General features: G+C 32.4%; 1 protein-coding gene across 1 annotated transcript; it reads left to right on the top strand.

Annotated features, from left to right (window-relative positions):
* Positions 1-65,360: 65,360 nt before the first annotated feature.
* On the top strand, positions 65,361-119,023 carry LOC127737589 (mu-type opioid receptor-like). The gene is made up of 2 exons (XM_052248420.1): positions 65,361-65,492; positions 117,539-119,023. The coding sequence occupies exon 2, from the start codon at positions 117,560-117,562 to the stop codon at positions 118,655-118,657; it is 1,098 nt and encodes a 365-aa protein (XP_052104380.1). The 5' UTR covers positions 65,361-65,492; positions 117,539-117,559; the 3' UTR covers positions 118,658-119,023.
* Positions 119,024-144,179: the final 25,156 nt, after the last annotated feature.

Below are 144,179 nucleotides of genomic sequence, written 5' to 3'. Positions count from 1 at the left end.
GTCCCAACAGTCTTCTTACTCTTTACTAAACCATAAGCGAGCAAGATGGTTCATAGAGTCTTCTCACTCTTTACCTAACCATAACCGATCAAGGTGATCCCTAGAGTCTTCTCACTATTTACTTAGCCATAACAAATCACGGTGGCCTCTAGAACTTTCTCACTCTTTCCGAAACCATAAGCGATCAAGGTGGTAGCTACAGTCTTCTAACTCTTTACTAATCCATAACCGCGCAAGATGGTTCATAGACTCTTCTCATTTTTTACTAAACCATAATCGATCTAGGTGGTCCATAGTGTCTTCTCACTCTTTACTTAACCATAACCGATCTAGGTGGTCCCTAGAGTCTTCTCAGTCTTCACTAAACCATTACCGATCTAGGTGGCCCCTAAAATCTTTTAACTCTTTACTAAACCATAACATATCAATGTGGTCTCTAGAGTCTTCTCACTCTTTACTGAACCATAACCGATCAAGGTGGTCCCTAGAGTCGTCTCACTCTTTTCTTAGCCATAACATATCCATGTGGTCTCTGGTGTCCTTTTAGTCGTTACTAAACCACAACATATCAAGGTGGTCCCAAGAGTCTTTAATAAGCCATAACCGAACAAGATGGTTCATAGAGTCTTTAATAAGCCATAACCGAACAAGATGGTTCATAGAGTGTTCTCACTCTTAACGAAACAATAACCGATCAAGGTGGTCCATAGAGTTTTCTCACTCTTTATTAAACCATAATCGATCTAGGTGGTCCCAAGAATCTTCTCACTCTTTTCTAAACCATAACCGATCAAGGTGGTTCATAGTCTTCTCACTCTTTACTAAACCATTACATATCAATGTTGCCTCTTGAGTCTTCTCACTCTTTACTAATTATATATTTAGACTGTAGATGTTAAAATGTGATAAAACAAAAATAGCATACACCGTGTGAGTTTCGAAATATCGGGTATAAATTTTACTGTGAAATATGCCCAGCAGCTTTTAATAACTATTAAACAGTTAGAAAAACAATATCTGGGAACATTACAATCATAGGCGACAAAACGGGAAGGTTTAACTATCCCATTTCCTCCAACTATGATTAATGTTGTCAAGCAAAATTTAATAAACATTATATTAGAAACTTCATATTGACGTTTAGAATACGCATATATTGGCCCATGTACTTTAAGTTAATAATTAAATTTATAAAAGTTAAATAGGTGTTGAAAACGTGTACATTTAAGGTGATAAGATGTCTTAATCTTCATTGAAGATATGATAAATACGTGAATATACATGTAGTTGTATACATCATTGTTTTTATTTTCTGGTTGATAGCAAAAAATAAAATATCAAACATACCGAACTCCAAAGAAAATTCAATACGGAAAGTCCCTTACCAAATGGCACAATCAAACGCTCAAACACATCAAACAAATGGAAAACAACTGTCATATTCTTGACTTTGTACAGACATTTCCTCATGTAGAAAATGGTGGATTGAACCTGGTTTTATATCTAGCCAAACCTCTCACTTGTATGACAGTCGCGTATAATTCCATCATATTGGCAACAATGTGTGAGCAAAACAAACAGACATAATAGGTACAAAAAAATTGGGATACAGCAGTCAACATTATGTAGTAATCTTAATCGCTATAAAAACAAACCACTATGTCAACAAAGAAAAACAAAATAACACAAAGACACTCTACAGACATAAGTAATCATAGCAGATCTCACGATTATATATTTATGTATGTAATTTCTATCTATAACATATTTTCAAAATTGTTCATTGTTTTCAATAACATATTTTTCTTTAAGTTTAATTTTATTTTGTTCCTAAAGCACAAAGTTAATTTAATAAGGGCCTGCAATTTAAAGAATACAATTTTATATATGAAATTCCAATTAAATTTATAAAAATATAAAGACTGTTTTTCTTCGTAAATGACAAGTCTAGCACATCACAAATGATTTTTCTACAGAATTATCTTTAAAGCTTCCGCTAATTATCATTAAAACCGTCTGTATTAGTTCTGGTCAGTATTATCTATTTGATAAAAAGGTGGGTGTAGAAGGATGTGTAAAAACAAAACCTCCCACGCTTCACATGTTTCCCAGCAGGAATATTCAATCCTTCGTTTTACAGAGTTAAATCTTTATTTTCAGTTTTTAGGAATATAATTAAAGCCGTCAGTAGTTTTGTTCAAATCTCTCAAAAATCGATTAAAAAGAGACAAAAACTATGGGGAAATCGCAATAAGAAGCGATCCAGGGTGCGTCGACAGGGTAAGCGTCCCATTTGATCTTTGAGAATATTTTTTTCGTCGTTGTTTATATGAGTGATCTGAACCAGGAATATTGGACGCTATATCCAATAAGTGCTAAGAGAAAAATAGACTATACAGTTCTCAAACAGTGAGGAAACGATATGCAGCCCGATACAGTTATCCAGGGGTAAGTGCAAATTACAGGGTCGGCAGGTGGACATGAGGAGAGAACATTACACATGTCTTAGTCGGACTATAAAGATTTCAAAGATGGACTGACTATATTCATTGATTCGAACGGGAAAATCGATACCAGGGATAAAAATAAAGAATAGTTGATGAAATTGAGGGAAATTAAGTAGAAAGAGATGAAGATGAAGAAGAGAAAGATTGCATTACGTCAGAAAACGAAAATGAAAGAGTTAACGGAATTAGAGAAATTTGAGCTGAAAGGAGTTTGTAAGCAGGAGATGGATAAAACTTTCAAAATGAAAGAGCAGTCAAAGATATACAACAAAAGACAAGGGCAAAGGTATAAAAGAAAAGTTAGAGTAAAAGGTACGGATAAAAGCATCGATACAGGTAAAGGCACAGATACAGACAAGAGAAAAGATGTTCTTACAGACAATAAAGGTCTTTAATATAATCCCAATAATCATTTCAAAGAAATTAATGAATAAGTTTTTTTTTAATCGGTGCATTCTATTAAAAAAAAAGAATTTTCTGTATTGAAATTAAACATTTAAGAAAAGATGCAAAAACTAAGAACCATGTATAAACACCAATAAAACATATGCTAGCCACAGCTTTCACTTCTGAATCTGATTCGTCTACAAGTAATAGTTCGAGCTCTTAAAGCAGTGTGTCAGTGTCAGAATCTGGGTCCAGTTCTGATTCAGATAGTGACACAAAGCATAGAAATAAGCGCAAGCATAAGAAAAATAAAGCAAAAATCAGGCATAAAGGACAAGTCATATGACAAAGTTTATATGAAAATAAACTTTTCTCTAACTGAGCTGAAATACGAGTCTACAAATAGAAAAAAATAATACAACAGCTTACAATGAGTCATCTTTGTGTTAGAGGATTAGAAATCATAAGGCATTGTAAAATCATTAAAAAGAAAAAGAGAATAGATGATCATTAATAAGTAAACAAAGTATGTTATTATGCTAGTTAGTTCGGATGATTTTGATTTTAAACAAATTTTATTCAATAACATATGAATAAGATTGAGCAACAGGCACAGCCTATAAAAGCTCTCTCCATACTACATGTACAAGGTTTAAATCAAATATTAACACTGTATTTAAAATAATATAATACAGTGAAAAATGCATGCTACTTATGAGCACACACAAACAAATACATATTTACAGTGTTAATTACTAATTGTATAGTATATTTAAGTATGAATACAATAAATCATCATTTATTCAAGTACCTTGAAACATGTAAATATCCTTTATAAGTCATTAGAAATATATATATATATAAGGTTTGGAAGAGACACTAAGCTTACTTAGTGGAATAAATGAAATAATGTTGAAAGAAAAAAAAAGAAAAAAGAAAAGGAAAGAAATGAAAAAAAATATACATTAAATAAAACAAAAATTTCAATCAAAACGGTGAGTGTCACTAATATATTTCTGAGCATATTTAAAAAGTGGCAATATTTATATCATAAGAAAATAATCTGTTTCCAAAAAATCATAAGTCAATGTTTATGTCAACATTATCATCAACAATTGAGTAAATGATTAAAGTTTGAACAAATATTGTTCGCTGATAAAAAAATTGATTAAACAAAATGAGATTTTAGGTTGCTAGCATTATTTCTAAGTTAACAATGACTAATATAATGTTTCCTTATCCCATAATTAAAAGGTTTAAATATTTCAGCAGTCCTATCAAATTTGTCTAGTCAACCTCTTAATATACACAAACTTGGGGATTTTTGTACACTTAGAGGAAGACTATTCCAAAGTCTTATAGTGGAAGGAATGAAACTATTAAAGTAGGAGCTAGTTCTAGCAAGTGTTGTTGAAATGTATAATTTTCATTCCTCAAAGTATAAGGGGTTTGTCTGGGAAAATATGGCTGGACTAACTCATATAAGTGAGTTTGAATGGTCTGTACTGTTAAATTTGCATGCAGTCTGGAAAAGTTGATTGAAAAAGATTGTCCACATTTACATGACAAGATTTAGAAAGAGCTGTTAGATACTATTTATCCTGAACAGCTAAAGGTAAAATCAAAGCAGAATACAATTAAGATTGATGAAAGTGATTTAGAAATTTTTCAATCAAAGGATGGTTCAAAATTGATACTTGTCAAGATATTAATGAAAGTAATGAAATTGCTATTGCTTGAAAAAAGGTATTAAATGGATCATGTTCAGTTCAATCAGCATTGACCTTAAAAATTAATGAGTTTTGTCATTAACGCAAGAAGTGTATAGTGTGTGATTTGAATGTAAAATTCTTTAGATGTGCAGCATTTTGTGGATATTAAGAGAGATTTGCTTTATCAGGTTTGCCAAATTACCAGGGATGTAGAATACCTGTGTTTTCAAATTAAAAAATAGATTTAATTTAGATCAATTTTAATAGATTATAAGGATAACATATTATATGACTTATTGGAATTTGGTTTTGGCCTTGGGTATACAGCATGAGATATTTTACATATTAAAAAACACAGTAATAATAATGGATCAAGATATTTTTCAGATTGTATTATGAAGTATGTGATAAAACAGTTAGAACTTATAGCGGTTATTGGTCCATTAAAAGTGAACTCTTTTATTCATACCTCATCGTTTAATCCCGTTGAATTTAGTTTTAATATTCTTCGGGTGATAGAAGGGTAATGGTTTAGTTTTCCTTCTGAAAATTGTGTTATTGCAGGAATTGATCAAGATTTTTATTTAGTTGAACCAGATAATTTGACTTATTCATATGTAGATGATTTAAAAAAGCTTCTTAAGGTAGACATTCAAGTATTTTAAAAAGAGTCATGAAGCAGGCGTGTCGCCAAATTTCTGAGGATATAAATTTTGTTTGATTTCATGGGAAAAATGACATTTTTATAGACAGAATGTAGAGTATTGGCTAAGTTCATCACTGCATATTTCCCAAAGAGTGACTTCCTATGTACATAATAAAAAGATACAGTCTGGATAAATTTTTATTGAGTTATTTAGAGGATTTTACTGGAGCAGAAAAGTAAGAAGATGCATTTTGTTTGCTTTATATAATAGGTAGACTGTTAAATAGTTGCTGTCTTCAAGATCGGTAGAAAAAGCTAGTTCACCTAGTACTCTTTCGTGTTGCTCAGTCTTTAGTTTTCTATGTTGTGTTTTGTGTACTATTGTTTGTCTGTTGGTCTTTTTCTTTTTTAGCCATGGCGTTGTCAGTTTATTTTCGACTTATGAGTTTGAATGTCCTTCTGGTATCTTTCGCCTCTCTTTTATGACATTTTAGGGATAGAATTTAACACTTCTGTGCTTACAATATCAGTTACTACTGAAAGAGTGGAAAAGATTTTATTGTTAGTGAAGTCTTGGTTACATAATCAAGTTGCTACATTTGAACATAGTTGGGGTTTGTGTTGCTCAGTCTTTAGTTTCATATGTTGTGTTATGTGTACTGTTGTTAGTTTCTTGGTCTTTTTCTTTTTTAGCCATGGCGATGTCAGTTTATTTTCGACTTATGAGTTTGAATGTCCCTTTGGTATCTTTCGCCTCTCTTTTACAGTCATTGTTAGGTAAATTACATTTTGTATAAAACTGTGTTCGACCATGAAGGCTTTTTATTTCAAGATTGTCTTCGTACTTTACCAGATGAGAAAAGTTAGCCTGTCATTCCTTTATATGTAAGAAATGATTTATCGAGGTAGTAATTCTTTTCAAAGTTTTACATCGGGGTCTCTATGATAATTTTAGATGATTGATCTCAGCCAGATGTATTATGTGAGACTACCGATGTAGGTGTGGAGGTTGGTTTCTATAAAAAAAAACCAGAATGTATTTCATGTTCAATTTCCTTCTTTTTAATCGATTCCAATTTAAATATCAATCAATTTAAAGTTTAAAGTGTACATTTTGTAAGATAATATTGGTTAAATGTGATTACTAGTCAACAGATATAGTTTTGAATTTAGGTTGTATTTAAGATGCTTATATGCAATGTTGTTTCAAAGAATTTCTAAATTATGCTTCCAAGTATAATTATGAAATTAAGGTTGTTCAATTTCTAGGGAATGAAAAAAGTACAGAAGATATTTTATCAAGATGGGATTATGATTCCAGATTTGAAGAATTATTTTATGAGTTACCTGATATCAGAATAGATAAATGTTTTGAGAAATTTGTGTTTCTAGAGATTTTATTTTACTTTTTACCAGCTTCTTTGAATACTGCACGGTTGTATGCTCAATCTTTAAGCGGGTCTTTTGAATCAGTGCATTCCATCATCAATTTCATAAAAAGGAGTAAGATCAATGCATTTACTTATTGGTTCGGAGTTTCCATATGTTCAATGTTTTTCAATCAAACTAACTTTGCAAGGATAAGCGAGATTAAATCCTTACTGAAAAATAAGCTCTTCCTATAACTTCTTTGATTTTAAAACAGATTTATGAATTTATGGATTTATCAAGGAACACTCTAGATACAACTTTTGGATTTTTTATTTGTATTTTGTTAGTGTTTTTATGATGAGTAGAAAAAGAAACTGATGAGAATAAACGATTATGTCATGTATGTAGATGTGAAATTTTCTCGTAATGATACTTTAATTGTAATCTTGAAATTGAATAAGACCATTCATGTTGGGCAAAGAAAATTAGGAAATCTTATTTCTAGTATTTCGTGGAGTATTTTATTTCCAGTCACTACCTAAATGAATGTGATAAAAATCTATTCCACCGCACATTAGGTTTTCTGCATCTTGTAAAGTTAGAAAGGGAGGAATTTTACCCGTTACCTATAAAGAGTATCAAATTAAGCTTCGATAGGGAGGCACTACATTGTTATTTGATGCTGAGGTGCCAACAGAGTTAATTCAACTTCATGGTGATTGGCATAGTGATGCTATGAAAAGTATTTAGGATTTCCATTAAAACAGAAGTTACAAGTTTCTCAGATCATGTCTTAAGTTTTTGTTTGTACTTATTTGTTTCTATGCAGAGCAAAGACAATTTGTAATAGTTTCAATATATGGAGTGTGTCACATGTGGAGCAGGATCTGCTTACCTTTTCCGGAGCACCTGAGACCAACTCTAGTATTTGGTGAGGTTCTTGGTGCCCAGTGTTTCATTTTCTATTTTGTGTTTTGTGTACTGTTGTTTGTCATTTGCTCGTTTTCCGTTTTTTTTTTGCCATGGCATTGTCAGTTTGTTTTCAGCTGATGAGTTTGAAATTCCATATAACTTATCAACTCAACAAGGACAAAGGGAGTATTTATAAATGTTGCAATTATTTACTCGTTCATGTTGGTACAAATGATAATTGCTATTTATGTGTTATTAATTGATCAATTGAAGTCAGATGATGCCTACTTGTATTTGATTTCTACTGCTTTCAGAAGAAGGGTTGTTTATTTGATATAAATATAGTGTGAATTGTCATTTGAGATACCTGTTTGGCCTATATTATATATATTTATTTCTGATGGCTTATCTTTTAATTTGCCTATGACGTAAATACTCCACTGCAGTTCTTAAGAATGAAATATCCTGTTATATGCAATGTCTTCTAACTATTATTTGTGTCGTAATAAAACTGAGTAACTTTCGTGTTCATTTGTGAGAAGACTGGTAATTGTGATAAAAATTAACAATTACCACGTGGATTACTTTTATATTTCGTAGGAAGAAACTATTCCGAGTATTCTTTATTTTGATTGGCAAGCTTGTTACCTGGATACAGTACTCTTACATATTTCTTAGTTTCGGATTTCACGGCACATTAGAAATTGTTTGTTGAGATACATTATTTACCCACCAACGCGCCACTTCCAACTGTTTTACCACTGGACGTTAAGCAAACAACAATCAATCATCATCCAACTGTTTTACTTAAATTTGTGTATATATTTTTACGTATTAATGACTTAAAGTATTGCTTTAGTGCGGCTAGCTCAAATGTATAATATGACCTTTTAGGCTCATATGAAATATATTTATTTCTGATGGCTTGTCGCATAATTTGCTTACTAATATTGGCATGACTAGTAATTTTCATATCAGTCCTATTCTGTACATGTGAAATATATTTGTTATTGTGTCTTGTTACTTTTCATTGTGTCGTAACAAAAGTGTGTAACATTTTTCTTCTTTTGTGAGAAGACTTGTAATTAAATAAGCATAGCTTAAATGTGAAAAGAATCTGTATTGGATTATTCCAAACTTTATGTTATAAGGGCACAGTTTGTATGTCTTCCACCAAGATATATATAACCGTAACTGCTCACCAGTGTATTCAAATACAGTATATATATATATATATATATATATATGCCATTACAGTACAAACAATCTTGATACTATATATAAGTACCGATAAGTGACATCAGAAGTTTTTTTGTGTTTACAAAATATCTATACATTACGAGTACGAAGGTCAAACTTTATATTTTGGTACATATAGCTATTTATTACTTTGATATTTTAATCAATATTTGAATATTATATATGAACTAGTACATATCTAAACTGCATGTCCTAATCAATTTAAATTTATATTTTAGGAAAAACTTATTTAAATTTAGAGAAAAATCTTTGGCGTTTACATAACTTACTTAATACGTTATGTTCGTGTATGTTCACACTATACGGACTTCGCTGATAAGAGTGTGCTCTTAACACAGAAACAGCTTCAACAGAGTTAAGAGGAAGAACGACTGAAATCGACACTACATATGCTTTAAGGTCACCATTACGAATTGATTGACCGAAACGATGTGCCGGTGTCTCAACTTACTAGCGATATGTTTTCGCAGTCTTAGTCTTAAGATTATAAGATAATCTTCTGATCTGTAATTTATCCACTTGTGTCCTATAAACTCATGATACATTTTGTAAATACAAAAAATTAAATTTCGTACGCCACACATGCGTTTTGATTACAAAAGACTCATTAGTGGCGCTCGAATCAAAAATATAAAAGGACCAAATATTCCGATTGTGACATTCTGACTGACTATGAATTCCCATAGTGGTTGATACATGCGCAGCAGCAGACGTTTACCATGTCGGTGCACCCGGTCTTGCATCTTTTGGAGTTTATGAGATAATATCAGTTTTTGTTTGTACCTTGATTTGTACTTTTTAATCGATTTACGAATTTGAACATCGGTAAACTACTATCGCCTTTATTTATTTTCAACAACTGAAATTAAAGATTTCTTTGTGTGAATAAAAGGACTGAATATTGACACTGAGATATGTAAAGTGTTGGAGGTTTTAATTTCACAGAACCTCCCAAATCAAGCTTTTTTTTATCAAATAAATAATAGTGATCAGAACTGATACAGACGAATCTAATGATGAGTAGCGGAAACATTACAGATAATTCCGTAAAAGCATCTTTTGTGATATGCTAGACTTGTCAATTACGAAGACAAGTAGTCTTTATATTATTATAAATTTACAATTTCAGTAATTACAAGTGATAGATTATTATCTATAATCCGAAGGCTTAGCTTTCTTAGATAATAGCTTCTTCTCACATATTTCGGATTGTTAAAGATCACGCAATTCAGAGAAAATTATATCTTTACTTCGGAATAAATTTCCTGTTGGAGAAAGTCGAAATGCGTTTTGACACATGAAAAAAAAACCAATGTATCTTATAAACAAACGAACACAAAGCTGATGTAGATACCGCCAAGGTATTTGAATTTTACAAACATTTCCTAGATGAAATGATGGCTGCCACGATTTTGTCTGTATTGATTCCCCTAGTTTTGACTGTTTTGATTTGTATCTTCTATCTCGATTTGTGAGAATTGAAAATCTGGTAACAACTGTTGCCTTAATTTATATGTTACTTATTTCCTATATTTTCTTTATGATATATTTATCCAGTGTAACAAAATACTGAGGAAAATCAAGCAGAAAACTTGTAAGCTCGTTATTTTTTCAAGATAACTGTAGGCCATACAACACAAGCCGTTTCTGGTTCAAATTATTTCAACCATTACTGGGATGTCAGCATATGCATTACCTGCAAAATTCTTTTTCTTGAACCAACGCCTTTTAAATCGGCTGCTGAAATAGTATCATCAGGTATATTCAATTGTTCGCTTTGTTTCAATAATTGTTGCATGGGCTTACATGTATTGACTGATTTATCATGACAGGGATTCGTGCTCCATCCTTTATGTCAATTTTGTGTGACTGTTCATCGATGAAACCACTCGGCTTCATTCGAATAATATTAAAATACTTACATGTAAATATATCAATATGAATCGGTACAATATATACATACATGTATGGCTTGTGCTTTTAAATTCGCTTGTACAGTGTAAGGACTATTTGAAGAGTTAACGATGAGAGTAACACATGTAGACATAGTTCGAATCTCTATTTCGGATTTTTCTTTTTTTCTTATTTCATTAATATTATAGCAATAAGAGTAAATAATGTATCTTTTTTTTTATAAATGTTATTCATGAGAAAATTAGAACATTGCTTTATTTGTTTGTATGTAATTTCATCTGTTTCAATGCATACTTTGAGACATCCGTAAAATATAATAAGTTCTAGGTAACGAATAAACAAAAGCTCCAGTATTATAACAGCATGTGCTACATACAGTTGTCGGGTACAAAATCAAATGTATATTATGCATTAATATTTTCAGTGCAAAGCATTGCGTCAACTAACGAATGGAAATCGCATAATTTTCACTAGATATGTGTGCGGCACTTTTTCAACAGATGCAAAAGATGCACAATGTTTCTTCCTTTCTTTGAAAATACTTTCTACTAATTGCACGTGGCAGTAATATGGATACCTTATGTGGTAGTTTAAATCTGTATTTTTGATAGAAAAATAGATGATGATGATGATGATGATGATGATGATGGATGGCTGCTTAACGTCCAGTGGCATATTAATATGCATATTTAGGACGAGAACATGTTAATGTAATATGAATATTAATCCTGCTTTGTACTAGACCGACACGCTGAGCCGGACTTTTAACGTGCTACTTGACAAGGTAACAGTCCGCAGGAAGACATGTCACCTTACCCGGACACATTATTCTGATTCCGAGCCGACCAGTCTCTGCTCTTACTCTTTAATACCGCGTGCTTAGCGGAGAAGCATCGAATACCAATTTTAAAGTCTTTGGTTTGACGCGGCAGGGTTTGAACCTACGAACTCTCGCACTCGAGGCGAAAACGCTACCATGAAACCACCGAGGCGGTAGAAAAACTAGATATAAATATATAGATGCATACGTCTAATGTAAATTGGTTTACAAAATGACAAACAGAAAAGGGAAAACAAAAGACACATGTCAATCGTTATTCCAACTGAATCTTCAAGTCGGCAAAAAACAGAACGCAAACTTAGTTATGAAACACGTACACGTATATCTTAGGGATAACATTTATTGATTTAAGTAGTTTAATCTAGAACATAATTGACGAAAATTCTTAACTAGTTTGCTTTGTAAACTGGAAAACCATCTTGGCATATTAAACATCGCTGGCGAAAGCAACTTCCAAAGTACATTTATGTTACACAGATTATGATTGATTAAGATTATACATAATTATACTATACAGATAACCTTAATCATTAAATACTATTGTGTTTTAGGCAAGACCGGCATTATTTTTTTTACTATATAAAAATAAGGTGAAATGGCATGACTGCCAATGAGACAATTATTCACCAGATTTTAAAAGTCGTGGATGTTTGCTAAAGTGTTAAAAGGGCATTAGCTACGAGATATACAAAAAAACTTTTTTTTGTTCAATCATTAATGAAAGTGATATAGTGAAATACTAATTAGCTTTTAGCAGCCAATTTAGTTCAATTTTGTCAAAATAAGATAAATAACATTGCTGATGAATTATTCATTTGCATGTGAATAATTCGATCTTTTTGAATCCGTATTCATGTGACATTTAATTTAACCCCTTAGCTGGATATAGGTTACGCATGTATTCAGCTGTTAAAAGGAAAAGAATGTCAATATTGAAAGTGAAACAAGGATGAATTATCTGGCTGACTGATTTGATCAACACAAAAAATCATTCTAACACAGGTAAAACAATGATTAACATACTTTTTAACCTACAATATGAAATCAAACAGACCTAGAACAATCCAATTGCACGTTGTCGCTATCAGTTTATGTTTATATATATGTTTATATCTAGGTATATGACCGTCGGCGATCTTCGGAGGTCATCTCGATGGTTAATTAGATGACTTCTAGACAAAAATACATATTATCGAGTCCATGCATTGTTAATTGTTTATTTTAGAGTTTTTGTAATTCTTCAATTCGTTTTAGTATGTTATAAATCAAATATGAGAATTTGAGTCAAATCGGTGAAGATGAATTTGACAGCTAATGCCCCTTTAATTTAACAACAACGTATACATATTAAATTCAATAAGCAAAATTAACTTCAAAATACGTTACAGTAAACATGTTTGAATAACATGTTTTGACATATTTTTGATATCTTCATGTATATCATTGCTATGAAAATAGCGTTTATTGAAATATTTAAACAACATCGAACTTCTTTCTGTTACTTCCTCTTGTGGTTAGGAGTACATCAATTGTTTGATTTTCTGCAGTGGGCTTATATTACACGGACGAAAATAGCTAAAATCATTTTGGTGTTTATACAGTATGAAACGCACTTGCTTATTAAAAACGATGGGTTTATATTACATGGAATATTTAAAAGTTATTCACTTAGTTATTTCGTTAGACGTTGAAGCTTCTAATAGTCTAAAATTTAAAATGTTACTGATTCACTATGTAGCGATAGTTACATCGTGGTCTGACACACCATTTAATATCTGTATGACTCTCTCTATTAAAAAAATCAACTACCACTATGTATATATCAAATCTCTGTATAGCTATTCATCTTCCCTATACCAAAATATCACGAACACGAATTAACATAACAAACGGAATTGTAACGAATATATCTGATACACATTTTAGTTTGCATCAACAATTTCAGACAGTTAATGGAAAAATGTTTGTTGTGAACAAATATCAATGAAAGAAATCATACTAAGTCTTCACAAGCTGAATCTCAACAGAATGGAGGTTATCTAAGACTTCTACAGTATATTTAAGTACTCCAGAAATAGTTATTACCGCTTTGGACATACTGGTTATTAATATTGTTAAACAAGTTACTTAATGGATATAATATATAAGATCACGAGTACGCAGAACGAAAATAGCTGTTGTTCAACTTTAACTGTAAGTAAATAAAAGTCGAAACTTATAAGGTTTCGTGTACAATTCAAGAAACCAATACATAGTGGGAGTTTTAAGATATTCAGTAGCTTTATCAAAATAATAAAGATAAATGGTATTTGATGAAGAAAGCTTTCATTGATTTTCCAGCTTTCTTTCTTATTTTTTACCAATTGTTAAATTAAAGAATAAAATGTTATATTGGCCTTAGTGAGGAATTGACCACTAAAAGTCTGATCGAAAATTATAGCATTCACTTTTATTCTATAGGCTAAATCGCTTATCCTAATATAAAGGCAAAATAATGGTCGTTTCAAAAAGGGTAGGCAACATGCTTCGTTTTTGGAATAATATTTCTTTACGAAAATTTTTCAAATCAAATGTGTAAAAAAGACAAGGCATTTTGTCCAAGGTTATGATTGTCTTTCTGATATTTTTAAACATATAACCCCCTTGTTTTATTAATTTTGTATTTACATTGTGTCATATTTATGCTCACTTGTTTTTGTTAATATGTCTTTTGATTGAGTTAAGCCATTTCAATTGATATTTTATAGTGTGTCTTTCTATGTTGTGATATTACACTATTGTTTCAGGTAGGGTGAAGGTTGGTGCCTATTAAAACGTTTAAACCCAATGCATTTGTTTGCACCTGTCCGAAGTCAGGAACCTGATGGTCAGTGGTTGTCATTTGTTGATGTGGTTCATAAGTGTTTCTCGTTTTTTATATAGATAAGACCGTTGGTTTACCTGTTTAAATGGTTTTACACTGGTCATTTTTGGGGCCCTTTATAGCTTGCTGTTCGGTGTGAGCCAAGGCTCCGTGTTGAAGGCCGTACTTTGACCTATAATTGTTTACTTTCCACATTGTGACTTGGATGGAGAGTTGTCCCATTTGCACTCATACCGCATCTTCTTATATCTATATTAGATATCAAGGAGGCATTTAAAAATAACATTAGTCGAAAAAATAAAACTCCCTTAAAAAAAAAGAAAAAAAAACACACGTCAAAAAGACAAGCAAACAATACAAAAAAAATCACAATAAACTAAATTGATTAACTTCGTTGCCTGCTTAACGTTCAGTGGCAAATATTTCATGCATGTTCAGAACGAGAACAATAAATACAATAGGTAAGTCATGGACATGTAACAGGGGGTTGCCCGGGATGAAAAATGGAAAATTTGGAATGTCACTGGACAATAAGGGTATATTGGATAGCATGGAAATTTAGCCTTTCAACAGGCCACCGCTTGACCCCTCAAAGAGTTGTTACATGAGTGCAGACACTCTCTCTACACGAAGGATCGGATTCGACGTCTCCATTCTGACCGGACGTGGTTGCGTCCCGCACAGCCAAAAGGCCGCCAACTCGTTGCAACTATCGTGTTGATCATGACAAAAGCAAACTCGGCGAAAAATCGTATGCTTTGAGTTTCATACTCACTATACGTGTCTCTGATAGGATCTTTATCAGGTACGCCCAAAACCAAAATTCTAGAAGACCAAATATATATAAAGTTTGTAGAGATCTTTAACAAAAATGGGCCTATACAGATACAGAATTTATAAAACGCCATGATTAATAACACGTTGTTTTATTTATAAATTTAAAAGAAAAATGTTGTGTTCTTTTTATTTGAAGATTTTTCTTTTAAATATTTAGGTGTTACTTTTTAAACCTTTCTCAGGGTTTCTATACTGGAATTTCACTACTACTAATGTTTTTATATCAAACATTTGTCAAAAAAAGGTTTCCAGTGTTATTAATTGAACGAACATCTGTTAAAATTCCTTCTCAGTAGTACACCTTTCAGAAATACACTCCTTGGGCACACAAATAAAAACTAAACCCACTGATAAATCGAAATATGATTTTCCTCAGCAGAATATGCAGATTGTTTAGCGAAGAAAATTGTTTACATGAATAATGTTCTTCATGAAATGAAAATGAAACAGAATCTTTTTTGCATCTACGATCTTCAAATGGCTTACAATGAAACATTACAAAGATTTGTCGTATCTTGACTAGTAAACTGAATAATTACATATAAGAAGATGTGGTATGAGTGCCAATGAGACAACTCTCCATCCAAGGCTGTTATTTTGTAGACTTTTGTACCTTTGTGATCTCAACCAGCGCATATATGTTTTTTTTCTGTACGAACGGTAAATTGAACGAATTCATGGAGAAAGTCGATAATAACAAAGGTGTCCATTATTTAAAAATAATAACAATGAAGATGATGATAGCAGTAATAACGATTACAAAAAATTTGGTCTTGCCTTATGCGAACATTGAGATTGCAAAAGAATGGGATAGTTTTTCATAGCTTCCAAAAAAAGATACTTGTTTATAATTTTTGTGGTTTTCCCTACTTCTTTTCAAAGTTATTGAAGAAAGTTTTGAACTTTAAAATAGACAGTTTTCATGTAAATGAAACAGACAATCATACGACCATCAGGGATCGATAATAAATCGGCAATGTTGAAATGACCGATTCTAATAACGTGATACGTAAACATTTGATACATTAATACAGCTTAGGCGATTGCCTGAAGGCCATCTATTATTATAGTTAACCTTACCAACATAGGGGAATAAAGAACAAGTCTAACAAATAATGCAAAATCATCGATCTTCATATCTTCCTTTCCTTTAATTAAAAAACACAGCTTGCAATTAATTAATATTTTATGTAAGTGTCATTAAAAAACCTTTATAAAAAATAGTTGATATCTGCTTTATTGAAGTTATCAGTAAAAAAACTCACCATAGATACCAGGCTTTAATTTTGTACGCCAGACTCGCGTTTCGTCTACATAGACTCATCAGTGACGTTCGACACAAAACAGTTTCATGGTCAAATAAAGTACGAAGTTGAAAAGCATTAAAAGCCAGAAATTTCGAAAGGCGTAGCCAAAATACAGCTATTTTTATATTTTTTCATAATATTTTTTTCGTCCACTATTTGGAAATCCTTTACATATGTTTTTTTTTATCGCAAGATATCGAAAAGGTATTGTATACGCGGTATATTACAGGAAATACACTTTTCAAATTGACCCCCTCGAACAAACTTAATACCTTTTCAGAGATATCTCCCCTGTCACTATCTTGGAGAAAATTTTAGAGAAAATTCTACTGCATAAACAAATTGTCTATGTAATTTCGAGCACTAATTGTGGTTTTTAAATATGTAAACGAGTAAGGCGTGGCTATATATGATTTGTATTATTAATGGTCAAATGCTGACCAATGAAACTTAACTGTGCTTTTTATGAATTAAATATGTCAATCAAAACGTCTCTTATTTTCAGAAAATGAACACATATAGAACCTTTTCCGTAGAATTTGTATTTCAGATAGATGTACATGTAAATTATTTATTGTCTTGGGATTTACATTGAGATTTACAGATCGGAGAGCAGTTATTGTGTTGTTGAAAAGTTTCCTCACCGAAGATCAAAGGAAACATTACCATTCATGTAAAAAATTAAGTAAGTTTTACAAGGCCCGAGATATCAATATGAAAAACAATTTTAAAAAAGAATTTTAACAGCCTAATTTATAAGACAACATTGATTAAAAGACTTAATTTGGCAGTCAGCAATCGCCGTCATCAACAGGTGTTTAGCTTGTGAGAGGCACATGAAGAAACGGGTTGGCTTATGATAATTTGTCATGGAGTATAGTAAACGTATAACAGTAACTATGTCTTTAGTTATTAATGATCGTAGATTCTGTTTCTTTTTATACGAAATCCATTGGAACTTGTCAAATGTTATAAGGAAAGAGAAAAAATCACAACAATAAAAAAACTAAGCCAGGAGGTGCTCACGAATGGTTAGCAGTTACTACCCCTGGAACTGCTGTGTTTTATTAGTATTGGCGACAAGAAGGTATGTGGGATTTTGCAGTTTTTGTTTCAGAGAAAAAAGCAATATTTTGAAATGAAATATTTGAAAAGGTGGTTTGCCTCTAATACTTACTAAATAGAACTCTCGTATTCATAAAAGAGAAATGCATGTTTTGACAAATCAGGGGACTTTATACTTATTGTTCGGTTGCAATTTGGTTGGGTTTGTTTGTTTGTTTTTTGTTTTATCTAAATTTGATAAAGCATATAAAGAAGTTTCATTATTGTAATTTTTATCCTGTGTTATACATATAAACAAAAACAAAACCGTAAAGAGACACTAACCAGGATTAACGTAATTCTATGTATACAATTATGTTTTAATTACCACTTTTTGTAAATTCTAGAAGAGAGAAATCTTACTTTCTGCCATTCAATATTTATTAGAGAGATTTTTTTTTTTGTATAAAAAATGGGAAAGTCCCAATTGGATAATATATTTACTTGATGTTTAAGTGTCTTAGATCCATTCAAACAAATTGGATTAAGTAGCAGTTTCTTGTGTCCGTGATATCTCTGAAAATCGAAGATGTCCGCTATACTAGTTGACATATTCGAAGTATTCCATCTGAATGAACACCTTAGCTATGATATATTAGAATTCAAGTCAGACTTAATTGGTTTTGTATAAATGGGAATGATAAGACTCCGTCCTTTTTATTTATGATTTTTATTATCTGTCAGAATATGTCAACTCTGAAGAACTGTTGTAATAAATAGGATATGAAATATCTGTAAAAATCCCCAAAGAACAGTAAAATATTACATTTGTAACTAGCAATGAATAAGCTTAGCGTGAAATAATCATTCTTCGAATGAGCTGATTTTTTCGTTTCCCAGGAGATTTGTAGGTTATTTTACTGTAATGTATTCTATACATATCGACAACAACGGTCATTTTCAACATGAAACCTTATATACCATTCCTTGTCCAATCAAGTGGTAATGTTATTTCTTACTGAGAAACCACTATTATTTACTTTATGAAGGACCGGTTGTATGTTTTGGTTAATTTTCAGTTTTAAGTTGACATTTCACAGTCCAGACTTCGTATATATGTCAATTTCAACATGTAATTTCTAAGATGGACTTATAATGTCCCAGTTCCGTGTTTAACAAATTGGATTTTTTTCCCGAACTTGTCGTTTTCATTGCAAGTTAACATTTCTCACTTCCAAGTTGACCAATTCTTAGTTCTTATTGGATATGCGAGATCAACGGGATAGTCCATATGCATTACGATTTACTCAATTCTGTTAATTCCAACACATTGCAAGGAAAAGGAGGGATATGGTGTATACATTTATTTTGATATTTTTTTCTACTATTAAACATAATTGAACATTGCTTGTTTTTCACAAGTACACCAACTTAAATATAAAATACCACAAGGTTGGAGTTGCATATTTCTCTAACAATTAATTAACCCTCCCTTTTCACGAATATGACTTACCGAATTAGACTATTTACCGGATTTGTAATAACATAAGCAACACGATGGGTGCCACATGTGGAGCAGGATCTGCTTACTCTTCCGGAGCACCTGAGATCACCCCCAGTTTTTGGTGGGGTTCGTGTTGCTTAGTCTTTGGTTTTCTGTGTAGTGTCATCTGTACTATTATTTGTCTGTTTGTCTTTTTATTTTTGGCCGTGGCGTTGTCAGTTTGTTTTCGATCTATGAGTTTGACTGTCCCTCTGGTATCTTTCGTCCCTCTTTTGCAATTGAAACCTGAGTGAATTTCAAGCAATTGATGAAATGAATGTTATTTGAAAACTAACATTTGAGTTGAATCATCAAGAATATACTAACTATCTTTTTTCTGTAAAACAGAACACACGAAGGCCAAGAATTGTTACATATATTATTCATTTAAAATCATTCAGAACAAGAGGTACAAATTATGCAAAACATATGTTATGCATTAAAGATCATTTAGAAGAGACAATTAGGACTCTGACCACATGTACATTTTGTAATGCATTTGGCATGTTCTTGACAATTCTGAACAATAGATACAAAGGAATAGGATCAGAGAAAATGGATCCAAGATGATGCTTAGGAATCGGACTGTAGATGATGACTTCAGGATCATTCAGAACAAAAAAGATACCACAAACGAATAGGATCAGAGGAAATGGATCCAAGATGATACTTAGGAATCGGACTGTAGATGGTGACTTCAGGATCATTCAGAACAAGAGATACTACAAAGGAATAGAATCAGTGGAAATGAATCCCAGATGATACTTAGGAATCGGACTGTAGATGATGAATTCGGGATCATTCAGAACAAGAGATACGTAGGATTCGGATGGCAGGTAATACACATAGGATCAGAACAAGAGATACTTAGGATGTACATATTATAATTATATGGAGGATAATTCAAAACAAGAGATACTGTTGAATTGGGTAATTGATAATACATTCATTTGATGCATTCAAGATCAGTCAGAACAAGGGACCGTTTTTTTTTGTGAGTAATATCTTTTATTTTAAAACACCTGGAATACATAAACCCTAAGCAGTCCAGGGACCGTTAGTCATGTGCATGAACAGTAACTACGTTTGGTTCTCACAGTATGTAATATCATGTACGATTATTATACCCGAAACAATAAAATAGATAGTGATGTTGAATAAATCACATTTATTGGGTTTGCTCAACCATTTATTGTCATTAAAAAAAGCAAAAAAAAAAAAAAAAAGTCAATTTACAAGTATACAAAAACAACTTAATTCGTAACTTCTCGATATTGTCCCGAATTTGTATGCTAGGGGCAGTGTATTTAAACTTAGAGTTATTTGTGAATGTTTAGAGCTTCACTTCAGCAAATCAAAAAGTCGACAAATGTTTACCTTGGGATTTGTTGCGATGACGTAACATTTAAGAACTATCAGCTATTTGGAAATAACCGTTTTGAAACAAATAAATGCTGATGTAGTTCAGATGTATGTTGACACTAGTCTTGTTGATGACCTTGACCATAAAGGGTGATTGGCAACCAATAAAGACAGTTATTTACTGTATCTAAAAATGGCGATGTCTGTAAATTGCGCTGATAAGTATTTCTGAATAAATATTACTGATTTAGCTTATATTTCAGCATTGTTGTATTTCGATATTTGTTAATTTTTAATAGCATCCTTTTTTAAGACAAAAAAATATTTACTTTTACTGAATACTTCTGTTTTGCGGATGTGTTCACATCGTTAGAGCATATGTTTTACGAATTCTTTGATCGATATGATGTGTCGGTGTCGCAACTCAATAGCGACATGTTGTCGTGGTCTAAGATATTCAACCGATTTAGACATTTTGACTGCGTGTAACTTCGCATGTTAGGCGATGTATGCATAACAAGAAACGCTTACCCTATCGATGTACTTGATCTCGCTCCTTTTTGGTGTTCTTTCGATTCCCTCATTATTTTTTGTTACCGTGATTTGTCTCTTCTTTGATCGATTTACGATATTTGAACATCGGTCAATTACTGTCGGTTTAATTGATTGCATTCATACCTTTTAATATGATATATAGGAAACAACGGAAAAGTGTAGGCAGGCTTATAACATCTAACACATGTAATCAGAAAGGATAGTCGGGTAACAACCAAACAATACAACAAAAACTAGGACGCTACTAAAAACATGATTTTAATGATAATGTGCTAAAATAGACTCATTATCGATACCAGGTACCTCTTCGAATGTTTTACTGATACCATCTTTTTATGCCTATAAAACTGATGACCGTGAATATGCTATTTTTGTTCTAGCCATTTTGTTCATCACATAATATAATTTATCAACAACAAGACATATTCCAACATTTTAAAAATAGTTGTCTACTCTTCCAAAGTATATTGGTACGTTTCGGTGTTTAGTGGGGTTCTAGTTATTCAATCTTTAATTTCCTAAGAAATGTATTTGTTGGTTTTGCTATGCCATATTGTATGTCATTCGTCGTATATTTCAATTCCATCTCTTACGATATCTTCTCTATGTTCAACCATTTTGAATACGTCTTGCGTCAATAGATTTGACACATGTATTTGTGTACATGTATTTTACATATAATGATTTGATAAACTTTTGGACTCAGATGGGACCAAAGTGAACATCTTCTGATAATGAAATAATGCGTTTATATAACTCTAAAGTATGCTCTGGATTAGCAATGAAATTGTGACACACTTAAGCAGTCAATTGTACGTTGGCTATGATAGAAGGAGAGTATTTGCTTATAATTATAAAGAGGAGTGAACGAAACTATTTAAAATATTAAAGATACAACCCAAATGTGTTCAAATTGAAATTTACAAGATAGAACGGAAACGGAAAATGTGTCAAAGAAACAATAACCCGACTAAAGAGCAGAAAAACAGGCTAAGACAACCAATGGGTCTTCAACACAGCAAGAAATTCCGCAAGCAAGCTATCATGAAACAAATACTTTCCCTTTTGATCATATAGCTTTTCACATGCTTAGGTTCTTTGGCTTTCTCATAGTTGGTTATAAATAAACACATCATAGATACCAGGATTCAAATTTTGTACGCCAGACGCGCGTTTTGTCTACAAAAGACTTATCAGTGACGCTCGAATAAAAAAGGTTAAAAAGGCCAAAGAAAGTACGAAGTTGAGGAAGTTTGAGGACCAATACAATACAGCTAAAGTAATCTATTCCTAAGGTAGAAAAGCCTTAGTATTTCGAAAATTCAAAGTTTACATAAGCATTCCTGATGCAGATAAATTAAAAAAAAAGGCGCTTTGGACGCATACAATTTGTTAAGTGTTATTATTTGTTTTTCAAGCAGTTCATGAACTGACAACGACAATCTACTTATCTTATTCCCAATACGCCTGTTTAATATCAAAACGCATTTTACTTTGTTAAAATTGATGTTTCACAGAAAACATAAAAAAGTAATCAGATAGCAATAAACCCACTCGAAAGACCCTAATTTGTAGGAAATCTAAAGTAATTATAAGTCATAAGATTTTCCGACCTCAAGAAATCTTTATGGTTCTTTGTTGTTGGAGTTGAGTTTCTTTAGATTAAAAATATGTTTACTTACCCAAAGCAAGCCAAGAATAACCAAGTATATAATTTGGATGGTTTAACAATAATACAACAATAAGAAAGATCTTTCGACTTTCTTTGTCGATAAATAGCTCTAGGGATCAATTTCAGTTCCTCGGAAGACGTGTATAATTAACATTTAATTTGTATAGATCAAGAAAAAAATATTTTGCTTCAATAAATAGAAAATATAAGATGTTAAAGTCATATGAATAGAGTGACCATACTGGTGTTTAGGAAATAATTTAACCAATATATGAGTACAATACAAAACTAAGTCATCTGTGCGCGCTCGAAAATTTATTACGAATCTAAAACATACAATCGACAAGACTATTTCAGTCTGTTATTTGTTGATCAAACTGTGGCTGTTTATTAACATTCGTGTATTAGTGCCGATCCAGACCTTCATAAGCAACCAACACAGAATCATATAGAACGTGTATAATAAGTGAAATGATAGAGCAATGGTTTTGTTTATATTCAGTACGTTCCAATTTGTTAAATACAGATTGTCGTAATAGTTGTTAGATTGTTTCCTTTTAATACTACAGTCCTTCCACGTTTGATTACTTATCACAGTTTTTCCCTTCGCACGCGTGCTGTGCGATTTCCGAATTTCTAACGAGGTGCCATGGTGAAGGTCACTGCAAACGGAAAAACTGTCAGAGAATTTAAGTACTGGAAAACAATAATGCAATAGCAGTACATTTCTGAAGATTAGGATAAAATAAAAGATTTCCGTTTTAAAAGGATGTCTATTCACACTAGTTTTATAGTAAAACTTCACCATTCAAGTCTTTAAAACATATTCATCATTTTCTGTTAAATTTGAGGGATCATATTATGTTATTCATAAAATGAACTTTTTAGTATTTTGGATTTAGAGCGTAGAAATGAAATTTCAGACCCAAAAATAAGATGTTGAAATATGCTATAACCTATCAAAATGGAGATAAATATTTAAAAGCTTGGAGTTTAAAACAAAGGAAATGACCGATATATTAATTGATATGTTATGTTGTTTTTAGACGACATATATTATATATGTATCACGACAAAAGTTTAACGATGTCTAACACATTAAGTTTGTAGACTGTTACTTTGTGACTGAGTCATCAATGGTTACATAATTCCATTTGTAGACAGAACTGTTATAATATGTAAGACATAACTCATGTAATATCGAAAAGTGAAGTCTTTATTACGATAAACAAATTTTTGTCTTATACACTTTGTTTATTATAGAAACTGGACATCTCAGACCTGATGTTTCAGTACTAAATATTGGGAAATATGTCATGCAATCAACTCCTATTGTGTTATATCTTAAGTGGCATTTTTGTTGTTGTTATTGGTTTTGGTAGGCGGCTTACTTATGTAGTAATTGCGCCTTAAATTCATATAACATAAATAATATGCACGTACGCTCATTCCTTAATTTATATTTAGTATTACATTTTGGCGACTGTGATGAACAGGGTTGAATGTGTTACAATAAAATATACATATGTAAAAAAAAAAAAAGGTAGAGGGAAAATGAAAAAAAAAAAAAGCAAAAAAAAAAAAAAAAAAAGATAGTTCCTAATGAGATGTAAATTTTTAACTGATAGGTATCATAAAATTGTTTAGAGATTTCTACTGGTTGTTCATCTTTGTGTCGTCTGTCATATACTTATAAAAATAAACATAAAACAAGACATGTGCTAATTAAATGCTACAATGCAAGGACGTCTCCCACGATTGATATAGCAGATAATAAATCCTTTAGCAAGGATTGATATTTTGTAGTTGTTCCTTTTCCATAACGGTCGCGTATATTGTTCCGAATAAAATTCCAAAGACATACTAGTATTTAGTGATTCCTCCTTCCCTGACGAGAAAAAAAAAAGACTTCTGTCATTGAATGAGAAATCACCCCTACCTACACCCTTAGTCGCCTATTTAGATATATATACATGTAATATATATTAGAAGTAAAAATAGAAAAATATGAAAAAAATTTAATACCAGTATTAAATTAAAAGAATGCAATTAAGTTGCATTTTATAATACATTATTACATATTTGAGAATTGAATCTGGTGTAGTGGTTATAATGCCTAACAAGATTTTGTGAGGTAGAAGAAATTAACCTCAAAACAATCGTATTGAATTTTGATGTCCAAAAATAGGCAGATCGGACATATTTTGACTTTATTTACTGACTACTATTGTTTGGGTTTAATTGTAATTATAACATTATGAGACTGAAAAATATTTATTTTTTGTTAAGATAAATAATAATTTTACCTGGCGTAGCCGTGGGTTATATGTATTCCGGTATCTTTGAAAAATGACTTGTTTCATGGAATAAAACGTATGATTTGTAAATCATCTCTTTTTTTCTCGGGAATAGGCAATTAAAAATAACTTATCTACTCTATATGTTAAAAATTTTGTGAAAATGTAAGAAGTGGCAATTCTTACCTTGCATACCTTTAGTTTCATTGATAAAAAATAGTTGGACTTGTCCAGAGTCCAGTTTAAGGGTCATTTACATGTAAGTTACTGTACACGTTTGTGTACATATAAAAAGAAAAGCAATTATTATAATTCAGTTTTCAGAAGAAAAAAATAAAAAATTCAAAAACATTTTGTTGTTCATTTTCAGCTTAATGAATTTAAAAAAGAATTGAATAAATAGGGTACCGACTGTTCATTTTTATTGTTACATTCATGCACGTTCTGTATGAAAAAATTCAACAGTTTATATGTAAACTAATAATAACTTTATCCAATAAAATGCGTAAGATTCAATCACAATGACCGGTCCACGTCATAATTAGTAATAGGGGTAAACTGGGTAGGGAGAAAATGACAGATATTTTAAGTTTTGGTATAATTTCAAAAACATGTCGTTCTGTATTGGTATAGTTTTCGGATATTTCATTTGCATATGTAAGGCAATAGAAAGTTTGGGCTTCAAAAGTCTACATAATTATTGACTTTATACAGAAAATTCGCCCTTTTAAAACATTTATTGTTTTACAAATAATACATGGATACAAAGTAAAATCATTTCTAAAAACACTGCAAACAATTTCATTCTGTATTGTCATAAAGTGCGTTGGAAACAACTGTGGTATAGCAAATTTCGAATTCCCTCAAAAATGTTATCACACACTATAGCACCTATGTCTTTACATGCTAGGCTCATGATCTTCAAAGGATGAAATAGTGGCTGTAAGTTCGTCTCTCAAGAGATGATTTAAAATCAAACCAGTGTGTTATATGGTAATATCTGCAGGAACTAACACTCACCCAGCAAAGGTATCAACCTTTTGGTACTACAGTACATGGACAGTGTGCAGGTAAAGACAGTATCTTCGGTTAGCTTGCTTGCTAGCTGAAGGTTCATTAAAAGGAATTGAAAACTATGGCCGTGTTTACACCACAAAATTTACTATGAGTTCAGACAAACGGATGCATCTAGGAAAATTTTAAGGAAGATATATAAAAGTTATATGTAGTTTATGTTTTAGAAATTTAAAAACTTACCTGGATTTTGATGTGCATCTTTTCCCAGTCAGCAGAAGATAGCAAAATAAACTAACACATGAGTTTCGTTTGATACGGTTTAAATCACCTATTGTTTGCAGATGTCTATTGTCCATTTAAATCAATCCTTCTCACACCACATTTATTACATGATGGGAGCTTCTCAAACCTCTTTCCCATCTAAGTTTATTTTGGCACCTTCTGCATTAAGGAAAAAATGAATAGCAAAATCCAGTTAAGTTTTTAATGTTCGTAAACTTAAAATGCATTTAAATTTTACAATTCTAGGTCAGCCATGCTCCAAAACTTTTTCAGTTTCACAGGTTTGTCTGTACTCAGAGTAAAAAAGAGGGGTGAAAGATACCAAAGGGACATTCAAACTCATAAGTCGAAAATAAACTGACAACGCCATGGCTAACAAAGAAAAAGACAAACAGACAAAAATAAATATTACACAAAACACAACATAGAAAACTAAAGACTGAGCAACATGAACCCCACCAAAAACTGGGGGTGATCTCAGGTGTTCCAGGAAGGTAAGCAGATCATGCTCCACATGTAGCATCCGTAGTATTGCTCATGTTGGTATAAAGCCGGTAATAAGTCTAATTCGGGAACAGGGGACGGGATTGTAGTTACGACATTAGGAACATATCCGCTATCATTTGTGAAACGGATATTCCGTAACGGCCAACCAACTCGTGATGGCGTCCGTAAAATTTACGAAGGAATGGTTTCAACTTCACCACTTGGAACTCTTGGTTTAATAGCTTCCTAGTGAGCAGCAACCCTCTATCAAGGAAATCATGATAGGAAATACAAGCCCTGGAGTACTAGTTACGTATCAACTGGGAGATACATAATCCGTATGCAGCCGCTGCTGGAATGTTGCTACATAAAAATGGAAAGTTCACAATTGGGAAGTTGAAATCATCTCTTTTGTCATAAAGTTTTGTTTTCAACCGACCCTCATTGTCAGTTTCTAAATGTAAGTCAAGATATGAGGCAGACTTAACTATATCTGTTGTATCCTTTATGGTGCAAATACGGCCATATTTGCTATAAGGTCATGATGAACCTGAACCATAAAATAATTATTACCTATGTACAACCTTCCTTTCGGCGAAGTCAATAGTTAAGCAGAGAACCAATCAAAAATAGGGACAGAATATAAATATTGTGAACCCAGTTTTACAAATGCATTTTTCAATCTAAATTTAAAATCTAGTGTCAATTATAAGAAAATTAATAGCTTGCTGTTCAGTGTGAGCCAAGGCTCCGCGTTGAAAGCCGTACTTTTAACCTATAATTGTTAACTTTTTATACATAGTGACTTGGATGGAAAGTTGTCTCATTGGCACTCATACCACATCTTCTTATTTATAATTCACAAGCATGTTGTACGTGTGTTTGATTCGTCAGTTTCATTTCATTTAAGTACACCTGTTCATCTATAACTATATTATTTACATATACTATAAGCAAACATTTACAATAGTTTAATCGATTTGGAATTGAAAAAACTTATCATATCCTTGTTATATATGTTTAATATATATTATATAATATATATATAAGTCTAGAGATTTGCACAACGATACTAATATAAGATGGTATTATACGAAGATGTTGTTAATAAATCGTGTTGACAAATATTTCGGCTTAACAAATAGTTTTATTTTTCACTCATTTTGGGATGGAAATATACACAGTCACGTATATTTGAGTATTGAGTTTTGTTTTATATTATGATGTTCAGGATTTTGGATTAAATCAATAGACCAAAACTTACCTGTATTATTGAGCTTTTTTTTATACATATAATCAGTATTGTTAAAATAATTGACACTGAAGAAGGCTATTTGTTAAGCCGAAATATTTTTCAACATCTTCGTATAATACCATCTTATATTAGTATCGTTGTGCAAATCTCTAGACTTATATATTTTTTTTCTTATCTGCACAGTATCGTCTATTCTAGACGATCCGGTACATAGTAAATTTGCTGGTTGGTCCTTTTTATAGACTTATATATATATATATATATATATATATATATACAAATCTAAATTGAAAACAACGTTCAAACCTATGATTGCGTTGGATAAAAACCGCAATTGTTATACGTGTGCATGCAAAACAAATTCTTAGTAGAGGGGTCTAAATACAGCACAAACAACATTTTCCATAAGACCAAAAAAGTGAAAAAGTATATTTTAACAAAACGCATTTGACTAGCAGGTCGAACAACTGATGTTCTTAAACCCTGCTGACTGCCATTGGCGATTGCCAAATAAACGGATCACCAGATGTAACAAAATGGATCTTATTATTGATTTATTACCAAACAGAAAACAATAAATTTGCGGAAAAGATGGAATACCGCAAACATAAGGTGCAAAAATTTGTACACCATATCCGGATTTCGACAATTAATGTCTCTTCAGTGATGTTAGGAATCGAAACGGTATTTGGAAGGCCATATAATTTACCTCAATTTAGGATAGACTCTTGAATTTTGAAAGAGTCGAAATAGGATGAACGGATCATATAAACCCGAAGGCAAATATAATACAAGCCCAAACGAAAAAATATAAACAAATCTAAATTGAAAACAACGTTCAAACCTATGATTGCGTTGGATAAAAACCGCAATTTTTATACGTGTGCATGCAAAACAAATTCTTAGTAGAGGGGTATATATATATTGATATCTGAATATTAGCCAATTATAAATCTTACGAGGCGATGGATCATATAACACTACAAAATATAATATATAATATTCAAGTCTAAAAGTGTACAACATCAACAAAAAACAGTAAAATCATGAACAAATATTAAATATTTCGGGTAACTAATATCCTTCATCAGTAAGATGTCAAATGATTCTTATCTTGACATGTGGTAGTCGAACTGAAATAATAATCTTGAATGTTATACAAATTATCACGAATCAATACGCTGGTAAATTTTTTCAATATTGATGTTAGGGAGGAGGAATAAATTCCTTACAACTGAGAGTCCTGTACTGAAGACATGGTTACAGGAAACAAGTGATGGTAGGGACTCATTCGATCTTTTTTCATTAATGCCCTCTGGGGAAACTGTCCTTAACTTTCTCATCCACCAATTTTCTCGAGCAAGTCTGTCGGCCCTTGACCAACCCTCGTTGTGGTCTATGATAGTGATGGTAAGATTTTTGAGATATTCTTACCTTTGACTTTGATGTCTATTTGTTGGGGGAGTGCTATGAAAGGTTTTAAAAATAAACTGAGTAGAATAAAATCTTTGAGATTCTCTCACAATGCTCATGAATCAATATAGTATTGTATTGTTTAATTGATATGAACAATACCGGGACAATATATAACGAACGAAAAAGGTGATTTAAGGATTATGTACTGTTTTGTTGTTTTAAGGTCCGTCATAACCTTTGGCAAATATGGCCGTATTTACACCACAAATTTCACTCTGAGTACAGACAAACCACCTGTGCACTCAGAAAAGTTTTGGAGCATGGCTGGGCCTAGATACACATTTAAAATTTAAATGCATTTTAAGTTTCATTTTGCTATTCATTTATTTTTTCATTCCTGCAGAAGGTGCCAAAATAAAATAAGTTGGAAAAGATGTTTGAGAAGCTCTCCTCATATAATAAATTTTATGAGTAGTATTGATTTTTTAAAATTGGACAATAGATGGACAATAGACATCTGCAAGTAATAGGTGATTTAAACTGTGTTATTGAGTGGACCGTATCAAATGAAAGTCATGTGTTAGTTTATTTTGCTATCTTCTGCAGACTGGAAAAAAAATGCACATCAAAATTTCAGGTAAGTTTTTAATTTTCTGAAACATAAACTACATATAACTTTTATATATCTAGGTCCAGCCATGCCTTAAAAACTTTCCCAGATGCATCAGCTTGTCTGTACACATAGTAGATTTTGTGGTGTAAACACGGTCATATTTTTAATTCCTTTTGATGAACCTTAATGCTAAATATATGGAAATTTTATAGAAAATCCAGTCTTTTCCCGTGTACTCTTATATTGACAATGATGTACTAAATAGAAAGGGAATTACTACATTTATTGCTTGCATTGATTTTCCTTACACGAGTTTGGAAATAAAGATATTAGCTAAAACAAATACAAATATGGACCAATTCAAGTACACCTTCCAGGGTGCGCTCGACCTTAACGACTCAGCACGAGGTTTTTTGGATTGTAAACATTACTTGGGACTTTTTGTAAACAATAAATGCTAGAATACCATGGATAAACTGATGTAAACAAGTGAGTAATCTAGGTTTTTAGTGTTATAACGAAAGTCTCTATTATAAAGTCTATTGGATTTTCTGTAAAACGTTTGGCTTGAGGTTGACACAAAATGCACATTTTCTACTAAATGCAATTAGGACAATAAATTGATTGATTGATTGTTGGTTGATTAGTGTCCGGTGGCAAATACTTCATGCATGTTCAGGACGAGAACAAATTAACAATAAATACAATACATGTATGTAGGTCCTGTTATAGAGACCGTCCGGAATGAAGGTCGGGAAAATTTAGACTGCCACTGAAAAATGAGAGTATATTAGATATGGACAGAAATTTGGCCTTGCAACAGGCCACCTATGGACCCCTTAAAGAGTTGTTACAAGGGTTCTTAACGTGCAGAAAGTGTGGCACTCTCTCTACACAAAGCATCGGATTTAACGTCCCCATTCTGACCGGACGTGGCTGGATTCTTGTACATCCCGCACAGCCAAATAGACGCCCCACTTTGGCAAGGGTTTTACTACCGGTAGGAAGAAGACCTGTAGTAACCATATTTCTATTCCTCAGTCACCCTTGTGGTAAGACAATAAATATAGTTTCTGTGAACAATGTTTCCCTTTTATTTGGTATATGCAAACAACAGGATATTACGATATGGGGTATCCATCCATGACACGAAATCAATACATGCACAGCTAAAAACACACAAAAAGCAAAGGAACAGCGCTGTTATTGCTGTTATTCATCTCAAAGTCACAGTGAGGCCTGCAACATGGAGCAAAAAAAAATCTTTTATTCAGTTCTTTGGGTGTTTTTATATTATTACACTTCGAAAATTTCGTAACACAAGGTATAGTAGGGTCATAAACCTGAAACAGTGAATCTTAAAGTGGACGGTATCAAATAAAATTCGGATTTTTATTTTACCATCGTCTGTAGTGATAAAGAGGAAATGCACATCAATATCCGGGAATGCATGTAACTTTCATATATCCGATTAGATTAAAAACATATTTTTTTTCAAATGACAAGTAAAACTGGTTTCACAATGTTTATATACTGTCCCTATTTTTCATTGGTTCTCGGCTTAACTATTGACTCCGCCCAAAAGAAGGTTGGACCTTGGCTAAAATGATTTCATGGTTCAGCTAGCAAGCTGTCATATTTGTTTTTCGTAAATTGTTTTGTTATAAAATATGATGTTAGTTTTCTCAAATAAAGGCCGCACGGTTGTCTATAATTGCTTACATCCACTTTATTTGAACTTTGGTGGATATTTGTCTTATTGGCAATCATACCACATCTTATTTTCATAACTAAAGATACTACCTTTTCCAACACTTTAAGTCCATATGTTGTAATGCAATAAAAGGTACCAATTTCTAATAACATAAGCAACACGACGGGTGCCACATGTGGAGCAGGATCTGCTTACCCTTCCGGAGCACCTGAGATCAAAATGTCAACCCCTCTCCCAACCAATTCGACGTCGCTGAATGCCAAAACATACTAGTAGATGGTTTTGGACATTTAAGCGAGTATTTTCAGTAACTACTGATTATGACCACTTTTGAAGACGCCCAAACGTGTCCAATTCTATGAGAGACTATTCCGTTACCATGTCCATGATTTGAAAACATATCCAGATGAGTATATTTAATGGGACCTTATACATTGGTTTATTCACCGCTTAAATTGCAGTTTTCCACAAATTCTCGGTTTAAAACAAGGATTGTATTTGTCAATAATATAAGTTATTGATAATTTGCGGAGGCACTCTACATTTGAAATTTTGTTTTGTGAAAGCTCACGGTCGTTGCTTTATCTAAAAAGCAGGGGTAATGGGATCATATGGATCTTCTACGAAGTTTACATCAATGGCCACCTACAACAGAGGTTTTGTAATGATCAGCAAATGAAAGATTGTTTTTTCCTTATATGGTACTGTACATATCTATTTACATAAGAATATCGCTATTTCATTCTTCACCTTGGACAGTGCATGGTCTACGTCTTAAGTCCTTGTCTAACCGCATCGTCAATCATTTCATACAGACGCCACTGCTGAACACGGAATTTATCTTATTCATGAAAGGATTTATGCCTATATCACCCTAATTAGGATTGTTTGTGTTTTAATTCATAAATTTTTCACCAAATCGTTTAACTAGATACATTGAGGTATGTTTGACGTATTCCGTAATTCCATGTTTGAATAATCCATCATCAGACTGGTTTCCTTGAATTTCCAAGTAATGACAAGTACAAGGATAGAAATTCAAAATTGAATGCTATCCGATAGTAAACTCTACAGTATAGAAGATACAATAGTGTATGTTGCCGTATAAACAAAACCTATATCAGACGAGAGACAACGTTACTGATGTCACAGAGGCAAAGCGTTTCGCTAAAAGTTGTAGTGTTATTCAAATAATAATAATAAGGACATGGGGGCATACAATTGGACATGTTTGGGCAATTTGTGATTTGAAGGACATGATTGAGCGAAATGGACATGTTTCGACGAGGTGGGCACGTTTTGGGGATGACCACGTTTGAGAGTGTTACACAATTAGAAAGGACCAAAGAACATCACATAAAAACGCCAAGAAAATTAGCAATTATAGTTAACGAAAAATCGTATGTAAAATACAGTGTCTCTTGTGAAACTGAAATATTAATGAACATATAACGCATATTAAATAATGGGCGTCGAGTGCGCTTTTCTTGATAAACTTGCTTTATGTACTCTAAAATCCAAATTTTGAAAGCCATGGAAGAATACATGAATACGGAAGGAGCAATATTTTATATAATCAAAAGGAACTAAAAAGAATAGCAGAATCCATATGGGGTCAACTTTGGGAGAGGGGTTGGAATTTATCAACGGCGAAAATAAGAAATGTAGGATATAAAACATGACAGTACCAAATCACTTATAACTGAGCTGATGATATCATTGAAGACTAGCAGGTCACCAGCAGCGGTATCGACCCATTTCCAGAAAAAACCCAAACCCTACCCGACCAAAAATGTTATTATTTAGATCAAAAGGATTAAACGATTGGAGTTTTTGGATACATAATGGTTTACATTTTCCTCTGGATTGCCCATCAAACGTTTTATTTTAACCATCAGGCCTAATTTTTCGTTCGTTTTTAGCATTCACTATTCATAAATAAAGCGTTAATACTTACTAGCAACTTTACAAGATTGAAGTTTTGATTTTACTGCTGTTGTATTTCAAAGCGTAAACATTGAAGAGGAACTGGTAAAATCTCACTAATAAAAGATACGCCAATAATAAAAATCAATGTGTTGACAAAAAGGCGAAAGATACCAATGAGACATTCAAATTCATAAGTAAAAAATAAACTGATAACGTCATGGACAAAAAAAGAAAAAGACCAAAAGACAAACAACAGTATACAAAATACAACATAGAAAAAACTAAAGACTGATCAACACGAACCCCACCAAAAAACCGGGGGTGATCTCAGGACTGATTAATCAAGAATTAAAATTTAAAAAGAATTCCGTTTACTAAATCGTTTATTGATTGGAGATTTGTTGAATCTGTGTGTTTTTTATTTATTATTTTTTTTTAAACACCTTATTCTAGATTGCATATCATAAGAAATATAGATAATACATAAACAGGATAATAATAATTACCGAAATATAAGCCGACACAATATAATACATCAACAACCTACACCCGAGTTTTATAAAAATTAGACGACACAATAGAATACACCAACACCCAACTCTTTTAAATATTGGACGTACAAACAACAACGAACAACACGTGGTAAATATATCCTGAGTACAGCCACAAATCACAAACCATTCTTTGTATTAAACTTTTAATCACATTTTTTTACATTTCGTAACTTTACTAATTGAGTTTTAAAAGGTTGAGAGGGCTTAAGTAGTAACTATTTTACCTACGGCACATGTTATCGTGTCTATCCCATTCCAATGTATGCGTTGGTCCAACACCGCAAACTTTTCTGGCTTTTAAGAGCCTGCCATAATGGATAAACACCTTTCTATTATTGAAGACCATATAAGTACCTTTCGATGTGTTTTGAGCCTATTTGTTTGGTTGGTTTCTATTTGGTGTATACAAAATTATGTATGATACTTCTTGATTTTCCAGTTAACAAGTATATGTTTAAAAAAAATAGTTAATTTAAGAGGGCGTCATCTAAATCACTGTACAACGATTCATTCGAATTTTGACTATTGAAGTGTTTATATATATTTTGAGAATGTTGTGGATATTTTAACTTTATCTTAAGATTTGTTTCTTTGATATGTTGTCCTTTTCAAAGTTACATAATTTGATTGAATTCAAGTTTATTATGTAAGTAATCAAATAATAAGAGTTTGTCCCAGTAGTCATGTTATTTCTACATATCATGAATACCATATGTCTAGTCTTAGTCTCGTCTGAAGCAATCAATCTCACAAATGGAATGACCTTTTTCATCAATTCCTTCGGGTAACCCATTTTTGTTCTGAATAAAATTAATTTTCTCTAAAAGCACAAACCTATCAATTACATGTACACAGACGAATTACAAAGTGCAAAAAATTACCTTTTCCGGAGTAATAACCTATAGAACATGTTTTTTCTTTCGGTCTATACAATTAATGTTGAATGAAAACTATTTCTTGATTTAATTATTTCCTTACTGAGCTAATTTTTGATGAAATAATTTGCATGCTCTAATAGGTAGAAATAAACAAACATTTAAATCATTCATTTTTACCTCCAAGAAAAAAATTAATAACAAACAACAATCTTTCGGCAAAGTTTTAAATTTTATATTATTGTTATGAAAATCTGTTTATAATTGTTTCAAACTGTCAAAGAGTTTATTGCAACCTTATAAAATATGGAGATGTGGTATGATGGGCAATGAGACAGCTAACCACCTGAAACCAATTGACGTAGATTTAAGCAAAAATAGGTCATCGTACGACCGTCAACAATGAGCAAAACCAATACCGCATAGCAAGTTATAAAAGGCCCCTACTTAACAAATTGTACAACAATCAAAGTAAGAAAACAGAAGGCCTAATTAATTCTAAAATAAACAACAAACGAGAAACAAATATGATGTACAGCAAATAACGACAACCAATAAATGATAGGCTTCTGACTTGGGACAGGCAGATACAGAATTTGGCGAAGTTAAATATGTTACAGCACAACAAAAGAGCAAACTATAAAAAATTAATTGAAAAGGGATAGCCTCATCAAATCGACCCAAAGCAAAAACAATTTAGAAAACACTTAAGACGAAAAGTATCAATCTGAGCGTGATATCAATTACGTGACCTTGTGCAATACCAAAATATAAGTATCGACTGCCGTAAGCCTTAATAACTGTACAGCAATACAAAATTAGTTATCTTTTTTATTTATTAAGGATGTAGTCATGTCAAGTCTAGGAATTTATTGTCAGATGTTCGGACTCCTTGGGGGTTTTCCTACGATACAGGGTAAAATATTTTGCCCCATATCACCCACTTTTATTTTCATAGAAGACTTCAGTAGCAAATAAAATGGTCATTACCAAAATTTAAGCAGATTCTAGATTACTTTTCTTACGATTTGAGACCCAAATAATGCCAATGCTAAATTTAAGGCAAAAGTCCGAGTCAGCCTTATTCCGCCATTTTTTAAAAATCAAATATCTCAATAAGGAGTTCCATAACCTATCAATATTTTTAGCTTATTTTGTTCCTTAACTAATGCTCTTCCGACTTATAGTATCAATTTTAAATTTTGTATTTCTTTAATTTCACCTAACTACATCCTTAATAAGAAAATCAATGTACCAATGGAAGCAATATTCAACTGAGATCTTATTACAATGTTAGATTGATAACATTTGAGAAAAAATGTATTCAAAGGGTCGATAAGCTTACATGGATCGTATCGAAATTTACGGGATCTAAAATAACTTCACCGTGAAATTAGGTGGTGATTTCCCGTTATTAATAAGTTTTCTACAGGTGCAACCAAACTTCAAAGCCAAATATGTGTATATCTAAAAAAAATTAAGAACTAAAGGTTTTATCAAATTCTGGTAGCGAAATCATTGGCTTAATAATTTAGAGTGATATACATTATTACGTTCATCGAAATTTATAGACACAGGCATAGCGAACGAGTTGAGATATATTAACACTGTAAGATGGTGCCAAAAGACCGTAACAAAAAAACGGAAAGTTAACAATAAGGAACGAATAATCGTTCCTATTGTCGTAAATTTTACTATAGAGTTTCCCGTGTGAAGCTGAAATATTTAAATCTAAGAAAGGACAGTTATTGCTGTTTATTGCAAGTAATATCAACATTTTCTTGTCCCATTTTAAAAGACTTTAAAATATGGCAATCTGGATCTGTTACAGATGGCGTTTTTATGAATCCCGTGTGCTAATATTTTCCAAATCCATTTTTTTTGTATCTTTAAACTCTCTTATTAAGATATAAAAGTGGAATGTTGAGATCTAAGTGCGCCAATTAATCACGTTCATGTTGAAAACCAAGAAACTGGTCAGTGTTATCTTATATAATTTGTTTTGTTATTTGGAGAATGTGTTGTCAGTGGATGACATAGTTTCTGCTTCATTTGTTAACAAAGTATTAGACTCTAGACTTTTTAAAGTTTGATGAGCTGTCTATACACCAGTATATAAGTAAAACTGTATGTTGTCTTTTATATGTAATTTGGTTATTTGTGTCGTTGGGTTGCTGTCATTAACGTTTACCCAATAACTCCATTTATTCATATCTTACATTTGTATTGCACACGTTACAAAATTAAGTAAATTAAAATTATTTAAGATCATAAGAAAACTACATGACAAACCTTATTGTATCGATGATGTTCGGACTTCAATTGACGAATTGATAGTCGATTGAAGCCCCTCCTCCCCTACTTTTTTTTATAGAAATTTAGCAGACATATTTTTTTTTGTATGATATTTAATGTAAATTTGTTTCTTTGATTGTTCATCATTTGTAACTGTGGTTTTTCCCACGTTATATTTAATCATACATGACTTTATTTTCCATGAGTAAATGGCACCAATATTCTCGAAGGGCATCCCACTTTATACAAAAGCAAGGTTATAGACAAAGCCATTTCAAATATAAATCTTTAGTAGAAAATTTGTCCCCTAAGTTGACATTTAATCAGTGTTTTTCCGGTTATTTTTTGCAATCGTGAATAACAAGCTAAATACCAAGGAAATTAATAAAATGAAAATTAGTATACTATCAGGTATCAACAACGTATATAATTTCATAACCTTCAGTGAATCTAATTAATACAACAACGAGAAAAATATCTAAGCATCCATAAAGCACGATAGACAAACTCTTTCAATTCAATGGAAATATCTTTGTTAAACAAAATCCTTTAGCTTAACACATTTGAAAAATATCAAATTAAAGGAATAGTGCTTTCATTACAATCCCTAGTGTCAGAATAAATAAATTAAAGTCAAATGTTCTTGCTCTCTAAATCTTCTTAACATGAAACGTTAAGAAATTCAGTATTATCGTTATACTCAAAATCAGAAATTAACCAATCAAAATACTGGATTTGGTGTTTCGAGCACACATTTTATACTCCGAGTACTGAGTAAAGGTTTTAGATCGAGGGCCCTGAATTATAGAGCTACTTGACATTCTAAAATAAACTGAGCGAAATTGTAATGATCACATTTTGTATTTGCTTGTCCCAAGTCAGAGTAACTAAGTGGTTGTCGGTTGTTGCTGTATACATATCGTATATATATACTAGTATAAATATATCATATTTGTTTTCCGTTTATTGTTTTGTACATAAATCAGGCTGTCGGTTTTCTTTGTTGAATTGTTTTACATTTTGTCATGTTGGGGCTTTTTATAGCTTGCTATGTGGTAAAGGGTTAATGTGTTCGTTGTTGACGGACGTACGGTATCATATAGTTGGTTTGCCGTTAGGGAATATTTGTTTCACAGTGTACGACGGATATGTTCCCATTGTCGTAACCACAATCCCGTCCCCTTTTCCCCGAATATGACCTACCGAATTAGACTTATCACCGGGTTTGTACTTACACGAGCAATACGACGGGTGCCACATGTGAAACAGGATCTGCTTACCCTTCCGGAGCACCTGAGATCATCCCCAGTTTTTTGATGGGGTTCGTGTTGCTCTGTCTTTAGTTTTCTAGGCTGTGTTTTGTGTACTGGTGTTTGTCTGTTTATCTTTTTTAGCCATGGAGTTGTCAGTTTTCGACTTGAGTTTGAATGTCCCTTTAGTATTGTTCGCCTCTCTTTTGCTAATATCTACGTCATTTGGTCTCTGGTGATAGTTGTCTTTTTTTCAATCATACCACATCTTCTGATTTTTATACAAAGTATCTGGGAACTGGTTGAATTTAATAATGGATATTGTACTATTCCGTTTAATTGCAGTCAAAACGTATATGTTCATCTTTGTAATGTTTAGCAGCTGTTACGTACCGGTACCAAACATTCAAAAATACTGACTTCTCTGAAAAAAAGTCTATGTTCAGATAATGGTAAGATGGTTGTTTCAGATTTATATTCATGTAACATTGTAATATCTAAACATGTATGAAAAGAGAGATTGATTATATATCAAGGGACATGCGTGTACACTATTAGAATAAAAAAAAAGACTTTATGCGTTGTTTTAGATTTGACAGATATTTTGGAAAACATATGACATAAATACAAATTTCATCAATAACTAAACAATTAAGTAATAACATAAAGTAGGAGTAAAACAGGGAGACAATCTGATTCCTAATTTGTTTAAAATTTTCATAAATGACCTTCCTGATTGTTTTAAAAGTTCGCCTGACCCAGTCGTCGTTAATTCACGACCAGTCCATTGTTGACTTTATGCTGATGATAATTATTGTCATTTTTTCGACTTCAGCAAACGGACTTCAGAGTAAACTTGGTCGATTAAGTACTTATTGTAAAGATTGGTGTTTGAATATTAATCCCAATAAAACTAAGGTGCTTGTATTTAACAAGGCAGGCAGACATATCAAACATAATTTTTATTTTAATGGCATACTTATTGATTGTGCTCAACATTGTAAATATTTAGGAATAACTTTTGGTGCATCTGGATCTTTTTCCTTCGCTCAGAGAGAATTGTATAATAAGGCGTTGAAAGCCTACCATAAGCTTCGCAATGACTTTCTGTCACTGAATCCAAGTTTAAAAAACAGGCTTCTTGTATTTGATCATACTTTTAAACCTAATCTTTTATATAGTTCAAAAATTCAAAACCCTTTCAAAAAAAAAATAATTAAAATCTATGACTACAAATGTATATCAGGCTTATCCTAAGCTTCTTTCAGAAATACTACACATTAAATTTTGTAATCATTTACTTTGCGTTGCCAAAAGGGCAACAAATTTTGCCACACTTTCTGAACTAGGTAGATTTCCTCTGCATTTTGATATTGCAAAGTCTATGATCAAATACTGGCACAGGCTTGAAAATTTGGGTTCATCTTTTCCATTACTAAAAGAGGCATATTTAAAATTCCATCATGGCATGGATCCTTAAACTTCTGTCTAAAGAATATTAAAGGGGTTGGCAGTTTAGCCATTGCAAGCAATCACAGCTTTAAATTTTTATACAAAAAACTTCTGTACCAGTACTATGAGGATCAGTGGAGACTCCAAACGCACAACTATTCTGATGGAAAGCTCTGTAACTATAGCACTTTCAAGACAAATTTTGGTCTTGAAAGATATCTTTTTTTATAGCGATCACCTGAGCAGAGGAGACATTTTACTCGATTGCGTATTTCCTCACAGACTTAGAATTGAACAAGGTAGATATCATGGTGTTTCTCGACAAAACAGAGTATGTCTCAGGTGCACCTCAAATGAAATTGATGATGAAAAAGTTTTTTTTATTTTCATGCACATCATCTTTAACTAGGAGAAACTGTATGTACTCTATGATTAACTCACTCTGTCCTAACTTTAAGCAATTGATTCCTAGCCAAAAACTAATCTGGCTACTTAATGACGAGAATGTTTATATATTAATATCTGTTTGTGATCTGATTGATGAAGGCAGAATATAGATCTAGCTTCTCTGCATCAGGCATGAGGATGGCATGGTGGTTACCTACACTCACCAATAATAATAATGTACTTTCTTGTATTTATTTTATCATTGACAGCAGAATTATTCCCATATATATTATATTTAAGTATTTTTCTATATGGTAAACTTGGGCATGTCATTTAGCATCATCCCTTGGTGCTTCTTGCAGTCTGGTCATCTTACAATATGTATCAACCCCTCTGCATCAGGCACGAGGATGACATACCAGGTTTGTACATCTGCTCATAATATCATAACCAAATTTTCTATTTACATTCATGTATACCATGTGTCTCTATCTCCTACCTTGCCATGCAGCACCGTCCCTTGGTAAGTTAAATATCCAATACATGGCCAAGTTATTTATGGAACTCTTTCATGTTGGGGTGTACCTGAGAAGGTGGTAAAACACTGTTAAACGTATATATATATATATTTATATATGTGTGTAGTTCATTTATGTTCAAACTGCTTTTTCTTTGTTTTTCTTTGTATGTATACTAGACTATAAAATAAAACATCTTCTTCTTCTTCTTCTTCTTCTTCATAAGACAGCTACAGATAAGGTCTTTTGACTAGGGACAGACATATGAACACGTGACGAGGGGCAACATCATTCTTCTTCTTCTTCTTCTTCTTCTTCTTCTTCTTCTTCTTCTTCTTCTTCTTCATAAGACAGCTACAGATAAGGTCTTTTGACTAGGGACAGACATATGAACACGTGACGAGGGGCAACATCATTTTAAGATCTCAATCCACCCCTTTTAATTTCTACAAGTAACAATGGACTTGAAAAAAAAATTGTATTGATTAGAATACCAATTGCAACTAGAACGGTGACCCAATTATTTCCCTCATTATTTTAATGCAATTGTAACATAAATGTATTTCCCTATTTTTGACTGCCAAATTTCGGTTACTTTCTTATAAATGTAATCCCTTTCTGGTTTCTGTGAGAATTCTTGAAGGGTCATTACCGGTATTTAAGAGAGCGATTCTGTTTTGTGTATTATGTATTAATAATACCTTTATATTCACTTCCTGGTTTAAGTCTCAAAATGGACTACAATATCCCATTTAAAAGATGGTAGTTTTATTTAAGGACATCATTCATGGGTACTGGAATGGTATCCTATAACTGGAATACTATTCCAACCGGTACAGATGAAAGTAAACATCTTTGTTCAAATTCCATACGCTTGGCAGAGTAACAAAAATACTTATTGTATTAAAATGGTATAATAGAAAGCAAAAATTCAACTCAAATAAAACTATTCTATCAAACCTTCAAACAAAACTGTCCCATCAAAACCTCACACAAAACTATCCTATCAAACCCTCAAACAAAACTATCGTATCAAAAACAATTTAAAACTATCATATCAAACCCTCAAACAAAACTATCGTATCAAAAACAATTTAAAACTATCATATCAAACCCTCAAACAAAACTATCATATCAATCCCTCAAACAAAACTATCATATCAAAAACTCAAACTAAACTATCATATCAAAAACTCAAACAAAACTATCATAACAAACAGTTACATCAAGGAAAGCTGGTCGATACAGAAATTTGTTTAAAGAACTTAGCTTAAGACTGATAATTTGAAAGCATAGGTACTGCGACATGCTGGTCATTACAACCATTCCAACAGCATATTTCAATCTAATATAAACGATATAGTTAACTGTATTAGGTTTAATGAGAATAATAATTTAATTGCATCTTTCCATGATTGGTGCATAGTTTCATCCTGATAGTGGTAATGAGATAGGTATTCTTTATACGTCAAACAATTTTGGAATTTGAAACATTCTTAAATATAGAAAACCAAGAATTTGACAATAAAACCACTACAAACATATGTTTATCTTCGAACGGTAAATTTAGAAGTTAATTTCCTAGATGGTTAAAGACGATCAAAATAATAATTTTTATTTTTAATTTTATTTTTACGTTTATTGTTCAGTTTCAAGTGTTAATTTATTGCCACTTCACATGTTTTTTTTCTCGAGATTACAGGCTGTCTATTTTATTTTTAAAACCAGCTTTATATGCTAATTTTTAAAGGACAAGGTAATGCTTTTGTTAAAACATCTACATTTTATTATTTAAAAACTGTTTGATGTAAATTTCATTTATATTTTATGTCGCCTTTTATCAAAAGACGCATTACATCTCCTACTGTTTACTCTTTTGTATTAATACTTCTGCATTTTAATCCTCCCCTTAAAATATTTTAATTCAATTTTTGTAATTTTTATCAGATATGGGTTCTGTTTGTGTAAATCTACTTCAAACGGCTTTGCATGTCCTATATAATTAAAGTCGATATCACATAGTTTCAGGATTTTAGAAAATAATCGACCAGCAAAGATAATAGGTTTATAATTGTATATAAATGACGAGGATACACTAACATCTCACAGAAGTACTTTAATCTCGGTAGATGTACTTTAGAGAAGAATTCACACAACGTCATCAATGGGATAGGAAGACACGATCTTAAGACTTCAAAAATAAATGTTGTGGGAATTTGAATGCAGAAATGATACACAACATTACTATTTTATCCTGTTTCAAGCTAAACATCGTCTTTCTTTTGATTTAAAAAAAAATCCAATGATGCATAAATTCTCGACATTTTTCAGTTCTAACGACATGTTTTAGTTTCGGTTCATTCCAAGTTGAAATTTTTCTGTTCCAATTTGACATTTCGTTCTTCCAACTTACTCATATCCAAGTTGTCCTTTCTCAGTTACAACTTGACACTTCGCAGTTATTCATCTGATATCAACGAACCAATCGGAATTATTGATATAACTTGACAATAGAAGTGGACTTTGGAAGTTACACAAATACATGTATATGTTTACATTTAAGTGTAGCAATTGTTTGTTTTTTTCATTTATCTATATATGTATATAATGCGTTTAAGGTTGATATAATAAGAAGGATGTTTTCTACAAATGGCATCATCCACAAATTATCTCAGTTAGCTTAACCAATTAAGTAGGAACATCGTTAGAAACACAAATACTAAATAAAAGTCAAACCATGTTGAAAATAAAACACATGATTAAATAAGAATTGGTCGTAAAATGATAATAGTAAAAAATACGCTTGTAGTATTGTCTATCATTACGGGAATCGTGTTTTGAAAACTCACTTATATTGAACTTAGTACGGATACTAAATTTAATGCAACAGGGCTGAGTGACGTTTCAGAAAGTCGAGATATGTTTTAAATCAGCTAACGTTATTAACTTAAACTGTCAGCTTTCTTATTTCTTACTTAAAATAGGGGCTTTGTTTACATATTTATAATCATATCGGGTTATATGACAGTTGGCAGTCTTTAATGGATAATAAGTTGGTGTCTCGTCTTAAATACAGACGATATGTTGATGCATTATAACGAATCCCTGTACTGTTAATTACTTCCTTTTGACTTTTTGTAAATTTGATATACGCTTTAGTAAGTTATAAACCAAATATGAGAATTTGGGTCAAATCTGTGCACATGAATTTGACTGCTAATGCCCCTTTAAAGTTTCAACGAATGTGGTACATTTTTGTATTTTACCATTAGAATGTAGTTTTGGTTCAGTTTGGAGTATTGATTTTTATATTTTCCTTTTGAATTTAAACTTTTTAGCAAACATGTCTTGTTATAGATGACGGCATAAAATGAGAATTTCGAAAAAAGAACTATGTTAGAGCATAACATAAAATGTGATTGAAGAAACCAGTTCTCTACACGAGCTTGCATCGTCTTGCCAACAATTGAACAGGATCAAAATTTTAAGGAAATTATTCGATTAAAAAAATACTCCATCCAAAAACAACCCACACAAACACATTGTCACTACTTAATGCAAACCTATGTTTTACTGCACATATGTGTTCACTAAAATTCAAAATATCACACCAATCAAATGCTTAGACGAATTTGTATGTAACTAATTACAAAATTAAGGGGGGGGGGGGGGGGGGGGACAATAAGGTATTTTGAACATCACATCTGAACCTTGTCAGTCCTATATGAATACGACAATGAGATGTTCACAGTGTAAAAGATTCAACTTACTGCACTGCATATTTAATCAGGCAAATAAATTCACAGAAGTAACATTTCTCTTAAAATAAAAAAAATCAAAAAAAATCGGGGAAATAAGTATTCGATTAATTTAGGTAGTGTGGCTGATGAAGTAAGTTAAAGTAAACAAGAGCCATCAGAAGTAAGCTTATCGGTGGACAAAGTGACTTCATTTTGATTATAACAACGGAGTGAAACCATATGTATTTACACGGTAATCATGCAATACAATACTAAACACGACTTCAAAACTTGGTCAAATTAGTAAGTGTCTCACATTTCCATATTTCCTTATCATAGTTCACAAATCTGTATTCTGTTAATGGTCTTATCACCAGAAATTCATTTTTTAAAAGTTAATGTATAACACTAAAACCCTCCTTTTCCGTCTATATAACACACGAAGACATCACTGAAATAATTTAGTATGCATGCATTACGTTGAGTACATGTTATACCGGAGTTTGTGATGCACCTAGTTTGTATGAAAACGTTCAATCTGTTATAACAACACTTAACTTGGATAGATATGTAATAAGTAAAAAGAAAGGTAGATTATCCGAAAAAGTCTTATAACACCTTTCATATTCCCTCCTTTGTGTTGATACGGCTTCTACAATATTCTTTTGTGAGTTGTGTTTTCTAACTTCTGTACTTTCAAAATTCGCAATCTACCGTTATGGTCTCATTTGGTGTTGTATGTGGTTTGTTTTATATCCGGATTCAAGGACGACAAAAGACCCATAAATTAGTTGATAAGACATTCCTATCCTTCAATGTCAATACAAATTGACTGAGATTAAGCCCAGTCATAGATACATATACAGTCATAAAAAAGTCGCAAACTTTTAAACTTTATACCTTTTTGATTAGATCAGTTGCTACAGATTTGTCGGATCCTAACAGTAGGTCACCGAGGGCAAATGTTTGTAACTATAGCAATATAAACCTGTGTCATTTCATTACAAAAACATCTGTTGTCAAAAATGCATTTCATCAGATATGACTTTAAAACATATATTTGTATAATGATGTAAATTTGATTCCCTCCTTAAATTATCAATGATCTTTCATTAATACATATTTATTAGAAGCAACTAGTTGACTTGAACCTCGTTAGCTTTTGTCTTTAGGCATATCTTAATCGTGTAGTCTAGACATAGATCAGTGTGGATAGTAGTTTATTGATTAGTTTTAGTATGTTTGAAAGCGCATTTTTGCAGAGCGTTTATGTATGGTGCTGCCCTAGCAGAGGTTTTCTGGGCCTTTCTATGTCTTTCTCGAAGGGTTCCATTCTATTATGTGTTCCTCGGTGAAGAGTCATTTGGTTTAAGATAAGTAGCAAAAACTCAAAACAATCATAGTGTCATTAATTCAATATTTGGTTAAAATGTTCACGACTGTTTTGGTAAAGAAGCTATTTGTATGGATTTCAAACACGACTCTGTGTTCTATATGCCAAAGTGGTGACCATCATTGTTTTTGAATAGCCATCAAAACCCCTCAAATTAATAGAGGAACACCACAGGTGCACGGTTTTTTTTAAATGTGAGCCATGGTTTGAGAAAAGCTGTATGTTTCTTTTTCTCGTATGGTTTTATTTTGTTCAACTATGGTGGCTATTTATTATTTCCGCTTAGCAACAAAAACGAAAATAAGTACAGGACTACCCCATTATCCTAGGTGCAATATTTTATTTAAATCTGTGAGATGGTATTTGAGAAGAATGTATGTTTGTCTAATTTATAGTTGTATGGTAAACGTTGTTTAATTGTGGTGGCCAGCTGAAATTTTGATTGGCAAGAAAAACTCAAAATTGGGTTTAGACTATCTATCATGGATCATTCCTATTATATTATAAATCTTATGCCAAGAGATTCTTAAAAAGATCTTTTGAATTTCAGGTTATCAGAATATATAGGTTTTAATGAAGATTCCTGACAAGTTTGATTAAGTAATGATGATACTGAGAAAAAACGATTTCAAGAACTTTGCGGTCACCTATCAATTTGGGGCTGATGAAAAAACGACATTGATAACGGTTTCGTCCGTGCTAGCAACATCAATCGAGTCAAATTTTTATATCATATCAGGAGAAAGCAGTAAAAAAAGAGACCCGTTTGGGCTGACTTACTATCATAAATTTGAATAATTATCAACCTTATCCGCAAAAATTGGAAAGAAATAAAAAAATATTATATACTACACAGGATTTTCCCCGAGGGACCCGTACTGTCTTTCCGATCGCCAAAAAACTTAAAGACCTGCTGGTGAGAGCTGATATGGCCTCTAGACCAGTCTTCGTCAGCTGGCTCAAACAAACGATGTCTGACTTGCAAGTAAATACTGTATACCCAGATATTTGTACGAATAACACCATAGTTTGCAATGTCACTTGCAAGACTATAAATACTGTGTATCTTTTACAGTGTATATGTGGTAAACAGAATGTTGGTGAACAGCCATATTTTCACAAACGTATGAAAGACCATCGTGGTGACTATGAATGTAAGCCAGACCTTTTTCTTAGACAGTCGACATTTGAGATCTCCTGGCTACACTTAGGCAGATCTCAATCGATTGACTATTACAAGTATCAAAATTGACCACAACACTGTTTGGTCTATGAAGGAGAGAATCACTTGAGAAAGATTTTAGATAAGAAAATTAAAAACGTTGGCACCACATGCGATCAATGAAAAGGTGTATTTCACATTGCGCAGTGCTATTCATTTTGGATGCATATCGATGCAGTCTCTGTCGAAAATATTTAACATACGTCAAATTTGAAATTTTAGAATTATACCAGTTCAAATCGCGCAGTGCTACTCATTTTGAATGCATATCAATACAGTCTTTAATGTAAATGCCTAACCTTCGTCAAAATTTATATACATTATACAAATCCATATCCACGCAGTGCCTTCTGTAATTACTTAACCTGTGTCAACATGGAAACTTTAGAAATAAACAAGTGTAGTTCGGATTCAAGATTGTTATAGGAAAACCAGCATAGTTTGATATGATTAATTTCCAGCAGACTGAGAATGAATATTGCTTATCCGAAATATTCAATGATACTTGTATTTACTGTTTTCTTTTTTGAATTTGTGTTGTTTAGCAGAAACTGCTCCAACAAAGTTATGAGGAGGAAAGATTAAAAATGACACTCCGTAAATTTTATGGACACCATCACCACGAATTGGTTGATCTATACGATTGTCTGTGTCTAAACTAACTAACGACATTTTTACCACGTCTTAGATTGTGGTTTACCATCTACGTCGTCTGGTCTGCTAAGTACCGAACGTGACCTATTCCCGAATATGACTGTTTTGTCGAGTATGAATTCGCATTGCTATACGACGTGACTTTGTTTCAACATTCATGTATTTAGTTATGATGTTTCTTTTGTAAGTCCAGTTATATATAGTATTATGTCTTATCGTTTGTGGTTTGAATTCTGTATTTTCGGTACATTTCACATATGTCTTATTTGTCAGTATAGTCGAGTTACTCGTTCATGGTTCGTCTACAGTGTTTTTGTTTTATGTTGTTTGTTTTCAAGTGTTTTTTCACGGTTGATCTTGCATGATCTTGCCTTATATTACTGTTATTTTATTTTTATTTTCTATATGTATGTAGAAGTTAAGATAATACATCAGCTATTTCATTTATATGATTTTAAGTTTAAAGCTACTTTATGCACAGATTTTTTGTGTATACACAGTTTTGATTTAGAAGAAAAGCCGACATGGTTAGAAAATACAAATAATAACACCATTACAAACACAATTCCATTTTAATATTCGTGTCATGGTTAGAAAATACATAGAATAACACCATTAAAAACTCAATCCCAATTTAATATTCTTGTACGTGTCTGTAATAAAACATATCTATTCTATTTTTAGAAATTTACCTGTGATAATATAAACTTCACAAAAAATACCTCACTTTTTGTGGCGTTGATACATTCGTATGACGCGCAGTTTATACTTCGTTTGTGGTGTCCTGGTGTACTCTCGTAAATTCATGGGAGGTGTCCGTTGTTATTTTGTGGTTTACATGTTGTAATTTACTATCATATTATTTATCTATGTATTTCTCTGTCCTGAGTGTTCTTGCGTTTATTTGTGCTGTATTCCTGTCACGTAATATTATCATTTTTGCGGTAATTTTAACATTGCCATATAAGCTGGAAGTTTGGCTAGCCATAAAACCAGGTTCAACCAACCACTTTTTCTTAAAATGTCATGTACCAAGTCAGGAATATGGCAATTGTTATCAAATAGTCCGTTTCTATGTATGTTGGCGTTTGTTTTTGTTGCAGTTCAGTGTTTTTGCTGTTCCGTTGTTTTCCTCTTATAGTTGATGTGTTACCCTCGGTTCTAGTTTGTAACCCGGATTTGTTTTCGCTTAATCGAATTATGACTATTGAACAGCGGTATACAACTGTTGCCTTTATTTAGTACATATTTTATGCGTTTAACAGTTAAATAAAGTTGTGTACATATAATAAATATTTTCAAAATAAAATAGTAAGCAAATGCAATTAAATATTTATCAATAAAAATACTGTAAAATTTCGCTTACGTTTTCATACCTTGTTGCAATCGTCAGACAAATGTCCTTGACAAGGTCGTAATTGACAACGTCTCATGACGTGCTGATATGAAAAAGGGGAGTAATTACGTATTGTTCAATTAGACTTGAACTTCCGAATGAAATGCGCTTCTCTAGCAAGTCTTTTGTACTCGTTTGACTCATTCATTTTGTATAATGGAAAAACTTTATATTAACCGCAACCACAAACATCTAAGTGTTCACTTAAATCTATTTATCGTACTGTTGGGTCCTTAATTTATTGCATGTAAAGTATGAATCTTTTTCTTAATGGGTTTCCTGTTTGCCCTGTGTATGCTTCATTACATGTGTTGTAAACCACACAAAAAAATAGCTTTTCTGAGTTTCAGTTTAAACCTCGGTTGGGCGTTATATTGTTCCCATATGACAAAGTTAGTTTTAATCCAATTTCAATATATTTACAAACACCGCATCGTTAATTGGTACATCCGGTTATTCTGTAGAAAGAAGGTTGATCGTTATTAGATTTAGTCCTGATAAGTATATTTGTAGCTTCTTAGGGTGACTTTTGCTGTTCATCCACAACTGTTCTTGGTATATCATTTTCAGAGTTTTGCACATTGTGGGTACTTACAAAAGGGATCATTTCCCCGTTTCGTTCCATTTTTATTGTTGTTATAAGTTTAGTTATTGGTATGGCTTTGCTTTTTGTATTCCGGTATTTATTACGATAACTAAGATAAAATTGTTTCTACAAATAAATCCGTAATTCCATCTAAAATAAATTTGTAATCTTAAGTAGCAACACAAAATTACCGTTTTTTTTTTACATTTTGATGATAAATGGATCAGAAAATCGCATCAGACATTAACTGCATAAGCACGGATTCGCATGAGTATCTAGTCTGCAGTCCCATGCTAAGCGGAACATCTCATTCTGTCTCTCTCGACGTAAATGTACAATTTGGAGCGACGAGGAGATTATAAAGTTACGTTTAGATGAATTGTGGATTAATTTGAGGAAACAAACGGTCCTTGGTATCTAATAAATACCCCAATCGAAAAGGCAAAAGCCGTACCAATAACTGAACTCAGAACAACAATAAATCGGGAACGAAATGGAGATATATCCCTTTTGTAAGTACCCAGAATCCACACTACACTAATATGCTCAGTATAATTAAAGCAAAACTTTCGATACTACATGTGACAAAATAGTCGAAATAATTAATATACAGAGCAAAAAAAGCAAAAGACAACCAAAGAATCCGACAAATCAACTGATCAGAACTCGATTTGATGTCGATCAACCTTACTCCTAAAAAGTAACCAATAGTAATTTAAACTTTGGCTCCGAAAATCTAATTTATTGTGATTTGCAACACCTATAACGAAGCATACACAGGGTCAACAGGAAATTCATTAAGAGATTCAGAGTTCACAGCAACAAATCAAAGACTCAACGTTATAGTACGACAAATGGTTTAAGGGAACACTTATATATTTGTGGTCGCAGTTATTATGAAGTTCTCCCATTTGTATGAGCCAAACAAGTGCAAAAGATTTGCCTGAGAAACGCATTTTTAAGTCTAAATTTACTCCTCTATCTTTTATCAGGACGTCACGAGACACGATACACTGTCAATAACGACCTCTTCAAGGACATTCGCCTGGGGATTGCCACAAGGCATGAAAACGTTAGCGAGCAGTTTAAAATCCTAGAAAGTATCACTGATATACAGTTATTGTACAGAGAAAAAGAAGTCGTCATTAAAAGAATCTGCCAATTGATTGATTTGTTCTATGCCTTTAAATGACAACTTTAACCTATCATTTGAGTTTTTGTTCTAAAAATCTTCAAATCTGAAACTTATGAACCAACATAAATCAAACTTGACAAGAATGATTATGTCTAAATTATAAATTGTGAGTTATTTTACGACACATTAACCAATTTTGCGTCTTCGTAAATATATAATAGTGACCACATGTTAATATCGGTCTTAGAAATTGAAGACTACGCTATATAAAGAATGTTACCGGAGCAGTTATACCGAGGTAGTAATTTAAAGATCAATTGTAAATTTCAATTACAATTAAAAGACGTATCCGAATGTTGGAGTACAATCCGATTACCATTGGAGGATGAATTTAACAGAATTGTCTTGAAACAAAATAATAGACAGAGAGACAGCTGTAACCAGCAAAATTTATAAAAAAAACCAACCAAATGTAGTTTTTCAAACTGAAAACTGAATCTAACTTTATGGACCATTTTATACCCTAGCGTATTTAAATAAGTAACAAACAGACGAAAATTTATGTATCGTAAAAGTGAACACAATGATTGAACTATCGGATTTATACAATGATGCATCTTGCATCATGGAAACATTATCTTTTCAATTGTATCTTTATAATTCGAACTGCAATCAAAGACCTTAAAGCTAATAGATTTATCAGCATGGACGAAAATAGACAGGATCTGAAATATGAGATGTATTCGTAATCTTTCCACGAGATAAAGCTTTTGACAGGTTAACATCTATTGACACGAGTCGTTAATTGTATCTGTTGTCAATTGATATCTGCTTGCAGCTTTGAAAAAAGAAGATTATGAGGTACTTATTTCCATTTAAGATGTTCTTACATCAAGAATTGAATCTGTTTGTAAAATGTGATGATGGATCAAGTATGGATCGCGTAATTGAAGTTCTTCCAATAGATCGTCTCAGAATTACAGTTCTAAGAGTTCATGTTGAAAAATTATTCAAAGTTACGTTTTATGCAACGATACTGTCCTGAATATGTATCCTTTTTTTTTTCTCAGAAGGTAATAAAGAATCTTTTAATATTTGAATAAAGAATAAAGAGCTAATAAGCAATAATAAATATCAGAGCAATATACCTTAAATTTATTGTCTGAAAAAATCGTTTACCACCGGTACATGTGTATCACATAATGCATATACTTTCTTCACCGATTTAAACATTATTATGACAATAAAGTAAAATAACAAAAGTACCAAATTCCAAGGAAAATTAAAAACGGAAAGTCCCTTATGAAATGGCAAAATCAAAAGCTCAAACACATCAAACGAGTGGAAACAACTGTCATATTCCTGATTTGTTACAGGCATTTCCTTATATAGAAAATTGTGGATTGAACATAGTTTTATAGCTAGCTAAACCTCTCACATGTTTGAAAGTTGCATACAATTCCATTATATTGACAACAATTGTGTCATAATCTTAATCACTATAAAAACAAACAACTATGTAAAAAAAGAAAAACAAAATGGTATATAGACAAAGCACATAGGAGGCACTCTACTAATTATTTGTCCCATTGCTCTCTATGTTATTATTTTCAATTTCAAGCTGGCTGTCATATTTCTTTTGTCTAAAGTTCATTTAGAGTGGCAGTCATTTCATGTCAATTTATTATGACATTTCTTATTTCAAACTTGATATTTCTCAGATTCAGCTGGCATTGTTTTACTTCCAACTTGACATTTCATGTTTCTCAGTTCCAACTTGAAATGTGTTAGTTCCAAATTTACATTCATCAGATTCCAAACTTACAGAATTTATGAAACTAATATCTTTTAGGTGTATTTGGTCACTCATTTATTCTAGATACTGACGTTGTTTATCATCTTAATTACGTGTTATAGTGTTCTTTTATTTGTCTTTGTAAATTATTAATCTTTACTGTTTAGTCCATTTTTTGTAATATCCTTTTGGCGTGGCTCAGTACTTATGCATCCCGCATAAAGGAAAATTAACAATAGGGAAAGAAAAATTAAGTAGAGTTTCTGGTGTAAAACTGAAATATCTAAATCTAGGATAGGACACTTATTGCTATTTATATTTGATTTATTTAAAGTAAGTTGCTGTGGGTAAATATATCTGCAGTATATTTAGAGAATTTTTGATTATTTAACGAAAACATATCATCAATATAACGGTAAGTGTTGTTGAATTTATCATTTAAATGGAATTTAGACGGGTCTTTACTGAGTATGGCCATAAACTGTGATTCATAACAGTACAGGAATAAGTCTGCTATTAATTAGGCACAATTGGTGCCCATGGGAATACCTACAATATGTCGATAAACTTTATTGCCGAAAGGTACATAAATGTTGACAAGGGGAAAATGTATGGCCGTAATTATCTCATCACACGTCCAGTAAGTATATCTAGCATATTTACCTTTCTCGTTTGAGAAAAAGGCTTAATATGAGTTGCAGCAAATAAATTTGCAATTAGATTTTTCGAACGACCATTTAATCAAATAGTAAAACTTTTGTTTGATAAGATAGTGTGGAAGTGTAGTGTAAAGAGTGGAAAAGTCAAAACTGTCAACCGAATCAAAAGGACCATCAAAAACACGTTATTTATCTAAAACATCCAAAGAAATTTTTACACTCCAAAAATGGTTAATTGCTTATTATGTATTATTTATGCAATCCCCTTATATCAAATCCTTATTATAACAACCACAATTACTACGTCCATCTCTTCACATAGAAAGCCCCTAAATGCCCAAAGCGTGCAAGAGTAGAAGTCATACAAGGCACACGAGTACTATAGAACAATGTTGAGCAACTAGATAGTAAAGTGGTTAGTCTGGAGCCAATAAAAAAAAAAAAAAAAAACGACAGCAAACTAGGGTTTGGAAAAATCGGAATTAACTTAATCGGAAACTAGCAAAAAAAACAATAGAAAGAAAGAGAATATCTTTCAACAATCTCGAAAAAAAACCCACCACAAATAACAACTAGTAAGATTTGGAATCGAAGAAATGGGCGCTTGCAAAATTTGGAGAAGAGATAACAAAAACGAAGTTAAAAAATCATACCTTGATATAAAACCCTAATTTCCATACAGAGCATATGCGCAAGCACGAGCTTATTAATAATTAATAACATTAGCGATATTAGTATACCATTGTCGCACCAATAATTATAGTTCAGATATGGAAAGCCTTATTTTATTGATTGATCGTTGTTTGCTTAACGTCCAGTGGCAAATATTAAATGCATGTTCAGGACAAGAACAATTTTACAATAAAAATAATAGGTAGATCCTGTAATAGGGTCGATCAGGATGATAGGTAAATAGGCAACAGGCTACATACAGACCACCTCGAAATGTTTTTGCAACGGTTCATAACGTGAAAAGAACGTGTTACTCTACCTACATACGGCAGCGGATTTAACGTCCCCATTATAACCGGACAAGGCTTCGAATTTATACATCCCGTACAGTCAAATAGACGCCTCACTTTGGTGACGATTTACTGCCCAAGACCAAGGGATGACCCAATGTCTATACCCAGTCAACCCTTAGGGGTCCTTATCTGAAGGAAATCACACACCAAGATAAATGGAACGGTACAAAAAAATACGATTATATTTTTTTTGTACTATCATGTATTCACTCAATATGTTTTAAGGTAAAGGACGAAAAAAACTGTATATCATTAGAAAGCACAAAGTATCCTGGAATTTAAAACTTTTGATTCCATAAACGAAAGCATTTTGCGATTTTAATAGGAAGCACCCGCATTTTGGAATCTTAACCGATCCATTCGTTTATGAAAATTCAAAAAAAAAAATCCCCCACGCTTCCCCGTCTAGATCTTCTTGTCTTCAAAGTAATAACCACAGGATAAACAATTGGTGTGTCAACTTTGAAACAAGATTGTCGTAATAGTGTCAACATGCAAGTTTGAAGATGATTTCGTTTGGTCTTTTTCAACGTTTACTCTAATTTTTGTAGGCAGATTTTCCTGACAAATTCATGAAAACAGCCTAAAAATCTGTATGGATTATTCATAAAAACGTTGATACTTGTTTTGTTGTGATATTTCCTTAAATGAGAAAATGATATATAACTTTACCAATGTTTCATTTCATCTAATAAAATCTATATAGCTAGACATTTAATTGTTGCCTTATTCCAGTAGTAATAGGTTGGTTATCGTTTACTGCAATGTAAATTGGTAGCCTCAGTCCTTGTTAGGGAGCAAATATTTACAGGGTTATACGGTACGAGAGTATATTAATTGTTTGTTCTTTCTCAACTTTAAGCGAACCACTCTTTTTCAACGTTCATGCGTCATCATTATATTTCCCTTCATGTAAAACATGTTTATATATTCTTGTTAAATTATAATTAGCTAGGTAGAATAATCGCGTAGAATGCGATCAGAAAGATAATTAAGTACAAATAGTAAATTTTATACAATGCTTTCCATAATCATTAATCTGAACAAAAATGTTTATTTCGTATGAATAAAACTGAAAATGTTTTGCTGATTACAAGACTCAATCTATAACCACTTAGTCTGTAAATACAATCCTAAGTTTTTTTTACTTTACAATGCATTACGCTCAACGATTTACAGTGGTGCCAATTATTTCCTTCCTCTAAAATGTGGATCACTACTTAGTCTTTGGGTTTTGAATCTTAAATACAGCTCAAATCAAGATAAGAATTTGGAATGTTTTCATTGCAGATATTTTGATAAAGAATTCAATTGTCAAACCAACACAGTGAAAATCGGCTAAGCGTACCTAAAGTTACAAGCATCGCAAGATGCATAACGCAGAAATAGACAAAAATAATTGTTTTGACTTGTGACTTAGTTGTTGAAAAATGCACAGTAATTTAAAGATGAAGAACGCTAACCAATAATATTGGTTTACATAATCAGTCTGGAGAGATATATATGAAAACGTGACATGTTAAATTATGGTTCATTTGGAATGGTTCGCTCTTCGCTCTAGAACTCTTGCAAAAACTCTTTTACTGAATTGTCCGTACGTGACCATCTGAAAGGTAGATCATTTTTCTTTTTCTGGTCCGAATAAATAATATAAGAATTGCATCTTCGAGTCTAAATCTTTTTTCTTTTGAAACTAGACGTAATATGCATCAATGTTTATGATTTTTTTCTCTCTCTCGAATCGGAGCAAAATTCAATGAACACCGTTCTCATCCAGTATATATAGCGATTATTTAATCTTGTTCACTATCCGTGTATGTATCTCGGATATTCGGAGTATTATACATCTTAACGTTGTATAATGTGTTATAGCATTGTTACTGTTTATTCTCTCGCATGTCGCCCGATAATTTGCAACGTTACGAGTAACGTTGTTGAATAAAACGTCTACTTGGACATTGTGTGTGGCTAATCATAGCGTTGGTTACTTTTAAAACACTTATATTAATGTTTTCAAAACTGCTTACAACATGTTTTGTCTATTTCTCCAGGTTATACTTGTTAAATCATTGTCTTTAAAGAGCGAACGCTATTATCATTTACCAGACTGCGCATTTCTTTTTAAATTAAACATTTTGTTCAAAACTGTATTGTGTATTTATCTTTATGTTTTCACCTCTTTACCATATCTAGATGGTTTGTATAATTATATCCTGTTTGTTTTATCTCTTTTCAAACCCGATAGCCAGTTTCAACTTACGAGGTCAGGCCAGTAAAGAAGCGATTTCCAGTGTAGACAATTTTGAGAAGCTGTTAAATTAAGCAACTGCTTTGGCCCCTTGTACACACATAATGATTATACATTTGTATATATATACAAATTTATATGGCCTTCCAAATACCGTTTCGATTCCTAACATCACTGAAGAGACATTAATTGTCCAAATCCGGATATGGTGTACTAATTTTTGCACCTTTTGTTTGCGGTATACCATCTTTTCCGCAAGTTTATTGTTTTCTGTTTGATATTAAATTAATAATTAAGATCCATTTTGTTACATCTGGTGATCTTTTTATTTGGCAATCGGCAATGACAGTCAGCAGGGTTTAAGAACATCCGTTGTTCGACCTGTTAGTCAAATGCGTTTTGTTAAAATATACTTTGTCACTTTTTTGGTCTTTTGAAAAATGTTGTTTGTGCTGTATTTAGACCCCTTTACCAAGAAATTTGTTTTGTATGCACACGTATAAAAATTACGGTTTTTATCCAACGCAATCATAGGTTTGAACGTTGTTTTCAATTAAGACTTGTATATATATTTGAACGTTGTTTTCAATTTAGACTTGTATATATATATTTGAACGTTGTTTTCAATTTAGCTAAATTGAAAACAACGTTCAAACCTATGATTGCGTTGGATGATAACCGCAATTTTTATACGTTTTTTTACGTTTATAAAAATACTAAACAGAAAACAATAAACTTGCGGAAAAGATGATATACCGCAAACAAAAGGTGCAAAGGTTTTTGTACACCATATCCGGATTTCGACAATTAATGTCTCTTCAGTGATGCTAGGAATCGAAACGGTATTTGGAAAGCCATACAATTTATCTCAATTTAGGATAGACGCTTGAATTTTGAGGAGTCAAAATAGGATGAACGGATCATATAAACTCGAAGGCAAATCTCAAAAAAACATGTTTAACCCCGCCGCTTTTTTGCGCCTGTCCCAAGTCAGGAGCCTCTGGCCTTTGTTAGTCTTGTATCATTTTTAATTTTAGTTTCTTGTGTATAATTTGGGGTTAAGTATGACGTCCATTATCACTGAACTAGTATACATATTTGTTTAGGGGCCATCTGAAGGACGCCTCCGGGTGCTGGAGTTTCTCGCTGCATTGAAGACCCATTGGTGGCCTTCGGCTGTTGTCTGCTCTATGGTCGGGTTGTTGTCTCTTTGACACATTCCCCATTTCCATTCTCAATTTTAAATATAATACAAGCCCAAAAGAAAAAATATAAACAAGTCTAAATTGAAAACAACGTTCAAACCTATGATTGCGTTGGATAAAAACCGCAATTTTTATACGTGTGCATGCAAAACAAATTTCTTGTTAGAGGGGTTTAAATACAGCACAAACAACATTTTCCAAAAGACCAAATCTTAATTATAAATTTGATACTAAACAGAAAACAATAAACTTGCGGAAAAGATGATATACCGCAAACGGCGATTGCCAAATAAACGGATCACCGATGTAACAAATGGATCTTAATTATAAATTTAATACTAAACAGAAAACAATAAACTTGCGAAAAAGATGATATACCGCAAACAAAATATAAAGTCTCTGATTGAATGTATAATAAAAACTATAACACAATATCAGATGGATAAAATCTGTCGTAGAGTTGTCACTAGTTCAGACGTACTTATATATATATATATATATATATATATATATATGTATATATAAAAGACAGATTATATATATACATATATAATCTGTCTTTTGGCACAGGTGTTCAACTAAGTTTTCTCCATTACCTCGGGTAATTTCACTGATGAGAAAAATAGTTTTATAATGATGAAATAGAAAATAAAATAATATTACTTCAAATCAGTAAAACACACCACAGACATAAAAGACTATGAAATCACTTCGAATTGTCGTTTAATTGCAACAGCCAACGTATCGTTTACTTTTATGGGCATTAAATATTAAAAGACAAGTTTTTGTAGTAACTATTAACACTTTCCCTTTAGATATAAATATTATTCATATTAAATGTATTGAATACGATCTATTTTTAATTTGTTTCAGTTTTTAATATTTGTCAATTAATGTTAAACATTAAGAGTATGGTGAATGAAACGATTTTGAACAATAATATTGAAAAAAATGATATGCTTTGATATGAAGATACGCAATATAAATAATGCACAATAAATAAATGTCTTATTGTCCATGCCAGTAATCGCTTGTTAAACAAAAGAACATTGCACGCGTTGTCGTATTGAGTATACCTTCACTCGTAATGCATCGGAAAACAGGAAGTATGTGTTTGCTAGATTCAAAACGCGCTGACATATTCAAAGAGGCTGACTTAATATGAAATTCTGTTCAGATGTACTTGGGGAAAGTGTGACTACACTTTTAAAGATAGTTCAACTTAGTGATAAAAGTATCGCCAAACAAAAAGTATATGACAGACAAATCCGAAAAGTGGACAAACGTTTTCAGCTGCTGACCAAATATGAAGTAATTTTGTGCAGTAAACTTGTTAAAAGTGTGACGACATTCTTGAAAATAAATTGAAAAACAGTATCGGCAGACAGGAAGTAGATAACTGACAGATCCGAAAGGTGGTCACATGTTGCAACCCATCACTGTCTAGCCGGACTAAGTATGCTGTTTCTATGCTATTATGTTCAGTAGTACCTAAGAAAAATGTAATACAATTATTTGTTAAACGACGAACAGACAAACAGACGGACAGACAAGATGTGTGGGTATAATTTTATAGGTCTTCTCCAGTTTACAGTACATGGAAAACGTAGCTTCATTTTGTCAACGTCCAGTAGTAATATTCTTGATTATATGAGTTCATTTGATGTAGATACAATGTCTTTTTGACACAATAAATGCAATAGTCATATTGTATGGTTTAAGAAAAAAGTAAGATAACAAAAATACGGAACTCCAAAGGAAAATTCAAAACGGAAAGTCCCTTATAAAAATAGCAAAATCAAAAGCTCAAACACATCAATCGAATGGAAAACAACTGTCATATTCCTGACTAGGTACAGGCATTTCCTTATGTAAAAAATGGTTTATTAAACCTTACATTGAATAAAAATGAAAAAAAATAGACGAAAAAACATAAGCTTAATTCTGTTTTATTAAATATTGAAAGCGATGATACGTACATACTTATATGAGCTAGACCAGCTAAATGTACAAGAAACATCCTATATTTTGATAAATATAAATGATACGTTTCACCCCCACTAGAACAAGCTCCTTTTTATCATTTAGCTTCTTTCCTTTCACACCGTTTTAAATACAAAAAACGCACCAGTGACGCTTGAATCCAATAAAGTTAAAAAGGCCAAATCTGGCTGTACCTGTAGAAAACTTATTAAAAATGGTATTTCACATCCTAAATTTTATGGTAATGTTGTACTTAAAGCGCGGAAATCATTATGTGATCCGTGTAAACTCATCGAACCTTTAAACAAACTTATTAGTAAGGGTTATCGTACCAATGTTGTAATTAGATCTCTGAATATAGTTTACATTGGCACTAATATCGATTTTGTCATTACCAAAATAAAACATAACTAAATTTGTATTTTCTTTTCAAACGGGATGTATAGAGACACACACACGTTCATTTTTATCTATAAAGAAGTCACTCCTAACTATCCTACTACCTGTCGTTACATTTTTTTTGGCATTGCACAAGTCATGTCTTCTTTGACTGTTCATGACGTTAAAATACTAAATCCCTGGGATGTATTTTAGTTGATTTTAGTCTCTGATGCATGATTTTTTTATTATGAATTGTTTTGGCTTTTAACTAGCTGTCAGTAACTGCGAGTACTCTCAAATCGTACTTTCTTTTTAATTTGACCTGTTGATACTATTTGTAATGCTTTTTTTGTTATTTAATGTAAACATGGATCTTGTCTATATACCAGCTTTGATTATTTGGTATTACTACAAATTTTCACTTCTTCGTACTATGAACATCAAAATTATTTCATTTTTCCTTAAATTCTTGCACCTATACAGGAAGTTTTATCTAGCACTTATTGTATAGTTTTATTGTTAACATTCACCCCATATGTACCAAGTGTTAAATTAGTTTTATTGATATTAAAGAAATTTCTTGGTATTCCTAAACGGAAGATTTTATACACACAGAAGAAGAAGTATACTTAACAACAAAATTATTTTCATTTACCTGTGTATAACATGACGCAGGTTTTTTCAAAAGTGATGATTTTCTAAATATTGTTTAACATTTCACAGTGGTATAATACTTTAACTTTGTTTAAACCTGTTTATTTACTTTTGACTTTAATTCTTTATCCCTTGTAATTTTTTATTAACTGTGTATTTGCATTCAGGTGTCACAGGTCAAATTTATTCGTTCATTGTGTGTTAATTTACGTTTTTTGATTGAGTTAAGCCTTCCAATTGATATTTTATAGTGTGTTTTTCTATGTTGTGATGTTATACTATTGTTTCAGAAAAGGGAGAAGGTTTGGTACCATTAAAACGTTTAATCCCGCTGCAAATGTTTGCACCTGTCTTAAGTCAGGAATCTGATTACAGTAGTTGTCGTCTGTTTATGTAGTTCATACGTGTTTCTAGTTTCTCGTTTTTATATAGATTAGACCGTTGGTTTTTCCGTTTGAATGGTTTTACACTAGTAATTTTTCGGGGCCCTTTATAGCTTGCTGTTCGGTGTGAGCCAATGCTCCGTGTTGAAGGCCGTATCTTGACCTATAATGGTTTACTTTTATAAATTGTAACTTGGATGGAGAGTTGTCTCATTGGCACTCATACCACATCTTCCTATATCTACCAAATAAAGTACGAAGTTGAAGAGCATTGAGGACCCAAAATTCCAAAAGTTTTTTCCAAATAAAGCTAAGGTAATCTATTCCTGGGGTAGAAAATCCTTAGTATTTAAAAATTTCAAAGTTTTATAGTAGATTTATAATTATGACCATATCAACGATCATAGTTCATGTCAACACACAAATGCTGACTACTGGGCTGGTGATGCCCTCGGGGAGGAAACCTCCACCAGTAATGGCATCGACCTAGAAGTTTTCAACCTTTCAATTATAGGATAAGAATAGATCAATTGTGAAATCAATGGTGTAAATAGTTACATGTACAAAATGAATATACCTGAGTTACAAATGAGTAATTACCTACATACACGCAAGAATATTAGATATGACACTTGTGTTTATATATTCATTACAATATAAAAATTAGGATATGTGATATGATTGCCAATAAGACAACTATCCACCTTAGACCAAACAAAATAGGATGTTAACAACTATAGGGCACTGTACGGCCTTTTAGCAATAAGCAAAACCAATTTCATAAAAAGTTCAAATCAGCGATCATCCGACGGATCGATTATTAAGACGTCCTTAACAATATGAGAAAGGCATGGCTTTGTACGATGCAGAAATATTAAATTCGTCCAGGTGTAAATCAAAAAGTGTTTATAACGGTATCGCCTGACTTATAATTTACGAATTATATACAGATTACGTTCATTGAAATCTAAAACGACATTGCTGAATCGAGAATAACGAACGATAATTTTACTCTCATAAATATTTCACTTATAATGTGGAGAGCAATCATATGGCTGAATCTGTTGCTCAAATCTTTTCATATCCGTGTGAATAAAATATGTTCAAAATCAAAATAGTCTCTTTTACAATGACAGCCCACACTTTCTTCATCATTATGTATTAATTATGGACTGTAATTGCTCTGACGTATAAAAGACGTAAATGGATGGGTTTACACATCAACACGCATTTTATTTATGTACATCCTTGGAATCTCTGTCTACACAAACATAATTCATAACGTGTATCCTGAGAGCAATGAGAAGACTCTTGGTATTATTATAATGAAATAGGTTATTTTGCAGACGTGTATTTCTTTATAAACGTAGTAGACTCGCAGTTCAACACATTGCAAGAGACGGTATGTTACGTTAATTTATTGGTGAAAAGGCTGAGCTACATTTAACACATCAATTTACTCCGGTTAATAACCTTTATTATATATAATTCAAATAAAAATGCTCTAAAAATTATTTTCAGATAAATAATTTCATCAACACCTACAGAACTGTATTGTCTGTAACTTACATAAAAATTAGAGTTATTGATTTATTTTATATATTATGTGAATTAACACATTATTATTATTATCCATGGAAAATAGATGAAAGGAACTCTTGTTGATATACTTTTTGTCTTCCGTATTGATGAATCAAAAATGTATCTTCTGTATAATAACAACCCCTTATTACGAACTTTAATGAAGCAATCTGTTGTGTAAAGTAGGTGATGAAACTATATACGTGTGTTTGCCAGTTTAAGCCATCAATGATCCTTTAACAGTGCACATTATTACAACGATATTGTGATGTCTACAAAGAATTAACGATATCGTGTTAAATTTACTGTATGAACTGTCTTGTTTTGTTTACATCGTCGATAATATGATCGTTTATTTTTTGTAGATAAATGCTGTCGTCGTAATGTAAACCCCTACACAGAAACGAGTTTAATAACGTTATCACGGGACCGTGCAAATTTTTAAGTGTTTGCTTCGTACAGCTGTGTAAATGTTACCATAACGACGACAACATTTTTCTATATGGTTGATAAAAGGGGATTTTATCAACACTTGTTCTCAAAACCGTGAACATTGGCCTGTATTTGCGATGTTGACGATATATACGTAAGGTGTAGACTTGGTATACAATTTAAAGACGAAATTGACACGATATTGTCAACAGTGCCCAGTCAACAATACTAACACAAGGGTGTGAACTAGGTATACTATATGAACACGATATCGATAGCGTTTCCGACGTGAACCACGTAAAGACTCGGTATACAATATAAACATGATGTTGGCATGATATTGTCAATAATGTTTTGGTTAAAAGTATTGTGCAATAAACGGAGATCGTTGTGTATACGATACTGTTGAAATCATGAGGTTGACAACATCGTTAAAACATTTTCCATTGGACAAAGGTAAAAGTAAGATTCGTTTTCTGATGGTTTAATTGTAAATTGATATCGTCATTGTTTAAACCTGGCACAGTAATATATTCATGGTTAGCTAGTGTCTAATCAAATTTAGTTGTTATTGATTTTGACTTTGATTTATTTTGTAGATCTGATTTTACTGATATTTGTCAAACTTTGTCATTTTTTGCGAGGGTTAGTTGTTTCTGTTCATATATAATCAAGTATGCAATTGCTTTCTTAACTTCTTCATCAATTTTGTGCGTTGAAATAATTTCATTTTAACTAGACCATGTCCAAAAATTGTTAAAATTATGACTTTCAATTTTGACCCTATACCTCATAGTCTGCGAATTGTGTAACTGTTTAACTCAAATTTGACTAACATAACTGTAGTGCTTTTGAATATACACATGATTGAAGATTAACACAATGGAGATTTTGTTTTAATTTAGTTTCCGTCAGAATTTCTGTTGCTAAACATTTTATTATAGTATATAATAATCTAGTTTTAACTAATATGGGAAGGCATATTTGTTAAAGAATCTTTTATATTAATACCATGTGTACTGTAGTGTAAATATTCTGGTTTGAATGAATTGTCAGCATGTAAGAACCTTGGGTTTGCTTTTAGCTACAAGCATATATTCAACAGTACTTTGAACATAAAGATATCGAAGTCTTTTGTGTATTGTGTTTGTTGTGCTCATTGAATGTTGTGAATGTTATCAATTAACTCACCTCTTACTTTCATAGATGGGAGCGTTGATTTCTGAAAATAATAATGTCAGATGTGAGCGTTGATTTCTGAGAATAGTTATGTCAGATGGGAGCGTTGAGAATAATAATGTAACTCAACTCGTGCTCGTGTACAGTGTTAGAAGCTAAAAGCAGCAGTTGCTTGCAAATTTATATACTAGTGTTAACATTGAACGTAGTCTTAACTCATTGCAACATACTCATCACTTGATACCAAACAATGACCTTAACATGTATATTTCTGATGCATATCGTTTTATTTTTTAAGTACTACATATATACTTGTGGTTCAAAACCTAAATAGGATTTTCTGTTGTCCACAAATTTATTTTATATCATCTATCAGTTCATACGTATCTAATATACTAATGAATCTGACCCTACTGTGTTTTACATAAATTTTGTAGCTTATTTTATTTGCCACAAAATTGAATAATGACAGCAGGTCAGACAGTCAGTTCAATCAAATTAATTGAAAATAATTTCACCATCAACCTATACCGTTCATGATAATAACTACAATCGTAATATTATATTGATTATTTGAACAAGCCAATCACAATAGAATTAAAGCCAAGTAAATGTGGGATATACAATGCGTACAACCATTATTTTACAGGATTTCTCTATATTCATAAAGATTTAAACAAACACGTTTTCTCAATGTTAGCTTCAACATCTTAAAATACGGATGAGTATAATATTAGAATTACATACGAGGATATTTTACACTCAGAGGTAAGGTAAAATCTAATATTACTTTGCAATTGGTTTTTTTTTTTATTAATTTTTTGTGAGTGTTAAAGTTGGAACCAGTTTTAATTTTTCACATAATACATTTAACTTAAGTGTATTAGCACAAACGGTATAACTTGTCGAAGACATCGTATACTAGATCCTCAACAGAGAAACATTGGGTTCATGAAAAATACTCTCTTAAAGAGACTGTAATAATGTTTTCGGGTTTACTGAGATTTAATGAACTTTAAGACAACACTTTATAAGTTTCATGCTTCCAAAGCGCTTTTCTGGATTCATCTTCATCAAGAACGCTCAAAGCCGAATATTTGAGTATATTACCATTTTAGAGACTATGGTTACATTGCAAATTAACTAATTTTATTTCTATTCGCAGTCTATAATGATTGTTTTAATTATATAGCACAGTAATATTCTAGTATATTTAAATAACTGAAAACTTTCCTTTATAATCATTATACATGTAGAAAAGAGGACGCAACAAATAGAACAAGGTAAAATGTGGTATAAAGAAAGAAATTGAACCAGTGCTTGTTTTCCTCAACGACCGCCATCCTTGACACATTTACGTTGATTTTTTAGGACCACTGAATTACATTTGTTAAACTTTTAAAATCAAACATTTGTAAGGAAAAATTAGTTAATAACAAACATTTGAAGGTCTATGTTGTAAGGTTATTTGTATTGCGTTTTGCTTGATTTTGATTTTACCTCATACGACGAAAATAGGCCGTTTGAATTATTACCACCTTTTAATTCGTTCGTTTTTTGACAATCTTCTGTGGAACTACGTAGACCAACAAAATTAACCGAAACACATTTCAAAAGTATGTAAATGTTATTGATAATCAAGGTTCCCTAAAAAATCTACAATTTTTCTTACTAATGACTTTCAATGAAAATCTAGTGTTATTACAAACTTTTTTTTATGTTTCACAGTGTGGTATCTGCTGCAACATAGTTAAATCATTTCAATAAAAGTTGTACATAATTGTAATTTATCAAACGTTGCGCAAATATATTGTTTCCACAGCTGTTGCGAAGAGCAATTAAATAATATGTTTTATATTTTTCCGTTGTGTTTTAAAAAAATCGATCGAAGCATTGATCGAAAGCAATGATCGAGGTGCAAAGCATTGAAACGGTCAAATTAAAGTAATTAACTATCTCTTCTTATAAGCAGAATTATAAAGGACAACAGTTTTACATGAAATGTATTCGAATCAAATAAAGATGACACGTCAAACTGTACATATAGCAACTGCTTAAAATATATATTTTTGTTGTATGGTAAAAATAAAATGTAAAATTGGCACAACGACTTTTCACCTTTGTTGTCAACCTACAGGACATTTTTATTCGTTTTGGAACTGAGTCTTGTAGCGCTAGCTATGTAATGCATGCTTGTTTTAATAATATGATTGATTGAACTGTTTGAAATAATGACGGGCGGGAAATTTGGACTGCCACTTAACACTGAGGGTATGATGGATAGAAACAAAACTTTGCAGTATTGCAATAGTCAATCTACAGATCCCTAGGGATGCAATGCTTCTCCAATGTGCAAAAAGCGGCAAACTCTCCCAAAACGGGTCATTGGCTTTTGGTTTCTATTTAAAGTAGACTTGTTATTGTGTGTTTACTCTGCACAGTCACACGAACGCCCCTCTCTTCCGGGTGTGGAAAGTCCAAATGATCACATTTCTATGATAGCCCGTGTTAATGTTAAGATGAATCAACCCCTCCATTGTAATGACGTGATTCTTGTATAAATGTAATATTTATTACGGATTATACAATTACTGTCTTTTGATGAGGTAAATATGCGGTTTTATTGACTTTGAAAAACTGATATTCACTGAGGCCGACGGCCGAAGTGAATATCAGTTTTTCAAAAGTCAATTAAACCACATATTTACCGAAACAAAAGACAGTAATTGTTTTATTCCATATTCCGAGAGAAAACAATGTATTTAATGACAAATATTTACCCAAACCAATTGTACATCAAACAGTTTACCATAACGTTACATGTAAAAGCGCGTGACGTTTAGCGCGGTGAATAACACTTTTCTCCAGGTGAATATGCTTTTTTATTTAAAATCCAATTCATGTAGAGAAACCTACTAAAATAATACTAATAAGGAATAATAAATTACATTCATATTTTAATTCATATTTGTTGGGTTTATTAGTTTGTCAAATAGTTCTGGTTCGGGTAAACACTTTCTATCATTTTTTTATTTCTCTCAAATTCACTTGGCAATAATATAAAAAAGAGGATTTTACATTGCGTAGATATTGAATTAATATAAAGTCATGGATTAGAGAAAAAAATAGCTGTTAGACAGTCAATATTTTTGTTCGAAAACAATATCAACCTTTCATTTTTACTCTTCACTTAATACGTTCCATACAAAAAGACTTGTCTTTACGTTCGAACATTGAAAGTTGAAATCAATAATTAATGTTTTAATTAAAAGTGATAAAAGTCGATATCAGTTGTCAATAAATGCAAATTTACCGAGAACAGAATGGTCAATTTTGTTAACTAAGAATCTGACGTAACTATATTTATTATATACTTAGTAGTAAATACAGATAAATTGTATGTGTAATACAATCATTGGCAAGCGTGCTGTATCAGCCACCCGTGATGATATCGATATCAGCACGGTTGCAAAGGCTTTATCACACCTTTAATCTATATGACGTCACGTCATCGATTGCAGTCACTGTTGCAAAAACTTAAATTTAAAAGCGTTATACGAGAAAAAAAACATTTAAACCGTGTGTTGAGCCCAGTAAGTTACTGTTGTATGGTACCCATATTTACTACCTTGATTACCGATAACTACTGATGTCTTCATTGACCAAAACAATAATAAACTTATAATAAAAAATAGAATTTAGACGAAGAAAATAAACTGTGTTAAAAATAGAAAATCCAAAAGACTCTTTTGTTTTAGAAACAAACTGTTCAAATTTAATGTTGGGTGTTATTATGTGATGGTGAAAGATAAGAATAAAAGACACGGTGGCGACCGTTTTGTAAATGTTTCACAGTTTATTATGAGATTTTAATGTTTGTTTGATTGTAATGTTTAATAAGTCAATTACCAACGATGGTTATAAATTTAACTGTAAAAAGGTTTATTTCAGTTTTATTCTCTATAAAAAGGACTTTTTCATGTTGGTTTTGTTGACAATTACGATTGGATTTACAATGAAATTAAACAGCAAAGTGTAGTGACCTGATTGAATGTATCATTTGTATTTAAAACAACGAGAGTTAATTAACTTTATATGTTTCATTACCAATAACTGAAGCTAGCTACAATGTACTGCAAGCTGAATGTATCTTACAAATGTATTTAATGAATATTTGCTTCGTTTGTTTGAAATTAGATTACAAAGTAGAGAAAGTTATTCTTCCATCTTTTTCTACGTTGTTAGTAATATAAATAAGAAGTTGGCAAAAATTCTAAAGACCTTCTTCAAACAATGATATGCTGAACTTAAATTTTATTCAGTTTTTTTTATTTGTCAATGATCAATTTTGTATATAAAAGGTGGATTATTAGAAAAAAAAGGGTTTAAGAACTAGTCAAGTACAGATGCCAAAAAGCCAAAAGATCAACTGGTACGGAACTATAACGTGCCCTTCATCGTTGACACAAGAGCATGTCTCAGCATAGAAGATTAACAATATAAATATATACTTCGTCTTTCAGCCCGATAAGTTAGATCTGCAAATTATATGGATTGTATAGCCCGTAACCCGATCAGATTATTTATATGATACACTATGATTTGTTCAATTAACGCCATTGACCAAAGTAATTTTCACCAAGTTTTGTCAATAATAATGAACATTAGCCAACATTGTTTTGATAAATCATATGGTGATGTAACCTACAGGGGGACATACATTAAAGGTAGTAAAGTAATTAAATGGAAGTAAATTGATGCTAATGGAATTTTATTGCTATCATAGACTCTGTATTTTAGATACTGAGGTTATGGCTGTCAATGGATATAAAAATAGATAGGATTTTCTCTGTCTGGTATTCTTCCTAACTGCTTCGTTGTCTCCATTCTTTAATTTGATTTCTACATCAAATTTCTTTTAAAACATCTCATCTACTGTTCAATGTTTTCCTGGTCATAGTCAGTTTGAAAGAACCAAAATGGAGCGCCCAATTTAAAAATTAAAAAGTCTTTAAATAAACTGGGGAAAAAAAGACAGAAATACAGGAGGAATGCAAAATGAAACTACACGTTGCACTGTTTAAAATTGAGAATGGAAACAGGAAATGTGTCAAAGAGACAAAAACCCGACCAAACAGCAGAAAACAGCTCAAAGCCACCAATGGGTCTTCTACACAGCGAGAAAATCCCGCACCCGAAGGCGGGCTTCAGCTGGCCCTTTAGCAATAACGTATACTAGTTCAGCAAAAATGGACGTCACACTAAACTCCAAAACATATAAATGAACCAAAATTAGAAAACATACAAGACTAACAAAGGCCAAATATACAAATTTCAAGTACAAAATGAAGTAAAAGATATCATTTCCATGGTGATTTTTTTTTTGTAACATAAAAAAAAAATTTGATCCCACTGTAAATATGATACTATGACTACAGTTGAACCGGACTAACATTTGGGATTACAACCGTGAGCAAAGTTTTACGACAACGAAGATAATTTTACCTTTCTTAACATTGACAGTTTTATATTTGAAAGCTTTGAAAAGTTTATTAAATGTTGTTTTCCTTTGTTAAAAAAAAGAAAGATTACTATTGTCCATTTTCACGACCTATCTGATATTCTTCTTTTATTAGTTGGTGTCAAAAATATGGTTCGTCAGTCTCGAAATGCTCATTGTGGAAAGGTACCATTTTTCCCATAAATCATGCGGACGTAAACTGAATGGACTATCAGTTCTCGATGATACCATCCGCTCGGTACTGCGTTAATATGTAAATTTTCATTTAATGAATCATGTTACTGTTTTATACTTGAAATTGTATCCCCTTCAAATAAAGTGACCATAAATAGTTTCGCTGTTGTTAGTACCGTTTTTGTTTATTATGCTCAAAACTAATACATGCACATGTTCATATTGATGTATATGTATTTTCTTCCAAAACTGTCACCCTTTTTCTCAAAAGCGTTGTTTTAAGTTAGATCAAATAAGTGATGCTGCGACGAAACAATGTTGTTTTGTCTGAAAAATAATCCATTAACATCAATTAATTTTATAATGAACAAAACGAATAGGTATGGTACTGAAGGGAGATGTGTTTGGGATAACCACCTAAAAATTAACAACGATACGCCATGACTTAAGAATGTGAATAAAATATAGAATTTTATTATATGACTATAAAAATTCTGTTTTCTCATCGGCTAAAAACGTAGGGAATCTTCTTTGATAAAACGTAATATTTACCGCGAGGAAAATCACGAGAGGCTAATATAGATTTGAAGCAGTCAACGTGTACCTATAAATAGTTTTTACCTAGGCAACGTCAATAACGTAGGCTTATTACGTCAACGTCATGCACATTCTCATTTTTTGAATTTTTTTTCAATGTTATTGTTTTTTTAATAAATCTTATTGAATATTTCAACAAGTTGAGCAACTGCCAAAGCAGATAATATATTTAATAGTATAAGAAGTAGGTAAATTTCTTGAACAAATACTAGAAATTGGAGATGGATAAAAAAGTGATATAATAAAACAATTGTTGACTTTTGATATCAGTTAATACAATTATTTATAAACTTAATAGATAAGACATTCACCCTCGGCCGTTGACCTCGGTGAATATCATATCTCTGGGGTTGATAAATCATTATAATGACATTTTTGTTATTTTTACTAACTTTATCAGGAAGAATATCAAGCGATCCGGATAGTGCGAGCTAATATTCGTGTTGATGAAATCAGTATAACAAAAATACCAGTTTTTTTTGTATCGCCAATTTGTCTTATTATAAATTGTAATAATTAAGTTTCTTGGGGTAGAATATGAAATAACACGAAGAAGATAAAACAACTCTTTCTCGCGTACGTTGCGATAGTTGCAATGAATGGCGTCACGTTAATTTCACTGATATATATTAACGCGGATGAACATGAAAAACGTGACGTTACAGCATTATACCAGACGACATTGCTTTTGTGTTCGAGTATCACATGCTGTCCGCGATAAAAAAAAAAAGAAAAAAAAAAAGAATATAAGGCAGTATGAATAAAGGAACATGTACAAAATTGCCGATAAAATGAGTTGCGAGGTATACTTCAAAGATACTTCAAACCAATGACCCAAATAACCAAACTCCACACTTGAGGTAAAAAGAAACTGCAGACAGGAAGTAAACATTAGGTCCTCACCACAATTTTGAGTGTTTGCGTGTGACACAATCATCAAATAAATATGTCAATACTTCCTGACGGATGATAAGGTGAAATACGGACAAACAGTCATTTCAGCGTAAATTTGCTTTTACAATATTTGTCAATTACCAGAAATTGTGATTGAATAGAATTCGTCTACATGAAAGCTTTTAGGTATTGAAATTAATTGAGACATCAATTATTGGTATCAGATTAAAAATGTACTATTAGATAGTCAAACGGAAATACTTAACAGAGTTTAGTGGGTAGTATTTCACAAGAAAATTTTGTTCCACAGCAGCAATTCATAATTGATTTGTTTTCATCGGTTAACAAGGAAATGGAATATATAATATATGTCTTAGATTTACACTGAAAAACAACCTAACAATGTTTAGTTGACTTTTTACTTCTCAACAACTCAATTACAATGTGAATGTATTTATCAAAGTTAACATTGATTCTAAGCATAAACAGTTGCCAAAAAGTGCTACATTGTACATAAAATTGGTTAATCAAATCGCTTATTTAAATTTATACAATTATTGGATCCACATCAATGCATTCAATTTACAATATATAGAATTAAGAAGTTTAATAAAAAAAAACGATGTAAAATATTACTTTTCAGCAATGATCAAAACCCATACCATGAATTGTGATATAAAAGCCTCGATATGACAAAATGTAAAATCATTTAAAAGGGAAATGTAACGACCCACTTAGAGCTCATAGCATTAAAAGAAATACAGAAGTCAAACAAAAACCACTTGACTCGAGTCTCCTTTGCTTGGGATATGCATACAAGAAATGTTGTGGGTTTAAACACTTTAATATGATTGTGAGCGCTAAGCCCCTCCACTATTCTATTACAACCGTGTAACAGCACAACAAAGAATGCAATATAAAAACAGTTGAAAAGGGCTTTGCTCATTAGATTATTAGTAAACACAAAAATAAAATGACAAAAGAAGCATAGCACCCATCAGAATACTCGCAGTTACTGAAAGCTAAATGAAATTCCGATTTCAACTAATTAATCAACTTTTTCCAAAGACGAAAATATCAATCGGTAAACCTCCAATAGATCAAGTGCAAGCAAAATGATAACGACTAGGTATGTTTAGTCATTTTATTCAATGCCTGTTAAGGGTAGGCATTTTGTAAATTGCCTGAAATTACAGTCATTTTACAAAATGACTAAATTTAGAAAATGCATGTGGCATATTTATCAACACAATTTATAAGTAAATATATATTAACAATAATATTTGGAAGAGTCACTTAGCATACTTAGTGGAACAAATGAAGTAATGTTTGAGAAGAAACGAAAGGAAAAAACCCAGAAAAACCCGAACAAACACTGTAAATAGATATTTAAAATAAAGATATATTTCTGAGCAGATTTAGTAATAGCAATATCTATATCAAGCGAAAAGAATCTGTTTCCAAAAGGTAATAAATCAATATTGATATAAAAATAAGATGATTGCCAATGAGACAACTATCCTACAAAGTAAATGAAGTGGATGTAAGCAATTATAGGCAACCGTACGGTCTTCAACAATGAGAAAACCCCATACCGTATAGTCAACAATAAAAGGCCCCGACATGAAAAATATGAAACAATTCAATTAAGAAAAATAACTGCCTAATTTATAACAAAACAATTTATGAAAAAACAAATATGACAGACATGAACCAACGACAACCCCTGAACTACAGGCTCCTGACTTGGGACAGGCACGTACAGCGGGGTTAAGCATGTTTGTGAGTGATGTCAGCATAATTGTCAACCATTCAGAGAAACGAATAGTGTAAGATCTGTCTGACATCATTAGAGCACATAAAAAGAAATGCTGGTTATCCTCAACAGGGTGATCACAGTTTCCTACAGTTCTCTATAAAAATTGATTAAACAGATGAGATTGTAGGTTGCTAGCATTATTTCTAAGTGATATTATATTTCCTTATCCCATTATTGAAAGGTTTAAATATTTTATCGGTACTATAAAATTGTCTAGTCTATTTTTAAATATACATAAAATTGGAGATTATTCCAAGCCTAGTCGTGAAAGGAATGAAACTATTAAAGTAAGAGCCAGTTCTAGCAAGTAGGGTGAAAAGTTGATTTGTTCTGTCTAGGAAAAGATGGCTCGACTAACGCATATAAGTATTCAGGTGTCATCCCATTTAATATTTTATAAAACAGTATAAGCTCATGTTTATTTTGTCTATTCGCAAGAATTTCTAATCTTTATTCAATGTGAAGTTTATGTCTTGAGGCATTGTTCCGTAGTCAAGTAATAATTCTATCAGCTTCTATTTGAATCTTTGCAAGAAGCTCTGACTCATGTTGAGAGCAGTTGCCACAAACAACACCACCATACTCTAATATTGGTATAAAAAGCAAAGAGAATACCTGTTTAATAAATGTTTCATTTGTAGATTTACTAGTTCATTCGTCTTTATTTGTAAAACTGTGAGGGTATCTACACATATTCTATGGGAATATTAAAGTACTTCTGATTGGTTAGCCAAACATACAACAGATAACCACTACAGTTTTTAGTGCTGGTGTTGGTTGGCTAACTAATCAAAATCATAATCTCTCGATAATCATTTATATATTTTACAGGCATTTTCTTATTTTAGGCATTTTGTAAATTGACTGAATTTTAGAGCAATTTTATAAAATGACTGAAAAAATTTTGTAAAATGACCGGAATGTTTAAACACAATTAAAAAAATAAACTATATGTTGTTGATACCTTGATTTCCGTTTTAATGATATAAAATAATCGTGTGGTCACCGACTCCGTTTCTGGTGTATTAAACTATCTGTTAATTCTTTCTGTATCTAGATGGTAGTGAAAACCGTAAAAAAAAATCGACGTTTTACGGCTCACAACGCGATGACGTTACGATTATTTCGACGTTTTGTGGCATTTTTTTTTACCTGATTGCATATTCAGTTTCAGGTAATTTGTAGAAAAGGAGTATACACAATATGACACATTTCTGCAATGGATTGATCGGATAAAGAATTTTGACTGCTGCTTGAAAAGAAAGTATGTTGGATAGGGACAGATGTTGCAGCAAAACGAATTCCCCTCTAAAGCATTGGTTTCACCATACAAGGCTTGTTTGGTTGTTAAGTAAAGATATGAGTATCTTCGTCGTCACTGCCTCAAGGACATTCTTAGGTCTTTACAATCTGACGAATTCAGGCGACAGTAGTGTACTGATGCTGGAATAAAACAATGAACCAAAAAGAGACAAATCAATGTTTGTCCAAAGGCTATAAGCGTCTCCTGCTATATATGTATCACCAACTATGCGACGAATCTGATTCGGTCTGGTGAATGCTCATATAACACATGAAAAGAAGATATTCATGTTTGAAACCCCATGTTTTTCAAACGTTTAGATATTGACAGAGCTGAAAAAGACATGGTCCGGGTTTCACCAAATGCAGTTGTAGTGCTTAGACCAGATATATCGCCAAACGATATATTTGCAAAAATATCGGGACAAATGTGCAACTGCCATCCAAATAGTTTATGAAATAACAAATAATTGTCGAGTTCAGCACTTGTGGGAATTTAAATAATTCAATTGAATTTATTTTTGATATTTAAATTTCTTTAAATGCAAGCGTTAACATTCAGTTATTATCATAGATAAAACTGTTGTGTTGTTCTATACTTTCAATGGCTCAGTTTTAGAGAATATTTCATTTTATAAAATAATTCAGGCATTTTGTTAAATGCCTTTAAATTTTTCTAGGCATTATGTAAAATGCCTGAAAAAATTAGTCAATATATAAATTGCCTAAATCTTACAGGCATTTTAGAAAATGCCTTAAATAAGAAAATGCCTGTAACATATTTATTATCACAGTTTACAAAAAGGGGAAGGGAGTTTATAAAAATTACAACAACATAAATGATTGTATTTTTATATGTATTTATGGAATCTAACCACTAATTCATAGCCCCATTGCTTTCTATGTTAAATTCTGCAATTTCAAGCATTAATGGCTACTCTGTCTTAAGTTCAAATAAAGTGGCAGTCATTTCATGTCAAAACTATAACTTATCCTGAATTGTGCTGAAAAAGTCAACATGCCTTTAATTGCATATTAGAGCGCACTGGTTCCCGGAAGTTTTTTAGTACAAACACAGGGACTTTTGATCTGAACAACAGGGCAAATGTGCCCTCCTACTAGTATCATCATTTCATAAATAAAACTTTCCACAAGGGTTCTACGGTGATCCCAAGTCCTTAAGCTTTTTTTTTATACCAAAATTACCCAAATATTTTACTTATTGACAAACTTACAGCTATGCGTAGGAACTATGTGTTTGAAATATGTACTACTTTCTTGTACGGTCTTTCTGATCGGGCCCGAGTTACTGGTTCTATACCTTTTTTACAGGCCATACTGCATCTGAAATACATACGTTTGATGTACGCAAATTAATATTTCACACGTACACTGTCAATATTCACCTTGAATTTGAAATTAAAACCCATATAATCAATCACTATTACATGTAAATGCATTGTTATTTTCAACTTTGTTTGTTCATCCATCACAATTAACAATTTCTGACTCAAGAATGATATTCTGTTGACGTGTGTTTATATTCCCTTAAATTTTCTACAGTAACTGATATCTGACTGGTCCTATTTTCTTAAATAACTTACTCTAGGACATCAGCTTGGTACAGCTGTCTTGCACTTGCCTAATTGTTTCCTAAAATGGTCTTGTTTAATCGCTTCAGAACAAATAGTTTGCATTATTCAAGATGACGACGTATTAACTTCAGTTGGATGTGTATTAAATATTCAAGGATTCAATAAAATTCCTAAATAAACTATGATCTTGGATATCATGTTTAATACTCTTCGTCCTCAAATGTCTCTGATGGAGTCCCCCTGAAAAAGTAAAATTAAGACTATTCAAATTGCATAAAAACTGAATGAATCCTAAGTATGATATCGTCTTCGAAACTTTGTAAATCTAATAATCAGTATTTTCTGTATAAAATACTAACGTGGGTATGGTATAAATTCCGTGCATACATGTGTATTGTATCGTTATGCCAAGGATTTTTTATAGTACTACACAAATTAACATCCTTGGTTATATTTAAATGAACGCGGACCTCGACGAACACACTTACAATGTAGATCTGACGAAAATGAGTGCTTACTAAAGATGTACTTACAGTACAAACATACATTATGAAATTTCAATTTTTACGACTTTTTAAGCGAAAAAATGATACTTTAGTCTTAAATACATGATTTTTTTATTAGTTGTTATTACCTTTGAACTAGCTGTCAGTAACTGCGAGTACTTTCAGATCTGTACTTATTGTCTTTTTTGTTGTAGGGATGTATTAAAAATGTGTATACCCTGCCACATCCGGTCCGTGTTTTTGTTACTTGTTTTTTCTGCTTTGTATCGATCTGATGAGTTAAGCCCTTTTCAACTGATTTTTATAGTTTGTTCATATGTTGTACTGTTACACCACTGTCCAAGGTTAGGAAAGGGTTGGGCGCCGGCTAACATGTTGAACCCAGCCACATTCTGTATGTGCCTGTCCAAAGTCAGGAGACAGTAATTCAGTGCTTGTCGTTTGTTGCTGTCTTTCATATTTGTATTTCGTTCATTGTTTTTTACATAAATCGTTTGAATTGTTTTATATTTGTCATTTCGGGGCCTTTTATAGCTGACTGTGCGGTGTGGGTTTTGCTTATTGTTGAAGACCGTACGGTGACCTATAGTTGTTAATTTCTATGTAAGTTGGTCTCTGGTGAAGATTTGTCTCATTGGAAATTAAAACACACCTTCTTATTTTTATATTCAAAATAGATAAGGCTGAGAACAAAGCAATAATAAAATTTACCTTTATAGCCTTTGCTACAGTTAGCATTTCATGAATAAGAGGTTACACGGTTTGTTATTTTCCAATTTTTAAATAGTCGTTACTAGTTTCCCAGTGCGGATGCATAATCAACGCCCCTTTAATACATGTATACAGTGTCTGGTCCAATCAATGCAAGCGACTGCTGCAGGCAATATCCTACCGCAAACTAAATATTACTGTAGACAAAGCAACTAGTAAATCACACGTGATAATTGTAGTGACACATGTTATTTACCAAATGGCAAACGATTGGTTATGTGTGATATACAATTGTGCAGTTTAGTTCTTCATATCGTGTATCTTCACATAACCAACTGTTTGACATTTGGTAACTAGAACATAAACAGATAAACGAGAACATGCCTTTTTATAAATATCATCAATATGTTTGTTCCATAAAGCCGATATCTAAAATGATATCCCAAGAGTACAGTGCTTATCCCAAGATTACAGTGCTTATTGATTTCCTCAACCTCTTCACTATTAGATAAAAAAAAATGCAGGTGGGTGCTTCTTTTCCCTTCTAGTAAAAACAATAGTTTTAGTTTTCTTGGAGTTAAATTGAACAGCCCATGATTTAGCCCAGTTTGAGATAACATCTAAGTTGTCGGTCAAAGAAGCAACTGCAACCTCATGACCATCGTCTATTATAACACATAAAGAAGTGAGTTTAGTGTCATCTGCAAAAAGTCTTCAATGGCATTTACTATATCTTTTTTTATATAAGAAACAGAAAGGGTCCCAATACTGATCACTGGGGAACACTTGCATGTATACTTTTAAGCGTTGATGGAAAATCTTCTGAAACCACTCTTTGTTGACAATCTGAAAGATAACTTTCTATCCAAGATAATAGCTGATAATTTAAGCCAGACGGTGTATGTTTGAATAAAAGTCATGTGTTTTGGTGGTTGATTTTAGTCTCTGATGCATGTTTTTTTATTATTAATTGTTTTTGGCTTTTAACTAGCTGTCAGTAACTGCGAGTACTCTCAAATCGTACTTTCTTGTTTATTTGACCTGTTGATACTTATTGTAATGCTTTTTTGTTATTCAATGTTATTCGGGGTTACATCTGGTCTATATTCCAGCTTTGATAAGTGTTTGGTATTACTATAAATTTTCACTTCTTCGTACTATGAACATCAAAATTATTTTTTGTAAAAATATTTCCTTTCTCCATTTGAACTGTACACGTATACCTAACAACAAAATTATTTTCATTTACCTGTGTTTAAAGTAATTGCAAAAGGCTGATATTTTTATTCAAGCATATTGTTTTTCTTAAATTGTTTAACATTTCACAGCGGTATAACATGTTACTTTAATTATTTTTCCCTTAGTTTATTTATTTTGTATTTGCATTGTATCATGGATCAAATTTATTTGTTCAGTGTATGTTCACTGGTGTTGATATGTCTTTTGATTGAGTTAAGCCATTTTAATTGATACTTTATAGTGTGTCTTTCTATGTTGTGATGTTACACTATTGTTTCAGATAAGGGTGAAGGTTTGGTACCATTAAAACGTTTAAACCCTCTGCAATTGTTTGCACCTGTCCTAAATCAGGAATCTGATGTTCAGTAGTTGTCGTTTGTTGATGTGGTTCATAAGTGTTTCTCGTTTCTCGTTTTTTATAAAGATTAGACCGTTGGTTTTTCCCGTTTGAATGGTTTTACACTAGTAATTTTTGGAGCCCTTTATAGCTTGCTGTTCGGTGTGAGCCAAGGCTCCGTGTTGAAGACCGTACTTTGACCTATAATGGTTTACTTTTATAAATTTTGACTTGGATGGAGAGTTGTCTCATTGGCACTCTTACCACATCTTCTTATATCTATTTGTGTCAAACTTTATCAAAAGCTTTAAATACAAAGCAAAAACTTTATCAAAAGCTTTAAATACATAACCAAAACTTTATCAAAAGCTTTAGATACATAACAAAATACAAACTTTACATCCCTTCCATTATACATATTACCGATATGTTATGTTATATATCTATATATATCAACTGATTAACAGTAGAGTCACATGGCTGGAATCTAGATTGAAACTTTGACAAAAGGCATTACTCTTCAAATAAAATCCAAGTGTTTAAAAAGAATCTTTCAATAATCTTACAAACTGAACTAGCAACCTTTGAAAATAGCTAGGATTAACATGTTCAATTTACTATAACAACGGAACCTGTTTAACTAAAAAAATTAAATAGTTTGGTAAATGATTTGGTAAATGGTTTAGAAATAGAACTAGCAACCTCTTGTAAAGTTCTAGAACTGACACCATAAAGTCTAGCTGGTTTTATTTATGTTCGAATTTTTGAATGGCCTAAAACGTCTTTCTCATTAATGACAAATTTGTTTAAATGACACGGAGGAGGCTCGTTATAATTAGCAGTGTCTGGTTCCGTATCGATATTAGCTATATTGGGAAAATTATTGTTCAAAATCTCTGAATTGTCCAAAGAATGAATAAACACTTGCCCATCATGTTCTAAAAAAGTGAATGAATCTCTGTTTTTAGTAAAATTTGACACTTTTTTTACGGGATTTAAGGGGGACATGGGGCTTATGCCCCCCTTATGGAGCTACATATATGGTTCATGCATTATGGACTTTTTACATGTTCCACTCCTAACATTGCCTAGTTTTGGGACCCCTTTTTCAAAATCCTGGATCCGTATCTGCACTGACTTTGTAATGCGCCATCATTTACCAGGAGGAATATTTTTATCAATAAGTTATGATGTCAGTTTGCCCCTATAACAATTATTTGCCTTTCTCGCTAAATTGATAACTTCATTTAGAATATCTCTACATTTTTCCAGCGATCTGGATTATTTGAAGTGTTCACTTTGTAGTGAATTCTATTATGATGTCTTATTTGGTTTCTTCTGTAGGAAGCCACTGTAGCTGCTGTTACATATATTAAGGCAAAAGAAAAACCTCGTAAAGTAAAACAATTTTGTAAAGAACAAATTATGAATTCATTTTAAATATTGTAAAATATTTAAAACATTCATTTTAATTCCTCGAAACAACTTAAAGCCTCGATACCTATTAAACGCAAAACACAGAAGTGTAATCCCTCATTATGAATATCAATTTAATTTTTTTTTTTATGAAAATAGCACTTTATAATATGGTACTTCCAGGGCGACTTTCTGGATTAACCTGCACTTCTCTGGATTAGCCTGCATCAGATATTTAAAAAAAAAAACAATTTGAAAGCAATGATGCATTCGTAAACATTTAAAAATTTCAGGAACTATTTGACCAGAAAAAATATAAGCAAAATCCACCTTAAGGTAAATCGGGTGTCTTAAACTTCCGTCAACTTGGACTGTAAAATAGCTGAACGCAATCGGTTTACATCTGTAATAAAATATAAACATTTTGAGGGAGGGATGTAATTCATTTCTGAGACTTTTCATAACAATAAAGAAGATTACGTGCTTATCTTATTATACGACTGTTTTTAAAAATACTGAACGTGTTTTGTATGATTACAACTTTGCCATATCAGGGAAAATAACTCAGATAACCTAACTTTTATAAAGAAATGTTTTGATTCGTAGCTGGAAATCGAGTCCCGTGACCCCAAGTTTCCTTTTTTTTGTTTTCTGAAAGCACATTATCTACATATATCTCCTTATATTTTATCTTAAAATTCTGTCGTTTAGTTGTCTATCTATCACATACAATTATTGTTTTCAAGTATTATCTATACAAAATCTGACAATTTTGCAAAACCTGTAGCTTATTAAAAGCTCCGTGGCTCATTTTTATTTTATTTTTGAAAAAAAGCATGATTTGAATTATATTTTGGCAAAATATTAAAAAATAAGTTCGATTATGATAATTTAGACCCTGTATCTACCTTAAGTAAATGTTTGCCTGAGGAAATCAGACACTTAGTTTCTTATATATATTTTTAATTTAAATAGGTACTTATGGCAATTTTAAAATATGTATGTTACAAATCAGGTCAGTACCAAAGCACTGACTACTGAGATAGCAATACCTTCGAAGACTAGCAGTATTTCAGCAGCGGTATCGACCCAGCACTAGAAAATGGAAATATATAATTTATTTATAAATTTGTTCAATCAGGCGTGCTTTTCTGGATTAACCACACGAGTTCATATAAAACAAAATCATTCTTTAATCTAAAATCAGTTTAGAAAGGATGTAATATATATATGACCAATCTTCCCATCCTAGGATCTTAGAAATGAAAACGATATAGAGACCCTGAATAAATTGTGAATTGAGATACCATTTCTGAGAAGTGACTTTGACGGTATTCTGGTTTGTATTGAGAAACCATTTCTGAGAAGTGACTTTGACGGTATTCTGGTTTGTATTGAGAAACCATTTCTGAGAAGGACTTTGACGGTATTCTGGTTTGTATTGAGAAACCATTTCTGAGAAGTGACTTTGACGGTATTCTGGTTTGTATTGAGAAACCATTTCTGAGAAGGACTTTGACGGTATTCTGGTTTGTATTGAGATACCATTTCTGAGAAGTGACTTTGACGGTATTCTGGTTTGTATTGAGAAACTATTTCTGAGAAGGACTTTGACGGTATTCTGGTTTGTATTGAGAAACCATTTCTGAGAAGGACTTTGACGGTATTCTGGTTTGTATTGAGAAACCATTTCTGAGAAGTGACTTTGACGGTATTCTGGTTTGTATTGAGATACCATTTCTGAGAAGTGACTTTGACGGTATTCTGGTTTGTATTGAGAAACCATTTCTGAGAAGTGACTTTGACGGTATTCTGGTTTGTATTGAGATACCATTTCTGAGAAGTGACTTTGACGGTATTCTGGTTTGTATTGAGATACCATTTCCGAGAAGTTACTTTGACGGTATTCTGGTTTGTATTGAGAAACCATTTCTGAGAAGGACTTTGACGGTATTCTGGTTTGTATTGAGAAACCATTTCTGAGAAGTGACTTTGACGGTATTCTGGTTTGTATTGAGATACCATTTCTGAGAAGTGACTTTGACGGTATTCTGGTTTGTATTGAGAAACCATTTCTGAGAAGTGACTTTGACGGTATTCTGGTTTGTATTGAGATACCATTTCTGAGAAGTGACTTTGACGGTATTCTGGTTTGTATTGAGATACCATTTCTGAGAAGTGACTTTGACGGTATTCTGGTTTGTATTGAGAAACCATTTCTGAGAAGGACTTTGACGGTATTCTGGTTTGTATTGAGAAACCATTTCTGAGGACTTTGACGGTATTCTGGTTTGTATTGAGAAACCATTTCTGAGAAGGACTTTGACGGTATTCTGGTTTGTATTGAGAAACCATTTCTGAGAAGGACTTTGACGGTATTCTGGTTTGTATTGAGAAACCATTTCTGAGAAGGACTTTGACGGTATTCTGGTTTGAATTGAGAAACCATTTCTAAGAAGGACTTTGACGGTATTCTGGTTTGTATTGAGATACCATTTCTGAGAAGTGACTTTGACGGTATTTTGGTTTGTATTGAGAAACCATTTCTGAGAAGGACTTTGACGGTATTCTGGTTTTAATTGTGAAACATGATGGTAAATATGTTTTTGCACCACAAATGACAGATATAATGATTTGTATTTTTTTCGGTATATTACTAAATCGACCAAAGAAGGCAAAGTCATCCCACTTCATTAGGAAATGCTCCATTAGAGATTAGTGAGGGTAGGGTTGAGCGCTCACAAACAAGATTAACCCCGCCACATTCTTTATGTGCCTGTCCCAAGCTAGGAGCCTGTAGTTCAGTGGTTGTTATTGGTTTATGTCTGTCATATTTGTTTTTCGTAAATTGTTTTATTATAAGTTAGGCCGTTAGTTTCTCAATTTAATTGTTTCATATTTTGCATGTCGGGGCCTTTTATATAATTATTGTTTTCAAGTATTATCTATACTTTTATAGCCGATTGTACAGTATGGGTTTTTCATAGCCGATTGTACAGTATGGGGTTATTTTATAGTCGATTGTACAGTATGGGTTTTTCTCATTGTTGAAGACCGTAAAGTTATTGCTTACATCCACTTCTTTTGAAATTTGGTGGATAGTTGTCTCATTGGCAATCATACCACATCTCCTTATTTTAATAGCAAGAGTTTTACTAATATTTTGCAAATTATATGAAAAGGTATTATAAACTTAACGGTCATATTTGTTTTCGACAAAATTTTTAATCCTTATTTCTGTACGTTATATGTATGTTAGACAACACTAGTTAGACTTTTCGTGGAATGAAAAAAGTCTTTCTGGTCAGTTTTGTACATCCTTTAGGCATGTTAATCCTTGTTTTCCTATCTTAAGTAATATTAATAAACTCTGATCTCACATTGTGTCATCGCTGATAAGCTGTACATCAACAACGTGACGTCCGTGTAAGTTCTGATCTAATGTCACAATCCGTGATACAAGAATAACGAAGTGACGGAGCTGGGTGCCCCATGAAATCCAAAATAAAAATATCAATTATAAATATTTCACAAACAAATCCTGTACATATCCATGAGGCATAAGTTTGTCAGAAATTTGAATTAAGAGCATGCAAATGCCCCGGTTGTGAAAGGTTTGTTTCTGAATAAATAAATATCCTAATATTCTATGGTTGAAATATTCTATGGTTGAGATCTCACAAAACATGTTTAACCCCGCCGCATTTTTGCGCCTGTCCCAAGTCTGGAGCCTCTGACCTTTTTTAGTGTTTTATTTTTTTTTAATTTTAGTTCATTTGTATGTTTTAGAGTTTAGTGTGACGTCAATTTTCACTGAACTAGTACACATTTTTGTTTAAGGGGTCAGCTGAAGCCCGCCTCCGGGTGCGGGCTTTTCTCGCAATGTTGAAGACCCAATGGTGGCCTTGGGCTGTTTTCTGCTCTGTAGTCGGGTTATTGTCTCTTTGATACATTCCCCATTTCCATTCTCAATTTTATAATACCAATAAACTAATACGCCGAAAATTATTCCGGAAACTGATCTATTGGTAAATAAAAAAAGTTAAAAAAAAACAAGTAAAATATCTTTTATCTGTAAACACAGGGCTATATCTTATAACACATGCCTTGAATAACTTATAAATCAATAACATAAAGAAAACATAATAGCTCCCAAGAAGTGGTTATAGTAAACATCCGTTTTATATTTTCGATAATAAAAGAAACGTCTGTGTTTATATTTTGTAAAAGAATTTCTTTTTCTTTTTATATAAAATAAGAAGCGTGGTAGTTTGTCGATGAGACAACTCTCTTTATCTTTTTATCTTTTTTTATTTTTTCTACATAATTATGTAGCTCTCGCCATGGTTATTTTGACGAAAAATGTTGTTTAGGCGTTACCAGAAGAAAAACAAAAAGCGGGTTGACGGATCTACAGTTGTACTTGCTTCGAAATAGGAATACTGGTTTGTGTCAAAAATAATTAAAAAAAATAACTGGGTTGAAATTTTCAGAATGTTCTTCTTACTGCGTTTGTGGTTAATTAGAAAACGTTTAGAGGGAGATTAAATAGGAGGATATCCATCTCAATAACTGATGTATTACTCTGCTGTATTTATCAATATCTTTTCAAAGTGTCTTTTATACACGCGCTTGTTGTGAGTTAGAGTCTATAAAGAGGGAGAAGATACCAAGGGGACATTCAAAATTTATAGGGCGAAGAAAAACTGACAACGCCATGGCAAAAACTGACAACGGCATGCCAAAAACTGACAACGCCATGACAAAAACTGACAACGCCATGGCAAAAACTGACAACGCCATGACAAAAACTGACAACGCCATGACAAAAACTGACAACGCCATGGCAAAAACTGTCAACGTCATGACAAAAACTGACAACGCCATGGCAAAAACTGACAACGTCATGCCAAAAACTGACAACGCCATGGCAAAAACTGACAACGCCATGACAAAAACTGACAACGCCATGGCAAAAACTGTCAACGTCATGACAAAAACTGACAATGCCATGGCAAAAACTGACAACGTTATGCCAAAAATTGACAACGCGGGATGACTTTATAACTTTACCATTTGGAAACCGTGGTTCAATTAGCTTCCTTGTTATCAGCAACACTCTCAGAAGTATCATGTTATAAAACGCAACCTTTGAAGTATCGTATTAACTGGGAGATAAAAACTCAATATGCAGGGTCTGCTGGAATGTTGATTAATAGAACTTTCAGTGTCTAAATGTAAGTTATATATAATAGTATATATAAATGTAAGATATGAAGCAAACGTTCCTCCACATATGTTATCCTTTATTCAAGTTCGGTAGAAGAGATGCGTTCAACATACTCACCAAACTTTATTCAGTGAGATGAAAATTTCATCTATACAGCGGAAGAGGAATGTAAAGGATAATTCTAGCTTCTTTTAATTCTTCATGATTAACTCCTGAATGAAGTCTGTCTCATATAAATAAAGAAATTAGTTGACAATTAGAGGAGCACAGATGACTCCCATAGGAATACAAATTTTGAGTTTAAAATCACGGCCTCCAAACATAATAAATAAGTTGTCAATGAAAGATCAAACATCATGATAATGACAGTTTCAGAGAATTGAGCGGGTTCATTTTACAAATAGAATAGAGAATGGAAACGGGGAATGTTTTAAACAGACAACAAGTATGATTTACCCTTGTATTTGTATATATACCATTCTTTTTAATACAAAACAAGTTGGACTAATTATTTCAATAGGTTTAGAATAGGAAATACTAGTGTCAGAAGAAAGATACTAGTTGGATTGTACATCGTATGTACTCTAACCGATCTTTGGATTTTTTAATATCCACATTTGATTAACACAGGACCTAGAGTAGATAGTTCCACACTTACTCTGAAACTTGGCTTTGATTGTTGATAACATTGATTTCAATAGTTTGAAGAAGTTAAGTATGCATGGAACGCTTGGCAGACCCCTCTATATAGCGTTGTTTGTAAGTACACTATAGTGATTTTGATATCCAGTACAGTTCTTCATTTTTGGTTGAAATTCCATTGGAACATAGAACAGACTGGTGATTGTTCAGGATTTCCTCTTATGTAAATGTCCGGGTAGTACATGTTGAGTTTCCAAGTCATTTGTTTTTCTTTTTTGCCATTGCGTTGTCACTTTGTCATCGATTTCTGAGTTTGAAAATCCCTATGATAACTTCCACCTCTCTTTTAGATAAAACATGGGTAATATAAAAGGCTGTTTACGTTTTAAAATATAAATAATTTGTGACATCAAATCTGAGAATATAAAAAAAAAGACATGCATTTCTTTTAAATGTAAAAGAGAAAAAAAGTGTTCCTATTATTATAAAGTCTCTTTCATACTTACCTTTAATCTTTCATTAAACGGCAGGAGCCTCCATGGCCGAGTGGTGTAAGTAGTTTATCATTAAACGGCAGGAGCCTTGATGGCCGAGTGGTGTAAGTAGTTTATCATTAAACGGCAGGAGCCTCGATGGCCGAGTGGTGTAAGTAGTTTATCATTAAACGGCAGGAGCCTCCATGGCCGAGTGGTGTAAGTAGTTTATCATTAAACGGCAGGAGCCTCCATGGCCGAGTGGTGTAAGTAGTTTATCATTAAACGACAGGATCCTCGATGGTCGAGTGGTGTAAGTAGTTTATCATTAAACGGCAGGAGCCTCCATGGCCGAGTGGTGTAAGTATTTTATCATTAAACGGCAGGAGCTTCCATGGCCGAGTGGTGTAAGTAGTTTATCATTAAACGACAGGAGCATCGATGGCCGAGTGGTGTAAGTAGTTTATCAATAAACGGCAGGAGCCTCCATGGCCGAGTGGTGTAAGTAGTTTATCATTAAACGGCAGGAGCCTCGATGGCCGAGTGGTGTAAGTAGTTTATCATTAAACGGCAGGAGCCTCCATGGCCGAGTGGTGTAAGTAGTTTATCATTAAACGGCAGGAGCCTCGATGGTCGAGTGGTGTAAGCAGTTTATTATTAAACGGCAGGAGCCTCGATGGTCGAGTGGTGTAAGTAGTTTATCATTAAACGGCGAGAGCCTCGAGTGGTGTAAGTAGTTTATCTACTTTATCACTAGCCTGTCAACACCAAGGCTGAGAGTTCGAACCTCCACGTGCAGGTTCGTTCGAATCTAATCTTAATTCACCAGGATTGCCAGTTTTGCTGCCGGAAGGTTGATGGTTCCTTTCGGTCACTTCGGCTTCCTCCACCAATAAATAACTGGCCGCTACGATATAGTCAATAGTGCTGAAAGTGACGTTTAACACCAACAATCAATCAATCAATCAATCAATAAACGGCCACTTAAATAAATGAAGTTCAAAATAGAAGAAAAAACGTTCCGCTCTATTTTATGCCAAACATTAAACTTACTTCAAAACATTATTTATCTTTGTACTTAAATAAAGCAACCTCCTGTTTATTTCTAGAATTGTAGTATACTAAGGAATTTGAAGTCATCATGACAATCATTAATGATCTTTTGTGTTTAGTTTAGTTTATAATTTAGTGGATTTAGAAAATAACACAGAACACGCCAATAAATACTTAAAAGGACATTTGCTTAAATGTCAATTCTGCTTTTCTTCTAAATCTCATCAACAAACGAAAGAACCTATATATATGACAAAATATATAGCATTCAGCTATGTTCAATAATCATGAAACAATATTTAAAACATCAGAAAAGAATCTGCCATCAATAGGATTGATATGAGTGCGTATGACATGACATGTTATTGGGATTATATGTATATAATCAAAGTACTGAAGTACTGAACATCGGATGACCGCAGGTTCTTGTGGATGGTCAAAAGCACATGTCACAGAAACAGATCACATCTCTATACCTGAAACTGAGATTAATTTACAGAGATTTTTTTTCTTATACAAGTTCGTGCTTGGATGATGAATAAATGACAGGAAATTCAACCTCACCGTAATAACTATTATATTGTAGTGATACAAATCAGTATACCTTAGACTATTATACTAATATAATAATAGTTCCAGAGAATACACTGGTTTGTTGTTATATATTATATTAATATTACGGTTGCATGTATATATAATTTTCATCTATTTGTATATCATACTATTCTACTATTATTATAGTGTAATGCAAGTGCATGGTGGACACTCTTCTGTAAAAAAAAATCAAAGTCTTAAAAGCTGTAAAAGCAATTGCTGCCATGTTAATGTTTTGTGGACTTTTATTTTTCATCCATATATATAAGAATTAAACCTGACAGGACAGGAGTGTTGACTAGTGAGAAGCAAGACGGTTTTAACTTTATATCAATATAAGACTTTAGCAGGAAATCATTTTAAATATGTTTTATATTTTACAAGGAGACAACAAGTTTACCAGGCTAAAGTTGGGGTTAATTATACATGTGCTGAAACATATAACTGAAAAAAAAAATCATTATGGATTATCCCCTGGTAGTGTTTGTAACTGGGCAATAATTTCCTTTATTGATTTAATTTTAACCATTTTCATAATTAATTTAAATTAACCATTCAGTTAAAACATTTCAACTTTCCAGACGCTAATGTTGAAAAACGGGACAGAAATAAAATATCTTACAAGACATAAACATGTAAAAAATAAATATATATTTCAGCTTACTAAAAATATTTTCATAATGTTACTTTGACATCATTTCTTAAAACTAAGTCCCAAACATAATTGCTCAGTTGACATGTGTCATCCTCATGCGATACGAGATAACTATAATTCTGATGCAATCCCGAAAAGGGGGGTCATCACAAACAAACAGGACATTAAATTGTCATTATACGAACTAGAACAAACATCTCTATGTTGCTTTGATATTTATCAATTTTCAGGAAACATGTGAAATAAATTTCAGGTCCATTTCATTATAGTGCCTAACAAGATTGTGTGAGGTAGACGAAATTGACCTTAAAACGATCGTATTGTCTTTTGATGTCCAAAAATAGGCAGATCGGACATATACGGACTTTATCTAATGACTACATAAATTTGGGATTTATTATTATTATGATATTCTAATGAAACTGAAAATTGTATTTTTTTTTAGGATAAACAACAATTTTACCTGGCGTAGCCGTTCATAAATGTTTTTCTGCATTTATCTTCGAAAAATGGCGTATTTAATGGAATAGAACGTTAATACAGTAAACTTTCTCTTTTTTCTCCGCAATAGGCAATCAAAAATAATTTATCTAATGTGTATGTGGAAAATTATGTGAAAAGATAAAAAGTGGCAATTGTTACCTTTCATACCTTAAGTTTCGTTCATCTGATTCTGAGCAATGCTTATATACTAAATATCTATTTATATGCCGCTATTATTGTTGTTGTTACCAATTATGTAAATCAATTGTATCTGATTTTATGCCCTTTATGGGCCCTGTAATTTGGGAAATAAAAAAAAAATCTATTCATTGATAAAACGTAATATGGACTGGTCCAGTGTCCAGTTTGCAGGTCATTTAATTTTCTGTACACATTCATGCACGCTCTGATTTAATCAATATACTCGTACGAAAAAGCAGTTTGAAGGTAATCTAATAATAACTTAATCCAATCAAATTGCATAAGATTCAATAATAATGTCAAGTCCACATCATAATGAGTAATAGAGGTAAACTGGGTAGGGAGAAAATGACAGATATTTCAAGTTAATATTTATGCAATAACGAATTAAAATTTGTCAACCAAAAGTTTTGCTACAATTTCAAAAACATGGCGTTCTGTATGGGTATAGTTTCCGGATCTTTCATTAGCGTATTTAAGGCTATAAAAAGTTTGGGCTTCAAAAGTTCACACAATTATTGACTTTATACAGAAAATTCGTCCTTGTAAAACATTTAATAGTTCACAAATGATACGCGATTTTAAAGTAAAATTATTTCTTAAAACACTGCAAAAAATTTCATTCATATTGATAAAGTGGTATCGTCATAAAGTGCGTTGAAATGAACAGTGGTATAGCAAACATCGAATTCCCTCACAAAATGTTATCACACACTACAGTAAGGGGAGTCAGTTAAGTTTTTTTTTTTTTTAGATACTATACAGGTAATCTTTTGACACTACGTATACAACCTGTGTGACCTGTGTAGTGATTTTGATTTTACGATAAATTCATGAATGAACGATAATTTTATGAATGAACATGAGCACCTGACCTCTTTCTTAAACACCTATTAAACATATAAAACCGTATTTAATAAGGAGATAATTCAGTCAAATTTTCAGTACTAAATCAACAACTGAAATGATTCCATTTTTTGATGAAACATCGTACGAACGGAGAACGGAATCGCAGGTATAAAAATGCACTTTTTTCCCTTGTAATGACCGCGGATCTATAATTTTTATAGATCGGTTGAAATCCCAAAACTAATTTGCATAATGGAAATTTAGGCGATAGCAATACATCGGAGTGACCTCAAGGTCATCCTCTGTAAAAACAAGGAGATGTGGTATAATTGCCATAATTATCCACTATGATTCAAATGACGTGGACGTAAGCAATTTAAGGTCACCGTACGGCCTTCCTCAATGAAAAGAACCCAATGTAAAGTCAATTATAAACGGTCCGACATGAAAAAATATGAAACAATCCAAACGATGAAACCAACGGCTTGATTTTTGATAAAACAATACATAAAACGAATGTGATAGCCAACAACAAACGAAAACCATCGATTTACAGACATCTGACTTGGAACATGCACTTAAAAAGAGGTTAAACGTGTTTGTGAGCCCTCAACACTCCCCTAATCTGGAAAAATTGTGCAACAGCATACGAACTAACTGAAATCAAAGTACTGAAGTACTGAACATCGGATGATCGCAAGTTCTTGTGGATGGTCAAAAGCACTTGTCACTTGTCTTGTTCAGTATTATCCCCTGGCCACACTAAGGCAGATCTCAATCGACTGACCATTACAATCATTGACCACAACTCTGCTTGGTATTGGGAGGATAGACTCACTCGGGAAAGATTTTGGATAAGAAAATTAACAACTTTGGCACCAAATGGGATAAATGAAAAGGTGTAGTTCGACTCCATGCAGTGCTTCACATTTGGGTTATATTACTTATTATTACAGTCTCTGTTTCTATTTCTTTACCTTACTCATCTCTAAAATAAATCTGTTGAATATACCAATTTAAATTGCTTAATTTTTTGAGGGATGTAAAAGTACCAAGCCACGTTCAACTAGTTAACCTTAGTCAACATTTATTATTATATTTTAACGGCCGTTTGTTTGCGTTGTTTAAATACGCAGACTCTGTTGTTACTACTCTACCGTTGTCAAATTTGAAATATTTACAAATTTAGATCGTTCAGTGCTGTTTATTTGGAATTCTTATTGACGCAATCGTTCTTGTAACATCATAACTGTCGTCACCGTTAAAGCTATAGAATTGTGCTAGTTCATATCGCACATTATTATTTTTATTTAAAGCATATATTTGAACTCTCTGTTGTAACTAGTCATATAACCTATGTCGTGTTTAACACATATTTAGAATTGTGCAAGCGTCTTACCTGATGTTCGGTTGGACTTTTTTATTGTATAAATTTCAAGATTGTTATAGTTTAATCTAAGTAGACTGATATATGATTCAACAACATCACAATCATCTTTACTGATGAAGGATATCTGTTTTCCGAAATATTTATAAATAATTACATTTATAGTTCCTTTTTTTGTTATTGGTGTTGTTGTGTACACTTTTTAGGCGTTTATATAATTCATTTATTGTGTACATGTATCGTTACTCGTAACGATCCAGCGCCCTCGTTGGAAAAATCGTTGACTATTATTCAGACGTTTTATATATATATATAGATTTCCTAACAATGTAATTTTAACACACTATTTAGTATGTAAATATAAGAATGTTTAAAATATTTACAAAATGATGAAAATAAACTAGCTTTATCAAGCGTGATGCGCATCTATACAGGTGAAATCGGATGTAGCTGATAAGAAACTTTTGCAGCTCAATGTATATGTTGCACTAGAATTTAGCTGCCTTGAAAATAATACATTATTTGGATGAAGTTCAAGATTTTTACAAAATTGGTAGTTGAAGTTAGCAACGTCCATTGGCCAATATTACAGGATAAAAATGACGATGCTGTGTACTAAATTATTCTTTATCTTTCCTGTATCTTTTCTCATCTTTTTCGTTAAGACCATCAGGTTCTAAAGTGTGGAGTTGGTGGATCCAAAAATTTTCTCTTCTCCTTCTCGCCGTGGTGTCCCACTCGGTGTTGACTTCTATGATTTGGAAAGTAACATTATCAAAAGAATGTTTCGTTGAACGAAGATGTCTTGTGAGAGGACAGTGTTTGTTGGTTTTGTACCATGAACGATGGTTATTGAGCCGAATATTAAATTTTCCATTGTTTCTCCCACATACTGAATGCCACAAGTGTCAAATGTTTATATATAAATTGAGTTCTCCGTTTTACAGTTGGAATTTGAGTAGATGGTATAATCTCTGTACTGATTAATCCACACTCCCATAGATTTGTATGTCATGTGCTGCTATTTATAGGCACTTATATATATATATATATATATATATATATATATATAAAATTGAGAATGGAAATGGGGAATGTGTCAAAAAGACAACAACCCGACCATAGAACAGACAACAGCAGAAGGTCACCAACAGGTCTTCAATGCAGCGAGAAATTCCCGCACCCGGAGGCGTCCCTCAGCTGGCCCCTAAACAAATATATATATATATATATATATGTCTAACGACAAAGCATTTTATTATTATCAATTTATGTTCTAAACAAAAATATTTTTATCAGTATTCATTGAAGAGATGTATTTATAACAAACGATAAGGAATGTTAGTTTGCACTCGTTAATATCCGCGTATTTATCATGTTTATAGATCGGTTACAAACCCAAAACGAAAGTTACGTAATGGAAATCTAGGCGATAGCAATAAATCGGAATGCCCTCACGGTCACCGCGATGTAAAAATCATACGTAAAAGGCATGACTAATCGTATTGGCATGAAGCAAATTTAAAACGTCTAAATGCAAATACATTTACAAAGACACAATGCGTACCAAACTAAGAGGACTCATGGTTACTAAAAGCTAGTTTAAAGTTAATTACAACTAATACATAAATCAGGTTCTACCAAACTAAGCAATCAATCAGTACACATCTAACGAATTTATTGTAAAATATCTTTAACCACACCACAGTCGTAGAAAAACAAGACTGTGTGCAATGCCAAAATATAAGCTCTGTACATAGAATACATCTTTTGATAACAATACATATTTGATAATGTTTTCATTTATATAAAACATAATCAATGTTAATATCTAAGTTAGGTGGTTTCAGAACCTTGAAAATGGGTAGTTTATTCCAGAGCTCTAATCAAGAATTCTGTATAATTTTTAAATCTGATTACTGTAGTGTCTGGTTGAATGTGCCATTGAATATATCATTCCTTTGCATTACTGTTTTAAAAGTCATTAGTAGATCATAGTGCCATTATCATTTAGATGCATTCATGTATATGATAAGGGGGAAAAGAATAAATACATAACCGTTTCTATAGAACTAGATTTGCTTTATTAGTTACTCAATTACAGTTTTCTTGCAGGCACGTCCATCCCTCTGTGACTCGATTCGCAATGTTTGACTACCAGAATATAAAGCATACCGACAATGTGCTGCGACACATCAATTATAAAACTATTTATTTACCGAATAATCATCCACATTAAATAATTAAAAAATACAACAAACCTTTTGATATATAACATAAGATGGTTTAGACTCACTATTTTCCATTATAAATGACAAACAAGAGTAGAACCAGAAATGGAAGTACAACTAATGACTCTTGACAAGCTGTACTTTTATAAACAGATCATTACAAAGCTTCATTTATTTCATAGGAAATTGTTATTTTATAAATGAAATTTGTCATGTATGCACATTATTTTACCAATATTAAAGTTAAGCAGATTGACAAATTGTAAAAAATGTTATTTTCTTGTAAAGATGTCACATCAATTATTATTCCATACAATCATTTTTTGATCTGCTGTAAGGGAAGTATAAACATCATATAAATCAATGTTCAACGAACTGAACCTTAACTAAATAACCTTTCAGTTTCATGTATCATAGCTTACAGGTTTGAACAGTGTATAACAATGTAGATTTTAACACTCGTGATTGAAGTTAGCAAACATTCATCAACAAGAGTAATACTAAAACGAAATAATCAGGGTACTTTCAATAAAATTGAATAGGATTGAAATGGTGAATGTGTCAAAGAGACAACAACCCGACCAAAGAGCAGAAAACAGCCCAATGCCACTGATGGGTCTTCAACACAGCGAGAAAATCCCGCACCTGGAGGCAGGCTTCAGCTGGCCCCTAGATAAAAATGTGTACTAGTTCAGTGAAAATTGACGTCACACTAAACTCCGAAACATATAGATAAACTAAAATTAAAAAACCATACAAGACTAACAAAGGCCAGAGGTTCCTGACTTTGGACAGGCGCAAAAATGCGGCGGGGTTAAACACTTTTTGTGAGATCTCAACCCTCCCCTATACCTCTAGCCAATGTAGAATAAACAAACACATAGCAATACGCACAGTAAAACTCAGTTTACAGGAAGTCCGAGTCCGATGTTAGAATAGGTAACAGAAGAAACTTAGCAAATGACAATGATAACACAAATTAACAAAGGACTACTAGCAGTTACTGACATGCCAGCTCCAATCCTCAATTAAACTGATTGAAAGATTATATCTTCATCATATGAAAATCAAGACCATTCCCTCCCGTTAGGGGTTTAGTATGATACCATCATAAAATATATGAGAAGAACATAAACCGTAGCATGCCAACAACTGTTTTTTTAAATAAATAAATTTATTTCCGATGCAAAGACCCTATGAATGAATGAATATTAATTCCAAAAAATGCCATCTTTAATAACCTGACAACGGTATCGTAACTATATCCCTTCTGAATAAGTCTGTTTAAAGGTTTGGTTAGCTTTTGAGGTGAATGACGACATTTTGTGCTTTGTATAGAATATTATCATAAAAGATTGGATGTGAAATACCTGAACGTATAAGATGTCTACACGTTGATTTATATTTACGAATAATGTCCTTGTACCGACAATAAAATTTAGTAAATGTTTTGACAAGTTTGTGATATCGAAAACCCTGGTGTAATAATTTTTCTGTAATACAGCGATTTCTTTCGTTAAAATGAAATACGTCGTTACATACACAAGCGTATCGAACAAGTTGAGATATATAAACACAATAAGATGGTGACAAGGGAACGTCACCATCTAAAAATGGATAATTAACAATAGAAAATGAAAAATCATCTCTTTTATTAAATTTTGGTATTAAGCTTCCCGTTAAAGATATAGATATCAAGATCCAGGAAAGGGCAGTGCTCATTGTTAGTATTAGCTTTATTTGAAGTCAGTTCAGCAGGATAAATCTCTTTAGTGTACATACTGAAGTCGTCATTATTGAGAGACAACACATCATCCAAATATCTAAAAGTGTTATTAAATTTTTGTATCAGATGTTGTTTCGATGGGTCTTGGCTGATTTTAGTCATAAATTGTAACTCGTAACAATACAGACTTAGGTCTGCAATAAGTGCACAGTTAGACCCTATTGGAATTTCGATTACTTGACGATATACGGAATCTCCATAGCGAACAAAAATGTTATCTAGTAAAAATTCAAACGCATTTATCGTATCAAAGCAGGTCCAATTGACATACATGTAGTTATTGTCTTTGTAGTTACTAAAAATGACCCAAAAGAGTTTGAACATATATATTCGCATTCTGACTTTCTAAATGCTCATGTAATTAGATGTGTGAATTTCAATAATGATATTATGAGGCAAAGTAGAAAAATCAAAACTTAGAACAGATTCGAAATCACCAATATGAACATGCAATTTATCAAGTACTTCCAACGAATTTTTGAATCTCCAAAAGTAATTAATTCCACTATTTTCAAAGGCCTTATTTGAACAATTTATTACCAGGTTTTTGATTGTACCAAGTGTACTAGTAAGTAGAATAGACAGTTTAGTAGTGGAACAATGGCTTAAAGACGAAATAAATCTATATTGGTAAGGTGTTTTGTGCAGCTTCGGAAGCCAGTACATAATTGGAACTTTCATGTTATTCGGTGCTGCCTGTAAAGAGGTAGCTTAAATTTTATGTTTGTTACAGAAGTAATTTTTCGAAAATGGCGTCAGTTGGAATGTAGGCGAATTGGTGATTTCCTTTTGCTGAACCTCAATGTAAAATTTACGTCAAACAATAACGATACCGTTATTATTGGTAGCCTTATCAGCCAGGACAAAAACAAATTCCTTGGCGAGTTCTTTTAGCTTATGTTTGATACGAGGAATAGAGCTACATTTGTATTTTGGTTGTTGTTAGGAATGAAATGTTCTTTGAAATGTTTAATACGAATATCAACTATGTTCATTACTGAATTAAAAAAAGGATCTAAAGGATTTTTTGTCAGCTTTTTCTCGTATTATCCATTTCGCGCAGTAAGTACGGAGTGAGTCGTGGATGATGTTACGACACTCATTCCAATTAATAATTGAGAGGGGGCAATATTAAGGTCCTTTGCTGAGGAATAATTTCAACTCTTGGTCATGAACGATGTTAAGGTCTCCTGTTATAACATGGGAACTGGGGCCATACATTTATTTGGAATTACTGCAATTTCCTGACGTAGGTACACTGATATTAACATCTTTACACACTTCGCTATAATTAAACTCATATTTCCGGGTAGATTTTTTGTAAGCATAACAAATAAGACAGAGGGAGCTTTATATTATCAAAATAACCAGGAATTTGTTCTTTTACGGAATGATCATTAAGAATACAATTTACAAAATCAAAATCTTTATTGACATATTTGATTTTAATGAAATGTTTTTTTGTGATCTTCAGGGTGATAAATTTGGGGAAACAGTTTAGAATAACAATATGCAATTATGATTTGGACGATTTCATACTTAGGATTGTGTTGCAATCCTCTAAAATTTGATGTAATGTGTTAACAGGTAAAGAACAGAGCTTGGTTAACACATCATGTATGCCGTTGTCTTCTGAAATAGTAATTAGGTCCGAAATATTTGTATTGTTGGTACGAAATTTTCTCTGATTGCGATTTATTCTGCGCCCATGAGATAGGTTTTTATGAACCGTTTTAGAAACTATATCCAAAATGTTAACAGAATCGGTTCTTGATATATTACCAATTCACATGATGTTATCATTCAGACCAAGAGGATAGACTGTCTGTAATTTTTTAATTCAATTATGTTCCGTGATCGTACAAATTATGAATGAGATTCCCCAGGCTGCTTATTTACTACTTCTAAAGGTTGAACTGTTAAATACTTAATAGAATGATTGTGCTTCTTAAGGTGTTGATAAATAATACTTGTAAATTTAATGTGTTGATACATGATACTTGTAAATTTAATGGGTTGATACATGATACTTGTAAATTTAATGTGTTGGTACATGATACTTGTAAATTCAATGGGTTGATACATTATACTTGTACATTTAATGGGTGATATATGTTACTTGTAAATTTAATGTGTTGATACATGCTACTTGTAAATTTAATTGGTTGATACATGATACTTGTAAATTTAATGGGTCTTCAAAAACGAACTCGGTGATGTCACATTCGAAGAAGAGAGGACGGGATTGTGGTTCCGACATTTGGAAAATATTCTTGTTCATCTGTGACTCAGATATTCCATACGGTCAACCAACATTTGATCGCGTCCGTTACGCTTTCGAAGGAATGGCGTCGAATATTGGACGAAGACTATACAATTTATTGCATTTAAAAAAATTATGAAGTTAATTGTTGTAAAGCCTTTTAAAAAACATTTGAATTATAGGTTTTTAAATTGTCTTAAGTTTTGTCGGTTTTTGCCTTTGTATTTTTCAAACGCATTGTTATACTCTGGCAAGAATTTGAAATTACAATAACAAACCAAATTGTTTATGAAAATATGGAATTGGCCGAATTTTTGAACCCAGATATCCCCGTTTACAGTTATATAACTTACTTGTGGAGAGTGAACTACTTGCCCTTCCGATCCACGTGGGTTCGCAATGGGTTTATACATTCCTTTTACTTTAGTTATTATTGTGCTGCACTTATTCTATGCTATTTTCGTTGTCTGTGTTTCATCTATAGGTAACGTTTTGTGTTCAGAAACACTACTTGAATACCAACCTTTCCTTTTCTGTGATGTATTAGGATTATGGTATTTACATGTATCTATGGTTTACGAACTTTGACAATTTCTTGGGATTGGGTATGAGACACTTATCAACTTTCCTTTGTTGCCTTGTCACCAGTTATATTTGTATCATCGGAGTTTAACAGGAGTTACATGACGGTGTTATCATGTAGTAGACATTACTGACTATTCCATCGTACATAAAACTTCTCACGGTTTATGATGGGGTTCTGGATGCTCAACCGTTAGTCTTTCGTGGAATTTGTTTGTTTAATCATCGTTTTTCTTTTGGCCCATATCCAGAAATCAACGCCACTTTGCTTATTTGAATATTATACTAAAAAAATCGGATACGGGTCGCGGAAATTATATTGAAATGATAGGGAATTTTGAAAAAAAAATGTCTGTTTTAACTGAAATTTTAGTGATAGACAGGTTGCCGGGACAGAAAATAAATATACACAACAATATACACCATTTAAACGAAACATAATGACTGTCGTTGCAAAAATCAAGGTTCCTGAGCTATTTTAAAAATCGAAGCGAGAGGCTTTTAATATTACAGTATAAAATACAGGCTAAAATGGCTGAAACGTCAAATTTGCAAACTTCGTGTTGAAAATTGGCTAACAAGGTCATTACAAAAACAGGTTGCCGGGATGAAACTTGAAACTTTAATGTCCAAAGAATAAGCAAGTCCAAACCTTGTATGTGTAGTCGTTGAACTCTAGGTTCCCACGTAAAGTTAAAATGCCCCTATTTCAAGAAGAATAAAATCACGAAAAGACGAAAAATTCACTAAATTCGCGTTCATTGTTTTGATTTTGACCGCCTGACAACTTTACGGAAATATCAGAGTGATTATAAACAAGGACTCTGTGACGGGCAACTTATAATATCCGTGTTTTAAAGATTTTAATGATATCAAGCCAGTCCAGTTCAAACTATTATCACGTGGTACAATTCTCATTTACATATAATGAATATTAGTTAGCAATTCTGGCTATGCACGGTGTTGTCTTTTTTCTTTGACTAATGGATTTTGATTTCCATCTTGGTATCTTTTCTCTTTTATGAATTTCAAAACAGTTTCTCATTAGTCAAGAACAATGATTAGGTCTGGGGATGAGTGTGAAAAAAGGTAGGCACTTAATTTTTCCAATACAATAATACTTTATTCAGAAGCAATGCAGCTTATAGAATATATATTTTTACATCAAACTTTTAAATGCATCAGTGTAATATTAATAACAATAATTATACAAAATACACATATGGCGGATAGTGACAATAAATTCATATAAAAATAAGAAGTTTATCTATTTACTAGGATTGAAAGTTTTAAAAGGTCAGTGATTTTCTACGGGCACTCCGGCTTTCTCCGCCAATAGTACTGAAAGTGGCGTCAAACACCACTCACTCAATCAAAGTATCTAAACTAATTGTATATTTCTTTATGAGATGCAAAATTCAAACCGTGATTCCTAAAGAAGACCAGGAATTGGGTGATCATGAAAATACGTTAACGATAAATTTGCAATGTAGGATGAAGTTTTAACATGCACAAGTTTTGCATAATGTGATATAATATATTTAAGAGGTTTAAACTATATCAGTGTCTTTTGTACATAAATTTAACTTATACCAATGTCAATCAGGAAAATATGATACCGATTTCCGTACTAGCTAATAACCGATAGTTTGAGGTCAATGACTATAAAGCGTTTGAGAACAAAAAATCCAAATAGGGCGCAAACAAAACATTGAAAACCGTTTATTATCAATTTTGCCTGAAGAATTTTTTGCAGCCTTTGTTTTTAATTTTAACAAAAATTCACAAACTGTCTTTTACATTCAAATGTAACATTCTCTTCCAGTTATAAGCGAATTTTCTATATATGGAAGCAGCCAAAAGTTTCTTGTCAAAGAAATTTTTATTGTCGGTTTACAACACAATCTCGAACACTTAATCATGATGGTTTTTGACGTTGATTGCTTTAGTTGTGAAGCCGGTGAAACAGTCCTATGGAAATTTATGTGAAATTTATGGTCGACTTGAAAATGGTCTAAATCACAATGACATTTCACGTCCGTAAGTATGCCTCTGATCTCTCTGGAACTGACACGTCATTTATATAACAGAACAGAAATAATTATCGCTTTTAGAAAAAACCACCTGCTTCAGACAGACTCTTGAATTGAAAAAATAATTTGCCACTATCTTTCTTTTAGATATAATATTTTTTTGTGGATAGCTATTATTCTTTAAGGTCCTATATATATCGTAATACATTTTATATGCATTTCGAAAACTCTGTCCACAAAATTTATATACAATGTACTATAATTGATGTTCGTCAAAACATTTATGCTTACAAAATTTGCACCTAAAAATTGGATGTCAATGTCTTTTGATTTTACAATGTCCAAAGCACTTTCATTAACATAATGTGATTGGCGCCACGTTATTTCTGACTCACAAGATCATTCGCCATCTACAAGTTACCAATATATGAAGAGTTGTATATACCTTTAGATAAAAACCATTGCATTTTATGAATATATTATACATCCCTTTCCCGTGACATGGCAAATTTCGAACACATACGATATTGGAATATACATCTTTTTAAAAATAAGAAGATATGGTACATGTATGATTGCCAATGAGATAATTCTCCACTAGAGGCTATCTGACGTAGAATTAAACAACTATAGGTCACCGTAAGGCTTTCATGTCACATGTCTTTGTAAGCACTTAGGCTGAGTCAACACTAAATAAGTGAAGCATGTTGTTTTCTGAACACACGTTTAACTTGTATTGACTATTTCTTTGTGATTAAAAAGTAATTAATTATTGTTTGAAATGCTTTCAATTCTATATTCAAAATGCAATTAACTATTTGAAGCGTTTTCAAAATTAACGACTGGATACTTTATAATTGATGTTAGAAAATGCTATTGAAGAAATCGTGTTGTGTGCATTGATACCACATGATCGTTTCTGCAGTTGGAATATCTATGCGATTCGATATTTGTTACAGCCGACTGTAGATACTAAAAAAATTGAAATGGGCATTATGAAAGAAACAATCAGGCTCTATTATTTATATTTGAAGATATTATTCTATAAGGTCTAAGATAGCTAATCTTGTATTTCTTTTTTTTTTTATCTGGAATCGTTTATTTGCTTCGGTCATGCCAGGAACCCCGTCAGTGTTTTTGTCAAATTTTAATATTTGATTATATTAGAGATTTTTGAGAGCTCGACATATTGTACAGACACCCGTGTACTGATTATTTTTGTTTCTTCATCTTCTTGATGTAAGTATTTATGTCGTTTTGTTGCCGTTCCATTGACGTATGCCCTACATCTCCTGTTTTTTTTTCTTCAAGCTCTTAATATTGCAGATTCAGTCAAGGGTTCTGATCAAAATGAATATATTTTATGTCCGATTTTTAAGATAGAAAGAAAAGTGAATACCAATTTTATCTGTGTGTCTTTTTAGTAGTAACTAACGGATTTGTTTACCATTGACAGCCATTTACACTTCAACAATATTGGATTTAAGTTTTTGTTCAAATCGAATCATTAAAAAGAAGAACAAACTTGGAAAAATGAGTCATGGTGTGTTAGTTTATATATTCACAATAACACATGTACAATAGCATATACAAATTACTATGTCAAGACATTTATTAATGAATGTAAAATATATGAATGCTTAGGGTACTTAGTGAACGTCAATTAACAATAGGAAGTCTTCTCGTTATCAAATTTGTACGTATGGAAATAACATGAACAATTATTATGTCAGAAAATGTTTTTTATCGCCTACTCGTGTCTCCGTAATTTTATCTACATGTTGTAGATAGTTGTGGGCTGATTGTTTTTGTGTTTTCTCACGTACTTCTAATTCATTTTTATCAGTAACGCTTTTAAAAAATTTTCAGTGATGCAAAATCAAACTAGTATGGCATTTAAAAAAAGATTCAAAAAATGTCATAAGTTTAAGAGTGATAATAAACCTTTAATTGGAGAAGTTTGGTTTCTATGATTGTTGCAGAACTATGTCTGCCTACAACATCGAGTGTAGTATTACTCTCAATGGGGTTTGTGAACTCAAAAAGGGGTCGTTGCTTTTTATTCAACATATATAATGAACTTAGAGCGTATAATGTTTGAGATTTAAAACTCTGATTTCCGCATGTACACTAGTACACTAGTATAGTAATTTATTTCAATGTTACGACAATTATACTAACGTTCTCTTTTTCACGTCAATCTTTCCACTTGTCGCAAAACATGTACACTAAGCAACAGACCTTACCAGTGAAGGAATGAACTTTAAAATGAGAATGGTGGTTTTTTAATAGTATAATGCTCCTGGTCTCCTACTCAGTAAATTACCAAATTGAATTCTTCCCACATTCTGGCTTGATGTAGGGATAAAGGTTAGTGCATATAACTTCATCGTGTTTGATTTTACTTCTAGATTACATCTTACAGAGCAGCATCTGTTTGTTTGTGTTGGGTGCATGAATACAGAGTTACGCCCTACAATCTGATTAGGGAAGCTCAATCCAAGGTTTAGCAAAAAATATACCAAGTAAATTGTAAAACTCTAGATTTAGATGATCTGTTGTAGATATCCAACTGTGTATCGATATACTCATCTTTTCTGTTTGCATTCGAAATCATCTGTCATTTGTCATTCCTTGGTACATTAAAGATGTCTATACAGTTCACACGTTTTATCTTTAATATATGCATGACTATTATTGCTTGAAGTTACTACAACTAATGTGTCTATCTTTTTAAGGAGAAGAGAAGAACCTTTCAAATTGAATTATGTTCTTTAATAAGTATCGCACTTATTTTTGAAGCAGAAACATATCCCTACTTTTTTCTAGTTATCACCGATGCGGTTTACACACTTAAGCAATACATTGTATCCAAAAACAAATAAAGAGATGTATGTGGTGTGATTTTCAATGAGACTAGTCCAAATGACGTGGATGTGTACAAAACTTAAATAGAAAAAGTGTCGTTGAAAATGTACTTCTCATTTTTGATCTTCTAAGAGACACTGATCTGATTTTCATTCCGAAATGTTCTATTTTTTATATATATTTGTAGAACTTGAATGGGATTGTCTTCCTGATAGAGTTGTCGAAGTTTTCAACTGAGTTTTATAGTTTGTTCGTATGTTGTACTGTTACACAACTGTCCCAGGTTAGGGGAGGGTTAGGCACCCGCTTACATGTTTAACCCCGCCACATTTTGCCGGTAAGTGCCTGTTTCAAGTCAGGAGCCTGTAATTTTAGTGGTTGTCGTTCTGTAATTTAGTGGTTGTCGTTTAGTGGTTGTCGTTTGTTGCTGTATATCATATTTATACTCCGTTCATTGTTTTACATTTATCATTCGGGGCCTTTTATAGCTGACTATGCGGTATGAGTTTTGCTCATTATTGACGGCCGTACGGTGACCTATAGTTGTTAACTTCTATGTCATTTGGTCTCTGGTGGAGAGTTGTCTCATCGGCAAATATTTAACATCTTCTTATTTTTAAGTTATGAAAAAATCGTGACGGTCTGTCCCAAGTTTGCAATGTAGAAGTCTTATTGTAAACTTGGAGCTTCAACACCAACACAATTCATAAGTCATTGCCAATTTTATCTGTTAATTTCAATGTTGTTTGTCTTTCTTTTAAAGAGTTGTCGCTTTTCGGACAAGACAAAACAAGTTCCAAACCATTTATCAATTTGTTCTTCCAAAATGTTTTTCAATGTCTTGTTCTTTTATTAAATAAAAACTCAAACACCAAGAAGATCAATGATTTAGACAAAATCTCCTATTTATATTTGTCCATCATTTCGGTCAAAAAGTAACGAAGCAATGATTTGAACAAAGCAAAACTAAAACATAAGAATAATTAAAAGAACAAAAAAAAAAAAACAACTACGATAAAGATATTCCACAGATAAAATAAAATTGACAATAATTGGAAATGAAAATAATAAATTTCTTTGTTAATTCTACTTCGTCCCGTAGAGCTATGTATCATTGTTCCATTTTTGATTATAAATAAATAATGTACAATGATAATATCTGTTGAAAAGGTTACAATATTTTACAAAACTGTTAGATTTCCCTTAAGAAAAGCATTCTTCCATACAGATAATTCCTGATGCAGAAGACTGGTCCATGTTTTTCACCAAATGTAAATGCAATTATTGAATTAAAGCACATTAACGAAGATGTTACGGTGAATAAGTAATTCCACTGGGTATCAAATGTAACTGTTCTACAATCCCACGAAGCCAAATTGTGTTTGAAAAATTATTCAACATTAAACATGTACACATAGTATTATACATCTTTCCAATAATATCCTTTTCGTGTTCGTTATACAGTATTGTCTGTCAGATCACAGTATTGATATTATCTAATTATGTCTGACATATTTTTTTAGGGCTTGTAACCTCTTGCTCACTGCAAATGGAGCAAAAATAAGCTCACTTTGAGCCATTGTCTTTAAAATTTGTATATGAGCTTGGTATTTTGAAAATATATTTTGCTTCAATAATTAATATAAAAAGATTTCATGTGGGTAAACGATTATTTTGTAAGGCCAATGTTAATATCTAATTGTATCAACCACTTTGAGTAACATGACATTTTAGGTGACATGAGAGACATTTCTTTTCTAAAGCTTACATAGTTTATCATCCTAATCACAACCAATATAATAATATAGAGTTAATGCATGAATTTTGTCCCGAGAAGATTTTTGTATTGCTCGAGCTTTGGAGTTATATATTCTACAGGGATAATATTGACATCTTCTTGTTTCAATTACTATTGTTAATACCTTTTTCTAAGAGAAAAGATTAAAGAAAAAAATGTGCGTGTGTGTGTGTGTGTGTGAGAGAGAGAGAGAGAGAGAGAGAGAGAGAGAGAGAGAGATGATATAACAAAAAACAAACAATGATTATAGAGTAAATTGAACTCCCGACAAGTGTCATGTGGAGTGATATAGTACCTGTAGAAGCCAACCTGACTTATATCAATCAAAATATCTAAACACAGTTACAGAATTGAGTGAATGTGACGGCCGTTCCTAAAATACTTTTTACTTCCACAGAATAAATATGTCTCATAATTCTCCACATTTCCTTTTCTTTCAATATCTTTTTTTAAAGACATTCTCAGTTACTTTCCATATGAATAAACGTTAATCATCAGATAATGTAGCTCGACAAGCACTGTTTCCATTAAGAGTCCATAAATTTCAATGAAAAAACCGATTATATAACTGAGGAACATTAAAGTACAATTAATGTATTATAAATAACTCTGCAGGGGAGAAACCTATTAATTTTCTGGCAAATAAGGGCTATCTGAAGCAGAGTTAATTACTAAATCTTTCGTACGAAAGTAAATAGGCATCTTTGAATTTGATTGAAATTTTCATAAATGCCTTGTAGGGTTTTTATACTTGCATAGAAATTTCTTATACTTCATTGACGTCGCATATAAAAATGGAGTGGAAACGATAGTATTATTGATAAGTAAGCTGCCAGGAATTATGTACGCATGTATACAAAAATCAAGCAGAAAAGATAAAGAATTATCAGAACTTAATATAGAATAGACAGAGACACATAAATGTAGATTGTTCAGAACGATGACCTTGACCCACATACAATTCGTGAAGTTCAAGAAGTCTTAATTTTGACCTAGTTATCGCCAGACTTAATTCCGTAGCTTGAGAAGTTTTTTTTCAAATGTTTTGAGAACAGATCAGATCAGCAGGAGATAATAAAAAAGAATGGTTTAATTCAATCACAGTCAAAGTAACCTCAATATTCAAATTGGTTAAAGAGAAAATGCCTTATTATTAGTTGAATCTACACTAGTAACCGTGAGTTCCCTTATATATTAAGTTCTTTATATCTTTGTTTGTTTTGTTAGTTGGTCTTGTTCTCATTTCAAAACAATGTAAGTCACTATCAATCTAAAGAGATAGTTCTAATGTGCTGTTAACCAAATTGTCTGAAAAGTGTAAGGTCTCGCTAACACGTGTATCCCATCACATTATTATGCACCCAATTATTAGCATATATTCTAGAAGTTTTCATTGGTTGTTTTATGCATTTTTTGTTTGAAAACAAATGTATTATCTTGAATCAGGCCCTTAAACTAAATTGTTTCACCAATTTTGACCTGTCACCTTTAATTGCTTACTGAATCGATATGCTTAATGTTGAGAGCCGTACGGTTGACTAGTTGTTTGTATCACTTGGTCTTCGGTTAAGAGTTGACTCATTGAAAGTTATACTTTCGGTTGAATAATGTGTTATGTCGTATCGTTTGTTGTCCAAATAATTATAACATTGCCCTACAATACCATCATTGTCATATTCCCGAATATGACTGTTATACTGAATGTGAATTTACATTGCTGTGCGGCGTGTCTCGGTGTTTTGTACATCCAACATTAATGGATTTATTTCGTTGTTTCTGTTATGGTTTAGGTTAGATAATCTGTTATGTCTTATCGTTTGTAGTCAAAATAATTTTAAAATTGCCTTTCAATACCATTATTGTCATGAAAATTGTTTGGACCAATATTGTGAAAATAATTGTATAAAGTCGGAGATTGCATGTTAGTTACGTAAGCGCGTCACTGTTTTTGATATCCTGTGGTGTTTTTCGTTGATGGAGAATATGTTCGTTGTTGTTCTGTGGTTTGTATGTTGTGTCGACTATTATATTATTTGTTTGTGCGTTTCTCTGTTATGAATGTTCTTGCGTGTGTTTGTGCTGTATTTCTGTCACGTAGTGTTTTAGCGATATTTGTTAACATTGTCCTAAAGCGGGAGGTTTGGCATGCATTGAAACCAGGATCAACCCACCATTTTTTCTTAAAATGTCCTGTACCAAGTCAGGAATATGGCAGTTGTTATCAAATAGTTCGTTTCTATGTGTGTTGGCGTGTGTTTTTGTTGCACTTTGGTGTTCCTGATGTTCCTTTGTTTTCCTTTTCTAGCTGATGTGTTTCCCTCGGTTTTGGTTTGTAACCCGGATTTGTTTTCTCTATATCGATTTATGACTTTTGAAAACCGGTATACTACTGTTCCCTTTATATACCATATACTCCGTATTTTTATATTAAATGTAAACATTATCTTAAAATGTTGGTACAAATGTAAGACTGTTACAATTTACAAAATATTGTGGGAAGATGACTGATATTTAGGTTGTTTCTACTGTGTATCAGCATGGTATACATGTTCAAATGAGGATGATATTACCTTAAAAGTTTTGGATAATTTTCCAAATCACATAATTGGTTTTAATAGACAGGAATGTCAACTAACATTGCTAACGTTTGCTATATTTCTTTCTTTGTTAACTATTTAAATATAACTGTGCATACTATCGCGCTTCGTAGATATATTGTATATATGATGTTACGCTAAACTGTGCGATCTCTTTTTGTTATAAAGATTCCCGACATTTTTATTAGTTTGCAATTGATTTCCCAAAATTTTGACTTTTTATAAAATCTACAAATGTGCACCGGACCTTTCATTTGTCATTATCTCTTGATTTTGTAAACTGATGTTACGAACAATAATACCTTTTTTAATGTTGGAATCCAATGTTCATCCATATTACTATTCAGTCATATGTATTTGCAGTAATTTCTTTTTCGTGTTGTTTTGGTTTGTTTTTATCTTTTTATTTATTGATTGTCATTGATATTTAGGCTTTCAAAGGATGGCTATCGATAGCAAGTTGATATATTTTCCCCCAAGCGTTGCTCGTAAACACCAGTGTACGTGTTATGACGACGAACGATATCTTTTTTCCCCAAGCGTTGCTCTTATACATCAGTATACCTGTTATGACGACAAACGATATCTTTTTTCCCCGAGCGTTGCCCTTATACATCAGTATACCTGTTATGACGACAAACGATATCTTTTTCCCCCAAGCGTTGCTCTTATACATCAGTATACCTGTTATGACGACAAACGATATCTTTTTCCCCAAGCGTTGCTTTTATACATCAGTATACCTGTTATGACGACAAACGATATCTTTTCCCCCAAGCGTTGCACTTATACATCAGTATACCTGTTATGACGACGAACGATATCTTTTTCCCCAAGCGTTGCACTTATACATCAGTATACCTGTTATGACGACGAACGATATCTTTTTCCCCAAGCGTTGCTCTTATACATCAGTATACCTGTTATGACGACAAACGATATCTTTTTCCCCAAGCGTTGCACTTATACATCAGTATACCTGTTATGACGACGAACGATATCTTTTTTCCCCAAGCGTTGCTCTTATACATCAGTATACCTGTTATGACGACAAAAGATATCGTTTTTACAGCCACACGAATGTGCGTATCAAGACTCAGTGGATCTTGCATCGTAAACGTTTTGTATAAAATGTCTGCAAGATTTATCATATGAATTCTATTTTGTCTTTCGATCTCTATTTAACATACTTAACAGAAATACATATTTATGTCATATTTTATTTGTCACGTGGACTCACGTCATCTCGTTGCTGCGGATTTTAATGCGTGATTTAGTATTTGATTCTTTTCGTCCAGTCCTTTTCAATTTCAGTTAAGGGCATACGATAAAGTTACAGGGGAGGTAATGACGTTGCTAATAACGTAAATTGTTATTTTCGCGACGTCAAACTGTGACTTATCGTGAAAAGATGCAGTTTTCGACTGATTATTATCATTCAAAATGATTTAACTTGAAAACGAGTTCATGGACCCCTCTTTTTAAAATGGCATTTGGTTTGATTACGTATGAAGATTATGTGTACCAATTTTCATGAAAAAGTCAATAGTGCAATTATTTTAAATTTGATAAATATACAGCAAAAAATGACGTTTGTTTTCTACATTCATGAACATTTGATAAATATGAGTTATTTGTAAAAATAAAATGTACAAATTTATAGAACATTTATATAAAACAGAAATTACAAATAATTTAACAAAAAACAGCTTGTGTTTATCTTTTAAAACAAAAAAGTTATGTATTTCTGTCGAAAGGAAAAATACGTCCACAAATCCGAATTTTGAGGAAATATCTGAAATTTCAACCTCAATTTACTCAAAAAGTAGCACATGATGGTATATTTTTTATTGCAGATTTGATTTAATCAGGTAAAAAATAGCCTATAAGCAAATTTTCATCAAAATTTCATTACGGGATCAAAACTGTATCGTATGCCCTTAAAACAAAAATCCTATGATTATTGCCGTCATTGTGCTAATATACTCTAAAACGCCAATATTAATGTTGGTTTAATTTTGAAGGTGAAAAAAAGTGTCTTAATTCCAGTCAGGCCCCTGTAATTCAATGGTTGTCTTTGGTTGCTGTTTATCATATCTGTTGTTCGTTTATTTAAGGAATGACTGTAATATTTTTTCTGTCTATGAAGAAATAACATCAAGAATGTGGTGCACACTGAATAAACCGCGTAGCGGGCTATTTTAAAGTGTGCACCACATTTTTTATGTTATTTCGAATAGACAGAAAAAATATTACAGTCATTTCTTATAATTTAATTCTAAATTCCATTTTAAACCGGAGTAAACCATGAAAAAACGTTGATGACGTCACGGTCACATGACAAAATTATGTCTATGAGCTGATAAACAAAACAACGTCAGCCAATCAGAAGACGCGTTACATCCCAAATTAAATTATTGTTTTGTACCTAAATTATGCCGTTGGTTTTCTCTTTTAAATTGTAACAGTGTTTTACATTTTGCAATGTTGGGGTCTTTTACAATAAACTGTTACAGTACGAATTTAGTTTTGCTCATTATTGAAGGACGTACGTTTAAATATATGTCATTTGGTCTGTGGTGACAAGATCATACCATGATATCTTAGTGTGATGAATAATTATGTTTTACGCATACTGACGTTTCCTATGTGTAAAACATCCGACTTATTTAGCGTACATTTGCAGTCCTCGATAGAAACACACGTGAAACATGCGTAAATTCTAAAAAAGACTCTACAAAAGAGTACAAATAGAGGATGAACTCTTTTTTTTAATCTCTAACACTGTTCTAAGGTGTCATTAACTTCATTTATCTTTGCACATGCAGCCTCATATGCTTTCTTTTTGGCACTGTGTGTTGATCAGTCTGCTAAATAGTTAAGATTTATTCTTCTCTATTTCGTCAGTTAAGATTTGAATCTCCAGCGACGTGAAATTTGGACTCCTCGTCTTATTCATGATTATGTATAATATACAAATATATATTATTTATTTCCTTATATAGTAGTCTATTAACGTATTTGCACGGGCATTTCGTTGAGCCGTTACTCGATGTACCATATCTTAAAATTATTTACCATTATATAACACATCATATATAATATACATGAACGCGAAGTTCTGGAACTTTATTATACACATACATGTACAAACATAATTTAAACAAATAATCAACACAGATTTTAATTCCTTTTCATATATAATTTCATATAATATTCGTGAATAATAAGAATGGTAATAACTATTAATTTCATACTTATTATTTTTATCATTTTTTATCCATAATGATTATTTAAAACAAAAGAAATTATGTTCATCTATGACAGTCATAAGATCATCATAAGTATGACTATGTAAGAACAGCTTTGAATTACTTTCTAAGACATATCATATGATAGTCATAAGATGGTCATAAAATTTGCCCTAAGTTATATCTTATGACTTTCGAAAACCAGGTCCCAGGAGCTTGGCCATACAATTCTAAAAAAGACTGTACAAAAGAGTACAAAACAAAATTAACCTTAAACAACAGGCTCATTTTTTTCTACTTTAGCAGGATCTCAATTGTTCTTTCTAAAAAAAAAATGGTTTACTAGGATAAAGTTTTTTTGCCTAATCTTCCATGCATCCCAACCCAACCCTTCCTTAATTCAACTGGCCCACCAATAAAAAATCATCCCAATACCAAAGACACTCAAAGAAATTATTTATAGATCCAAATATTCAATTTGACAGTTTACAGTTTCTATCTATCCCTTAAGCATGTTAAGGTTACAATATAATATCACAAAACATCAAAGTTTCATAAAAATCTTCATAAAAGAACATTAACTCTTGACTGGATATAGCCTTTTTGCGCTGATGCGGCATAAAGCAATCATCAATCAATCTATCATCAATATAAGGAGTCAATGGATAATTTCAGTCATATTGGCATTTTTGTCCATGGGACAAGTAGAGCTCAAAACACAAACCTTAAAAACGAGACCAAAACAAAACAAAAGAAGACAGACCAAAACAAAACAAAAGAGGACAAACCAAAACAAAACAAAAGAGGACAGACCAAAAGAAAGCAAAACCCATAACAGCATCAACATACACGAGCATCTACCGTCATATTGCAAACCCAAACTAGAGTTTATCTGACGATTAAGTAAGCATGCATTATAGTGCAGGCTAGAAGCTATAGTTTGAAAAATTTCTTAAAAAATACATAGTAGAAAATAGATGTTCAATTTCCGGTTCTCAAGAGATTGCAAGAGATAGCAATGATAAATATTTTTCAAACTTTCAAGTTCGATGTCCTTATACAAGATTATCCCAAAGCAATTAAAACAAAATAGAGCGTCATCAGCTGTCAGCAGCATTTGTGTAGTGGTTTGTTTTTAGTATCGGTAAAATGCTGCTGTTAGAAACTAAAGTGCATCGACATGAATTTGCATCATTAGATTTGCCTATTCTCTTTATTTTATTTAATGCATCAGATTCAATGTTTGTAATAAGTTTCATTGTTATGGTTTTGAAATGTTGACAGATATGCTCCTGTGAGTGATTTGTCAGCCGATTTGTACTTTGTGTTAAAAATTAATTATATTTAAGCATAATGTATTTATTGTTAAATGTTAAGTTTGACAATAAGTTGAAACGATTTCTTCTATTGACGTGTTAATAGACGTAGTTTGGAGCTGCAACCTCCGAGATATTTAATGAATATAAAGCGTATTTGTTTATAATTTCGTACATCCTGAGTCTTTTCCTAGTTTCATTGATTAAAAGTCTTCAGTTTTGAAATGGATTAAATACGCTCTCCATTATACGATCACATGTCACGTTACTGTAACATAACTTACTTTATAGTATTCCGTTCATTATTGGAGGTTCACAAAAAGTTCGTATTTAAAAGTCTATAATGGCGTAGTTTGACGGAAGTTCTACAAATGCTATTATTTTTATTCCTACTACATAAAATGTTCTTTAGAGAAAATATGAACACGTCCATTACCGCATTAATAAATACATATGTAAAATAAGCATAAGGTACATGCTACATGTATCCATTTATAACTCTTTTTTTTTTTAATTTGCTATATCTTTGGAAATGTATAAGTTACATATGTACGGTATCGTTTACTAGTGTTTTGTTAGTGCTGGAGTTTTAAATCCTGTTATTTATTCTACTAGTTAAATGTTTTTGTGTATTGCGTTTTATTGTATGTTATTTTATTCATTAGGTTAGTCCACTAATCCAGAGGAAAAAAAGGGGAGGTTTCAGATCTAAAAAAATAATTAAACCCTGATACCTGTGTCTGTTCTAAGTCTGGGGCCTGGTTTTCAAAAGTATCTTTATATGACTAAGACATGTCTTACTATGGTCTTAGGACATGTCATAGTCGCATATGTTTTCGAAAGCGTCCAAAGTTACGATATGTCATAACGTTTATCATAAACTTAAGACACCTCGCGACATGACCTATGACGGTCTTATGACCATCATAAAAGTTACGACATCACGTGAGAAAAGAATATGGCTGATGTTTACATGCACATTCGACAACGAGCTGAAAACGTACGCCGAGATAGGGTTTACCGAGAAAGAAATAACACACTAGATTATATGGATGATGAGCAAATAGTATGCAAATATAGACTTTCACGCCCACTGATACTTGAATTGTGTAGAATGTTTCAAAATGATCCAGCAAGGCCAACAGCAAGATCTCGTGCTTTTTCATTATCATTTCAAATCATGGTAGCACTCAGGTTTTATACCACTGGAAGCTTTCAGATGGTGAATGCCGATGATCATAACATATCTAGGCCAAGAGTATCCAAAATAACACGTGATGTTACCCCATTTTTAAAAGAGGATTTGTAAGAACTATATAAAGATGCCAACTGACCAGGATGGACTGTACAGTATTAATAAAGGTTTTTATAAACAAACATACTTTCCAAATGCATAGTCAGTGCCATTGATGGTACACACTTTCTCATAAAAGTTCAAATAGAGGATGAACAACTGTTTTGAATCTCTTCCACTGTTCTAAGGCGTCATTAACTTCATTTATCTTTGCACATGCAGCCTCATATGCTTTCTTTTTGGCACTGTGTTTTGATCAGTCTGCTAAATAGTTAAGATTTATTCTTCTCTATTTCGTCAATTAAGATTTGAATCTCTAGCGACGTGAAATTTGGACTCCTCGTCTTATTCATGATTATGTATAATATACAAATATATATTATTTATTTCCTTAAATAGTAATCTATTAACGTATTTGCACGGGCATTTCGTTGAGCGGATACTCGATGTACCAAATCTTAAAATTATTCACAATTATATAACACATCATATATAATATACATGAACGCGAAGTTCTGGAACTTTATTATATACATACATGTACAAACATAATTTAAACAAATTATCAACACAGATTTTAATTCCTTTTCATATATAATTTCATATAATATTCGTAAATAATAAGAATGGTAATAATTATTAATTTCATACTTATTATTTTTATCATTTTTTATCCATAATGATTATTTAAAACAAAAGAAATTATGTTCATCTATGACAGTCATAAGAGCATCATAAGTATGACTATGTAAGAACAGCTTTGAATTACTTTCTAAGACATATCATATGATAGTCATAAGATGGTCATAACATTTGCCCTAAGTTATATCTTGTGACTTTCGAAAACCAGGTCCCAGGAGCTTGGCCATACGATGTGTCCATCAATGAGACTGTATGACTATACATATCTATTTGTTTTGTTTGGTTTTTGTCGTCTATTGTATGTAAAACCTATTCTCCTTTATCCACTCTACTCATAAAACATATTTTTAAACAAATATCATAGTTCAAACCTGAACGCGACAAAAGGTAACTTGTTATCTTTTTTGTTAGTAAATTTACGATAATTTTTCATCTTTTATTGTTGTTTTGTTTCGCAATATGGTGACATAAAATGAAATATATAGCACATTATTAATCTAAAATGAAGTTTCAGATATTCAAACAATAAGACCATTCACTTTTAATTCATCCCTTGATAAACATAACGGCAATTGTATTTGTTCATTACTTTAGCTCTGATAATGATGTATGGAATAACATTTGTCAAAATGCCAGAAGAAGTGTTTTTAAGGGACCATGCCATTAACTTTATTGTATATGTTTGTCTTTATGAATCACCTTAACTATAAGGATAAATATACAGATATTATCAACAATGAACGTAATATAATATATTTATTACGTTTTTGGTTATGCCCCCGCAACTAAGCTGGGGCTGTTTTACCCCTGTCCGTCCGTCCGTCCCATTATGGGTATATTGCTATTCCACACAACTCCTCCTACCGTTTGAATGCTAGGGAGTTTTCACTTTACTGGCTGTTTGTACATATATTGAAGGTGTTCATGTGGTCAGGGTTTTGATTTTTATTGATATTTGCTCTTTTGGGAGATAGTTGAACTTTGTACATTTTTAGTATATACTTGCATAAGAGGTGCATAGCTATTCCAGATAACTCCTCCTACAGTTTGAATACTAGGAAGTTTTCACTTTGCTGGCTATTTGTACATACATTGAAGATGTGCATGTGGTCAGGGTTTTGATTTTTATTAATATTTGCTCTTTTGGGAGATAGTTGAACTTTGTCATTTTTGGAGTATATACTTGCATAAGAGGTGCATAGCGTTTCCGGATAACTCCTCCTACAGTGAACCATAGACCTATGTGCTCCCATGCTCATCTTTGTGTGTTTTAGAATAACACTTTGCATCTGCGGGGGCATCATTTGTGTCTCCCAGACACAATAACATCTCAAAGAAAGTCCTACATCTACTTTGTTATAATACAGTTACTTCAGAGTGGAGTGCGGGGGCATCACTTAATATATATTTTTTTATTAATCTGGACATGTAGATATGTGTATTAATTTCATTCAAACTGTATAGTTTCAACTTTCAAAATAAACATGCATAAATGAAGTAATTCAGTAAAACATCCGTCCAACTTGTTTTGTTTAAATCGAGCTAGTTTCTTTTCGTTTTTTTCATTTGAAGCGAAAAGCACAATACAATTACAAAAACGCATCAATTCTAAAATATTTTATTTTCAATATATGAAAAGACAACAATACACGTATATGTGCTGGTTAGATCTATAATCCAGTTTGTTCAATTATATAAGTTTATTCCGTTAACGAAAAAGTACAAGATGCATGTACTTCGGTTATTACGCATCAACAAAATATGTAACAACAGTACGAAAGAACAACACATGAATCTAAATCATCGCAGCAGAAATGGATTTTGCGTGTTGAAACAAGATTTGACTACCAAACACTTAAAACACAGACGATTGTGAAAGATATGCCTCTAAATTAACAGTTGTTATACATGAAAGCAAGTTATTCTAATTTAATGTGAAAAGGGAACATCATTTCGTGAAATTATTACTTTGTTCTTTATATTTATTTTTAAAGACAGTCCGGCACATGTTTAAATGTTTCTATGAAAATCTCATGTTTCACCATCGCTGTAACAGAGGGTTACTTTGTTATAAATGTTTTCTGTATACCATTGTACTCACAAAGGTTATCGGAATAAAATTAAACTTATATATTTGCCGAACTACCCCTAAGGCTTTATAACCAACCACATTAGAAGGAGCACCCATATCAACCGGATGCATTACATGTAAAATTTCTCCAACAGCGGTCTGAAGCCAACACTTATACCGACCTGAATGTTACATGTACCTCTTGCTTGTCAAATATAAGGTTAGACCGCAGTTATAATTTTGCATTTAATTCACACTCCCGCAAAATTTTAATTCGATAAATAATCTAATTCAGTGAACTATTTATATACAAATTTATTTATTTACTTTTGGTTTCTCGTCTTTTATTTGATTTTAAACATGTGTTTCCCTTTAAATTAATATAATATTCTTATTATTTACAGGAAATCAGAAAAATTTTCAACATGCACGTGAATGTGACAGAAATATATGAAAACAGTACAACAGGATATCTAAACTATTACGGAACAGTGAACATAGAAAGAGATATACAGAAGTATTCTAAGCCTGTCATATGTCTGTCAGGATTCATAGGAAATTTTTTATCAGCAGCCATCTTCCTCAGTAAATCTCAGAGGAAAACATCATGCAGTCTGTATTTAGGGGTACGTTCGCTCTCGGATACAGGCTTTTTGATATCACTCTTTTTCATTTGGTTAGGTGATATGCAAGTAAATGCATTCAAAGCTCCCGGATTATGCCAGTCTATAATATTCTTATCATATGTTTGTGCGTTTTTGTCTGTGTGGTTTATTGTGATAGTAACGTTTGAAAACTACATTCGGATTTGTATGCCGTTTCAAGTTAATAAATATTGCACAACTAGAAAGGCAAAGATTATAATTGTTCTGTTCACACTGATTTCCTTTATAATTTACAATTTCACTTTATGGACTTTCACTGTCAAGATAGCTCCCTCTGGCATGTCACTGTGTTTGCCTATCCAGGAGTTTAATTACATACTACAGTACTTGTATTATATTGACACCGTTGTAACGCTTGTACTGCCAACATTGATAACAATATTTTTGATGATACCAATTACATACAATTTACTAGAACTTCTTCGAAGACAACAAGCTCGTCTTACGGGAAAATCTCAACAGAAAGACAGAAGACAGAGCAACCCGCAAAGTAAAGTTACAAAACTCTTGTTTTCTGTGTCACTTGCATTCATTTTGCTCAGTTTACCAAGTCATGTTGTTCGAACACATCTTGCAATTTCAAGCTTTGTCGCCCTTGAAGAGATAGATCCGTTGGTGGTATCTTTGAAATACATTTTTGAAACGATTTATTACCTTAGCTTTGCTGTTAACATTGTGATATATCTCACGTTTGGTGATAGATTCAGAAGTGATTTCAAGAACAAGTTTTGCTCAAGGTTTAATAGTAGAAAAGAAAAAGCGTCACAAACTACCCCTTCAGTTCTAAATGCTGATAAAGAAGAATCAAATACATTGCTAGGTCACGCACACAATTTGACAAGTGAGACTCATGTTTAAACAATAATAATTGTCATGAAATAAAACAAATCATATATGTGCATACGTTAAAACAATTATAACACTCAGTTTTAATACTTTAAAAGTTGACAAAATAGATACATATTATTCATTGAAACGTTCGCGCTATGCAGTTGAAAAACATTTACACGGACTGATGTTTAGATAATGATTCAAATATTTTACACTGGATTATTATAAACAAACTGACGAAATCAACATTAATTAAAATGAAGAGTGGATAATCATGCTTATACAAACATCGCTGCTGATGGTCAACGGAAATCTTACAACTCTGAAAATTACATAAAGATTGTTAAAAAATCAATACAATTCGTCCAATAATAAAAAAAAAAAAAAAATAAAGTTAACATTTAGTCATGCCTCCAATAATAGCCGTAGAATCAGTAAGCTTGTCAAATCTATTTAACACGTTTATGACCTTTTGGCTATCATATAATCCTTCACATTTTTCTTGAACTAATACACGCTATATCTAGTAATAGATTTGTGTTATGAAGACACAGAAATTGTTTTCAAATTTTTAATTACTAATGATCCTTTAATTAAACAAAGTAACTTGGTCGTCCATTTCAAAGTTATATCCAATACGAAAAGACCTTTATTTTGCACCAGGAAACAAGTGGTTCTATATAGAAAACCTCATTATCTCGCCGTAACAAAATTACTTCCACATTTAAGTTGGATATACAGTTTTAATAGGTAGCAATTAATTTTGTCCTAAATTGTTCTGAAACGAAATTGGATGATTGTTTTGTTTTAGCATTAACCAGGACTCTGCTTTTCACTTTTGATTTTATCATTTGTTGTATGGCAAACCGTTTTTATTTTTATATCATTTTGCAGGCATTCTGAAGCAATACCGATTTTATTTAATGATATTTGTTAATATTTGTCAGAAACATAATACTTAACAAACATAACAGCAATGTCAAATATAAATAAAATTTGGCCGACTATTGTCACAACCGCAGGAGCAGAGGTAATTTTTCATTGTTTTTGTGAAAGCAAATTATACACATTTAGCATGAACAAAATATACAATTTTGCATCCACCTCCATTTAAGTTGTGGTAATACATATAAAGTATCAATGCTTCTAGTCTATAATTTACAACAACATATTTGGGATTCAGTGTGCTAGGATGGTTGCTATGGAAACCAAAATGTGTCATTTTTGTTTTTTCCTCAGAAATTTGATCGTGTTATTAAGATTACCCGAAAACAGTAATTACTATTGAATGACTTTGATTTGAAAACTATTGAGCATTAAATGACATTCAATTTACCCAAGGTCAAAGGTCATAGATGACCTTGACCTTGCGTATATTGATTGGATTTTGTAAGAAAATATAATAGAAAGAGGCAAACAATACATGGGGAAAATTTTCAGGATGATTAAAGCCACCGTTTTGTTCACAGGTCAACAGTAAGAAGTCAAGGTCTTGTCAAAAGTGCTGAGCAACCACCCTTAATTGATACAAAAGAACCTAGTAACTATGATATATGTTTTGATTCAGGACTGTATGGATTATTACATAGACCAGGGTCAGGGGTGAACGTTATCACACTAGTCCTTAGCCACCATTTATTTATAGCGTAAAAGTGACTAGCAACCATTTATTTATATTGGAAAATTGCCATGCAACCATTTATTCGTATAAGAAAAGTGCCTAGCAACAATATATTTTCGGTTTCGTCGAGACCAAAATCAGAAAAAAATGATATCAAACATGCAGTTTTCTTTAAATTAGTAATCCTTTTGAAGAACATTCATTGTATGCTCCGAATTGTTGAATTACACTGAATTGATTGTACACATGCATAATCCAGAAAAGTTAATTATATGGAAAATTCAATTTTAAGGTTGAAAAAATAAGGGTTTGATTACAAATCCAAATAAAAAATTAAGATATGGTATGATTGCCAATGAGACAACTCTCCACAATAGACCAAATGTTAAGACAGGTCCTTTGAGTCTACAAAAACAAGGCGAAACGAACTAAATTCCTTAGTAGTACGGTGACCGATTGAGGAAAATTAGCATATTTACAGAGTTTAATAGTCATTCGGATTATAGGACTATAAATCACAGTATTTGTAGTTCAAAGACTAAACTTTACATTTTGACTTGTTGTCAAAAAATTGTATGGTGCACTTTTTATAAAAGGGGCTTAAGCTTACTTTGAAGAAAAAGTGACATTGGCAAGTTTTTAGGTCTGCACTTTAAAAGAACATTCGTAATATGCTTTCTGTCATTATATAAATTGTTGCTACACCTTATTTTAACAATTTCAAATAAATTTGACCAAATTTATACGTTTTTGAAAAGTTTTGTAAAAGTTTAACACTACGAATATTTTGCATTTAGCAGAGTACGTTTCAATTCAATTTCATAATTGGTTTTTACGCTAAATGTAAAAAATCGACATCAATATAATATGTTATACCTCAAAGGGACATAAGTTACGAGACATACAAAAATTGTTATTTTTTGTTCAATCATTAATGGAAGTGATATAGTGAAAAACTAATTTGCTTTTAGCAGCCAATTTAGTTCAATTTTATCGAAATAAGATAAATAACATTGTTGATGAACTATTCACTTGCAAGTGAATCATTCGACCCCTTGAATCCGTATTCGTGTGACCTTTAATTTAAGCCCTTAGCTGGAGCTGGGTTACGCATGTATTCAGCTATTAAAAGAAAAATAATGTCAACATTGAAAGTGAAACAAGGATGAATCATTTGGTTGACTGATTCGATTCACAAGAAAACATTCTAACACAGGTAAAAACGACGATAAACATACCTACAATATGGAATCAAACAGACCTAGAACAATCCAATTGCAAGTGGTCGCTATCAGTTTATGTTTATGTTTATGTTTATATCGGGTTATATGACCGTCGGCAGTCTTTGGAGGTCATCTCGATGGTTAGTTATATGACGTCTAGACAAAAATACACACGGAATGTTGATACATATTATCGAGTCAATGCATTGTTAATTGTTTATTTTAGACTTTTTGTAATTTTTATATACGTTTTAGTATGTTATAAATCAAATATGAGAATTTGACAGCTAATGCCCCTTTAATTAAACAACAATATCACATTTATTTATCTTAGAAGCATTATTTCGACTCGTGCATCGAAACAACATATACACTCTTAATCATACATATAGGTTTTCTTCCGGAAATTCGATGTCAAGGGATATTATAGACTTTCCAGTCGATAACCAAGGAACAGGACAAAAAGTTCCTTTATGAACAGGTTTTAGTTGTCGGTTATCTGAAAAAAATAACAATGTTGCAGATGTAACTTATCCTCCAATAATATATGCTAACCCCATTGATATGTCTACAGTATTCACTGCAATGGAGAAGTGAATTGATATTTCGAATGAAGCATGCCAGGCACATGCCATTCAAACGTTTGATCATCAGCTCTATGAGATTGCGCAGCAGGTAAAATGGTCCTGATATTTTTGAATCTCATATTCATTTCATAACAGCATAAGGGAAGTTATGAACAGATGGAGGTCTGCGAGACTTTTTTGTTGATTCGGGTGTTTATGTTGGAAGTACAGCCGAACAAATGTTTACTGGGAAGCATTTTATCGTCAGGGGTTTCACAATAGTTTTTGAAGCAATAAAAAAAATGCTTGTGTCTTCATTTATTCACTGGTGTAAGATCGGTGTTCACTTTGATAAAACAACAGACGTTTTTTTGGAATGTTTTGTTGGCGTTTCACTGGTGTTTCCAACAATTCAAGCCAGTTACAAGGCGTAGCGTCTAATCTGACGGAATTATTTTGAGTTCGTATACAGCCTCTTATAGATACATATAAGCAATGGGGATGTGTTGCATCACCTACATTCACATACTCGGATATGTTTCTTGAAGTTGTAGAAATTTTGCTGTCAAATGTTAGAGCATAACAAGAGGGCCATTTGTCGCCTCATTTGAGTTCGTCATTTCAAATGTTACCTTATTTATTTTGTAACAAATCGTACCAATTACTCTAGGTGGATGCCAGTTTACATACACGATATGCTTCAACTTTTAGAGAAGATTCGATCAGCTTTACCAGGTGGCGACTTTGCCATTTGACATTTTAACGGTATATGGACCGACATGGCAACAGAAAAAAACGTTGTAAAAAACTCAAAGGGATCAGGTGGCATTGTAGGTATAACAAATCAAAAGTCTGCACTAGTTATATGGACATTTACCAGACATTTCCTATCATCACTTAGTGGTTTCATGCTAGAAAGGACTGGTATTGCGCAAATAATGCAAATTCACTTGAGAAAACAAGACCAACAGCAATGACAAGAGATGAAAAACATGCTATTGCCATTGTGAACCATCTGAATCAAAATACGTATGACCCCTTTGATGTCGCATCCCATCTCCCGTGTCTTAGCAATATCTCTTCTACCGAATGCATGCTACAAGTGATATTCAAGAATCTTGCCTCACAGCTGTCGAGGAAGGCGTGAGTCTAAACATTTCATAACTAGTGCTCTTTCTGAAGGTCAGTCAAGGAGTTTTAAAGTCCAATATCAAAGTCAAAATTAAAAATGTTTGAAAATATGACCTCAAAAAACAGACCTTAAATGTTTATCGGGGGAAATAATCTCAGTTCACATAAATCCAGAACTCGTATTCAGACATGCATTGGTTTTGGCAAACTACAGAGATGATGTTACAATAGAAAATGTGCTGTCTCACCTTGTCGGTCCCATTCTAGTTTCCCTTTTTCACGATGACGGCACCATGAGAAAATAATGCAAGCCTGATTTGGTGAAGCACTTCGAATCTGAAGTCTCTTCTGCACTTTATATATATTCCTTTGACCCATCACTCACAACTTACTGATGGTATGGCATTGGTTCAATGTATTGATGCTAAGAAAAATCAAACATTCGGTGACCTTGCAGCTGACTATCATAAAAAGTTGTCTCAATGCTTTGCTCTAGTGCACAAAATAGCAGACGTTTTTGACCGCTACGTTATAAAAAACAAAGACTATAAAGTCTGCTGAAAGGGAACGCCATACAAAGACAGCAGCTTCCACCAAAGCTATCGGGTTATAGAAGGCAGAAGTATTCCTGACTTGAGGAAATTTCTGTCTGTTTATAAAGAAAACAAACAGAATCTCCCTAATTTCGTTGGTAGTTTTATTCTTCAAAACTTTGACAAACCCGCTATGATTCTATCTGATTGTCACCTTTACTTAACCGGAACGTTTGGAAATCCCGTAACTGTGAAAGTCAGACACTACTGTTAATGACTGTCGTGAATTGTTCAGCACTCAAGAGGAGGCCGATACTCGTATGATACTCCATGCTTTATACCTTGACACGAAGCTTCAAGAATGGGAAAGAGCGGCATAATAATCATACGGACCTCTGATACGGATGTGATTGTTCTGTGTGTACACTACTACAAACAGATGACAAATACAAGCGAGTTGGGGGTGCAGATCGGGAACATGTAGCAATGTAAAGGACGGGTGAAGATTTTTACCTATTCACCAACTATGTGCCTGCCTTTCTCCAACTATTTATAAAATACAGCCTACTGTACATGCTCTTACCGGATGCGACACAACTTCGTCTTTGTTTGGATTAGGTATGAAATCAGTCGACAGGACTTCGAAGGACACGCACGATGATTTCATTGGTTTGAAGAGCTTCGGGAGTCCTAACCAAGATGAAGCCCTTGTATGCACAAGAAAGTTAGTTGCAAACCTTTATGATCAGAAAAAAACACTTTAAATCATTCCATCATGATATGATTTAAATGAACGTCAAGCTTGCCATCAGTAAAGATGTAAGTCTAGTCAGGTTAACTCCCTGTGAAGCGGCACTGAAACAGCATGTTTATGTGCTTCTCTTAACTGCAAAAATTTGGACCGCATCACACAATGCTAAACCCCCTATTCCGTCGCCTTTAAAATACGGATGGCGAGAGGTTAATAATACATCACACGACGTTTTAAATTGTTATGCCCCACCTAGGGGCATTATGTTTTTCGGTCTGTGCGTCCGTTCGTTCGTTCGTCCGTTCGTACGTCCTTCCCGCTTCAGGTTAAAGTTTTTAGTCAAGGTAGTTTTTGATGAAGTTGAAGTCCAATCAACTTGAAACTTAGTAAAAATGTTCCCTATGCTATGATCTTTCTAATTTTAATGCCAAATTAGAGTTTTGACCGCAATTTTACGGTCAACTGAACATAGAAAATGATAGTGCGAGTGGGGCATCCGTGTACTATGAACACATTCTTGTTTTTACGTTTTCCAGATAATTCATTGTTAATTTATTTTAAAAGATGTCTGTATCTGAAATTTAATGTAAATTGCTATATTTTCTTTTAACTTTGAAATTTAAGAAGAAGAAAAAGTGAGCATGTCTTTAATCTTTTACCTTATTTTATGCAAAACTGTTACCATATTTATTGTTGACGACATTGATATTTCGAATTACTTATTTTGACGAATCCAATGATATATAAGAATCCAAAGAGATATGATATAGCCATATAGTATGTTTGACGATTAAATTTTAAAAATATTGAGTCTAGTCACCATAGAGAACGACCAATTTATTTCTTTGGTTAGGGTCGGGCTTTTGAGCAAGAAGTTTTGCGTCGACAGAATAATCATTTTCACCCGTTATAAGGCTGGATTACTTATTTCATTTCAAATCTTATGTGCATCTGAATGAACAGAAAAATCATTTTCAGCATGTTTTGGGCAAAATTATTGATCGTCAGTTCTAGACACTATCACATTCATTTCATTCAGCATCCCTTATCTCCATCACAAAATAAAGAATGGTCCTTCTCTAGCTCATAGAACTACTCTGAATCCGCTAAATTGCTACTTTTGTATTCTGTTGATAATATATAAAAACTCCTTTTTAAAAACAAATACATTGTGTGTTTTGCAAAATTTACTTTTTTCATATAGATTTTATCTTGGTGTTCACATTTCCTCCCTTTCTATTATAGTTTTTAAGCTAATTGTAAAATCTTAAAATTTAGCTAAAAAAATTCTTTTCGGCCCATAACTGCTACAGAAAGTTGATTCACAATTTCAGCAATGTTAACCCATTGGTGAATCTTATCTTGATGTTCATTTAAGATGTATATTGCCTCTCTTTACATGTTAACATTTTAGAGAACGGCAAAAAAATTAATGACAATTTCAGTAATACACTTGTATCAACGTATTTTAACTCTTTTCTCGTTGATCTGTTTTTCTGAAAGTATATCTCTATATATTATAGTTCTTAAAATAAAACCCAAAACGCAGAAAGGGAGAAAAATCATTATTTATATGAAGTTTCTAAAACAATTGTAGAACCCAATTCATACGATGCCACTGCAAAATATAGTTTCTAAGACAATAGCATGACTCAGACTATTCTATGCCTTTACAAAGTGAAGTTTCGTTTTTTTTAAGTACAGTTTATCTATTTATTCATTTAATGGCAATTTGTCGCACATGGGACTTACATGAATGAAACAGTCTCTTGGTCCCAGGTTGTGCATTCCTTCATTTTTTTTTAATATCAAAGACTACTAGCTTATCATATTTTTAAAGTAACCATTATTTCATTAAAATGCTTATTGTATTTCGATACTATGCGAATAAAAGTCTTTAATGTGTTCATCAAAAGAAACATTTTGTTTCGTGGTGTATAATAATTATAACAGGATTGATTTATATTGTGCAGTGTGCTAATAATTACTTGTTTTACTTAGGAATATAATCTTCATACTATAACGATAAAATATTTATTTTTAATATAATTTGCACTAGAATGGACATGTATATGTACTGTTTTTTTTTTGTGTTTTTTTGTGTGTGAATAACATCTTTTATTTCAAATCACCTGGATACATAAACCCTAAGCAGTCCAGAGCAGCTGACAGAGGGGCAGCTGACAGAGGGGTCCCTGATTTTTTTTTACATATCCCATTTGACAGGAAAAATACAAATGGGTGAAAAAAAAAAAACTCTCTACATAAATATATTCAATATAAAAACCAGCATCTATTTTCAATTAGTTACTTTATTCTACACACCTTGAAATCTTGCATGTTCATATAAATTTATCCTTTTCAAATACAATTATAAAGATATATATATATATATATTTCTTTCTAACCATTTGCACTGTTTAAAGTTCAAATCCTATCTCGTGTAAATAAGCGACATCCAATTATGAAATCTTTTGTAATTTAGATTGTGTTCCCGGTTAAATGCCTGTTATAGATTGACAGCGACAGGACACGTGCTTCAAACGCTTTAGAATTTTCGATGAAGGATTATTTTTGAAATAAATGTATATATATTTCAATTCGTTTGAAATTGAGATTTTCCCGTTTATTATTTGAAGGACTTATATATAGATGGGAACAAGTTTAACGAGTTCTGAAACATTACTACTAATCACAAAGTTTGATGTTAGGTGCATAAGGCACGAGAAAAGTTTGGCGGTTTCTACGGGTGGGGTTTTATGGTACTATATAAAGTTTGGCATTTAAATGTATTAGAATCGAAGGTGCTCGCAGTTACGTCGAATCGAAGTTAGTCACATTAGTATTTTCAGCCAATTGTTCGGATTTTGTTTATAAGTTGCGTATCGTCCGCAAACATTGATAATTTAGTTTCAATATTGCCGTTTTCCGTTGTTATTTTGATTCCCTGTATTTCTACATTTGCGCGAATGGCACATGCCATTGGTTCCGCTTGTATTATGAATAAAAAGGAGGCTATAGGACATCCTTGTCTTATTGATCTGCTTATTGAAAAGAATTTAGATAGAAATCCATTTGTTTTAATACAAGTGTTGGCATTTTTAAATAGCATTTTTGTCCAGCTACAAAAAATATTACCAGAACTGAAGCCCTCCGTAACCTTTATCAGCCATCCCCATTCGACTATATCAAAAGCTTTCTGCTGGTCTAGAAATACAATTAATCCCTCTATATCCTCATTTTTTTTACATATTCAATAATATCTTGTAAAAATCTATTTCCATCACTTATATTTCTCCACTTTAAAAACCCTTTTTGATCCTGTGAATAATTTTATTTAACAACGCTTGTAGACGCTCTGCCGACGTCTTTGGTATAATTTTATAATTCGTATTCATCAAGCTTAAAGGCATCCAGTTTTTTAAAATTAATTCTCATTCCCTCCCTCATATAGTAAAGTTAAACATTCTCTGGTATTGCAAATTACCGAGTTCCTTTTCGTCAAATACTCCCTTAACTACTTGGATGATATCTGTTTTAATAAGGTCCCAGTATATTTGATAAAATTCCAATATAATCCCATCCCTTCCTGGAGACTTATCTTTCTTAGGATTTTTAACTGTCTTTGTTATTTCATCAACGTCAATGTGTCGTTCTATATTTCGTCCATCAACGTCCGTCAGTTTCCTGTCAATACATCCGATAAGTTTTCTGCGCTCAGTGCTAAAATAACAAGTCGGAGTAAAATTTAACCTGCTCTGATAGTATTGAATCAATGTCATTTTTATATTTGCCGTCCGGGTATTTTATACGATTCCATAACTTGTTTTTAGCTTTCTGTTTTTTTTTTTTTTAAATTAAAGAGATATTGTTATTTTAAATAAGAGCAAAACTTCCATAATGAGTCGATTCTGATTAATAATATGACAATTAATTAAAAAAAAATAATTCTGTCTATTCTTGCTTGTTATAGTTATCCTTTACTAAAACATTTTTTTTTTGTTTTAAATTGCCAAAAAGACAAAAGCAGACTTATTTGTAGATTGTTGAACATTGTTTCTTATTACAGTTTTATAGTTTACATTTACCTTCTTCACGGTTGAACCAATCATTTAATATTTATACACCACAATTTTTAAGACTTTTACACATAAATAATAAATAAATGTGATGTTTCACAATCATTGGGATCATCGATACATTTTGTATTTCAACGTTTTTGATAATGGTGTTTTCTTTCAAGTCCGCAATTTTATGGAAAGTTTTGAAGCTAAAACAGAACAGAAATCTTTGAAAATAGACACATGAATATGGTTTGAAAAAGTTATGCATGACATATTTTCCTAAAATAAGAACATTCAGCGGATCCTATAAGAGGTTTCTTAGTGTTGATTCGTATGGTTGTCACCTCAAAAGAAATCAGTGTGCCCCAAGCAGGATGTATTACTTTATAGTTTACCCCTAATCAGAAGAAAACTTTAATTCATTTCTTAAATTTCTTATCCCTTTTTAAAATATATATATATCATGTATATCCCAAATTATATTAAGAATAGATATATTTCTGATATATTAAGGTAAAACAATGTCAGCGATTTTGTTGGCTGTTGTAACCTCATTAAAAAGATAGTTATATAACTATTGTATGTAAACATGAAACCTTTGTAGTTTTTATTTACAAAATTAGGAAAATCAAGTTTTGTTTAAAAAAAAACACATGCCAAACAAAAAGCACATTAATAACGTTTTATTACACTCAGTATAGGTGTGGTTTTCAGGTAAACAAAGTTTTTCTATTTTAACGAGACTCCGACTTTAAAATTAGATAATTTAACTATCTCGATTTGATAAATCTGAGAATCATGTAAGGATGTAAAACATATATATATATATTTTTAATTTATAGTGGCTTGTCAGTTAAAAAGAAAGTTTAAAACTTATTTCAACAATTAAAATTATAAAAAGTATAGGTTATTTGGTCGAGTATGGTTCAGACTGAAAAAAATAGGTCGAGAGCTGGTCAAGTATTGGTCGAGTACAGGTCGAGAATGGGTTAAGACTGTTTCAGACTGGTCGAGTAATAGTTCAGACTATTTTCAATAGCAAAGATAAGGATTAAGTACAAATCAGTACAGTCGAGTATGGTTAAGACTGGGTCGAGTAATATTAAGTAAAATTCAGACCAATTCAGACTGGTCGAGTAAAAATCAGTACAGTCGAGTACAGATATAGGCGATTTCAGACTTTTACTGGTTTGTAGTGATGATAAACACGATTTAGATATATTTTGATAAGATTAAAATATGTTTAAGTCTGTTTTTTGCGTAATTTATGTGCGTACAGTGTCAAGGTAACACATTTCAAATGATTTTTTTTTTCTATTTTCTAATTGCCTTGATATCTTTAAAAGGAACTATTTTAGAGGATTAATAATAACTCTAACGAAAAATCATAGCTTCTTCATTATTCTATGTAACATTTATTCTACAAACTAAATTCAATCGGCGTACATGACTTGCATATCTGTCCTGTTACCGCTACTAAATTAACCGTTAAATTGTTTCTCTCTATGGATATGGAACTATTTAGTGGTGATTTCAAAAGCACAAAGCTTCCTAAAAATTTAAGACAGCACGTTTCTTGCATAGCAGTGTAGATAAAAGAAAATTCAAGACATTTAGAGAAAAAAATTTAGTGGGCACACTTTTGTCATGTCTATGCTGTTACCAACATATCTATCAATTACACCCATATTGTACTTGTAAAAAGTACAATTACGTGTTGGAAACCAAAATCACAGCAGAAAAACATTACCACTTCATCAAAGGGAGTAGTTATTTCACAACAGAATTCATAAACGAAGAAATTTGTCTATCCTGTTATGTCTATATGTTACTATGGTTACTATAGTTACAGTAACAGGATAGACAACATTTGACAGAAACAGAAACGTCTTTAAAAAGTTTATAATTACATATAGCCTTATACATAATGAAATGTTTGTTGTTTGAACTCATTTAAAGGTTACAACGTCTTAATCTTCGCAATTTAACATATACAAATAAAATACTTCTATTGGTAACAGGATAATACCCTTCCCTTTTCACGAATGTGACTTACCGAATAAGACTATTTACCGGATTTGTAATAACATAAGCAACACGACGGGTGCCACATGTGGAGCAGGATATGATTACCCTTCCGGAGCACCTGAGATCACCCCCAATTTTTGGTGGGGTTCGTGTTGCTTAGTCTTTAGTTTTCTATGTTGTGTCATCTGTACTATTATTTGTCTGTTTGTCTTTTTATTTTTGGCCATGGCGTTGTCAGTTTGTTTTCGATCTATGAGTTTGACTGTCCCTCTGGTATCTTTCGTCCCTCTTTTATAGACAAAAAGGGTAACATGATAGAACTTAATATGGTGATATATCGTTAACGTACGTTCATGTTACCAAATAAAAAAACAACAAAAGTAAACCAAAATGCGAGGGAATTACTTGATGTTGGGTTAATTGAAAAGAAAAAAAAAATGCTGAACATTATGAGTTGCCAACTTAGACTTGCGTTGCTGGTGATTATTTTTATAACCTTTGAAAACCAATTTTTAGAGGTTTTCTTCAGTACAACATGGAAAATTGACAAATAATCTATGATTACACAGAATGAAAATATATAAAAGTTTTTACTCTTGAAAACCATCTTATTGGCTATGAAAAACAAGCTTAATTTTTTTCTAAATAACTCGAAATTTCTTTTGAACATGGTAACAGGAGGAACAAAATATTGCACCACATATCAAAAAATGTTTCAAAATATATGTATGACATTATTAAGATTACATCTTTTTATATGTTATTCCATTAGTACTGTTTGTTTTGATTTGCTTATGAAGAGGGTTGTTTGAATTGGTAACTTTAATTCAATTTTGCAATTTCTAAATTCGATTTTTTTTTTAAATGACCCATATATGTACATCTGTACACGACTTCAGCAGTAGACAAGGGATTATGTCATGTCTCAACCTCCGTATGATAAGTCATCTTGGAATATTTCAAAGTTAAACCTGGTTTCCTGTTTTTACTATCTCCCCCTTGGTGCTTGTTGTGTATCATGTCCTGGTTTCTATATACTTCGAGCATACACTTTTGGAACAATATACATGCAGTAAACTTTTAACTTTCCATTTATAACAGAAATTGTATACAGAACGAAAAGATGTAATCAAAGATGTCAGTCCTTATGCGTGTTTTACTTGTTAATTTGCTACAGATGTATTAATAATAACACGACACTCTTTCAAGAATTTGTAGAATCATTGATATAATGTGTGTTTATATATGCGAGGTTAAATTCTAATAAAGCACTGTATAATCAATAGAAAACAGACGATATAAAGGATACCTTTATAATTACTGGAATCTGCACTGATATAATACAAATTGCAGCAGCATATGGGCAAAACACTTTTTGTCGTTATATAGTGCCAAAAACAAGCCAATACATGTTCAGCTGCTTAGGTTACCGGTTTTTCAAAAAGTAGACAGATCTTATATCGGAACTTAGAAATAATGCAAAATGATGACTTGCAAGATAGTCTAAGAGATTTTATTCGTTGGTTACCTGACAACTGTGTTTTACTTGCGTATAATGCAAAGCTTTTTGAATCTAGAGTTTTAGTTCACTACATAGAGAATAATTCTTTCTATAATAGTTTGAAGAAAAGTGTACGGGTTTTATTGACTCTCTATCTTTACTGAAATCTGTGCTACCAGAGAGGAAACAAACGGATGAAAGATATAATCATGAGAGTCTAGTGATATTCTTGGTGTCAATTCGACGCACATAATGCTGTTGGAGATGTTCAATCATTACAACGATTAGTAGAACATTTCTCGCTTGCCACTGAGAAAATAGCACCAGCTTCAGTTTTACCAAAAGGAATGGTACGAAAAATGGCTAAATCTAGACTTGAACAGCCTCACCTTACATTGGCGTATGAATTAAAGTGAGGGGTCTGATGGTGTTGCCAATCTCCTCTCTGAACTTTTTTTTTTGGAAAACCCAGAGTCACAAAAGACAGAAAAATTATAGCTTCAATAACATCTTTTATTAAAGAAATATATAATAATTTATACATGTATCTTTATATTGAACATATTGGTTTTTTTACAACTGTTATAATTTCGTTTAAAATACAAGTCCGTGAAAGAGGGTCTGGTTGGGGTTTAGGCCCCCCAAAAAAAAGAGAATAATGGGATGCTAAAATGTAACGAATAAAGAATACTGGTAATAAAAAAATAAAGAATTAATAAATGAAGGACCCCATATCCAGACCCTAATGATAAAAAGAACCTATTAATAACGATATTTGCTTGAAGTGTAAACACATCATGCATAATCAACCTTGAGAACGTTGGAAATTCTTGACGTTATGTTATTTTTAATATGACGACGTCACGATTTCTGTTGGTTTTTTTTGTCCAAATTTTAAAGTTGGGTCACTTCTACAGGTCAAACCGGGTCACTTCTACAGGTCAAACGAAGTTGTTGACCATATTTTTGTACTCTGTTACATGATTTATGCAGGAAACCGAAAAGTGAAGACGAAAAATAAGGATTTTCCCTATATATTCAATGTAATTTAGCACCCTCTATACTCATTTTAAACATGACTTTATCTCGAAAACGAGGTCGGTGGCTTATACCTTTTTATACATTTTTCGATGTACATTTTCAATATCTAATCGAGTACTAAATTAAAATAAAAAGGTCATTTACTGATCCTTGACCTTAAGGTCAGTGAATGCGCAACATTTTTGCAATTGATTTTCATGATTATCTGTAATAGTTTATGTTATGAGATATTTGAATAACAAAAATAACAAAAAATCACTTCTATATTCCCTTAGCAACCACTCTAGGAACCTGAACCCCAAACCTTTAGTTATAAATTATTACTAGGCAACAGTGTTAGTCTACATTAATAACTTCAATGTAAATGGGTGTTGATGCAAAAGTGTGGTAATTAGTTCAGTCAAAATGCCTATAATTTGCCTTCTTGAATACAATGAAAACTCTCTTATTTTAATCAGTGATGCCGCCTTCTCCCCTTTTCATTAGAATTCGTTTTTTATCTTTAATCTAAAATGTTATATGTTAATGAACAAATGTTACCATATTCATCAAAATTGAAATGTGTGCATGATAACTGCCTGAAAATGGTAATTTTTCTACCTCAAAAAAATGCAATTTTGATCCAAAATCCAAGGGGACCCGTAAGCATGGCAACGGGAACATAAAATTTTTTGTGGTCAATATATTTTTTATATGTTTGTCGATAGCTACCAAAAAATACAATTTTAAAAAAATGCCGCAACGTGGTTGGTGGTTACAGAGAATGTCTATTAAGTATATACGATATCCTATCAACTTCAAATTAAAAAGACATCTTAATTAAAGAATACACGATATCTTATATACTTCATATGTGGTGGTAAGTTGTCTCATTAGCTATCATACCACATCTCCTTATTCTATTTTCATAGATTCAATGGAAAATACACAGTGCTTACTTAGGATAAACATGGGCTTCTATATTAGACAAATGAGACGATTTCGATTTTGAAATTATAAATTTTCTCACCTTAGCAGCATTATTCCAACTTATATACCCACGTATTGAGTATAAAACATTTTCACATCAGACGATATTCAAGAGCTTGTCAAAGAACGTCTCGACTTTTTTTCTCAAAAATTCCATCGACAAGTATCAAGACCTAATAGAAAAAAATCAGTGTCTACTTCACAAATAATATAGGATGGTTTTGAATTATATATTCTAGGCGCTGACGTTGTGTATCTCTTTGTACTATTATGTTCAAATCTTTTTGGTCGTATGATTTTTGAAGTGATTCTGTATTTGTGCATCCAGCTATTGGGTTTTGGGCTTTGGTCTCGTTCCTGATGCGGGCGGACCCAGAGGTACAATTCGAACGCTTGAAGGTTTTATAATGTTGTTACATTTTGTTTACCAGGTGTATTCATGTTTTACTGAATTTGTAATTTATCGAGAAGGTGTTTTAAAATGAAGTTATGTTTTACAATATTGTATATACTATCAACTAAAAAATCTACTTGTATCTTTGTTTACATTTTTTAATCAGTTGAGTTTGTATGTCTGTGATGTATGTTTTTGCAGTTTTGGCTGCTGGATCCCAATTATTGTCATGTTTACCTATTAGATAAATAAGAAGATGTGGTATGAGTACCAATGAGACAACTATCCATCCAAGTCACAATGTGTAATAAAAAGTAAACAATTATAGGTCAAAGTACGGCCTTCAACTCGGAGCCTTAGCTCACACCGAACAGCAAGCTATAAAGGGCTCCAAACAAACTAGTGTAAAACGATTCAAGCAGGAAAACCAACGGTCCAATCCTTATAAAAAACGAGAAACGAGAAACACTTATGAACCACGACAACAAACGACAACCTCTGAATAACAGGCTCCTGACTTAGGACAGGTGCGTAAAAATGCAGCGTGTTTAAACGTTTTAACAGGCGCCAACCTTCACCCTAACATGAAACAATGGTATAACATAAAAAGATACACAATAAAATATCAATTGAAATGGCTTAACTCGGTCAAAAAGACAATACACAAAAACCAGTAAATATACACTGAACGAATAAGTTTGATCTATGACACAATTTTAATAAAAATGATGTTTCAATGTCAAAAAGACAACTTTAACCTAGGACAAAATGACGTTAAAAAAGTAACGTACACAGGTAAATCTAAATACAATAATTTTGTTGTTAGGAGTACAGAAACTGTTTTTATAAAATAAATAATTTGTTAGCATAGTCATAGTACGAGTACAGAAGTGAAAATGTATGTCTATTTGTGTTGCTCACCCAATTTTGTCAATATAACGGAACTACAAACTGTCATACAAGTGGGAGGTTTAGCTTGCTATAAAACCAGGTTCAACCCATTATTTTTCGTCAGAAAATGCCTGTATCAAGTCAGGAATATGCCAATTGTTTTACAGTCGTTCTGTCGTTCTGTTGGTTGATGTAGTCAAGCCATTGATTTGGGCAACTTTTATTGACTTCTATCTTTTTTTAAATTTAGCTTGAGAGTTCGGTATGTTTGTTAATACTTTTATATGATTATATATAGGGTATATTGGAGAGGCAAAATTCAGATGATACGCTTTTAGGGGCTGGAAAAGAAAGTTCGATATCCATACACATTTTCTTGCTTTTCACATGGTGAAAATCTGGTCAATGTGAGGCAAAATACAGTTTGATAAGCTGTGATTTTCTACCGATATTATTTACCAAAAACAACAACTATCAATCAATCTATTATATTGTATTATACATACATAGTAGCTGGGAGTAAGACGAACAAGCTAACTTTCTAATAACACTTGAAAAACACTACCCTTATGTGGTTAGTTTTGCCATCCGCCATTTCATTTCAGACACGCCGGTTTAAGGGCATAGGGCATACATTAGACTGTTGGTTTTCCCGTTTGAATGGTTTTACACTAGTAATTTTTGGGGCCCTTTATAGCTTGCTGAGCCAAGGCTCCGTGTTGACGACCGTACTGTGACCTATAATGGTTTATTTTTATAAATTTTGACTTGGATGGAAAGTTGTCTCATTGACACTCATACCACATCTTCTTATGTCTATATATGATACAGTTTTGATCCCACGGTGAATATTTTTCACCTTGTAAATTCAAATATGTAATAAAAAATACACCTTCATGTGCTACTTTTAGAGATAAATGGGGTCGAAAGTTTGGACATTTTATTGGAAATTTCGGTTTTTTGGACATATCTATTCTTTGGAAAGACATACCTAACTTTTTTGTTTTAAAAGATAAACGCAAGCATATTTTTGTAAAAACCTTTCGAATATATTCTCTACTTTGCTTTGAAATTGTGAAACAATTCTTTCGAAATAATTTATTTGTATCATATTTTCCCGATTTTAGTAAAAAAAAAAAACGGCATTTCTTTCTGTATATTTATCTAATTTAAAAAAATCCATCGGAGATTTGTTTATAAAAATTGGCAGAAATAATCATCACACATAATCAAACCAAATTTCATTCATAAAAAGAAGGGCCCATGAACTCGTTATCAAGTTAAATCAGTCGAAAAATGTATCTTTTCCTGATATGCTAATGTTTGACGTCGCGAAAGATAACATTTTACATTAGCGTCGTCATTACCTCCCCTGTAACTGAGTCGTATGCCCTTAAGCGACACAACGCTTGTTCGGACAGAGCCGTATAATGTATACTTACATGGTTTATTATATATATCTCAATTCGGTGAAATATTACACGTACATGTTCAGAGGGGTAAGCAAATCTTGCTCCATTAGTGGCATCTGTCATGTTGCTGGTATGAATGATGTCATTATCAAGGAAACGGAGACAGATTTGTGGTAATGACAAATTATTTATATATCAATCGTTTATAATCTACGAAAGCCTATTAGGGTCACAAATTTTTTTTATTTATCTCGTAATTACGAGATAAATATCTCGTAATTACGAGAAAACTATCGCGTAATTACGAGATAATAATTTTTTATCTCGTAATTACGAGATAATTATCGCGTAATTACGAGATAACTATCGCGTAATTACGAGAAAATTATCTCGTAATTACGAGATAATTTTCTCGTAATTACGCGATAGTTATAAATACTATCGAATAAAGCATTTAGAGCAAATATGACAGGGTAAACATTTTCAGACGAATCAGACTTCCCGTTGTTGGGATGCTGCCCCTGAATTGGTAATTTTAATGATTATTTTTCAGTTTTTGGTTATTATCTTGAATATTATAATAGAAAGATATAAACTGAAGGAGCAAAAATGTTTAGCCAAGTAAGATCTACAAACAAATCAAATGACCAAATTGTCAATTGACCCCTTAAGGAGTTATTGCCCTTTAAAGTGATTTCTGCAATTAAGTAAATTTTTTTAATCTTTTACAAAAATCTTTCTCCTCTTAATCTACTTGGCCAAATGAATTTTTATCTCGTAATTACGAGATAGTTTTCTCGTAATTACGCGATATTTATCTCGTAATTACGCGATAGTTGTCTCGTAATTACGAGATAATTATCTCGTAATTACGAGATAAAACTATGATTATCTCGTAATTACGAGATAAAAATATTTTTTTTTGTGACCGTAATAGGCTTTCGTAATAATCTGACATATAGTTATGAAGGTAAAATCAAATACGAACTCACAACCTTGGAATAAATAAAACAACCTCAGTGTTTCAGTTCATAAAGTTAAAGAAAATTATCGTATTATTGATATGTCAACAAAGATGTGCTGACTACTGGACTGGTGATACCCTCGAGGAAGAAAATTGATACCCTCGGGGAAGAAAGTTGATACCCTCGGGGAAGAAAATTCAACCAGCAGTAGCATTGACTCGGTGGTTGTAAAAACTCATCAAAGATGAAAAGCCCATAACTTGTAACGCAATAAGCTCGTTTCGTCTTCTCTCAGCAGCAGTGTCGCCTGTATCAAAGCTGTTGAATTGCAAAATCAAATACAAAGTAGAACAGCAATAAAAACCCAAAATTAAACAAATTAGGGTTAAAGCCATCTGTGCCTGAAGGTTAAATAACTATAGTGTTTTTAACAATTCAACATATATTTTAATAATAATAGTCTTTTATGCAACAGCTTATAGAATTTACATATACAAATATGATAGCATCAGTTATTAACTACGTATGTGTTTTACAAGTACAAACAGTCCAAATCATTGAATCATCGTCGGAGAATGACAACACATAATATAAATAATGAAATATGAGCATTACATTATAAATAACGAATCTTATAAGCTAAATAAAGGTATTTACCTAGATTTATTAAGCTCTTTAATGTTATGAACAGACAATAATTGTATAAATTTATAACAAGATGGTTTTTTTCTCCAATAAAATGGTTTTATATATATATTTAATAAGAGAATAATGTTCATAGCGTCTATTACCATATTACCAACATTTACATGACGTAAGCTCTCGTTAGTTTCTGATTTCATACACATGCAATTTGTTATTTTTCAAAAAAGTGTAGTCTTATCCACAGTGAAAATATATTTTCGAATATCTAACGGCTTCATCACGCGCATTATGCACATACAATGAATGATCATGTTTCCCAAATCAATTGGAAATATCGTTGTAGAAACTACAATATACAATTATAGCCCATAGAAATGGTGAATATGCCAAAACTGTCAACCTTTAGTGGCTATTTCCCTGATTACTTTTAATGGTTGACAATTTGAAACATGCATCGCTTCTATAGGGCCACAATTTTTATATAATACAAACTAACAGTAGAAAGGTCTATTGAGCCATATAAACAGATACCTTTTTACTTAAAGAAACCTTATTGAAGCAACATATTGTCAAAATAAACACTTACATCAGAGAATTGCTCTGTGTCTTAGAATACATTATATGCACCACGAAAGTAGGCTTTTTTTGTGAAAAAAATGATGGCCCTGAAAACGGTCATGTGTGAAGGCTATCCTCGGCAATAGATAAATCTACATATCTTTTGTCGTAGTCACTCGGTGGTTTTCGAACCTGGGTGTTGCCATTTTGTTTACATGAATGTCAGTAACGTCTATGTGGTGGTAGATAACTAGTGTATTTATCGAAATGCTCAAATGATATTTCACCGGTGAATAATAGGATTATTCATTGCACAGTGTATTTCTTTTAGGGTTATTCGAAGTTTCTTGAATTTAAATGAAAATTAATCCAATTATTCCATGTCACGTGCCAATATATCCCCAATAGAATTGTTTGTTATTGTAAGGTATAATAATATAATACAATATATAGATCTTGTATCATTGAAATGTTTTAAATCGCTCCAGTAATGCGTAGTTTGATAGTTTGCTGATTGAACAATATTTTGTGATTGCATGACCAGCTGGCAATAATATTCGACCAAATGTCCTATCGAACAAAAGATAAAGTGTGGTGATACTTGAACAATAATAAAACATTGTTATATTTTATTTAAACATAAATCATATAGACTGCGATAAACTGTCATGATGGGTGACTCCTAATTGGCAACAACCTTGATACTGACAATTGCTTTTGGTCGATAAAAGTAAAATACCTACTGAGTGAATAAAGAGAAATATTAGTTGTTCATTCAAAAAGTAATTTTTCTACAAACAATTACAACCCACGTGAAAACTGTTCCATACCTCATGATTTATTTCCTTTCCTTGTTGATGATGTTCCGTCAGCTCTTTTTAAGAGAGGGTTTTTTCTCAATCTGTTAGATATGCAATTTATTTGGAGTAATGTCTCAGGTTCGAATGATGTTGAAGTCAAATTATAGCTGCCGATATTCATGTGTAGGACGGCATGATTTCATGTTAGCACCTTGAGTTTTATTTCTGATTACTGCGAGCATTTTGGGATGTGGTACTGCTTATTTTCGTAGGCTCCTGTTACCTTTTATATCGTATTGTACTTTCTCTTTTTAATCGTTTGCTATTTCAACGATCTATATCAGAAAGCGTTGGATTGAGATTATTTGTATGGCACAACATAGAAACCTCTTTTGTAGTTTAAATTTGATATTTTTGGTTGATGGTATACCTTTAATAGTCTGTGATGAATTATTTTACAGCTTCTCATACGTAGGACGTTGTATATACACTTGTACTTGTTAGATATGTAGGACTCTAAAGTGCGATGGAACTCTAAAGTGCGATGGTCACGCTAAAGTTCGATGGAACTCTAAAGTGCGATGGTCACGCTAAAGTGCGATGGTCTACGCTAAAGTGCGATGGTGTTAGATGCTAAAGTGCGATGGTTGTTTGTTTTTTTAAGTGCGATCAGATGACAAGCTAAAGTGCGATGGTTTGACACGCTAAAGTGCGATGGTATATGACACGCTATTAAAGTGCGTTGGTTTAACACGCTAAAGTGCGATGGTGTAACGGGAATGGGGTTCAGGCGATGGTTTTTGTTTTTTGCAGTGTTCATATTAATTTTTCGTTTATTGTATTGTTTCTAAATCATGTTGTTGTCATTTTCTTTTGAATTGTTTTACACAAGTCATTTCGTGATCCTATAAAGCTTTCTATGCGACATTGACAATTACACCACATCTTCTTATTTGTTTTTTGTTTATTGTTTATTTTGTATATAAATCAGTCTGTTATCTTTGTCGTTTGAATTGTTATACACTGGTCGTTTTGATACCCTTTGGTCGTTATAGAATACTATCTGCGGGGTTAGCCATACGGTAACCTATAATTAATTACATTAATGACATTTAGCATTGGATAGCGACTTGTCTCAATGGCAATCATATTATGATACTACACCTCTGGTCGTTAGGTTACTGTCTTGTTGATGAGTATCCATCTCTTTTACAGACATGACGAACCATATTTTAAAAAATTGTTTTTTTACAAAATTATTCAATTAGAAAGTTAAAATGAAGCTTGGTGTATTTTACCGTTTTCGCTCTCTTTTACGGCATACACCTTCCCCTTACTAACGTCAGTCTCTATGTTTATGAGAAGTATTTTTTTCCCAGTATACTGACAGAAACATGTTTGTTCCCGCCGACACAGCGGGATCAAAGTTTTGCATTCTGTTACTGTGGATGATTTTTTGGGAAGTAACTCCTCCGCATACACACTCTTCTAGCACCGACCAAAAATGTTCCGGATTGGGACCATTTGTTTCTTGTCTAGTAAAAAATCTTTATCTGCACAAACATTCTCATTTACCGGCCTGTCCATTTTTGTTTGTACAAACGGCTTGTAGCGTCATAATGCGATTTAACGTTGCAAACGTCAAAACTTTCGCGAACAAACGCACTTTCGCAGAAAAACGCACTTTAGCGTATCGCGGCATCGGACTTTAGCGTGTTCCATTAAATAGCGCAGACCATCGCACTTTAGCGTATCAAACCATCACACTTTAGCGTAGGCCATCGCACTTTAGCGTGACCATCGCGTTTTAGCGTCCCCATCGCACTTTAGAGTCCGACAAAGGATCACCGACAAGACTGTTGAAGGTATATACAACACAAACATGGAAAAATTAAAAACCACAAAGAACAACACTTCTATACTATTAAACGAGAAGACCTCATTTTGTGTGTCGCTTTTCTTCCTTCCCCAATAAATTAATCATCATGCCTCTGTGTCCTATAGGTACCATGCATAGTCGCATTTGTCATCCATTCTTATGATTATTCAGTTTGGGTTTATTTTGGGAGAAAAACGAAGAAAAAGTCATCCGGATATTGTTTCCGTCATCAGACCGACTTTTAAGTCATACCCAAGACTTCCGATTTTAAACTTTAAAAGAGGGGGTAAAGGGTTATTTTCGTGCAACGTGTTTTGCCAATTTTTTTTTTCACGTGCAGCCGTGAAAAAGGTTCGTCATTCACCGTGTTTCTTGAAATCGATAAAAAAGATCAACGTGCAAGAAATTTGTAATTGTTCGCTCATGGTGAAATGGCAATTTTATTTCGCGTTCTTCCGTGCAGATACCCCCCCCCCTTTACTTCCCTCTGTAAACATAATTTTCATAATTACTCGGGGACAGGACAATTATTTTCGCGTTATTCTACATGTATACTATGATTATAATCCTATAATATATAGAGACTCTCTATATAATATAGCAGTGATCGCCGTGGAGAAGAAACTTGGAATTGATAGTTAATAGCAGATACACTTTATTTATAATATATAATGTATGTTCATAAGTATACAGAAACGCGAAAATCATGGAATTTTACAGAGAGCAACACAAATAACGGACTTTGGAAAAAAGGGAGAGGGCTTAAAATAATTGTCCTGTCTCCAAGTGCCTATGACTCAGTTTGATACCTTTTCTGAAATTCTCCAGACATAAAATCTTTTACAAAAATTCATCCTACAACAGTTTACATACTTTCAATCAAGCTCTAAATACCCGCGATTTCGCGGATGTGTTCTAGTTAACCTAAAGCAAGAGCACCAAAAACCCTTTTTAAACAGAACTACGGGTGGATCTCAAGATTTCCGAAAGAAAAAGCAGATCCTGCTTTTCATGTAAATTTATGCAACAATTCAAATGAGCGACAAAAATAATATAGCCCTCATCTAACATGGGACCGACGTGAAAAAATATACAACATAATAAAAAAAACTGTAAAATACCAGTTGGAAAGGGCTTGGCTCATCAAATCGATACTAAGAACAGATAACAAAACGACAAGAACCAAAAAGTAAGGATCTAAGAAAATCGCAGTTACTGAAAGTATGTTCGTTTTATCTGAGAATATTACCAAAAGTATATATGCTGATTTCTAGTTATTCATACTTTCTAACACTTTGCATTTACTTCAGTCCTCCATAACCTACCAAGTATTCATTTTCTTTTTTCTTAAAAGCACTTCCTCATTTTAATCAAGGATCCCTCAACTCCCCCTTTCACAAATGAAATCTAAGCTTCTTCATAACTCTTCCTCTTGTTTGTCCAAAAACTAGACATCATATGTAAAATTTTACATCATCTCATCTTTGACGGAAAAACAATAAAATATCTATCTGTTGACAGACAGTTCAGATATCAACACACCAATCTATGACTGACAGATCTGCAGAATGTTTATTGGATATTTATCCACAGAAGCGATTCTTATTAATATTTAATCTGATCTTCTGAGCTTTCCTTAGTCTTTGGGGGTTAAAATATAATTTTCCATAGTCGGAAATATCACTCGTATTGCATCCATAATTAGATTTCTCTGTGATTACTTTTGTATGGTTATACATCATACGTTTTACACTTGTCCAATATATTGTCAATATGTGAGAACAAATAAGATTAAACAGTCTGTATGATCTGACCGATAATATAGCTTTCTGGAAATCAGAACACTAATATCCCTAATTGCCGGAAAAGAGGTTTATTCCCTCAGGATGAATGATTTGCTTTTAGTCTGAAATTCAATGGTGAACATATCTACCAAGAAATTTGTTTTGCATGCACACGTATAAAATTGCGTTTTTTATCCAACGCAATCATAGGTTTGAACGTTGTTTTCAATTTAAACTTGTTTATATTTTATCGTTTGGGCGAGTATTATATTTGTGTTCGGGTTTATATGATCCGTTCATCCTATTTCGACTCTTCAAACTCAAGAGTCTATCCTTAATTGAGGTAAATTATATGGCCTTCCAAATACCGTTCGATTCCTAGCATCACTGAAGAGACATTAATTGTCAAAATCCGGATATCGTGTACTAATTTTTGAACCTTTTGTCTGCAGTATACCATCTTTTCCGCAAGTTTATTGTTTTCTGTTTGGTATTAAATTGATGATTTAGATCCATATCGTTAAATCTGGTGATCCGTTTATTTGGCAATCGCTAATGGCAGTCAGCAGGGTTTAAGAACATCCGTTGTTCGACCTGCTAGTCAAATGCATTTTGTTAAAATATACTTTTTTCACTTTTTTGGTCTTTTGGAAAATGTTGTTTGCGCTGTATTTAGACCCCTCTTCCAAGAAATTTGTTTCGCATGCACACGTATAAAAATTGCGGTTTTTATCCAACGCAATCATAGGTTTGAATGTTGTAGAGGGGTCTAAATACAGCACAAACAACATTT

Source organism: Mytilus californianus, unplaced genomic scaffold, assembly GCF_021869535.1.
Source record: "Mytilus californianus isolate M0D057914Y unplaced genomic scaffold, xbMytCali1.0.p SCAF_4, whole genome shotgun sequence".
Taxonomy (NCBI): Eukaryota; Metazoa; Mollusca; class Bivalvia; order Mytilida; family Mytilidae; genus Mytilus; species Mytilus californianus.
The sequence above is the reverse complement of the archived record's forward strand: the minus strand, read 5'-3'. Positions and strand labels throughout refer to the sequence as shown.

What these genes read in the sequence shown, in the direction of transcription:
- LOC127737589 (XM_052248420.1), top strand. Translation starts at nt 117,560, where the DNA reads ATGCACGTGAATGTGACAGAAATATATGAAAACAGTACAACAGGATAT.